Consider the following 118,448-nt stretch of genomic DNA (forward strand, 5'->3'; position numbering starts at 1 on the left):
TTGAGGGAAAACGTGATGTTTTTTTGGAGACTAAATGATCAGGAGAGCGTTCGACGAGCGGGAAAGAGGTGATGGGTGTGTGGGCCCGTATCAAGTGGACATGTGTTGCTCATTTGGCGGGAAATGTATGCTGAGTTGGTGCCACGTCGCCAATTAATCCCCGTTAGCATAAGCCAAACTGACATTTAACTGATCTCTCAATAAATTGATGGACGGAATTTCATTTTTCAATTTACATAATAAATTAGGTGTATATTTGAAATATTTGAAAGTTCGTGGACCCCGTTGAAATAGGATATATAATTATGTGTCTAAATTGAATTTATGCCTAATAATTAAGACCATATATATGTTCACATACACTTAGTGCAAGCTAGTTTTCTCTGCACCACTTTCTAGCCATGGCCATCCCTGTCCCACCTCCATTGACGGCAATCAGAGTTCATGGGATTTCAGTCCACGTGCACTGCACGCGTGCTGCTTTGCCTCCACGAGAAACGCCTTGACTACAAGCTGGTGCCCATTGACGTATGCACTGCTGCTCACAAACAACAACCTTATCCATCTTTGAATGTAAGACCTCCATCCCCATTAATTTATATATAATCTCTAATTTCCTCGAATCATTAATTAATTATATGATCATCTTGTTGAGGTCGAATTTAATTTCCTAATTTCCACAGCCATTTGGGCAGCTGCCTTCATTAGAAGACGGCAACCTGAGGCTCTTTGGTAAGTCGAGTCTATAATATTTTTGCTGCACATCTTTTTGGCACATAGATTGATTCTATAATTCAAGATATATAATTCTGTGATGCCCAGAATCAAGAGCAATCACAAGGTACTTGTCACGCAAATACAAAGACACTGGACCTGATCTCCTGCAATCCAAGAGTCTTAGACAATCAGGCATTGTAGACACTTGGATGGAAGTTGAAGCTCACCAGGTCAATGGTCCAATATCCACAATCAATTTCCAAATGATTGTGAATCCGATTTATGGGTTAGATCCTGATGACAAAATTATTGATACCCAGATGGAGAAGCTAGAAAAGGTCCTAGACATTTATGAGGCAAGGTTTTCTAAATGCAAATACCTTGCAGGAGAAAATTACACATTGGCTGATTTGCACCACATTCCCTATCTGATTTACTTCATGAATAGTCCCAATGCAACCGCGATTACTTCTCGTCCCCATGTCAGCGCTTGGTGGAACAACATTTCTTCGAGACCACCAACAATCGAAGTCACAGCAGGCATGAATTTAAAGTGCACCAGGACAAACTGAGAGTTGCCAATATGTGTGAGGCATATCTGAATAGTGAATAATTATATAGCTTTCAGACCAACAAAATAATAATACTATAGCCTTGGCCCAAATTCTGGCTCTCTCCCTTGATTGGGCATCTAATCGTGAGCTTTTTTTTTTTTTGGACTTTTGGTCTTCATTGTACTAAGTACTAACTACTAAAAAAAACAGAGGACATAGCTCGTTTGGCACTGCTTTTAAAATTGTCAAAAGCGCTTTCAAATTAGTAAAAGCACTTTTGATAGCGTTTGGCAAAAATAATTAGAAGTGCTTTTAAGTTATAAAAGCACTTCTAAGGGGTTTTTTGAGAAGCACCTAACAGGTGCTTTCTTAAGAAGCACTTTCAAGTGCTTTTGCATAAACGAATTAGAAGTTTTATAAAAATTTATATGTGCTTCTTAACATAAGCGCTTTTGATAAAAGCGCTACTAAATAAAAGTGCTTCTAAGAAACAGTGCCAAACGGGCCCAAGACACTCTGTTTTTCTTGGTACAATATGGGCCTAAGGTCTAAAAGCAAAAAGTCAGGCCAAGAAAAATAACTCCTTTGTCAAATGGGCCTAAGCAAGCCCAATTTCATGCTTCCTTTAATTCTTTGAGTTCGGAGGACATGTCTTAAATTCACCCAACCCCACTGAATGTGCACCATTTAATTTACAATCATATGAAGGGAATATCACCAAATATAACGTCACATTCCATGCATGCATAATTTACAAATAATCGTAATAAAAAAAAATTTACAGATACTATAATAAGAAGCGAATGCTGAACTTTTCTTTAATTAGTAACAATTAGAATAAAATGATCAATCTGGTCATTTTCAGTGAATTTCGAATATGAAATGATTAAAAAATTGATCACCCCTAAATTTTGTCCTTATGAGGGAACTGATCCTACATTCCAAATGTTTAGTACTTTATTCTCAAAATCAGTGTACTCGGCCTAAATCCATCTTTTTAATTCAAAGTTTGGCATAAACTAATACTAGATATGAAAATCATTCTCTATATATATTTGCTTTATTTATTCTCTATCTAAATATCTCACTATCTGACTAGAAGAAAAATTCCTATTGATATCTTTAAAAACCGTTAAGGCATACACTCAGCCTTTAAGAAACCCAAATGGCCAATGAGCTTTTTATTGTGTTATATTAAGTATAATGGAGAATAAGTTCACACAGGCCGGCAAGAAGCAGAGGTCACTGGTAACTAATTTATATTAATTAATTAGATACCTCAACTTAGATTAAATTAAGATGGATAATCATTTGGAAACTCACTTTAAGGGGAAAACACAACTCCCTTTAAGATGTAATTACAACTAATACAAGATCAAGGAATCTAGCTCTCAAGCAGCCTAATTAGCAAGTTGAAAGGATGGTTAAAGAATATAAATACATAGGTTTGGAAAATGGGGTTAAGGGAATGGAAGGGGATCGAGGCTTTGTTTCTCAACTCTTAGATCATATATGAATAACTGAAATACATTCATTTAACCTGCGTTCCTCTCAACCATTTATATTTAATTTGATGACTAAGAGACATTTTCTATTTTGAAGATAGTTATATATATATAATATATATATATATATATACACACACAGTGATGGACATTGATGACGCCTTACCATTAAAACTCTATATGCATATACATGTAATGTTCTCAAGCCAGATTCTCTGACAATAAAGTATTCTTATACATCAAACAATAAATTTGAACCGCACATTTAAACAAAAATTAACATAATGAATGATAAATAAATTTACCATCAGATAAATTAATTGATGGATGCTGTCTAATTGACTTTTAAAAGGATTAATTACGTACTAATCCACATTCATCTCCAACTCATTAATATATGTCGAGATCGATTTTGCCTAAACAAAGGCTAATTAGCATCTACTCGTATAAATTAACCTTTTTTGCCTTTAATTAGTTAAAAAGTTATACATGCATTCACGTGAATAACATTATTCACAAACTTGGGGTAGCTAGCTAGCTAGCTTGCCCACAATAATTAATTTAGGGACCTTAATTTATTATTGTTTAGGAGGGAACCAACAATTCCCTTTAGTGATTAAGATGGGTCGTGCTTTGTTCTCATAAAGAACAGGTTACATTTAAAGAAGGAAATATATAACAAGTATATTGTATTGCTTACTTAAATATTATATAGGGATCTAATTAATAAAAAAATGGCTTTAAATTTCTTGAGGACAATATTCACATGGGCTTGTTGTATATGTCACAAGTAATAGAGCTTTCCATACTTTATGGAGACTTCTACAATTACTGTGTTTTAGTCTTTTAGAGGATTAAAGCGAAGCAAAGTAGCAAACCATGCCCGATTAGAAAAGGTGGTCGGGGATAGCTAGCTAGAAATGTTCCCTAAAATCACTTGGAAAATTCCCAGCTAGCAAAAAAGGTTGAAGAAAAAGATGTGCATGTGTTTGAGGTGACGTGGCAGGTTCCAAGCCTTAGAATTGATAGAATGGCGGATTTAGATTTTGGAGAATCTAGCTCATTCATGTCTGACTGTCTGAGGTGGGAAATTATTTTGCTTGATGTCATGGTCTTGATCATCATGCATATATGAATAAAATTCGATCCATTTCATTTTTATTCTTTCGTGGGTGGTTTGATTTCCGCAGTGACCTTTGCCTTTTAGAATTCTATAAAAATCAAAGATGGTGATGGATATATGGTATTGTATTGTATATCATGTTTTGGCATGCATGTGCAGAATATATAGGTTAATTTTCTTATAGGGGATCGAAGTAGCCCCTTCAAAGTTAATTAGTATCTGCTTCTTTTTGGAATTACTTCAACATTGAGCTAGATTAATTAATTAAGTTCTTGATCTTTCTAGAAAAATCTTGATGAAACTGGGGTGGTCCTTGAAGATATTTGTGAGGGAATTTCAAGGAAGGTGACAAAATTGGAAGCCCGAGCAGAATTCAATGTCATGAGAAGGAGGAGATTAATGGTGGGTTTGGTCGGGGTTGCATGGGTCTGTGTCACAGGGCCAAGTTGGTACGTAGAAGGAGGAAGTGGCAAAATCTAACAAGCTAGGAGCCTAGGGCAGCATCATAGCACTGTCTCGAAAGAGAGTGTGTGTCCCCAAAGCCCAACATGCATCACCATTTTTTGGTTCATTTGGTTTGGTTAGATTGGATGCTGCTGGAATCCATATTGACTTTTAGGGACTTCCAAGTTCAATTGATCACTAGCTCCTAGCCTCCTCAGACATAACCTACTTCATCTAGCTAGCTAGCTATTTATAGCTCTAATTAAGTAGCTACTTAATACCCCTATTTTGCTATTTAACATGAATGTTACAGTGTGATCCACCTAGCTAGCTAGCTAATTTTTTGGTATGTTTGAAATTAATTAATGGCTCATCATCAATATCATAATAAGAACATTACTTAATATTAAAAAAAAATGGAGGCCAGTGAGGGCAAGTAGCTAGTCAACAGTTAGGCAGCAGTTACCTGCATAATGGAGGCTGGCTAGCTGGGGGATTCACATTGATCATATCCTACAGAAAGTGAACTTCCAATTTCAAATTAACTACATATTAAAAGTCCCAAATATTTATATCCCTCCCAACAACTAGAGTTTAGAATCCTTTTCTTTTTGGTCCCACCTAATTTCCCACAACCATTCCATACTCTGGAGAAAGATATATCTAGACATTGAAGTACTTCTATAACTAGACACAATGCCTTGAGCAGCCCAACTTCCCTTTAATAGAAATTTTACTCCTTGACCATCCAACTCCAATATATTATATATCAATCAACATATATATATATATATATGCATATTGCACTAACCTCAATTAATTTATTCTTTGCCAATCTCTTTAGTGCTAATTTTATACTTAATATCCAAATTAAACTACGAAATAATATATATAGCAGGAATACAATTAGTCTCATCACAAAATACATTTCATACTCAAATTCATAATATTATTCCACTCTCTAAGGTATATTTAAAGCAGCCTAAAGCTGGCTAGTTAGTTGGATTTACATGCATGCATATGAGACTAGTCTTCCTCAAAATTAACCATCAACAATTCAACATCCAATCACCTTTTGCCGAATCCTCGATACAAATACGGCAGTGTTAATCCCCAGCATACAAAATTGACAGCTATACACATGCCCACAATCCACAATGTTCAAGTCATGATACTCATTTTCTATTACTTTTCTGGAGATAATTAAGTCTCCCTCCTACTATTTTTCTTTTCTTCCAAACAAAATAAAGATTCCCAATGTGGGGTTAAAGCCTAAGAAAAAGAATTCCAAATAAGAAACAAAGGATTCTCCTATCGGAATTGGGATATTGATATGCCATTGCCCACCTAGGTAGATAGGTGATTGGTCACAGTACTGGTCCACTATTCTCCATGTCCCAAACACCTTGACCCCGAATGTAGCCTTACTAACACTCCCAATCAAATGGACCCCACGTACCTTACCCTAAACCCACACCCAAACATGCCCATAATATTAAAAATAATAATAAAATGGAACCACATTAATTTCACCTCTCTATATATACCCTACTCAACTCCCTCTTCCTACTGCAAGCTCATACAACACTACTACTACTACTACTCATATAAATATATATAACCATCTTTCTTCATACCATGTCTGGGGTTTGGGTCTTCAAAAACGGCGTCGTCCGGCTGGTGGAGAACCCGGGGGCCGATTCCCTGCAGGGTTCGAACGCCCGGCGCAAGGTGCTGGTCCACACGCCCTCCGACGAGGTCATCAGCTCTTACGCCGTGCTGGAGCGGAAGCTGGCCTCGCTCGGGTGGGAGCGATACTACGACGACGCGGACTTGCTTCAGTTCCATAAACGCTCCACCGTCCACCTCATCTCTCTCCCCAGGGACTTCAGCAAGTTCAAGTCCATGCACATGTACGACATCGTCGTTAAAAACCGAAATGTGTTTGAAGTCAGGGACATGTAGTAGTAGTAGTACTACTACTCGATCTTCACCTTCGAGCACTACTAAATTAATTGCACGTGTTAATTGTCATGACTTTGTGTGTTGATTCATTTTTGTTTCTTTCTTTCTTTCTTTGTTGTGTATTTGTCATTGGCTTTCTTGTGTGCTAGCCAGCTAGGTGAATTAGCTTATTAATTGAACTAGTTTACTTAAGGGTTTGCTTGCTGATCATAATTGGGTGTGGTTATGTACAAATTAATTGTTATGATCAAGGATCATTGTGCAATGAAAATTGGGTCTTGACTCTTGTGTTTAATTAATTGTGTTCTTTATTCCATACCCTCTTGTTTCTTTGGAGTACTGAATCAGAAAAAGCAGCAATTTCCACACCCTTTATTTCTAAATTATAAACAAAAGAGAGAAATTTAAATTACATCCATCGATTATATGCTAATGTTGATATTGTCAAACAATTTGACATATTATACTGTCAAAATATACATAACTAAATAATGATTTTGATATTACAGTCTATCCAGCTGAGAAAACTTTCCGTGTTAGATAATTAATATCTTGTGGAAAGATCAATCAAGCAAAAAATTTTATGATATATGTGAATATATTTTAATTTGGCATATATATGTAGGCATTCTTGCTTTCATGCATGTTTGTTGACGTGGACTAAAAGAGGAAAGGGGGCAACGACACGTCGCTCAATTTGTTTGTCCATTTTCATAGATTGAACCAATACCCTGCATGTTTAAGGCCAAAGACAAATTCAAATCAATTCCTTGTGGAATGAAATTATGAAATGTAGCAGTAGCTTTATCATGATTGATGAAGCCAAAATGATCAATTGGGGGGCAAAATAGGAAAAAACCCGAGTGCAAAAAAATGGATCACGTTAGGCCACCATTTGCATTGCTTGGAGCCGCCACGAGTCCATACAGAAGTGGCCAGGCCAGGCCTATCCACTCTGTGAAAAGCATTCAAATCCCCAAATTACCCTACAAAAATCAAACAAGTGAAGGCAAATATGTGGGTTTTCCCAGGCCAAAAGTGGAATAGAGTGAGAGTCATGGACATGAAAGTCAGCAAGGGCTAGTTTTGGGTGAGACAAATATAAGACTTTTCTTGAACTAATCTCGACTTTATCTGGATATGGCAATCATGCTTTACCCGAAAGAATTTTTTTTTCCAGAAATGGAAATTAGTAGACAATTTGTCCAACCCAACCCATGGTCAAGAAAAAAAGTTAAAATGGGAGAGTTGCGTCTGCCAACTCCAAAGTTAAAAACTTAAAAATATGGAATTGGTCATACAAATTACCAATCAGAAGAAAATTATGCAAAAGTCTGTTCACTAAGCAGGAGTGATAATTTAATTTCTATAGAGAGTGGGATTAAGCAGAATTTAAGGAAGGATGTAGGGATCATATTTAAGCCATTTTTATTAGACACCATATTATATATATATAGTTGTATCTTGGAGGCATATTGCTTGACCCCAGAGTTTTTGGAGGCATATATATATATATATATATATATATATATAAAGATATGCATGGCCAATTTAGACGCATGTGCTTAATTTATGTAAAGGTTTGGATGATGGAGGAGTTCTCTTTTAGAACCCTAACTCTGCACTACCTGACATTAGATACGAAAAACAGATATTCAAGGCACTGAAAACTCGTGTGGATAAGAGTCTTATCAACATGTGTCTAAAATGTGTACGGTCGAGAGAGCCCATTGGCACAACAAAGAGCTAGCTAGCTGTAGCTCCATCTAGAATTGAAGAGCTCTTTTCTCATTCATCTGTATATGCCAGTCTCACTGTGCCAAGCCCATCCCTTTGAATGCATGGGCTACAATGAATTAACTTAACTTTTCATTGAGTAGTCAGTTCCTTCCTGAAACTATGCGTGTGGTCTTCTTCAAATTTTTCCTTAATACATCAAACGAAACCCAAAGGGCAAAATACAATATGAATTAATCACTTAATGAATGAATGACACATTATATACTACATTAGCTTGATATATATCGTTGGCCATTTCTTTGATAATTTAAACTTTTTGGATACAGTGGTTGTGTAACCTTGTTTGCATGAGATCTTGGGTTCTTTCTGTTTGTTAGTATATGATGTATATCACAATTTAACCTTTGGGTTTCGTTTGATGTATATTACTGAATTTGATAGGTTAAATGGCTAAATTGATGTGTATTTATAAATAAAAAATTTATAATTTAAATAAAAAAAATAAAAAAAAGATGAATTAGTCATAAGTGAAAACTTATCACTTCCAATCCCCACAAAACTGGTGGGATTACTGGGGATAAGTTTTCTTTCGTAGCTAATTAATTTTTTTCCTTTAAGTTAGAAGACACCGTTCATCTTATATTTGAATACACATGAATTTAATTATTTAACCTACCCAATCTAATATAATCTTATGCATCTAAAAGAACCCCTCGACCAAAAAAAAAAAACATATCCGATTTAATCCTATACAGTAATAAGGCCTTGAGGTACAGTGGTTGTCTATCTTAAGAGATCGAATGAAAGGATGATGGAGATGATCGAAGAGAGGTAGGGGGGGCGGCTCTTTGTTTTGTTTCATCCTATCCACTTGATCCACAAAGGATGGGGCAAGAGAGATCCTATTTGTCTTCTTATGAGTTTGATTTTGACAGCCAGATCACAGATCTAGCTTGTCAATGCCATGCAATTTATTTAATTTTATTAGTTGTCAAACATATGTTAGGTTGATATATATAGGCATAAATTCAATTTAGACACATAACTATATATGTCATTTTAATGGAGTTTATGAACTTTAAAATATTTTAAATATACACCCAATTTAATTATTATCTAAATTGAAAAATGAACTTCCGTACATCGATTTGTTAAGAGATCAGTTAATGTCAACTTGGCTTTTGCTGACGGATATTAATTAGCGACGTGATGCCAACTCAACATACCTTTCCTACCAAATGAGTGACACATGTCCACCTGACACGGGCCCACACACCCATCACATCTTTCCTGCTCGTCGAACGCTCTTCTGACCATTTAGTCTCCAAAAAACATCACGTTTTTCCCCAAATTCAAATATAAATCTCTCACATGTGTTCAATGAGCGAGAAAAAGATGATGAGTTTGTGGGCCCGTGTCAGAGGTTAGGTGGACAGGTGTCACTGTGTCGCTCATTTGGCGGAAAAAGTTTGCTGAGATGACGCCACATCGCCAAGTAATCCCAGTCAGCAAAAACCAAACTAGCATTTAACTGATCTCTCAACGAATCAATGGACGAAAGTTCATTTTTCAATTTAAATAGTAGATCGGGTGTATATTTGAAATATTTTAAAGTTCATGGATCTCGTTGAAATAACATATATAGTTATGTGTCTAAATTGAATTTATGCCCCATATATATATATATATATATATATATATATAAACCTAAACTGATTGAGGTATATACAACTGGCGGCATGCAGTCATATTCATTGTGAATAGAAAGATTCTTATATATATTGTGACGACTATGTATTGTTAGGGCTCACAGTGCTATGCAGTTCATGATACGAACAGTCGAAAATTCATATATAAACCATATAATTATCTAATTATGATCAAATCAAATTAATAAACATAGTATTTCTAATCAATATTGAAATGATCACGATGTTGTTGGATTATCTTCAATTATATCGATCGATCACCTTTTCTAATTAGAAATAAACTTCAAAAATATGGAAAGAAAAAGGCCAGTGATTGGTGAGCAAAACAATATTGTTTAGCTCAACTATTTTTTATAATCTTTTTTATATCTAGTTCATAGGAAATTCTCAGTGGGAGTGTGCATAAAATATGCCACATAAGTTGGGAAAATATGACAGTTATGACTTATGAGAACAACTAGGGGACAAAAGTATGTTATTATCAGACTATATATAGATCGAACTATGCAGTTATATAATTCTTTTTTTATTTTATCAAAATATTATATAGATTTTCTGGGGGATTAGTCTTCCAACCAAACCGAATTCAATGAAAAGAAAGAAGAGAAACCTAACTCTAAAATCAGTTTTTCTATTGTGCCAATCGATTAGGATGACTATTAGGACGATACATAGACTTCACTTTAGTTTAAGCACGCCTTTGATATTATTATAACATTATTTTCTTTTAAAGGAAAAGGAAAAAGAGAAAGTTCTCTTCCAAAGTTTGAATTTCTGTGTTTCAGTGTTCTGTTCTTCAAAGTATGTGGAATAAATAAATTAGACTATGTATGCACTCTTAGACGTTCAGTACTAGAAAAAGAAAATGATGATTAGAAAAGTTCAGTGTGTTTGGCAGGCCATGACTTTTGTTCTTTTTTAAATTTGTCGATCATAAACTATATGGGACCGACTCACCGACCTATATATAATAATAATAATAATAATATAGCTAGCTATATTTGCTATGTGACTTATGACCCTGTGCATACATGATTAAATATGTATCAAAATCTATATAATATTTTGATGATATGTGGCTTATGACCCTATACATTATCAATTTGCTATGTGACTTATGACTATATATAGAACTATGCAGTTACATATATTTGCTAAGTGACTTATGACCCAATACATTATCAATTTGCTATGTCACAATAATTTGCAATTTTTTAAAAAACCTATTCATGATTTAAATTAAATAGCCTTTTCTTCCACACATATTTTTTCTCTTGTTTAGTCGTACCATTGGGCCTAGTCAGATAGTTAGAACCTGCAGCAACTGATAGGCTTCGGTACTGGGATGTGAAGCCTTCACTCTCATACAATATGGGTTTGGCATTTCAAGGACTACAATCCAACTTTACTTGCTTATCATGTAGAGCCATGCAAAACCGACCCCATATAAGTGAATTGAAAAGATTTTTTTTTTTTTTTGTTGTCGAAAATTGAAAAGAAAAGATTGAATTGAATTGTATAGCATCTTCATAAATTTTTCTTTTGGCACATATGAAGGATGTTCTGATCTAAGCAATCATGTGAGTCTTTCAATGAAAAAAATAAATTACCAAAACCTTGTTGGCATTGTTACTATATCAAAATAAAATCTAGAAACATAATGAACAATTTGATAATATCTCCTCTCTCCCCAGCACCCGAAAACCAAAAACCCTTTTCAGCACAATCTGTTGAATTGAGCTCATGTATGGTATAATTTGAGCGCAATGCTCTGTGACTAATTACTCTACTAGTTCGTGCAGTCAAATCCATGACAAATAGAAAGCCAGATTACCAAGACCAGAAGTAACAATATTGCAAGAACGACCAACTTTATCTTCATGTTTTGATACCACATCTTCCTTCGGATTTGTGTCCCTTTACTTTTGTACTCTTGGGCCTGAAAAGTGCAACAAACAATGTTGTTATGTCCCTAACTGAGAACGAAGGTTTTCGGTCTTGTCCACAGATTGATAGGATAAAAGGGTAGGGTTGCTTTGCCTCCGCTTACCTGAGAACGAAGGTTTTCGGTCTTGTCCACCAGAACAGTCAGGTTTTCCCCTCTATCAATAGCCTGAAAAGCATGCATAGGTGGATTAAACATGAAATCAAACTTCTATAATCTGGTTAATTGGAATAATAAAGTGATATGGATGAAAGACGCCTCCAAAGTGATGCAAAAACTTTAACTGAAGAAAGCAAGGTTGATACATGCTGAAAGACAAAAGGGTTCTATGCACTCTAATGAGATTAGGAGTACCAGATCAATGCGTTAGCACAGGCTGTTAGTCTTTAGTTATGGATTGGTTTTGTTTGTTGAGCTGGACAGATTGTATATAACAGGGGCTTAAAAGCTTCATTATGTTGAATGAGAAATAGCATATACATTCGATTCTCTCTGCAGAAACTCTTACACATGCAACATGTTGGTTCTGGACTATCCCGGACTAGAATGAAGACATTGTCCAAGCAAAAGAGCTGGTCAAAGTTGACAGGAATCTCTTTCTGCTTATTTGGATGAAGAATCAAGAGTCCCAATTTGTACTCAATTATGGCTGTTTAAAGAATGAGAAACCATTTTTGTAAGATATTAATATGGACTCCAATCTGGCCTAGTAAAAGAAACAATGACCTGCAAACTTTTCTTGTCAAGTACTGAAGAAATTTAATTACAATGTGAATTCATACTTAATGCTAGGAACATAGGGCTACTTAGTTTGCCCCCCTTAATTAACTAAATCCTCAGTTTGCAAATTTACCTCCAGGCGAAAGCATTTCCTGTTACAGCACCTGAGTCTCTGGCCTTTGGATTTAATGGTTTATGTTTATTCTAATCTTGTAAACCAAAGAAACAACGAAGAACAAATTCCTAATAGCGATATCACTAATTAGACCTATGTATAAGTTAGCAGAAAAAGTAAATAAAAACAAAAAACAAAAATCCTGTGTAGATGCAGATGGAAAATCAGTAAATTTCATACTTAAAAATTGCACATATGGCATTATATTTGAAAACAGAAACCACATAGTCATCATGGTTGATTTACCTTGTCAATATTCTCTAACATTATACTCTTAACTTCTGAAACTTGCGCCTTCACTTTCAATAGCTTTTCAATCTCTTCTGCATGATCAATTATATACTTCATGTGCTCTTTCATTATTGGTCTGTAATTTCAAACCCATCTCAGTTAAACATTTGGGAAGAAAATTGTCATAAAAAGCATAGAGATACTTACGCATAATCACATAAATTATATCAAGAATGAACATACCCGAATTCCTTATTAAGACTTTTTGCAACAGCCGTATCTGCTTTTCCACCCCCATATCTTGTTCTAAAGTCGGCTTTCATCCGTTCTAAAAATGCAATAGATATCTGTTTTCCAACAGAATCTTTGGCAACAACACAGTATGCTGCAAATTCCATAAACCACTGGATATGAGGTTTGACCCACAGAAATTTCCGCACTAAAACTTATGGATTGAAAGTGCTTTGATTTGGACACACACACACACACACAGATGCATACAGCAGACAACAGAGCATAACAGATTGTATTACTAAGTTGAGTGATAACCATTTCATATTGAAAGTTTAATCCCTCTGTCTTGAGCATATATTAATCAGTTTTACACTTAATATACTTGAAAATTATATAAAGCATTTATTGAATGAAACATTTGTATGCTACGCGTTAATGCATAAAACATCATAGAAACAAACATATAGCTGTCAAAATGGCTCACTCCCAGGACTTGTTTAACAAAATTAATGTGTTTGTTCTTTGTTTAGGTGAACTCACAGGCAGTGGTAGATCAAATAATTCTTTTTTTTTTTTTGTGGGGGCGATGCATACCCCTCACACACCAGCTTTCTTTGCTTGCCCAGTTGCCCCTGCCTTAATCTCTTTGAGGCATTTCGGCAAGCAACTTAGCCCCCCACCTTTAAGGAAAATAGCAAAGCAACAAGGAACTGCTGGCCCATTTAATGGGTTAACAGAATGTTGAGTGGGAGCGATTCCCTTCACTCCCCCTCATCTAAATCTGCCACTGCTTGCAGGTAATCCTGAGGTTAGAAGTTAGAACTGATATTTTTTATTTTTTTTACTTAGTTCTAGGGAGGTGAGGGACTTAAAACTCAGTAAGGCATTCAGTGGTAAATTCAAGGTTGTGCCCAAATGAAATGCATGGCGTAATGCAGGGGTACATATTCTAGTACTAAATGAACAAAAATGAGTTGAATTACTGTGAATCTGTGATATAAATTTACAGTAAATAACATTAACATATATGGCTTTCTTCTCTTAAAAGTGGAATAAATTACTCAAAATACGAGTTGAATCTCCAGTATCTAAACACGGAAGAGCGTATATAATTACTTGGGAAAAAAGATGAGCGCTAGTCGCCAAAAGTGAGCTAATTTCCAAGCCTACTAAATTGAGCTAAAAACAAGTCTTTTTAAATGGTCCCAAACCAAAACAACTCGAGAAATTAATAAGAGTCAGAATTCGAATTTCTGTCTTGATTCAGCGGTTTTCTCTCCAAACAAACAGCTAAACAACCAAAATCCATGAGAAGCTCAGAAAATCAAGCAAAACCCAGTTCAAAAAGTTGGGTGTTTTTCGAGTTTCAGCTACAAAGCAAACACAAGCAGATGATACATAACCATATTGCACAGTTTCAGACTAGATCCAAGTATTCCACATGCAATTCAAAGTAGTTGGAGTGTGGTGGGATCGAATCGAATTGAACAACGTACCGTAGCCATCCTCGACGAGAAAATTGAAGGTGTGGTGGTCGCAGTTGTAGGTGAACTTGTTGTTGGAAGAAGGCAGTCTCTGGAGGCACTGAGCCGCAATCGCTGGGAAGTTGCCGGTGAACTCGGTGTACTCGGCCAAGATCATTGTGCCTCTGGCCACGAAGCTGTATATGAACGATTCCTGACTCATTTGGCTCGAACTGAGTCAGCTCCGAGGTGGGAGAGAGGAAGATGGAAGCAGACAAATTAAGCAGGAGATCGAGGAGGAGTTTAGTTGTGGTGGTTTGTACGTTTAGCAAATTCTAAGCTCTGGTCGGTTTGTTCCTTCCTTGTGCCTTTACTACTAAGTAAGACTTTACTTTTGGGTTTCTTCAGATACATTATTCATTACACTTAACGCTCCTTCTTAAGCAATTAAGACAGTAGAGTACAAACTAAAAATAACTTTTTTTACTTTTATCTAAACAACTTAAAGTAATATGGTAACTCACTTAACTCCATATTTACTTGGTTTCCATCCATGCACTCTCATCTCACATTCATCTTTGCACACGCAAGGGCATGATACTTGAGATTTGAGAATTATAGTAAAATAAACAAAAATATTTGAAGTTTAATTTTGAAATTGCAATACGGGGTGTGTATTGGATTAAAAAACTTCTTTTTAATTTCAATAATGTGGTGGTTTTTTTAGTGGTTAATTGTACCATATTAATATGATAATGTGGTATAGCCAGTTTACAAATTTTTTTATCATGTGTGACATTCACAATAAAACACATGCTCGACAAATCAACGTTAGATGAAATAAAAGTCACAATCATTGGAGATTCTTTTGATTTGATAATAATCTTAAGGTAAGTAGATTTATTTGCCAAACAATGAAATAATGTGTTTGTATGTATATCAATATTATACTCATTAAAAGTAAATGGCATCTAGATTAAACTTAGTTTGAATAAATGAAAAAACTGTCACATCCATTCAGATAAAAGCTAGAGATAATTAGATTTAAGTATTTTAGAAAGTAGTTTTAGATGGAGATCGAAAGTGTTTTAAAATAGGTTCATTGATTTTAACTATTAAATTTTAATAACTTTTTAGTTTAAGTACTAAAATTAAATAGCATTTTAGATTAGGTACTAGTTGAAAAGTCAAACAAAATAATAAAGTAAAAGCTATTAGAATTTACAAATATTACATCACATGCCACTACAATAAAATAAAAAAAAATTAAATCACAAATATTACATTAATTTATACTATATTGTATTAAAAAAAAAATCAATCCAATTATAACTTAAATGTGACTGTTTTGGTAAATTGAAAAAGACAACTCATACCACTATACTATGTATTATTTTGAGTAAAAATATTATTTTGACCTCTATTTATACTATATTGTAGTATAATTTTTCTAAAAAAAATTTAATTAAGTTATAACTTAACTGTGACTGTCTCACAACTTAGATATGACTGTCGTTCAGTCACAACTAAATTTGAAGTTGTGAGTGTTGTACAGTCACAACTTAATATGAAATTGAGATTACATTAGCAAATTTCAATATAATATAAAAGCCTCAAGGGCAATTTTGTCAAAACTTTATAAATTTTCACTAACACCCATCATATGTTGGTCAAATGACAAAATGTCAAATGGAAAATGCTCAAATCAAATGGGCCAACATGTTTGTGACATAATTTAAAAAACTACATTTAAATTTGGTATTTCAATTGAAATATTATATAGTCTTCATGGTATACCAAAAAATTATTAAGATTTGGTATTTAATTCTAATTTTCTATTTTAAAATTTATAAAAAAATTATTTTAATTTATAATAAAGTCATTTTAATTTATAAGAAAATCATTTTAATTCATAATAAAGTCCTTCTCTGATTTGAAAGGTATTTCCTCTCTTAGGGTGTATAATGGGCTTTATAAAGACTGCATGTTAGGTTTTAACTTCGAGATTTTGGACGAAAGCTCAAAATTTTGGAGTTAAAACCTACTATAAAATCATCAAAGAAGAAAAATAAAAAAACTTAATTAAAAATCTTAAATCACTACTGCTCTTAGTTTAAGAAAGACTCATAAAATAGATTAAACTCTAAATCTCTCTAAAACTATCAATAAATGAAAATAAATTTGGTAAATATAACGGTATTTTTTTTAATTAAGCATATTCAACGGAGAAAATGAATAAAGCCCCGTATAAATTTTTTTTCAGGCAGGTAAAAATTAAAGCTATAAGCCTATAAACCGTGGTCACAAACTTTATTAGTGGACAGAGATTCTATTTTGGCGCCGATGTTGTAATCTAATGATAAAGTGATAAACGATTAAAGATGTTAGAAAATGATTTGGGGTGGACTTAAAAGTCTTAAAGTACCTTTAATGATACTGGCTTTGACTGGTATAGATTTAGAATGGCGAAAATGCCCCTGGAAGGCGCATATGAACAAATCATGATGGATTGATGATGCCTGATGGTGGTCTCAAAGGGAGGGTATTTCTGGGAAAACAAACAAAAAAAATGGTACTGATTAATAAAATAGGACTGCTATTTGCACACCTTTTTTTTTTCTTTTTGCACACCCTTTTATTAAAAAAAAATTTAAAAAAAAAAGACACATTTATCCTTCTCACACCCAAAAACCAACACCATTTTTTCTCTTTTGCACACCCCATCAACAGACAAAAAAAACACACACCCAGCCACACACACCCCCCATTCATCTCCCTCACCCGACCACACACACCTCCCTTCATCTCCCTCACCCGACCACACCCACCCACGCAGCCCTTCCTCCACCAAGCTTCAGCCCCGTCGCACCTTCCCTCCAGCCCCGACCCACCGACCCAGCCCCCTCCCTCCCTCACCCGACCACCACAAGCAGCACCCACGAAGCCCCCAACCTCCTCCTCTTCTCTCCTCCCTCCCTCCCTTTCTCTCTCTGCTTTCTCCTTCGTTCGGCACTGGTTTGCCGAAAATTTGAGTTTCCTTCGGCAGCCATCCACCGAACACCCACAAACCATTCGACAGCCACCCGCCGAACACCCACAAACCGTTCGACAACCACCCGCCGAACACCCACAAACCATTCGGCATATATCCGCCGAACCTAGAGGGAGGTGGCCGGGTGGGTTGAGGCTAGAGGGAGGGTGCGACGGGGTTGGGTGGGAGCGGGTGCGATGGGACCGGGGCTGGGTGGAGGGGAGGGAGGAGGTCGGGCTGGGTGGAGGGGAAGGAAGTGGGCTAGGTCGGGGCTGGAGGGAGGGTGCGACAGGGCTGGTGCTTGGTGGAGGGGTGGGAGGAGGTCGGGCTGGGTGGAGGGGAAGGAGGTGGGCTGGGTCGGGGCTGGAGGGAGGGTGCGACGGGGTTGGGGCTTGGTGGAGGGGATGGAAGAGGTCGGGCTGGGTGGAGGGGAAGGAGGTGGGCTGGGTCGGGGCTGGAGGGAAGGTGCGATGGGGCTGGGGCTTGGTGGAGGGAGGGCTGCGTTCGGGTATGTTTTTTTTTTCAAGGGTGTTCTTTTTTTTTTCCGACCAAGGGGTGTTTTTTTTTTTTTCAGGGGTGTGTTGGGTGAGGGGTGAGTGTGTCTTTTCCTTTGATTTTTGATTTATTTTTTACAAAAAGATGTACAAAAAAAAAAAAAAAAAGTTGTGCAAATAGACGGAAAGCTAGCTGCTAGTTAGTGCTGTTTTTCCCTCAACTTTGAAATTTATTAAATTTTGGTTGATGGTCAGACTTTATTTTGGTAGAGCTGTGCAGTAGTAGGTGCAGGCTATGCAGCCTTTTAAAGCAGAAAGCCACATTGCTAACTTGCCAGGAATTAAGTTTTTCTTTTTTTGGTCAAATGCCATGAAATAAGTTGATTGATAAGTCCACTGGCACTTAGCTTCTTTATAAAGTGTGCTCTGTGTCTGTGTGTGTCATTGTGTTGGCTCATTGGTTTTCATAAATGAATCAAAGTTTTTTTTTTTTTGGTTCATTTAATCAGAGAATGAATCAAAACAGTCATTAGTCATACACTGAACAACACAAAGTCAGAAGGGAACTTGGGCCTGGCAACCCCCAAGCAATTATTTTGAAGCAGCTTGTAGACTCAAGATTGGTGCAGCCCAAAAACTCAACCCCAAATCATAGCTGGTCAGCCCATTTACAGCAAAACTTATCATGTTGTGAAACTATAATTCTGAATCATTGATTGATAATTATGTTATTCTTGACTATATATATACTCCACTTCTGCAGTTTATATTGTTATGTTGTCAGATTATATCAGAAGAAAATATTACTCACAACATACATACAAGTTTTACTATTAGATAGAGAATCTTATATACATATGGTCGTTGTGAAAAATGCAAGTCATTTTCCGTAGACAAGCTTGAAAATTTCATAGTAATTACCAACTAACTATCATTTACTCTCATCACTTAATACTTTCCATTTTGCAATCACAGTTAAATTTTCATACAAACTCTTTCTTTCAAAGAAATTATAGTTATTACATGATGTGATAATGTGTCGTATGACAAACATTAATATACCAATTATTAAATTTGTTCACTAAATGTTGTGTAAGTATTTATGTTACCATTTTATTTATTGGAAATAAATGAGACGTCAAGTGAATTCGGATATGAATAAATGAGATTTATAGTTCCGATTGTAGAAAGTGAGTAAACATAACCTTCAAAACTCTACAATGTTCTAAAGTTAGGTCTATTTTCCAATTTCTGCCCTCTTTTACTTTGGTCGTGTTTGACCATCCTTTGAACCGTTATTTGCTTATGTGGAAGCTATAAGACTCACATGTTTTCTTACGTAGAAGCATGTGACGAGGCGTCTACCTTAGTTTTTGTTAAGGGCATTTTCATAAAATCAAATACTCATTTCTTGCCCGAATTATTCTCGCATATCATTTTGTATTGCACATAACCCATAGAAAATCAAGAGGGACACATCGTCACTTGCCACATAAGAAACTTGAGTTCCATAACTTCCACTTAAACAGATAATAACTAAAAAAAAGTGGTCAAACTAAGGGAGGGTGTGAATTGAAAGACAAACTAACATTAGAGCTTTCATTGTAAAAGTTTGAAGAGCACAGTGCAAAATGAAGAATGACTCGAATTTGAAGGGTGTAACCGTGTAAATAATTAATTAAAAAAAAAAAAGTGAGAAAAAGCACGCATGATGTCCCGCCCCGGCTTGCATCGGCGCGTGGAAAGAAGAGTGAAACAGTAAAAGAGTGAGCAGTGAGCAGTAGATTACATTTCCTGCGGCAATTACGAAGTCGCCCGCCCAACTCTCCTACAGTCCTATCCAACAACACAACACTCGAAATTCAAAATTTGAACTTGTTTGTGTTCCTCCCTCTGCCTCTCTCTCCTCCACTGTCTCTCACCAAAAGACAAACCCAAAACCCCAATTCAAACCCACAAATCGTCGATCAATCAATCCCTCTCAAATCTCAAATGGCCAACTCCGATTCCTCTACTCCTCCTCTCCCGGTCCAGCCACCACTCTCATCATCCGTACGCTCCTCTTCCTCTATTGTAACCAATTTTTCTTTATTTTTTTTTAATTTGAATATGTTTGTGAACTTGAAATTTCTGTGATTGCAGACAAAGGAGAATCTGACCCCCATTGGCTCCAAAATTGCGGTATATTTTTGCTCTTTTTAAAGTATTTTCTATTTTTATGCTTGATGTTATTCTGTTTCGGTGCTGGGAATATTTACAAAAGGCTGATTACTTTAGGTTTAACATTTATCAAGAACCTGGGAACAATATTTATATATACTCCTCTTAATACTGTCCACAATGTTATGTTTGTTATTAGGAGTTGAATGAATCGAGGTCGGAGCTGCTTGATAGAATTCAAGGGTTGAAGAAGGTGAGAATGGCAGTAATACTTTCTCTTCTTACTGTTTTTAGAAAAAAAAAAAAAAAAACTCTGATTATAGAGTGGTGTCTGTGCCCAATTTGCTTATTTGTTTCTTTGCTTGTTTGGGTGATTAGGATTTGCGAAGTTGGAGGTCAAAGTTGGACACCCAAGTTAAGGTCTACCGCGATGTAAGTGTTTATATAACTTGCCACACACTTAAATAGCATGCATTTGGATTCTGGTTCCGGTATTGCAATCTATTGTTCATCTTGGTGGGATGAGATGTTTTTGCTCATAAAGTGATTAATGTAAGATTTGGGTGCTTGTTCTTTGGCATTTGGCATGATCTGTGTAATTCTTAATTATGTGATGATAAGATGATCTAGTTAGAAAGTTGATTCATTTAGGTATTTTTTCGGAACGCTAAATCAAAGCCTTGAGTGAAGGATAGTTTGCATTTATAAAAAAAATTCAGGTTGGTTAGCCATTGTCACTTGGGTTGGGACACCTGTTCAGAACACTTATGTCCGTAGTGAAACTTGGACAAAACCCCACTCATTGATGTTTGCCATGAATACAGGATACTTGATATCTACAATAATATATTTCTGAATATGACATAATTATATGCATAGACATGGCTTTGTTTCGACATGTATAGAAGGTGACTGAAATGGCCAAGATATAGAAATTGGGTTGTCTATTCAACTTGGAATTAAAATTATCTTCAGGTGACAACCCTTGCAATTGATTACCAAACATGAATAATTTCTATTTTCCCTGTTAGTTTTGGTTTATTGAATTTTTTTCTTATGGTTGGTGCCGAAACTTCATTCATACTGTGAGTGTCAAACATGTGCAACTCTTGATGCAATGTTATCTTGCTTAATACAGGAACTTTCAGAACTCAAGAAATCACTCAACACTGAAGTGGATCAACTTCGATCGGTAAGTGGTGCTCCAGAAACATTTCTCCAAATTCATTTTGAAATTGATCGCTGTCTTAAATTAATTTATTGAAACAAAACTAGGAATTTCAAGAACTGAGGACCACTCTTCAGCAGCAGCAGGATGATGTTACTACCAGTCTTAGAAACTTGGGGGTATGTTCTCATACGCATCCTATGGGCGTCTTCAGATTGTTCCTAGTAATGTATTCTGAGTCAAGATCGAAATGACTAAGAGCTGGATTAACATTTGATTAATTTCTGCAGCTGCAGGATGTCTCAGGAGATAGAAAAGAAACCGAAGATAAAGAATCAAATGTTTCATCCAAGGAGGACGATGCTAAGGTTGAAGGAAATGATGACAAAGAGGTTTCATCCAAGGAGAATGATGCTAAGATTGAAGGAAATGATGAGAAAGAATCAAAGGCTTCATCCAAGGAGGATGATGCTAAAGAAACTGAAAGCTAGATGGGCTTTACCCCAGAGCATGCACGGCTTATGTTTATTCCTGAAGGAAAAGTGGATCTTCGTGATTCAGTATCTGTTGTGTTTGTTTAGTTAGAATTGGCCACACCCTTGTTGTCTTGCATACTGTACAACTCTCTTATGAATCAAATTATGTGGAATTTTGCCTAGTATCCTCAATTTAAGCAGCTTTCTATGCAGCTTTTCTTCTACTTCCATTTTGTGGATTTCCATTGCCTATATACAGTCGATGTGAGAATCTGAGATGGTTACTTTTTTTGTTTTAGTAATTCTTAACAAAATCAATATTGATTCAACATTCTGTGTGCGATATGTACACAGCTGGCTGTAATAAACAGATCGTGGGGTTCCAATAGAACTTTCATTCATGTACCATACAGTCCATACTAGTATACTACCATATCATGGTTAATAAGTGCTTTTTGATTTGGGGTATCAGTGTTGTAATTGGATCAAAATGCAAAAATGCTTTAATTTCCCTTTCTTGTTATAGAATATTGTTATCTTCATCGAGATTATAGATCTTATGGTAGGACACTTATTCCACACTCATGGATAGAGTTGGACTCTTACTCTCCTCTCCTGAATCCTCACTCATAGAGTCATAGCGGAAGTTAGATTATTGTTCTCGTTAAAAAAATAAAAAAACGAATATGGTTCTTTTCTTTGCTATGCTCCGGTACTTGAGCAGCACCACATGCAGTTGGTCAACTGCAAGTGAACCCTAGCAGACTGCCACATCATCATGGAGGCTTTGACTCTTGGGTCAACACTCAATAGGGTGGTTGTTGGGGGTGGTGCAATTGATCTTAATGGGATTTGTAACATTTTCATATCATCCCATTCATGGCATTGTTGGAAAAAACTTCTTTGCAACAGCCAATAACATCTATGTTTTTATGCTGCATTATATTACATATAAGTTTATCCAATTTCAAAAAAAAAAGTTTTGTTTTTGAAATATCAAGTTATCCCTTACTTCTGTAATTGGAAAGTTTCTCTCTTAATGTGTTATCATTGTGACTTGTAAATGTCTTTCACCATTAATTCATGCATGGTGTTGTCGTAATGATGTGAGCCACGTTCAGAAACACTACATTTTCCAAGGATTCCTCTTCCCTTAAGAGAGGAATGGGGGGTTGTTGGCAATACCTTAAAGACTTCAACAGCTCTATATAAGCTGTGCTCTGCTCTGCTCTCTCTCCCTCTCAACAGTTCCTGTACTACAACTATGGAAAAAGTTTGGTTGGTTCCACGAAAATGAAATTGAAGGCATGTAGCTTTCTTCTGAGTCAATTCTCTTTTCTCTATGACTGAAGACGAATTGTCCATGTCCTCAGTTACGTTAAGTGCTGATGAAGGAAACGTAGAATTTGATATTGGGAAGTTCCCATTTATTAGTCAAAACTCAAAAGTGGGTTCTTTTTCTCATGAAGATGTTCTTTTAATATACTGAATGTGTGGTGAAGTTCACTAATTGGCAAAAGAACATTACCTTATATTTTGGATTCATATTTGTTGCCTTATCTCTTGGTACTCCCGCCAGTCCAAATTAAATAAATTTCTAGCCTTTTCCTTTTTATTTATTCCTATTGGTTTTTTTGGGTTGTGGTTGGTGGTGGACAACTGAGAGTATGAGGGATTGGCCCCAACTTGAATTCAATGTCCTTGGGAAGCAACGGATTAAGATCTGCCACAAAGTACCGAACTAGCTAGCTAGCTTTCCTCTTACTGCAGACATTATAAAAAGAAAGAAAAATGCAGGTTTATAGATTTAAAATTCCCAAATAATTTGACAAAATAATAATAATAATAATAATTTGACCCAAAAAAAATAAATAAAATCTCCCAAATAAGATTAGGGGAAAATGACAAGGGAAGTCAGAAGAGTAAGCATGAAATTGAACTGAATATCAAGAATTAATGCATATCTTCCACCATGCAGCCTTGACATTAGTGCATGTGGTCCACAAGGCATGGGCAAAATAGAATCATAATATATAAGGTAATAAATTAATACGAGACACTTGTAAGTCTAGTAGTTGTAACTCTGAGTTCAAACTCAGAATCATATATATAAGGAATTCTAAGCCCGAATTCCTTATTTCAGGCTTGTAGTTTTAACAGCTAAGAGCATTTTCCTCCAACTTCAATATTGTTTCATTAAAAAAATAATAATAAATCACTATGATCTAATAAATTGATTTGGGTTTCACATTAAAATCAATGGTCAATTATTATACTGAAAATGTAACTATATATGTGATTGATTTGGGGAAAATGACATCGTTTTGGTAACTATGATTAAGACATCTTATTAGTACCAGTTTCCATTATAAATCATGTAATAGATCGATTATGGCAACATACAGCATTTTCCTTGAGGAGAGATAAGCAGTACCTTTAATCTTTATGTCATTTTTACTGATAATATTTTGATAGCTGTGCTCTAGCTTTGCTCCTTAGAGTACATGCTCGGCCATTAATTTACACTCTCTTTTTTTTTTTTGGTCGAATTTTTACACTCTCAAGTCTCACTCACATTCATCCTCTTTTATCTTTCGCACCTTTTCCTGATCCAAACCTCTTCAAAAAGTGATCATCCTCGTCAGTGTTTTTTACTTTGACCTCCCCCTTCTTTTAAGTTCGATCTGGTAAATGTTGCTCTCTCTTTGATCTGATGGCTTCAACAGTGTCAGCTGGAGCAGCCTCAGTTACACTCAAATATCAGGTATACCCCTCACTGTTACATAAACATGCATACCCATCTCTTCTTCTTCATTTTATTGTTCTGTTTTTGCTTCTTCTTCTTTTTTGTTTGGATGCATGCATGAGTAGTGTTGTTGTTTCTCTAGCTTTGTTAGTTACTGTTTTATAAGTTCTCTGTTTTTTTCAGACATGGGTCTTGAAAGTTTCTATCAACTGTGAAGGTTGCAAGAAGAAGGTCGAAAAAGTTCTGCAACGAATTGATGGTAGTGAGCTAAAAGGAAAATCTTTTCCGTTTGGTTCCCGAGAAAATGTGGAATATGAAACAGAGTTGCTAAAAGAATTGCCTTTTAATTCTATTTGCAGGTGTTTACACCACAGCTATTGACCCACAGCAAGGCAGAGTTACAGTCACTGGAGACGTCGACGTTCAGACCCTCATCAAGAAGCTGATGCTAAAAACAGGCAAACACGCCGAGGTTTGGCCGGAAAATCTCACGGCAAAAGAGAACAAGTCCGTGAAGACGAAGAACAAGGACAAACCGAGAGACCCACAAGCTCACAGCAATGAGAATCGTGAAGAGATCAAAGCGTGTGAGGAAAATAATGCAAGTGAGGGTCAAGAATGCAAAAAGTCAAAGATTGGTCAAACTTTGCCGGAGAAGTCTCCCGGCGGCCAACGGTCTCCGGCGGTGGAGCTGAATGGAGGCAGAAGAGTGAGAGTGACCCAAGGTGCTGGCCCACATTATCCCGGCCGTACACGTCAGATCTCATACCCGTATCCGCTAGATTACCACCCTCCTTATTATTGTTATGTTCCATCAGCACCGTACACGTGTGCAACGAATCATCAAGAGGTTGATCGGGTGAAAGCAACGTGTGTGGATCCTTTGCATATCTTCAGTGATGAAAATGCGAATGGGTGTTTCATCATGTGATTTGAGTCTTGCCTGGTTGAAGTCTAAATGGGAGTTTGACAATTAAGGACAAGGCTAAAAGGCTAGAATAGAACCGGTTGTAGTGCATGGAAGAGGCATAGTTTTGTAAAATGCAATCCCAAGAGGAGGGAATGGGATTTGATTAAAGAGGAACAATTAGGGTTTTTGTTGATCTCCATCAACATCATGTTAGTCTTGTAAGGTTAGTGAATGGATGCTTTACTAAGATATAACTTTGAGAATAATGCTTGCATGTGCTGTTTTTCATACCCATCGCATATAAGTATGTGTTTCATATACGATCTATTAGTTGAAAAATAGATATTCATTGCTTTTAAAAGAGCAATTCTGAGACTAGTCATTGATTGAATAAAAGGGAGAAAACTTCATCAATTGTTATGGTGAAGGTTTAAGATTTAAGAAAACATGTAAGAGCTACAAGTCCTTGATTAATTTCATGTTTAATATGAGAGGACAAAATTCAGTGTCAAGTACAGTATATATACCAAAAATTCAAACAGTGAAGTATAATAGTAGCCTCTTATGTCTACTCAACAACAGGAACATTTTTCTCTTTTATTCAGTTCAACTTTTGGCAGTGTAGAATATTCACTGCCCGCGGTTCCTCTTTGAAAAATTTGGAAAGAATAATTCGGTTCCCTTTGGGTTCCTCTGAAACTCCATTTGACATTCTAAAGCTCAGGTCAAAAGAGAACATCACAAGCTCACAACTAAGTAGATTAGCTCATTTATATCCCCCACAGACTTCTCACCATATGATATTTATTCCTCAATATCTGCTAGAAAACATTCTTCTTTTGACATAATGAAGTATTAGCAAAAGATAAGGACTTTGACTTTGGCTGGAAATGAAGCCATAAACTGGACCGTTCATGCATACATAGTTGATATGATATGATTGAATGATAAGAGTATATGAAAGACAACTTTTTGCTTGCAGTACTTCTCATGTTAAATGAAGGCCACCCTTTTTTGGCACAAAACTTAATATGGGGGTCCACCAATTCCTAGTGGAAAGACATTACCATCCATTTTTAGTAAATTTGTTTTCTATTTAAGGTTTAAAACAACTCATATTTGCTAATTTCCTAAGGGGCTTATCCTGTCTACCACAGTTCTATATATTTTGGTCACTGACAAAAATCTAAAATCAAGAATATGAAGCATTACACTTGATCATGAAGTGCATCGTTTTCTTGTGAACCTAAAATTCTTGTAAGAATAAATCAACTAGGGAGCAGAAAAGCCAAAATTTTTTTTTTAAAAATGAAGAAGAATAAGCATGTATCAACAGTGGTTCCACTTTCAGAAGTGTGAGAGGCTGATATCAACAGTGAGAGGATATTAAGAGAACAAATGGGATCTCATTGACATAAAAAAGGCAGCACACAACCAAGATTGTACACCATTCATAAGGGAGATGAATCTTATAATCTTAAAAAGCATGACAATATTGCACATTAAAATTATTTAGTTTATTGAGAGTAATTGCAAGTTTTGTGAGCAACTAGATTCATGACTAAAGATCAGTAATATGCGGATGAATGCAATCAAGCAGTTTTTGTTTAACAAAAATGGATAATGATAAAACATTTACATAGATCGGGAGCAAGTATATCTGACATCCACTATATACAATTTGACACCTAAAACTAGAATGCAAAACATAAAAATTATACTACTACACCACCAAAAAATCCTTACACGCAAGTTGATGCCTTTGTAGTCCGCTGATTTGTACCAAGAATAACCACTATTACAGTTACATCATCATGATACTTCCTCCTCCTTCCTGCTGGAATATTCATTAATTCTTCCATACTGAAACCTGCAACAAAAATATGGAGACGTTTTAATATTTTGTTCAAGCATTCCCCAAAAGTATATTCCTCATACAATGTAGAGGGAGACATTATGTGAAAAGTTAACATACACCATCAAAACTGAAACAACTTATTTCAAAATGAAAGATCTGTTATCTTTTCACAAATGCAAAAGGCTGTGTAGTAACTATACCACATAGGCCATAGAAGCAGGGTTTCAAAACAGCGAAAAGGAAAACCAGAAACAAGAGCACATAACATGAAGGGTAAGCATAGAATGTTTTACACAGAAGCCTTCTCTAAAATAATCTATTGCTTGTCTATCTTGGTTAATCAGATTGAAGGTTAGTTATACATTTTTTTGTGTTTTAATACCCAAAAGGATACAAAGAAGCAACTTGCAAGTGATTTGAATGGAATGACAAGAAAATCTCCACATGACATCAAAAAGTCTACCTGCACAATTGGCTGCTCTTACTACAAGCTGTTCCAGCAGAAACTTAGCTGGATCACCAGAGGGGTTGCTCAAGATATAGGAATGGACAAGCTTTACTGCCTCGTCATTGGTAAAGAAGTCAAACAAACCATCACTCCCAACTATGACAAAGCAATCAGATTTTGATATTCTATGCACATTCAATGATGGTTTGGTGGAAACATATGGTGGGCTTATAAGGTTACGAACTTGAAGAATTCCCATCAATGCATCATTCAGCTTTTTCTGCATGAAAGTAAAAAGGAAATTAAAATCAGTAATTAACCAATTGAAAGATTTGATCAAAAGGATTTCTTTATACCCTATCTGGTGTTGTCACTTACATATATGCCAACCTATAATTCACATAATTATTTAAAAATCAGGTAAACAGCATAGTTCTTCTTTTCTCATCAGAATTCAGAACCCTTTCCCTTTATTCCCCCCCTTAAAATTCAAGATTTTATCAACTAATGATATTGAATAGCCAAAAAAAGTAAGAGATTATAACCACCTTTTTCAAGTAACCAACTCCAAAAGCTCGAGTGACCTTCAATTTCCCTTTTACTTTTCCAGCCACAATGGTCATGGGATCATCAGGATGATCACACACAACTCGTGTTCTTTCAGCTTCGTCATCAACCGTATGACTATCAGTGAGCTGGATGGCTTTTAGTCTTCTACTCCCATTCATGATATCACCCTCACCATATGTTGCCAACACAGCTCGGCTGTCACCTAAATTAACTGTATACAAATCCTTCCCATGAAGAAGCACAACTAAAACACATGATCCAACAGAAACCAAATCAGGGCGATTCTCCATTTCCTGCTCAACCATGTACAGAAAATCATTCTCGGCCTGACTAAGAGCACGTTGGAGGCTATCAAGCACACCATGCCTAAATGAATCAGTTGAAGCTTTTACTTTTGTAAATGGAGCATTCTTGGAGATATTGCCAACACTAGAATCCTTCTCTGTGTAAATTCTGGATGAAAATCTTTCTTCGTTAATTGTATGGCTGTCATCTTCTATATATGAAAGGGAGCCATCTAAATCTAGACCACCAGAACCTTCGATGGATTCCTGATTTGATTCCCAGTCTAATAAATTAAAGTAAAATACGATGGTTTCATACAGTGTCCCAGCCAGGAAATCAGCTGCGTCTCTTCCATTAAAGCCATCATAAATTGCACAATAGAGCCACCCATTTTCTTCAGAACAGACGGCTTGAACCCTGTCTTCACCAGCAGCTCCACCTGCAACTTGCACTTCCATGGCATTAAGAAAACCTTCACTTCTGGAAGGAGGACTTGAGGATTTCAACAAGTAAGAATCAGACTCAGGTGTAGATGGACTGCAGCTTAAGTTTGACATACTGCTCTGAAGCGAAGATGATAATATATCCAACCTTGGTGAAGAAGGAACCCTACGAAATGAATTAGGGGAGTCCCAACTAGGAAGTATTTCTGCCCCAATCAAACCATTGCAGATATTTGTGTTTGCTAGAGTGGCATTGGCACTTAAGGCAGCACCAGACAAGCAAGAGAAACTACTGTTCCTTCGGAGTTCAGGCAGGATTTCATATCCATTGGAATCCTCACAAGAACTGCCTCTGTTGCTATTGCATTGATAGCCAAAGCTTACTTTAAGTTCTCCTTCGGGTTTAATCATAGTTTCTCCTTGCATGACCTACAGCTGAAAGCTTACAAACATCTTGGTTATTCAGAGACTCAAACATTTGTAAGCAACTTGGAATTGATCTGCTCATATTTATTGCAGAAATAGCAAATTTTCTTTCAAATATCATGAACTGATAATTGAATCTAATCTTTTCCAAAGACCATTGTTATAGTATTTAATGGTATAACATAGGAACACTTAAAATCAGATAAATATTAACAACAAAAACAGAATAGTTATAACAGGGCTTCTTAACTCCAAATTCTCTTATCCAACGATGATGATGATGATAAAAAACTGTCTTTGTGTGGATGTGTTAGAGAGAGTGAAAGACTGAAAGGAAAATTTTGTGTGCTTGTAAGCCACAAGAATGTGTAGATTTCCAACTTCAGTGACCAATGCTAAACATTTAGATGCATATTCATCACAAGAAAACAAAATTTAAACGAATTAAATTGAGATGATCAACTAAACTTGGAGCTTACGGGGCTTGTAACTCTAATGATTGAGAGCATTTAACCTACACCCAAAATCAGATTTCGAACCTCCCCTTGGGTCTCCTTTGAAAAAAATTGAGGAATGGTTATGCCAAAAAACTAGGCTTGGAGCTCATGGCAATTAGAAGATAATAAATTGATTACAAATAAAAACAGATATATGGTAATCCCTACATGTGGATGCACGTTTTATCCTCATAACTACATATAAAGATTTACTTTGCTATATATAAGGTTCAAAAGTGAAAGTGAGTCTTTTCAAACGCAATAGAAACCAACAAGGGGAAATACAAGCAAATTCAATCAAAGAAAACAATACTACCTTCAGATACATACTGACTCGTGATTCAGAAACATAGCAAATATAGTTTTAACCAAACACAACAACCCGGGCCCGTGAAGAACCAAAAAAAAAAAAGCTAAAACTGGATAAAAAACTAAGAAATAAGAAAAACAATACCATAGTGATAAAACACAGAATATATTCATACATTACCATACAAAAACAGAACAAACAGAGCTGTGATTCAAAACCCACCTCACCTTGTTTGTCTTCAACAACGAGGTGCCCAGAAGAGCAATGAAAACAAACCCAGAATGTCACCACTGCTATATAACGTAAAAAGAGTGATGGGTTTGTATAGTAAGAGAGGGAGTGCAAGGTGTGACCTTGCAAAGCAAAAGCGAAAAAAGCACAAGCAAGAAAGAGCAAGAGCGGATCGGAGAGAGAGAGAGAGAGAGTGAAATAGTGGAGAATCTGTATCTGGGTGGTACATGAAAGACGAAGAAATGGATGGTTAAGAGGGGTCTTTGCTGAATTTAGCGGAATTTCTTTGGCTGGCGTTTTGGCTTTTTGTCTATTCCCTCCTACCGGTAATGCCGTTTTCCCAGTTCCATTTGAACTCTATCAACATTATGATTATGCTATGCCATTCCTATTTCTATTCCTATTCCCATTCCTTTCTTTATTATAAACTCTGTAAAATCTCTGCCAGATAAAATTGTTTTTATCGAAAGTACAGATTTGCCCTCAAATTGTTTGGGTAGGGAGAGATTGCCTTTTTGCTTGTTGGGGTTGGTTTTGGAAATTGGAGTGGAGCCTTGTGGGGCCAGTGGGCTATGCACCATACATAAGGCTTATATTGATGATGGCTTGAGAGTTGGAGAGTTTTGGTAGGAATATGATAATAGATTTTCAGGGAGGTGTTTCCAAAATTAGGTCAATTTTTTGGGGAAGCAAAATAAGGTCAACTTTGGAATGTTGATGAATGACTGCGTTTTTAACCCCTCATTAATAAGGTCAACTTTGGAATGTTGGTGAATGACTGCGTTTTTAACCCCCATTTTGCTGTGGAGTGTGGACGTATATAAAGTCTTGGTTGGCCCAGCCTTTCTTTTAAGGATCACAGGCAGGATGCAATTGTATTATACTGTATACCCATTGTGTAATGCTCATACTATATACATCAATTTAACTTTTCATTTATTGGTATTAGAAAAAAGATGAAGGCTCAGCCATTTCATTAAATTTTTTATACATCAACAAATAAGGGTAGTGTTTTCTTAATAGATCATGGATCTAAACTTCATATTCAGTCAATAATCAACAAAGTAATGTTACTATGTCGCTAGAACATTTGCCAAGAAAACATTTCCGAAACATAAATTCTTAATTTGAGGATTGTTATATCCAGCACACAAACTGAAATAATGTGAAATTTAAATTGTGAGGGACTCAGATCACCTATCAGTCATATGATCATTTTTTCTCAGTTAGTCATTTTTTTTTTTGCCAATTCATTTGGTCATTTGGTCATTAATAAGTTAATGACCCTCCATTAACTGTTAGGGTCAATTGAGGTCTCCATCAGGTGATCAATTTTTTACTTATTAATCATTTTCAATTTAAGTTACTTGAATTTGCCCACGCTTTACCTTCAGCATAAGGTGGATATTTGACTTGGCCAAAGCCAAACCCCAGTGTGAGAAAGCATATTCAACCCAAAAGAAAGGGGAAAAACAAAAGCCTGAATAAAGTGTTTGGCTAGAGATAAAATTGGATTACAATGCCGTATGTGAATTTTCCAAGACCCCTAAAGAGTAAAGAGTGTGGAGCCTCAAATTATACCATCCATGCATTTAGATGTGGACCACATCAGTACATCTACTAGGGCTGCATTGCAATTTGTAGCTAGAAAAAAAAAAAAAATTCAAGTCTTAATCGAATATTGAGCCTCATGGTCAAACATCAAATCCAAATCGCAACAGTGGTGCTTTGGACTCATTAGTATGAGACAAAAATCCTCATTGTCTATGCCTATGGCTGTGTTGATAGGGAGTGATTATGGAATTTTTTGTTTTTTCCCTTCAATATTAATATACATGAAGAGTTTAAGGTCGTTCTCAGCCAAATCAAACCCCACTTTCTTCACACACTGGTCTCTTGGCCTAGTGGTAAGTCTCACAACCACTATGGAGCAAATGTGCTGTTCAAATCTAATTATTAAAGAGAAAGGGCTGTGCAGGAAACTCTAAAAACAAAGAGAGAAATATGAAAGAGGCAGAGATGTCAGAGATGTATATTAATCATAACTATAGTATAATGCAGAGAGAGAGAGAGAAAAAAAGACAGAAGCAGCATAATTTCACTAGTAAATACTACAGACGTAATACAAATTATAAACATTGCTTCACTTTTTCAAAAGTATCCCCATAAAAGTAGGTCAATGAACTTTGTATAACTTTGTTTATATCAAATTATCAACTGACAGTCTAACAGCTAACTGATCAAAGGCATCACAAATGTAATTTTGATGGCTTTTTAACCGAAGTTCCAGACCAAGAATTAGGATTTAGGACCCAACATTGTAAAAGACCTTTGTAAGTCCTTTCTTCGTCCGTATTTGAGAAATCTGAAGAAGTATCAAAATAACTCAAATTTAAAACTCTTAAATAACTGTAGACCAAACACATTCTTACTGTAAACACTTATTTCATGCTCATATTTATCAGAAATTGTGAACCAATTCATAAGATTGTTGAAGCAAACGGATTCTTACAGTAACACTCATGATCTCTGAGATATCAGAAACGTGGGTACCGCCACATGGGCAGCCAGGATTGCTCCCTAACTTCACAATACGAGGAGTGCTGCCCTGGAAGAGATGCAAGTAATGCGCTTAGTAGTTAATACTCAACAATTTGTAAGCACTAAAATTTGAAGGTCCTTAATGAACATGTATGGAAAACTGGCCTAGCGTACGGAATAACCTTGGGAATGTAATCTGGAAGGCAATCACCACACAGCTTAGATGCTTCTTCATATGGTAATATAGCAGCAGAAACCTAAGAGAAACATGGAAAACCGTTTTAGAAAAAATGCCATACCAAGCAAGCAACTTTAAACAAATATTACAACTCACTTTCCCTCCTCTCGATATTAATGCATTAGCTTCTAGCTCTAATTCCTTCTGCTTACTTTGTATATCTTCTTGTGGAACTATGCCTTTGTATTCCACATATGGCCTGGCAACAAGTACATTTATAAGCGCTAATTCAACCAAAGGGATTTGCAAACAACAACATTGTGCCTCAAATAAGAAAAACTGTTTAGTGTTCACCAATTTAGAATATTAAGGCAGAAGAATAGAACTTTAACTTTGAGGCTTGGTTTTCGAAGAATTGGGTGAATGGAATGTTGCTTCAATTTGAAGCATGTGTGTTCTCTTTATGCCCAGGCAGGTTCTTTGGGATGGCTTGGGTGGACTTATCTACTTAGGGGTAAAAGCTTCTGGGATGCAAAAGCTCCTAAGTGTTAATGGAGTTGGTGAAAATTTTCAGTTTAACAGATCACTGTGCTTTTATGCTGAAAATTGCTTGGACAGCTCACATTAACCATATCTGAATTGAGGGAAATTGTAGATGCTTCTCTAATAATTACATAATGAAAAAGCTCTCTTGCATAGGATTGAGAAAGCAAATAGACTGAAGATTGTTGTTGACAAATCTTTCAGTTTCTGATGTTAACAGTCAACAATTAGAATTTACCAAGTGAGTTGCTTCAATAATGTGGTGTGTGTTCTGCACTGATTGTAGTTTTCTTTGGTTCTTTTGTTTATTGTTTTGTGTTTAGTTTTCTTTGGTTCTGCACTCAAATTTATCAGTTCATTCCCCAAAAAGAAAAAAAAATCATGAATGAACATTTTAAAATATGTCATAACAAGAAAGAAGAATATACCCACACATTCTAATCTAGGCATTGGTGAAATAAAGCAAAACTAAATCATACCCCTGAGGGAAATGGTATCCCTTGCCTGGCTCTAAATGACCCAATCCCATAGTCTGCATACATACATCCAGCAAATGCCCAGCTGAGTGAAGCCTACATAGAACAATTAGCAATGACTAAAATATAAACCAAAAACAAAAAAGAAGTTTTTTTGTTCTGATTGAAATATGAAACAGATAGATCAAGGGCAAGTAATCAAACTTGGATTTTCTTCTGTAATAATATCTCATTGAAACACAAAGATCAAAAGCTTAAATTACATGGCCTAAAACCAACATATTTACCTCTAAATTGCTCAAAAAGATCATAAATTTGAACTTCATTATCAAACTAATCGGTTTGTTTGAATATCTGCGTACCTAGAGTTCAGCTTGCGCCTAGACTCATCAACATGCAAGAACACCTCCTTCCCTTTCTCGAATTTCGATTCCGATTCCTCACCAGAATTCTGAACAGAACCGTAGTGGAAAACCTGAACAAAATTGAGTGAAGTACCAATAACCAAGAGAAATTTATTATTTATTATTAAAAAAAACATTTGAAAATGAAAGAAATAGAAAATTAAAAATTGGATTACTTACCACACCGTCTTTGGACCGTACATCCTGGACGACGAATTTGAGGTCGGAATCGGCGATGGCGATGAAGCCTGTGTCCGCAGGTTGACCACCACCTTGTGGATAGAAAATCGTACGGTCCAAAATCAAAGCGTTTCGTCCATCTTCGCCCTTTCAGATAACAAAGCACGCAATTCAAATTCAATTACCGATTTATCGTTTCGTTTGTTTAACGAATATCATCACTTTCTTGGATTTTCTCGGAAAACAAACAGAATGGAATTCAATTACGGAAGTGAAAAAGGAACTAACTTTGAACAAGGACAGTAATGTGGCATTGGACTGCAGCCTCCACATGTCGTCGAAGTAATCAAGCTTCGTGGGGATCAATTCCATGGCTTCCTTCCTTCCACCGAACACCGACTTCAACAACCTGACTGAGTCACTGAGTCACCTGACCTCGCCAGAACCCAAAAGCCGTTGCGTTTACGGCTCTAGTATTCGTCCATGACTTTCCACCATTAACATTGCCCTAGTTCAGGCACGCACGTGACCTGCACACCCCTTCGTGAGACTTGTCAACCTTCACAGTTCACACATCATACGTAGTGTACACTACTTTTTTTTTGTCAGAGTACACTGTACTCTGTACAGTACTAAAAAACCGGACCTCAGGTTCAACCAACCGCCATTGAAATTGCTTCAATACTCCACAGCCATTTTCCATCAATGAAGACGTTAATGGGTTCATCACCATTCCAACCCAATTGTTCAAAATTAGTGAACTCATGCAAGCTCATTGCATCTACTTCGGCCTCTGTTTCCTGATCAATAACATCTAATTCCCTCCCTCATCTATGCATACCCCCCATAATTAAAAATTAAATTTAAGGCCACAATTAAAACTCTAACCATCCTTTAACTGCAGCTCTGCAATAGCTAGTTTCTAAAACGCTTATAGCAAGTTTCTTTGTTTTTCTTCCACATCAAGAAAAGACTTTTTCTTTTTCCTCTGACCCAAAAAAAACCTCTCTTTTTTTTTTTTTTTTTTTTTTTTTTATGACTATAGCAAGTTTCTAAAATTACAGGTGTGTATGGGGCACCGTTTTTATTACCTAATTATTATTGGTCATATACCCGGTTGCCAAATCAGGACAGCCCACGTCATATGTGGTAATCGGTGATCGATCAGTATGGATTTCCTATTCCAAGTATTAGTAAGAAAGAAACCCAATTCCCTGTTTTGGTCGGAAACCCAATTTCACCTAGGTGTTGCTTGCCCTACTCCTACAAGGCTATAATGTGCGTGCCTATATATATACACGTAAAGTTTCTTCTTTTTTCTTCATTCAGCTCCTTCTCCTCCTTGCCTTACTTAATTTCTGCTTAATTTGGTTATTACCTTCCTGTTTCTTCATCAATGAGGCGTTTCTCACAAGCAGCCAACACAAGAAGCATGAAAAAACGCCCCCTTTCAGCCTTAAAATCTCTCCCAAATGAGCTTCTGCTTGATGTGCTTGCCAAGGTTGCTTCGGCTTCTGTTGATGATCTTTGCAAGGCCAAACTAGTCTGTAAAGATTTCAACAAAGCTGCTGAGGATGATTACATTTACCAATCTGTGTCAATGAACAAGTTCCCACTCATTCCTTGCGGCACAAGGGACCAAAATTGGGACAAACTTTTCTCCTTCTTCAAGCGCTGCGAAGAGAGTGGTAATCCGGAGGCATTGTACAGACAAGGATTGCGCGAGTATTTTGACATGATGAACACCAACTCAGACTCAGGACTCGAATGCTTGAAGAAAGCAGTGTCCAAAGGGCACATGGAGGCAACATATCTTTATGGGGTTCTCTTGGTGTGTAGTGGATATGAAAAACAAGGCCTGAAGCTTCTTTCTTCTCTGAATTTTGGCCTCAAAGCAAAGGGTTTGAAGAGTGTGAAAGAATGCAGAGATAGGGTTAAGGCCTTTGTTCGGAGCATGTGGTTCAACGAAGTTTTGGTGAGGAAAATTGAGTCGTACAGAAGTCATGCTAAGAAATGCAGCGATTGTGGGAATACACAGTACAATGACTTGATCCAACGAGGGTGGAATTGGGAAGACAACATTGACAATGATGATTATGAGGGCTGTGATTCTTGCAAATGGCATCAACAAGTCATTTTCTTTTGTGATATTTTGCGTGGGTATAATTAAGATTAATTAATTCTCGATGTTGTCGAAAGTTAATAGTTATTTTGTTCAACAAAGAAGAATTAAGATTATTGTACTTTGGGATTTCAAATTAAGCTTCTAATGTTAGTTGTTATTGTTTTGTTAGTTTTTCCTCCCCTTCTCCCAATTGAACATGGTTTTGTGCTTTTACTTTTTCTACGAGAGTTTCTATAGAAAGTACTTATGGAGTTATGGGAATAGATCGAACAATACACAGTACACCGTACATAGCACATCCCACACAGTACACCCTGATTTTGACACCATGTTGTTGCTAAAATATCTATAAGGGCACGTCTGAGACTCTGAGTATTCTCATTTAATGAGTGCGACACACTGGACACTCAATTACCCAAATTAGGTCTAAAGCAAAGAAAATGTGCTTTGCTAAACTGCATCATCTATGGACAAACATCAAATTATACACATGTTAAATTACCCTGACCTATTATAACACATCCAAATACATAACAAGAAAATTAGTTTGCGTTGCATTTGAAAATAAACTATTCTCAACAATCCATGCAATTCTAAAGGGAAAATTTTGAATTTTGAGAGCCAACAATAGCCCCTTTTTTTCAACAATAGCCTTCATGGCAACATGAAAGAACTAAACTATGACATGCAGCACATCTGCAAGCCATCTGACCAATTTAGAAAAAACAAACTAGCTAGCCTTTGAATGTTAATTTCTTCTAATGCTAATCTATATCTACTTCATACGCGCTTAGACAAACCATAACCAATTGGATCTGTCTAAATCATGGAAGAACGTTCCATTTATAATAGCAAAATGCATTTCTACAGCCAACATCATGAATCATGATTCATGACAAGTTATTAACAACTCACAAGATAACACTAAAAGGTAGGAGGTATTTATCGCACTTGCAAAAGCAGGCATTGCGACAAATCAGTCTAATCAAGGCACATGATATAGACAACTCGCAGTTAGCATCATCATTAAATCAATGTGCACAAGCGAGGGTCTCAACATGCAAACATTTCTTAGTATGGAAAAAGAGAGAGGGAGATTGGGAAAAGAAACTTCCATATATCTGATAAACTGAGGGCAAAGTTCAACCTGTATTCATTCAAACAGCTGTGCCCTCGTACTACAGAGTAAATGATCAAACTGTAACCACAAAACCCTTCCTCCAATTGCTAAGTTATTTAAGGAAATGCGGGAAATTTATCATCCTAAAAACAAAATCAAGCAATATATTTAAACTTTAAAGTACTAGGATGAGTTGAAGTTTCGCTATTTTAATAGTCAAAAGACTAGCCCCATTCAGAGGTAACACCAAAATGTAGCCAGCTAGTTGCAGCGTTCACTACTAATGAAAGAAAAAAAATACTCAACATCATAAAGTTCACTAATTAAAACTTGCATCCTGAAGTACAGAAATCCATAGAAGAAACATCCAAACAAGAATTATCTCTTTCTACTGTTGTTTAACCTCAGCCTTCTTCTTCTGCCAGAGTCTGTCCAGACCACTGTCAGCATCTCCCTGAAACAAAACAAAAAAATCAGAAGCAGAACTAATGGACTCCCAAACTGCAAATGCAGAATAAAAATGGAATTCAATGTGACTATTCAGTATCGTCACAATAAAACATACACATGCGGATTCAAGGAAAGTCTTCCCCTCACTCATAGGTCCCTCCCTCCCTCTCTCACACACAAACACATCCTTCCTCATCAAAGCACAATTCAAAAACCTAATTAGTCAACCTCTCAGTAATCGAATTTAATTTTCTTTCAAATTGCACTATCATTGAACAATTTCTAAAATTTCTAAGAAAGATGGAAAAAACTTGGACATGTTAAACTTTAAAAAGCTCAGACAACTATATTTAAATTTGGGGTTGTGTGTTTGATTATGGGATCCAACATAAATGCCTCCTTGACTTTTGAGGTAGATGCATATAGTAATCAAACAAATTCTGACAATGTAATGTTTGTGTTTAGCTTTTTCATATATCATGAAGCATCATGCAACCCAGTTTGATGCTGACGTAATAAAGAAGCTGTTTGGTGAATCAAAAATTTGTGACTTTTTTGCATAATTTAGGACTTTTCATAGCTGTGGTAGGCATTGAAACTATGTGATTTGCATGTTATTTTCCTTATGTTGGGATTACAATACAGTCACTGAAATTCAAGGATTATAACTTGGTTGAAAAGGGAAACAGGGTTACTAAGCCAAGGAGATTAATGCAATGAAAACTCAAATAGGACCAATTCACACAATCAGTCTACGCTCCTATTAGCAGAACCATTTACAACAAGCCCAAAAAACGAAAATACTATAACACAATAGTACAGTACTGAAATGGGGTAAAGAATGAGAACCTGAGCTCGGACGAAACCGCAGAGAGCAAAAGTGGAGAACTGGCCAGTATAGATGCCATTCTCATCAAGATGCCCAACGTTAATCTGTACGGACGCGTGGTCCTTCGAGGTTATCAGCCTGTTCGTCGCCGAACTGAATCCACATACATACACCACACAATGTTTAGCAGAAACCCTAAAATCAAAATCAAACAAACAAAAAAGGGTACAACATCAATCGGATTAGATTGAATACCATTTCCTGGGAATGTATAGCTCGGTGATAACTCCTTCTTCGTTCTGCATCTTGGTGAGTGAGTCAACTACTTCGGCAAAGACCTAAAACCCTAATCCACAAAAACACAGAAGCAAATCTGATTTTTGTTAGAGCTTGATTGGTTTGCCGAAAGAGTTAGATTGGGACATGAATAAGAACGAAACAGAGTATAAGCATTCATCCATGAGAGGCAAAGATAGTACCTTGGTGGCGGCGACTGCTCGTTGTTGGCCAAAGTGAGAGGGCGAATGGAGAAAGAGAGGTTTATAAAAGAGTGAAAGCTGCTACAGAACGAACTGTAGAGTGGGCCTGGGCCTGCTAGATAGCTTGGGAAATGAGTTGGGCTTCTTCTATTCAAGCCCATTTGGAATGGGCTACACTGTGTAGGAGTTGTTTTGCTTTTTAGAATAGAGTGCTTCTAAATTCACCAAAGAGATTTGTTCAGAACACCCATCATTCTTACAGCAATATGAGCTTGTAAAGAATTAGATTGCGGAGCAATTAAGGCGCACGTAGTTGTAATAGCTGGCTTCCTTAGATTGTGCTGGAGATTCCAAGTTATTAAATATTGGGTTGCAGGTTTGTTGAGTTGGGTTCCTTATTTCACTAGTGTATTATTGTGGGATTAAATATGGGTAGTGTTCTTTTTCTTACCAAAAACAATATTGATTACTCTCCATTCTTCTAGATAGTGCAAATCAAGCTTAGTGTTTGGATTTCTCCAACAACCCAATGCACTAACGAAGTGGGTGAAAGAGGAGTTGCCCTTGACATCACAATGTGAATGATTAACCATCAAGGTTTTCTTTAAGAAGTATTGTAAAATAAGTACTCAGATGAGTTCTAAATATGTCCTTCTACACGATAAGAGAGGTTACATAAATGATTAGATTGAGCTCAAAAAATGGTCATCCAAAATTAATTACATGGCTCAAGAAGTCAAGAATGATAAATAAAACCCACAGTTCAGCTTTGGCCTTTGGGTCAATCTGAATGCGGGTTAAGCAAATTGACATAATGAAGGTTGATAAAATGTTAGAAGCTAATCAAATAAGAAAAGGAGTTCCCTTGAAACTTTGAAAGGTTACAAGAAGTTGATTTAGTCCATACACACTTAAAGTTTAAATTCAAAATTTTTGAATGTACTATATCAAGTATTGGGAGATTTTTTAAAAATCATTCATTCATCTCAAAAGTCTTTAATTTACTTTATTGTGTTTATAAGAATATTATTTATGTTCCCACAATTTTAGTGTAATTTTATACGTGATATAATTTTCATCTTGTTAACTCATATCATATACCCAAACAAAAGTTTACCTCCTAAAAAATTTAAGTTTATCCTTCATTTTGAAGATAGGGAAGATGGAATTTCATTTCTATAAACTACAAAGGGCCAATATCAAAATGCCACATTCTTCTTAATAGCCTCATTCACTGTCACACTGGCTGTCGACTAACTGGCGTTTATTGTTTAAAACCCATCATGATTGCGATGCTCTTTTTCTATTTATTTTTGGTCTTTTCTTTATCCCTTTTTTACTTTTTTTAATGAAAGAAAGACGATATCCTAAATTTAAATGTACAATCAAGGTCAAAAAGCGTGATTAGTGGGTGTCCATAAAGTCATTGACATTCTTACATTTCAAGCAACGCCGGTCATATAAAAGTCAAGTGGCATTCCCTAGTAAATACCTCCCTAAACCAGTGGCATTTCCACAGCAACGGTCACTTATAATCCCAAACCAGCCCTCAAACTCAAACCCCTTCCTCCCAGGTCCCATCAAATAAGATTAGAGAGACACTGAGAGACCCAAAAATGGGAAGCTCAAGAACACTACCACTCTCTGGCTTCATCTTCATCTGTGCAATCTTAGCCGCCCATTCAGTGCTTGTTTCATCTTCAGCCGTTGATTTCAGTGGGGGCCACCAGCTCAGCTGGGTTTCCACAACATCAGCATCGGGCCTCAATCTCATAGGTGAGGATGAGGATTTGGAGCTGCAGATGGACTCGGAGATCAACCGGCGCATCTTAGCCACGAACCGGTACATCAGCTACGGTGCGCTGAGGAGGAACACTGTCCCCTGCTCGCGACGTGGCGCGTCCTACTACAATTGCCGACTTGGGGCTCAGGCAAATCCCTACTCCCGCGGCTGCAGTGCCATCACTCGCTGCAGGCACTAATTTTAATTCTTATCTTTTTTATTTTCTAAATTGTTATCCAGCATTTATATATTTATGGGTCTGATGGGAGATTGTGTGTTTATATACTTGAAGAGATTTGAATAAGGATAGAAATTATTGATGGGTATATTGTAATGTTATTATAACAATTCTCTATTATTATTAAATTTTTTTTGTGCATTTTGGTTGTGGTTGTAATATTAGTATTATCATCATATACTTTAGGATATGATATATGAATTATTTTCTATTATGGGACTTTGATTTATTTTTCCACCCAGATGGTAATTCATTATGAACATTCAATCAGTGGTAGGAAAGCTAAGAAAATAATAATTGTGGAAAGAGAAAAAAAGGAAAAAAAAAAAAAGTGTGTGTATAGATTGATGTTCCAGCTAGCTGGTGCTAGATTCTCCAGAACCATGTATTGTATTGGGTTGTAAAGCTTCTTTCTTTGCTGGCCATGTCTTTATGAGGCAATGAGGCAATGAGACAAATGACACTGAGATTTGAGGTATCTGTATAACTGTATCTTGCAGTCTACAACTGTCTTGCTATAGTGCAAACAAGGGTAAAAAGTGTTTGAATTTGACAAAGCAAAAGAAACCATGTAGGTGTAGGATTCTTCTTTTTGGTGGGGGTGTAGGCTAGGGGAATAAGATGCCCAATGTTAGGGGTATAATTTTCATGTGTATTGGGTATATACTTATTGTGTCTGTCTCTTTCATTAAGGGTTATGTGACGTGTGTACACTTGTGATAGGGTAAATATCTACAAGTTTGATATGTTAATATGTTATGTTGTTAATGTTCAATATGTGTAGTTGAGATTAACAAATCTGAAAAATCATGCTTATTGTAAAAATTAAAATTGTTATTTCAAGAGCTTTATGCATATGGTGGTTGTATCATTCAACAATGTATCATTCAATCTGCTGAAAACAACAATGGTAAAAAGCTTTTGTTAGGCAAGCCAACGGCTAATTCCAGCGCATTCTCAATGGCTTTATATTAAATACAAGTGATGATATTGGGGGAATCTGATTGCTGTCCACAATTAAAAGCAAGACCCACATGCAGTAAAGCACTCGAAAGTCGAAATCAGTGAATGTGAGCTCAACATTATGGCATCTTTCAAGCTTTCTTTGAGAGACAAACTAATCAACACCTCATATGTCTTTGTCGCATTAGCATCCACAAGCCATAAAATCGACATTAGGAGTCAGGACCACACACTAGTAGAAGGCCACCACATCTGCAAGCCTTTCATTTTTCTAGTAATTGTTTTATGCCTTCCTTAATTATGGAACATGAAAGAAACTTTTTTTTGTTGAACGCCTTAATGAATGATTAATGAGGCCACAGCTTCCCTATCAGTGTGTACATTTCTTGAATTATAGTGCACGTTTGGTGTAACATTTCAGATTTTGAGCAAGTATTAGGTTGTAATTTCCACATTCAATGCCTCATGCCCGGTTGTCAATAATAAAGGCCATCACACCGGTGAGCAAAAATGTAAATGAGAAAAAATCAATCTGTAGATGAAACAGGAATTCAAAATTTGAAGTAAGATAATAATCAAGGGCTTACTACATTTCTCTCAGGAAATGAGAATCAAATTTGGCCTTGTTTACAAATCCAGAGAACATAGATCTACTCCAAGATATTGTGTATAGTGTGATTTCCATTCCAAATGAAAACAGCAAAAGAAACACTCAAAATCAGGAAGTAGACACCCTATTGATTTAAGCAACACAGTATGCCATAGCTAATCCTTGGCTGAATGATCGGCTGACTTGGCCTCTGTCTTTGGCTTCAACGAGGCCGAAGGTGATGGTGAGCCCTCCACTCCGATCTCAGCTCTGAGATCATTAATGCTCTGCTCTAACTCATCAATCCTGCCGCCCATCTCATCAAGTAAATTGTGGTCAAGGGAACAAGAACAAACTTAATCCATATCAATGCGGTTTATGAAGTTTTTGTATTCAAGCAACCCTTTAAACACTCATATGGAAAAAGGAGAAATAACAGTTTCATATCTATTTCTGTCGCAATTAAAAGTGCATATTTGAAATGAATCACAAGTCTTGCATATAGAATAAGTCGAACGTGATAAACAAATAGATAAAGGTTAAATGAACATCCACTCACGCCTTCCCCAAAAACTGAAAAAACAAGTCTACATTTTACTAATTAAGTCCAAATATGACAGGAACCATTTATCAGAAAGTGTACCACTGTAAAAATTCAGGAACAGAAAAGGGGCAACGCAATTGAATTAATCATAGCATCCGTCAACATGCTGACCTAAGGTTATTACACGTGATCAGACAAACAAGAAGTAAAAATCTAGGACAAGCAAATGGACCAAATTCAAATGCTAGCAAGAACCAATTTAAACTTTTTTCATTCCTAATATGTCATAATGAATTTAGCTTATAATACTTCATAAAAATAATGTAAAACAAATATATTGATTACTTTGCAATTAGCAAGCTAACTAAGAAAAGGATATTCTTTGTGATGATGGAGTCAGACATTGACTGGAACCTGGTTTGCTGCAAAATGCAAAAACATAAGTCACACAATCCATTGGACAGAGTAAGTCATTATAATTAAAAACTCACAAATGAATAACAAACTCACCATCTGCTGAAGCAGATTTTGTACCTGCAAAAGCCAAATAAAAGATTAAGCAAATGGTGGGAATTCAATTGCTACATATATGCATCAAAACTGCCTACTATATCACTTAATTTAGTAAACATCGTTAGGAAACAGAAAAGTAAGGAGGAAGCCTCAAATGCAAAGCCCAAAAAGAAGATAGAACTCTCACAAGTCTATACTCATTGTATGAATATGAAATTGTTGGATTAATAATGGATAGACCAGAACCTAGACACTTGAGCTTTTGGGTCAAGTTGAGTTTCACATGTCTGTTAAGGCTTATTTAGTTAGACTCTCCAAACTTTACGAGTTCTAACAAACTGATATCAAAACCGGTGTGGGGAGAGGCCCATGCGTGAGGAAGTGTGTTAGAATACAAAAACATATGTGGGTCTTTAACATCTTAAACTTTCGGACATAGTGGCAAACCATCAAAACTTATCAAGATTAGCTAATTGACAGTCTCTTCATAATTCAGTATCAAAAGTTTGGATGCCCAATATGGTTGCCATAAAATTGCATGTTCCAGAAAACTAAAAGAAAAAGACATCCTTAGAGCCATATACTCATGAACCTTAACAAGCTTAGTCGTCATCCTTATGGTCATATAGAAACAGTACAAATTAATTTAACATGAAAGGTTAATTAAAAAAGAAAGTTGTTTAGGAACTTACAAAAGCTGTCATATCAGCAGTGCTTTGTTTAGGGTCATCTGCATCGTGTCCATCCTGCCAAAAACAAATGGATGAGATGCTACAGTAAAATTTCATCAATAGTATCAAAATAGTCAGTTCATATGAAAATGTTAACAGTAAGAACCCATTCTCAGTTGATAAGTGTGAAGCAGCTGTCATTTAAAGAAAAGGCGCTAACTTATAGCCAACTGTTTCCCCCACTACCCTACACCAAAGAAGACATCTCCATAGGAAATCTTTGGAAATCTCACTGACATCCTAGCAGACACTTTCAAATAGTTCTATTGACTTTAAAAAAAAAAAAAATAACCTACATGTTGTCCCAAGCACTCAGTTCACATTATATAGAATGATATTATATCCAATGAGTTACAAATGCACCCTTGACTTCTCATGTACCAAAAGGCAAATGAGCTTAAATCCACCTTTGTATAAGATTCCCAAATTCACCAAAGTCACATGTGCTCTTGAAACTCCATCAAACAACAAGCATATTCCAAAATCTTATATTGAAATTCCCACACAGACAATAACATGGTAACATTACTTGTTTCATGATTTTCCAGTCCATATATGCCAAGCTTCCGCAAAGAACATCCATGATTCTGCCCTTATACATCTATCCATAATACATTAGTTGGTGAAATCTGTCTCAAAACTTTCAGGATGATAATCACATTATTTCACACCTCTGAACAAGCTAATGAGTTGGACACAAAGCCCAAATACTCCAGCCAGAACACCATATGGTATCAGGTTCCAAAAACTAAGCACTACAAGATGGTTTTACTGCGACATAGTAACTTACAACATAAATGAATGCCAACTTTATGTTTGATAAACCAATAGTGGGGTCGCTGAAAGTTCTCCAACTCCATCACGACAACTATAAACTGACTAGCGAAAAGTGAAGCATGGAGTTTTACATTAAAAAAAAAAAAGCAAATAATAACTGCCCCAGTCCATCACCAAGCTAAAACAATCATAAACATAACACCAATGCTCACTTCCCAGACCCTCCTTCCAGGAATGAACTTACTCTGCAGAATGAAATTTTAAATTAAAAAGTTCAAAAACAATAGAATTATTATAATAAAATGTGAAGAATTATTGTTTTCACTTATTTTCTCGAACTTTCCCAGCAAACAAACAGAACACTGAACGTGAAACGAAAATGACTCGCAAAACCAATATAAGCCAAAGATTCGAAGGCAGTACAATACATAAACTTATAAAAATGGAAATATACGGCATCCAATAACAGATCGGAGGCCATTAGCAACGCATATTCAGATAAAAGATGGTGAAATTTTCCAAACCCTAATTGGTTCAATCAATATATGAACAGTATCAATGAAAATTAGACAATGCATTGTGTAGAAATTCATTGATAAAAAGGAAAATACCATGTTCGAAGTCTCTGTTGGGAAGGTTTTGGAGACTCTCGGTTGCGCGGTGCAGTCAGTGCAGAGCGGTGAAAGACTGAAAGGTGTGGTTTGGTAAATTCGGAAGAGGAGAGGGTGATGGTAAAGCCTTGTGAAGCTACACAATTACCGTTTTGTCCCTGCTTGTTTACTGCGTGGCTTCTTGTGCTATTTTTCTCTGCTCGCGCCTATTCATGATACAGTAGTGCTAGACATCTTATATTTTTATACCATAATTTCATGCCATCTTATGTGGTAACTTACATGTCATTCATGCATTAGATACTAAAATATAGAAACAAAAATCCAAAAAGAAAAAAAAAATTTGTCCAGTAAAATAATGACACGTAAGATGGTATAAAAATGTGGTAAATATAGCATTATTCTTCATAATATTAGCATTTTGGAATTTTTTTTTCTGTCGCTATTTAGACCCTCCAAATGTTTTTAATGAAATTTTATTTTCTGTCGCTTATCTAGAGCTATAGATGTCCAATTTGAGCTATTTTTATATGGTTGTAAAGAGGAGATGCATAGTTTTAAACTTGCTAAATTTTGTGGAGTTTTGATGGGTCTAATATCGGGCCAAAGTTAAGATAAAAAATGGTCTTTAATTGACACAAAATAAAAGTATATGTTTTTCATTAACACGAATCAAAATTAATATCTTGAAATGAAACAACCATCAAAGTATGTATCATGTTTGGCTGTTTGTAAATTTTTCCCTAGTTTTAAAGTATATTTGTTACAAATATTTGTAATAAACTATATGGTTTCACTCCTTTTTAAGGAGGCTATTTTGATGTTCATTTAAAATCAAGTTCTAGTCAAGTGTTCATGTTATATTTTCTTTTCTCCTATCTAAAATAAAAAGTCTCTATAGACTACATTATGCATTTAATAATTTTATTATGTGGTTAGCCCAAATTGTGAAATTGAATGGGTTATAATTAAAATAGAGTTCGAAGATTTAATCTCTTATAATATTAAAAAAGTAATAATTTAACTATTTATCATATCAGACAAATACACTAAATTGTAAACAAATTTGTTTGTTTGTTAGAAAAGAAACTTAAGTGGATGGTTGATTTGATGGGAAGTAATACGAAATAAACTCACAAACCACGCCCATTTACATTCTTAGAAAACCCCTAAATTTGCTCCATAACGTTCATTTTTTGGCACCCATTTACATACACTCCCATTACTATTTGTATTTTTTGGTAGCATCCCATTAACATTTGTTTTGCTCTCTTGCTATCTATCCCCCCACAATTTTTTTACCATGGCTTCTTCCACCACCCTCCAACACCGATTAAAAAACGACCAACCCACCATCCCCACCATTTTGACCAAACCCGAAACCAACAAGGCCAAGGCCAAGAGAGCCCTAAGGTCCCTAGTCATTGGGATTTCAATCCCATTCCTCTTGACTATGGTGATCATTTTCGTGCTTGGCTCATGCACCAAGTACCGAACCCTGTCCAAGCCATTTTGGTTCCCACCTCTTTGGCTTATCCACACTGCCTCACTATTCTCGTCATTGTGCATGGGTCTCGCCGCCTGGCTCGTGTGGGCTGAAGGCGGGTTCCATGCACAATACGACTCATTGCTCCTATACGTTGCCCAAGTCATGTTAGGCGTGGCTTGGGGTCCTCTTGTGCTTGTGGTTGGGGCAGCTTGGATTGGACTAGTCCTCTGTTTGGTACATTTTGGGACCCTGTATGCCTGCTACAAGTGCTTTCAAGGTGTGAATCCATTTGCCAAAGATCTTGTAAAACCATGTTTGGCTTGGGTGGCTTATCTTTCCTTTGTTAGTTGTAAGCTTGTATGTATTGGAATTTGATATATTGTAATTGGTACCACACAATTATATTCATGGTTAGGTTTTTTTTTTTTTGCATTAGAGGCATGAGATGATAAATCAAACTAACACTTATCACCCCCGGAGGTGTAAATGTGATGTACCTTTTGCAGCTTGCAGCACATTGACAGATAGTACGTTTCTTTTCGGTTATTTTTTTCTTTTTATATACTTGAGCTTTTGGTGAAAACATGTATTTGAGATTTTTTGAACATTATATTTCCATGAAATTAACAACATTGTGAATTTCCATGTTTCCAGCTAGCCAAGTTCTTGTGAACTCTTTATTTCCTTAAAAATCATTATGTTCTTGCAACTCAATTCACATTTTTTTTTTTCTAACGAATAATCACATCCAATAAATTCAATGTCATTTAAAAGAATGACCCAATACACTAAGTTCAAGAACATAAAAGAAAAACATAACCCAACAAAAACAAGCCCACAAAACTTATCTTAAGCAATTTGTGGGCTGTAATATTGTAACTACAATGATAATGAACATATATTTACCCAAACTTCCTCCTCAAGCAATCAAATTGGAGGTTTTAACATAAAATAAACAAATGGAGAATAAAGTATTCCATGCTGAACTCCTCTAATTGGGTAAAGAACTCCTTTAATTAATTTGACAGTTAATATAAAAAATACACTAATGATGATATTAAGGGGATCTAGATCTAATGACGAAACTAAGGAGAGTGTTGCATGGCCATCGCATTCCCATATATATATATATATATATAAAGTAACTAGAGGTCTAGAGAAGATTACTGGACCAACTTGCATAATTAATTAACCATTAAGTCTAAGAAGCTTCGATTAGAAATTTAGAATTTAGCTGTATAGCATAGAGAAGAGGATAGAAAGTGAGTGAAGGCGCGTATGTACGTAGTGTTTGGTTTGCCAAATTGCCAATTCCTAGGTGCGGTCAAACTCTGTTTTTGTCTTCATTCATTCCAATTCCAATTCCAAACGGGCTTGTGTTGGCCGTTCACTTGTTTCTCACATGAAACATATATATATATATATTTATTAGCTGTTAACTCGTAGCTCAAATTGATATTAGCTGTTAGTTAGCCTGTTAACGTCACACCCAGACACGAAAAGAGAAGCCATGTCCGCCATGTGATTTGAATAAATGCAGGGATACATGTAGATATATCCCTGCAATTCGAAGCTTCTCCCTCCTCGCTTAATTTGTGGGTTCAACTCTTTTTAATTTTTGGTTCTATATTGCTTAAGGATGTAATTTGATTCAACTTCAACCGGTTTAAAGTTTTAAACTAAATATAATGTTATAGATCTCAAATTTATTTCTCAAATGATGTAGCAGTGCATATGTCAGTATTTTACTTGTTGCAAATAAATGAGTCTAGTGTAGGTTCTGATATAGATTTATGATACATTGCTACATGCATTTAAAATCCAAATTTGAAATCCTTAACAACACTTTTGAACTAATTAGAGTTTTCAAAAATTGTTAATTTTTTACAAATTCACATCCAATCTAATATAGATTGGATCATAGATTTTACATTCCAATTTGATATGATATTTGAATCTAATCTGATCCTATCTAATTAATATTATATTGGATTGGATGATCGATTTTTCGATCAATGAAGAACAAACGTACAAAATTGATCATCAAATCAAAGGTAATCACAAATTTAAATATAATTATATGTGAAATGGAGATTGAATACTAAAGAAATTAATGTGTTTTGTTACATTATGTACCAAACAAAAGGCTATCAAAAAATTAAAATTATGCATTATTTCTCTATTTTTTCACATGCCTACAACACCAAAGAAGTATGAAAACTATTACATTAGATTTTTACATGAAAATTTATCATCCGATCAAATTATGATGGTTTTTTAATTTTGAGATCCTATTCAATCCGCCAAAGTCATCGAAACCGATCAAATTGAATTAGCTTGCTCCCGTTTGAGTATATTTGGATTTTGAACACTCCTATAACTAATTGCATAACAAAGTTTAATTAGAGAAAGTTTGGGTTGAATTTAGATTGAGAAACTATGATCAAGTTCATAATGAGTTTGGATTGAGCCTTATTTTTATTTATTTGAGGAATGACTAGGAATGTGGGATATTACTTATTATTGACTATTAGACAAATAACTAGTTTTTTTTTTTTTTCGTTAGATAAAAACTAGATGAGACCTAATTATTATTTTTTATACAGTTTTACATAAATCGGTGGATTTATAATTTTTTTATTGTAAGATACTCTTATTGAAGAAAACTGAAATGAATTACAATTAGAATGAAGTCATTGTTAAATCCATACATGAGCTTTCCCCTCCCAACTAGTAAGATTCCCATAATGTAAAGCAAAATGGGCAAAAGTATGAGCCGCCTCATTACAATTCTAGATACATAATTACAGCTAGCCTCAGAAGATTGAATTCAAACTCTCTTAACTTCTTTCAAAAAATGCATGTTAAGGGCTAAATCTTCCTATATCTTATGAAATTGAGAGATGATAAATTGAGCATCGGACTCCATAAGAATAGAAGAAAACCCATCACTCAAGACAAACCTAATCTCGCTTAAAAACACCAATATATCTTTTTGTTCGGAGGAAGTAATATGACCAAGAGGACCACAACCTCTTTGTGCAAATTACGAACAATTGCACCCACACCACCCACTCTCAAAATGAGATTGAAACCATCGGACTTGAAAAACAAATGAAAAAAAAAAATCCAAAACTAACCAGAGTTTGTCTTTATTAACAATAAGTTAGAGCAAAACCTTCAACAAACCCTCTTTAAGAATAAAAAAATGGACTCAACAAATCAAAACTAAACTAGAGTTCATGAATGAACCATAAACATGCCCTCGATTAATAAAGAGACTAGACAAACTAAGATAACTAAATCACTAATCTATGGCGGCTTAGTATTTTGATTTTTTTTTAATTGCCATTTACAAATTTTTTTTTTTACTTTTTTTTTTTCTCTCAAGCGACTAGGGTTGTTTTCTCTCAACCGGCTTGATTTAGAAATATTTTCAATAATATTTAAGAAATTATACAGCAAACCCACAAAAATAGAATAAATCATTGTATAGAAATTCTTAGAAATACTGAAATAGACAGACAAATAATTATGATTTATGTGTAACTTTCTACGAAAAATAATGGCTGGATTCAAATAAAACGGAGTATCAGGTCTCAGTGACTCACCACTCAGTAGCTGGATCCACGAGTCAACATACTGATTCAACCACACCGAATCTTTTCCCTACAACGTGATGACGTGCAATAAAGTATAAACACGTAAAAATTATAATTTTCAGAAAATTATTAAGAAACCGAAACTTGTCGGAATACATTTCTGATTTCCTTTCTGTTTCCTATTAATCTATTATCGCCTTCTAATGGACTCTGGACTTTCGATGTTCTTTCTTCAGCTCCACCGACTTTTCTCAATCTCACTTCTCTAAACCCCAGACCCCGTAAAAAATACCCACAATTTTCTTCGTATTTACGGTTGTAACCCACCAACGACAGCTGAAGACTGCAAAGTGCAAACCTTTAATGAGATCTCCCAAAGCCCAATCCTAAAAACCAAACTCGAGTTCCCGACCTTCCGGATCAACGAGGGCGAGTCAGAATGCTGGAACGCTTATTTGGGCCCCGCCGAGTCCGCCAGATCCAGAGGGCGCTCCGCCATGGAACGGTGACGTTTCTCTGCCTCTTCCTAACCGTCGTCGTCCTACGTGGCACCATCGGGGCCGGGAAGTTCGGAACCCCCGAACAAGACTTAAACGAAATCCGTGAGCATTTCTACGCGCACAACCGGCGCGTGGAGCCCCACCGGGTTCTCGAAGAGGCGGTCCCGAACGACGCCGACCCGGCCCAGTCCAATAATTATGCAACCTTCGAAATATCGAAAATCCTCAAAGACGAAGAAGGCGACGATGAAAAGCGGGACCCGAAACAGCCGTACAGCTTGGGTCCGAAAATCTCAGACTGGGACGAACAAAGATCCGGGTGGTTGAAAGACAACCCGGGTTTCCCGAACTTTCTCGGACCCAATAAGCCCCGGGTTTTGCTGGTTACCGGGTCGTCACCGAAACCGTGCGAGAACCCGGTCGGGGATCACTACCTGTTGAAATCGATCAAGAACAAAATCGACTACTGCCGGCTTCACGGGATCGAGATCTTCTACAACATGGCGCTTCTGGATGCTGAAATGGCCGGGTTTTGGGCGAAGCTGCCGCTGATCCGAAAACTCCTTTTGTCTCATCCAGAGGTGGAGTTTCTATGGTGGATGGACAGTGACGCCATGTTCACCGACATGGCTTTCGAAGTCCCGTGGGAACGGTACAAGGACCAAAACTTCGTAATGCATGGCTGGAACGAGATGGTGTACGATCAGAAGAACTGGATCGGGTTGAATACCGGAAGCTTCCTGTTGAGGAATTGCCAGTGGTCGCTGGACTTGCTGGACGCTTGGGCTCCGATGGGTCCGAAGGGGAAGATCCGAGACGAGGCGGGTAAGGTCCTGACCCGAGAGCTGAAGGGCCGACCCGTTTTCGAAGCCGACGACCAGTCCGCCATGGTTTATTTACTCGCCAAAGGGAGGGACACGTGGGGCGAGAAGGTTTATTTAGAAAACGCGTATTATCTTCACGGTTATTGGGGGATTCTGGTGGATCGGTATGAAGAAATGATGGAAAATTACCATCCGGGGCTTGGGGATCATCGGTGGCCGCTGGTGACCCATTTCGTCGGGTGCAAACCGTGTGGGAAGTTCGGGGATTACCCGGTCGAACGGTGCCTGAAGCAGATGGATCGGGCTTACAATTTTGGGGATAATCAGGTGTTGCAGATGTACGGGTTCACGCATAAGTCGCTGGGGAGTAGGAGAGTGAAGAGGGTTAGGAATGAGACTAGCAACCCCCTTGAAGTCAAGGATGAGCTTGGGCTGCTTCACCCTGCTTTCAAAGCTCTCAAGCCATCATCATCATCTTCATGATCGATTTTCTTCACGTCTTTTTTTTTTTTTGGCTTAATTAATTTATTTAAGTTAATAATAATACGTGCCCATTTTTAGCTTTCTTTCTATTTGTAATTCACATGATGATGTTGTTGTTGTTGTACTATCCTTTTGTGTTAGAAATAACTTCAAACTTCAACTTAATATTGTATTGATTCTTGGCTTCAGAAAAGGTTGTATAGACTATATAGTAGCTCCTTATACTTTGGAATCATGTTTCTTTGTTGGTTGAATTCATGAGATGGAACCAATTGTTTTGTACTCTCTTCTTTGAGTAACTGAGTTTTGAGTGGACTCAAGAATAAGCTATATGCCTATATCACTAGGTTCAAAATTCTAAACAAAAATTGAAAAGACTTTCTTTAAATATCAACAAGGGAAGTACTATACAAATATTGCGTGTGATACACATATGTGTTTTTTTTTTGGTCAAAAGGTGATACACATCATACACCTATGTTTAACCATTGAATATTGATAGAATTTTACACCATTAACTCTTGATGTACATATGGTGATTATCTTAATCGAGAACGACATGATATGTTTCCTTAGTATTTACTATCCAGTATCCACAAAACAATAGGTCTTGGTTTCATTCCAATTTTCTTGTTTATTGGACGGAAATTTATTTATAGTAAATCATAATGAGAATTATACATTTACACTAATGATTTTAATAAAAAAATTCGTTGATATCCTTCTATAATCATCTCTATTTCTAATGTTTCCAACTTTCCATATATAGTAATTAATTGCTGCATTTTATGTACATGGGCTGGCATTCCTGGCTCGGCCCGATACAATGTAGCTAATTTAGTGGTGGTGGGTCCAACCCATGGATAGCCCCACTGACAAAAGAAGAAGCTCCCAAAAGGCCAAAAGCAAAAGGCGACTCTGTTAAATGTGGGCCAACCAAAAGCTAAAGTAAAGACTAAAGAGCTACAGTTTGGACTGCCAGTGAAACTATGCCTAAACCCAAGCAAGGAACCATTATGGGCTCCACAAATAGATCAACGCCTACAAATCCACCACGTCAGCAAACATACCCAAGCTCTGGTGTAAGCGAATAGATACAAGAAGAGGAAGAGCTAGCTCAGCAGCACGTCAGCACGTGCTTCCCAGAAGAAGCGAGTGAAGTCGCTCAATAGTTCACTGAACCATTAAATGCTTAAAACACAACACACTCAAGAAACAAACAAGCTGCCTACGCACACTATAAAAGCCCAAAGCTATTTTCCTTGGCGGCTATCAATTTTTTTTTTTTCCAAAACCTTCAGCTTCTAAACAGAAACCCTAATTTTCTCAGAGCATTGAATTTGAATAATTTCGGTGGTTTTTTTTTTTTTAAATAAATTAATAAGTAAATTATTGGGATTGAGGTTGGAGAAGACGATAATGGAGGACTCCATAGAGAAAAAGGCGCACAAACAGCAAGAGTTTGCTTTGGCCTCCTTCTCCGAGCTCGCTTCGTCGTCTTCTTCTTCTTCTTCTGCTTCGTCGCCGGCGGTTGCTCAGTTTAGCTCTGAAAATGGTGTTGCAGAGATTCGATTTCGTGACGAGTCTGAATCCGCTGCTGCTGTCAATGTCGATCTTCAACCTGCTCAGGTTTGCTTCTCATACTTGGAGTTTTGGTACTTGGTTTTTTTTGTTTGGTTGGTTACTTAGGAAGTAAAGAAAAAGAATAGAAAAGAAAACGAACATTTAAGCATTGCAAGTGAGGAAAATATTTGGTTTCGTTGTTCGTTTAGCTGCCGAGAAAGTGAAGGAAAAGAAAGCACAGGGAAAGAAAAAATCTTTCGAGCATTGTGTAAGTGAATAAATTAGTTGATCGAAGCGAACAATTACTGTGTGTGTGGTTTTAAGATTCAGTTATACATAAATATATTTTGATTCTCTTCAGAAAAATTTCTCAGTGACTAAATGAACGGCAATGCACACATTCTTCGAATGATCGGTTAAATTATTAATTTCTTGGAGAATGCTTTATAAAATTATGAAACTTTAAGGGATGCAATATGATTTGAGTGTGTTTTTTTGTGTTCCTCAGCTATTCAAGTTAGGGCCCATGCAGTCAGTTTGTATATCCGAAGGTTCTGTTACCGGAAAAGAGGAGGTAATTGAAATAATGTATTGTATATTCTTTTCCATTTTGAAGATTTTACTTGGCAAACTGCGATGGTTCCAATATATATTTATTTCTTTTAGTGAATTTTCAGTTTTGCACGTCGATTGGTATTTTTGTGTACAGCATAGTTGTATGATTTATTAGAGTGCTGCCAGATGTTTGTTTCTCATAACATTATTCCTTTTGAACCAGAAATTGTATTCAAGGGGAGTCACTATCCATTTTAAAAATGAGGAGGAGAGCAGAGCCTTCCATAATGCATTTGAGCTGTGGAAGGACCTTGTTGTTCAAGGTGCTGTTTCCAAAGTTTACTTATGAGTGTTTTAATATATTACTTTAGTATATGGTTGGATTGACCAAAGAAATAATAGATCAGTAGTCAATGAAGATGCATAACTGTAATTATTCTGTTGTAATTTGGTTCAAATTTGTCTTGCTCCTTGAAGTTTCATTTTAGTCCAGTGTTACATGCCTGTCAATTACTCCTCCTTTGTTTACTCTTCCAGGAAAACGTTCACCAAATGGAGAATTATCATCTTCCAAAAGCAAGTTTGATGATAAAATAGAGTCATCTTCTGCTAAAATGTATTTCCATTACTATGGACAATTGCTACATCAACAAAACATGCTACAAGATTATGTTAGGACAGGTTAGTTCACTGAGCTGTAATTTTCTTGCTCATTTTAATCTTATGTTCCCTTTAATTTGTAGTTGGGAAGTTTTTTTAATTCTGATTTTTACCAAACTTTTATTAGTTTGCAGTAAAAAATTGATTGAGTTACTTGCTCTTATGGGTGTGTATGGTTAGGCAGATTGGGTTTAATATGCAAGTCGTTTAGTGAATATGTTAATGAGGTATGGCCATCTTTTTTCAGGAACCTATTATGCTGCAGTAATTGAAAACCGTGCAGATTTTATTGGTCGTGTGGTGGTTGATGTTGGTGCCGGTAGTGGTATATTGTCATTATTTGCTGCTCAGGTACGATTTGCTCTTTGATTGATTAAGTTCATAAACTGTGTATAATAATCTTGCAAATTTGGTTCAGGCATACTTCCTTTCTTTCTTTCTTTTTTATTTTTAAAAAATTAATAATGATCTTCCATCTTTTCTACCCCCATATAGGCTGGTGCTAAACATGTTTATGCTGTGGAAGCATCTGAAATGGCAGAATATGCACGCAAACTAATTTCTGGGAACCCTGCCCTGGGTCAAAGGATAACAGTGAGACATTTGATGTGATTTGTAACTTTCTATGTTCTTATTGCTCATTATCTTATTCTCTTTCCTGACACTGTGACCTATACATAGGTAATCAAAGGTAAAATTGAGGAGGTTGAGTTGCCGGAGAAAGCAGATATTCTTATCTCGGAGCCAATGGGTAAGCCATTTAAGAGGATGTCCACCCCCTCCTCGATGTTAAATTCATACTCCTTCACCTTTGCAATCACTCTATTTCCCTAACATCAGTTCTTATGCTAATAAGCTTCTGCCATGGTTCAACATTTTATTTTCCAAGGGGTGTGTTGTGATTAGAAAATTGGAAACTTTAAGATCAGAATAACATGTTGAAAGCTCCATGTTTTTTTGGGTTGTTGAAGTAAATCTAATATAAAGTTTTCTTTGGTATGGCTTTAGGCACCTTGTTAATCAATGAAAGAATGCTGGAGACCTATGTGATTGCAAGAGATCGGTTTCTTCAGCCAAATGGAAAAATGTTCCCTACAATTGGAAGGTAATATGGTTTAGCAGAGTTTATTCACCACTCAACAGGACACACGTCATAAGGGGGGATATCTGGGCTACTGATAATGATAGTTTTAACCTTGCTTTTACACTGAAACTGCTTTATTAATTTGTTTATTTACATACACAAACTTATGTTGCCTGGTCATGTTATTTTACCCTTGGGTGGTTGGGTTATGCAACAATTCTTTTATTTCATTTGCTTGTGGTCCTAGTGTTTGTGCATTCAAATTTAGTATATATTTTATATATCACTTACTTTTTTCACCTATAAAAAAATGGTTATCTCTATTGCTTTTTCTCATCTATTCAAGTTGATTACATCTGTAGGATACACATGGCACCTTTCAGTGATGAATATTTATTTGTTGAAATTGCAAATAAGGTGCGTATGTCTTCATAATGTCCCGTCTATTTCTATAAGGCAATGACATTATAGATAAATATGCAGGAATTTTATAACCTGCCAGCTGCGTACAATGCAGCTAATCTAAAAGTTCTATTAGATTTTTGTTTTAGTGTAATCCGTTTCCCACCTTTTTCCCTAGAAGAAAATGTATATTAATGTTCTTGTTTGCTATATATACAGGCCCTCTTCTGGCAGCAACAAAATTATTATGGTGTTGATTTGACACCCTTGTATGGATCTGCATTTGGGGGATATTTTTCACAGGTATGTGCACATTTCTAAAATTTTTTGTAATTTAGTAATTCTATTTTGTTGAACAAGCTTATATTGTCTTCAACGGATAGTATGTGCGTTGTGAATGGTTCTTGGAGCTATGCTCTGGTTTTGTAACCATCTTGGCATGTTTAGAGTAAAAACTTGAGTACATTCCATGATTTTAGATTTTTGAAGAAAAGAGGAACTAATGATGTACATTCTGCCTCCTTTGTTTTCTGAGTGAAAACAAAATGAACTCTATGGGACAAACCAAATCAAATTTGACGTCACCTTGTGCATCTCCCATTCTTCCTGATCTGGTTAACTCCTGCCATACTCTTCAGTATTCAGGGTCTACATACCCTCTACGGCTCTACTTTAATATTTTGGTACCCCTCATTCCATACTAGATTGTTATGATTTTGTAAGATGTCGAACTACTACTTTGTGCCCTTTTAGCTAAAAAATTAAAAATAAAATGTTTTCTGTTCTTATCAGTTTATATCTGTTAAAAAAAAAAAGAGGCTTCTCTCTTAAATGAAAAAATAAAAATAAAATTGGACATATGGTATTGAGATTTGTCTTTTCTATTGATTTGCATTTCTAAACCCCTTAGTTTTCTATGGGCTGAAGTGCCGTGGTGAGTGATAAACACTCACAGGTTCTAGATTTTTGTGTGCTTAACATTTGATTTGACTGTTATGGATCTTCTCACTTTTTTTGGCTGCTACAAGTTGGTGATGTGCATATTTATCCTGCTTTATTCTTCATACAGCCAGTGGTAGATGCTTTTGATCCAAGATTATTGGTGGCTCCTTCAATGTCCCACGTGATAGACTTCACCAAAATTAGTGAAGAGGACTTGTATGAAATTGACATACCATTACGATTTATAGCTGCTGTAGGCACTAGAGTGCATGGGTTAGCATGCTGGTTCGATGTGTTGTTTGATGGGAGGTAATCATCTGACTTAATCAATAATGCATTCTTTGCATTTTCAGTGGGCTTGATTTCTTTACCATGCAAATTTGTGGGTCTATAACTGCTTTTGAACTGCTTATTGACAGTACTGTACAAAGGTGGCTTACCACTGCGCCTGGTGCACCAACAACCCACTGGTACCAACTGCGTTGCGTTCTCTCTCAGCCAATTTATGTGATGGCAGGACAAGAGATAACTGGCCGACTCCACATGATTGCCCACAATGCTCAAAGTTACACAATAAATCTTACTTTGTCAGGTCAGTTTTGTCTACTTGTTTTTAATGTTGTGGATTGCTTTGCTGGTTTACGAACAAATTATGTTTCACTCTCCAGCTAAAATGTGGGGCCCTGGTGCTGAACAAGGAGGTATACTTCAGACATCATCATGTAAACTTGATCTCAAAGAGCCCTACTATAGAATGTCCCAGCCCCAAGCCTATGCAGTAGCCCAAGATCAACAACCACATCAGCAAATACAGACTCAGGTATGGGCTACTATTGTAATCTGGACTCTGATTTATTTCAATTAATGTTTCTTTGGTTAAGGCATAATGGTTTAATTAAATTAATCAGGATCTCTAGGAGCAAAAAACGTAAAAATGTATGCATACCAGGTTTTGCCCTGCATTTGTTTACATTTTTCTTGCCATTGTTGCGACTACCAGAATATACCGACTTGGTTCATGTTGTTACAGGATATAACCATTCACTCCCAGGATTTAGAAGATCAAGAATTTATTCCACAACTATCACCAAGTTCAGGCGCAAAGATCTCACTGGCAGAATATACCAAATCCAGGGTTCTTTGACGACAATTTATTTAAAGGGCATATCTGTTTGTAACATAGAACTGATTTATTTCTAGCAAGTGGTAGGGTTCTGCATTAGTCCGCCACTTCCCGGTTCCTTAGTCTCTCCCTCCTTTCCGTTTTAGGGTTTACCCCTGTATATTAGACAAATCATTTGAGTGCTTGTGCAGCAGATTTGTGCAATTTTATCTTTGGTTCAACAAAATTATCAAATAAAACTTGGTATGCCACAAAAATATTTTCTAGGTGTAGGTATGGTTCAGCAGAAGATAGGACTAAGCAAGGGCTGCAATACGCTACCCCGCTTGATTATGTCGAAGGAAATCTTTGAAATTCAAAGACGACCCTAATGGCTCCAACTGTTTAGTGCTTGCACCCAAATTAAAGTCATCTTCAGTTTATATTTTGCCAATGAGGTCAGGGCATTGATCTTATAAAGCCCATGTGATTTTGCGACGGTAACATCAGGTGAAATTATAACAGGTGAATTCGTATAGATTTGCAACACCTCATCAACATGCTATGTGGATGATGGTTTTGTGTAAGTTACGGCTTAAAAATTAGGGTTAATTACAACACCGTTGAAGTTTGTGGTGATTTACAACTTGCACCAGTACTCAAGGTCTTAATTTTAATATAATTTAGCACTGCCATTTGTCGAACTGTCGGATTAGAAATTAAATGTTGCAAGTTGGAATAACCCCAAATCTCAGGGCGTAATTTACTCTAAAAATTAAGATATGACAGCTCGCATGGAGTCCACCCTAAATTCAAGCAGCCCAAAATTAAGCTACGGTTACGTAAAACAAATCACTGCAAAGGACATTGAATGACCCTCTTCCACATCATGTGCACAAAGAAAAAAAGAAAGTAATTCTCCAATTGGGAGATTCACTCTGTGAATTTGCGTTCTCCTTTCCAAACAGTTTGGCGGACCAAAGATACTACATTCAATATAAACAATAACGTAGATTATTGGTTGTAATTTTCGTCAAAATCTCCAACTGATGCTGTACAAGTACAAATGATGCGCTATGCATATACTGTACAAAGCCACTTGTGCTGCTCAACCCAAAAATTAAAGTTCAGGTCCATCTTCTAAACTCAGTTGTGACAGAAATGGATTGGAGTAATATGGTACTGGAATCCTATACCGAGAACAAATCAACTCGATGTGAACAATTGTTTTTCAAGTTATCCTTACTTGAATCTCAACTTTTTCAGCTACCGCTGGAGATTGTTGAATATCAACCACATTATAACAGCGGCTGCAAAGTGTGGGGTGCTCTGGAAAGGAACCAACTTTAGGCGAATAATTCCAGCATCTTTCACACTTTGAGCCCTCGGCGCTAGACACACCAATCCAGACTCTACAACTTTCGTCGATGAGACACTCTCCTTTATGTCGTAAACCTGCATTCTCCATATCCTCCTGGGATGGAAGAACCTCTGCCTGCAAGTAAACAAATGAAAATAGCACCAATTTATTTTTGTTTTTCCCAAGTTGGAGAAACTAATTGCAGTTACATAGCTTCTTTCTGGTGTCAAAGTTGTCATTGTTCACTTTTTGTTTTTGTTCACCAGAGAAAGAAATTTCTTTGATCCCAGTCAATTGAAATCCAAGTATGATAAGTGGTCGCTATACTAGCCTATTTGGTAGCCATACCTCTTCACTAAGAGAAGGTTTCAAGTTCAAATCTCCCTATTAAATTACATAACTGATAAAAAAAATAAAAATCAAAGTTCTAATAATGATAAGTTGAAATAAATAAAATCATGAGACAGAAGTTATAGAACAGTTGCTCAGCAAAACACGTGATTGTGTTCTGGATCATCAGTAGATAAAACAATCCATTGTAAGCATTGAACATATATATTGACATGGTCGACTTGAATAAAAGTCAGTATCAAGTGATTAGGAATTTGAGCTTACCTGAGATGTTATGAATATGCGATGCAATGTGTCTGCATCATTGTTGGCTGCAGACATTTCAACTAATCGAGAGGCCAGACTGGAATCTTCTGTATAGAGGTAGACCTTGGCATCTAAGCTAGAGCCAATTAACTTTTCCGTACGAGCAGCCTCCAGGACTCTATTCACCTCAGTTCTCAGCTGTGGTCAAAAGTGGGTAAACATTGGAAACAAATAAAATATATTGAGACGGATATCAATCTTACATATTTTCCAATGTTCTAAGAGCCTTCTTGCAAGACTACTATTATACACGACTTCTAACATAAGTAACTTAGATTTATCTGCATTATTTCACAGGTAAACCCATGCTGATCAATAAAATATTGCCAAGAAAGGAAATAAACAAAGATAAAAACAAAAACAAATCATCAAATCAATTTTGAAATTAGATACCAAAATTACAGTTATTTTCAGGCTACACAATCTCTGGCACATGGAAATGCCAAACACCTTCAATTGTCTTTTCCCAGCTACAAAACATCTAAAGTTATCCTCCAAAAATTTGCAAGAAGATAAATATATTGAAACTAGCTGTCTCACTATTTATCTGAATGTTCACAAAATATTTTTTGACTAGAGGAGAAAAAATAGATAGTGAGATTCAAGAGCATCAAGTTTATGATATCAATTACATTTTGGGAACAAACCAATAAGAATAATAGTTTGAAATTTCCACCCAAACAACTGAGTTGTAATAAAACAAGGACATGCATTTTACTACAAAAACATTCCATCAGGCTAGTATGTAACCATTAAATGGAATAGTGATTACCTCAAGAATCTTTGCCCAGAAATCAGTTTCCTCTTTAGGAAGAGAGAGCCATGTATTGTTCAAAGCTGGCCATCTTGATTCAAAAACAAATTCAGTAGCAGCGCCATCTTCGTCAGTGTACTTGAATGGAAGGTTTTGCCATACATCCTCAGCCAAATGGGGCAATATTGGAGCAATCACTCTAACAATAGAAAGGAGAAGTGCTGCAAGAACTGTTTGACAACTTCTCCTAGTAAAACTTGTTGTGCCCCTGAAAAAGATAAACTAAGCTTTATCACTACCTGTGGGACTCAAATACAAAATAGATGCCAAGATTTGAAGTTTAGAGATGAAGCCTGATGAGCAATGATAAATCCAAGAAGTTCAATATGAACACTTCAACCTCAAAAGGGGGGATGAACCTGACCTTTACAATATAACTTGTCAAATCATGTGCATTGTGCATCACAGTCCCACCAGAGAGTAAGAATGATATGTTCTCATGGAACCTTCAAAGATCTATTTTTTCAAATTAAATCCATTCAATTTATATACTCCACCATGTTGGCCAAATATATTCACACAATGCAAATACGAAAAATTTAACTCACCACCCCTCCAGTTTCTACTATATAAAATTATGATTTTGAGGCTCTAATTTCAATGGCAGTTGTTGAAAGCAAATTTGTGCAATGAATAAGCCACATGGAATTCAAACAAGAAAAATGAAAATTTCTGACTTGAAAAGTTCATTAATTCTGTAAAATCTATACATCCAGAAGACTTTATCATTCTTGTAAAACAGCATATTTACATAAAATTTCAAGAGATAACTGAGCTATGTCTAACTAAAGAGCAATGGATACTATTGACAAATAGCTGAGAACCAGTCAAAACTGTGATGCCTAATCAGGCAAGTAAGCGAGAATCGCATGACATGAGCAAGTGTGCAGAAATGAAAACTTGCAATGAAAAACATATGTCGAAGGTGATAGAATGAGGTCACAAGAATTATGCACTTGCTTAGAAACTTGTAGATAGAGCAGAGGAAGAATTACCCAACGTAAAGGCGATCTTTGGCAACATCAAAATAGAAATTTGATAGGTCAACAATGACAAAACGTTGTATGATCTGAAAAAAATGAGAAGAAAAGTAGTTAAATAGTTGCATGGAAAAGTTTTCCAGCTAAATTAAGGGCTAAGTGAAAACAGGATCAGGCTTTAGTAGCAACAAACTTTGAGAAATTAACAACTGCCATGCTTTACTAAGGGGGTTTCCAATGTCTCAGATTGTCAACTCAGTATGAAATCAAGAATGACAATTATTTTCTGCTTTCTTTTCTGTTTTTATTTCTTTTAAAGGTGATGAACCCCGCCATACATTTATGCTCTTTTCTTCAACATATTTGGTTTACAGATCAAATGAACAGGCTTCTGGTCTGTTATTTGATGTGATGGCATTTGTATGTCCTATAAATTGGCACAATAAATTCTATTGTAAACTTAAAAAAATAATTCCTGTAGCATAATTAAACCACAAATATAAATTGAAGTGCATGTTTATGCTCCCTCCATTTATGGCATTAAATTCTCAGTTCTTGGAAAACTATATGTACAAATAAACTCAACAAAAATTGAGAGTTATCCTCTCTTTCAACTCCCAATTTCCAGAGAAAGAAAAGCATCTAAAGCTGATTGGTCTGTAACCATACATCTATAGGAGCCATCAGTAAACAAAGCTTTTATTGTGCTATGATTGCTATCAATTGAGCATAAACTTTAAAAAGATTAAGACAGAAACTTAACTAAATAAAATCAGCAAGACTAAGAAAAAGTTTACCTGAAATATCTTAAAGAACTGGTAGTTTTCATAGCACTCTGTACTGTTCATTACAAAATTTTCAAGCTGAAAGAGTGCATGCTGATCAATCATGGGAAGATCGTGGTATGAAATGGAGTTATCAGCCTGCCAACAGGATGCAGTTATATAAGTAAAACAAAAAACTGAGAGACCAAACTAGACAAAATAACCTAAATATAGTGTGCAATATATTTTGTGCCTGCACAAAATTGTATATACAGCAACAAATAATGCAAAATAGGAAAATTAAACAGATCAGTTATATATATATATATATATATATATATAGAGATATATATGCAAGAAAGGAGAGAGAGGGGGGGAAGGGGAAGGAACAATCATAATATTTGCATGAAATATATTTATACAGAAAGAGGCAGTGAATGTTAAACATACATGCCAATCATGCAGATTTCCCAAAAGGTATCTCAATGTTCCTCGCAGCTTCCTATATATATCTGACATCTGACGGATAACTTGAGGGCCGATGGTTACATCACCTGTATAATCTACGCTAGAAACCCAGAGACGCAGAACATCAGCTCCATATCCATCCTGCCAACAGAGAAACAAGACTTAAGAATCCAGATGCTATTGAAGCTTGGTTCAGGTAGTAAATGGGTAAATTTGAATTCACTTTACACCAATGACTGACCCTTTGGTTCTTCCCTCCTTCAATCACAGTTTTTGGGTCTACAACGTTACCCAAAGATTTGCTCATTTTTAAACCTTTCTCATCCAATACAAATCCATGTGTTATAACACTGGAATATGGAGCCTTTCCTGTATCAAAGAAAAGTGACAAATCCATGTAGTGTTTCACTGATCCAAACAATGTAGTCTTTCCGCATAACATTATATATGAATGTGTCCAGATGCTCATTACCTTTTGTAGCAACACTTGTTAACAAAGAACTTTGGAACCAACCACGATGCTGATCCATGCCTTCAAGGTATAAGTCTGCAGGAAGACTAAGGCTACTTCTTTTTTCCAACACTCCAGCCCAAGAAGAGCCTGAAATAGAATGTAACCACTTAAATCCATGTAAGGCAACATATGAGATTAAATCATGGAATCAAATTGCAGTTACAGAATCGAAAAGCCAGATGCAGTTATGAACACGCACAAAAGTAGAATAATATTTTAGGATTCAACAAAAAATATGGCAAGTGAAAAGACAAAAGTCAATTATGTTTTGCCATAGCAAGGCAATTATACAACAGAGTTGACAATATACACATTAAGTGATGCAAAATAAGACATTTCAAGACTGCCCTTTTGTGAGGATTATATAATCGTCAATAATGGAATTATCTAAAATATTCATATTATTATCAAGCAACAAAGGATATGAAAAGACTTCTTATATAGCAGTGCAAGCTATAGCTGACAAAGTTTAAACAACTTTGATACTATAATATTAATACCTGAATCAAACCACACATCCATTGTGTCAGTCCCCTTTTCATATTCAGATGCTTTATCACGATATTTATCAGGGAGAAGATCCTCTACCTTCATGTACCACCATGCATCACTACCCTTTTCGGAAATTATTGCTGCCAAAATATATCATTGGAAGAATAAATTTTAATATATCAAATAAACCATTCATCTGTCCAACATTTTAAGAGTAGGATAATCGATTATGTGGTCTTTGAATATATAGATATTGCTCAATGGATCTATCTACTTATAAGTACCAAACGCACACAAATACACACCAGTGTGTGCACACACAGACAGACATGCATGTGTATATTATATACATGCTAGCAGAAGTGGGGAAGAAAAAGTAAATCCTCATATGCAGGCAGATAAATCATCAACTGATGCTCGAACTTAAAGCAAATTTTAACTTATTCAAGATCTTATTTAGACTATAGTGCCCTAGGAAACAATTACATAGGAAAAGGATGAAGTGTATATCTAAATGGCTCTTACACTTGATATGATCAATAGTCTCTTCATTCATTAGAGGTTCCTTTGATTGCACATGATAAAAGACCGGAATTGGAACACCCCATGTCCTCTGCCGCGATATACACCAATCAGAGCGACTAGAAGTCATTGCAGAAATTCTGTTTTGTCCCTGAACAAACAATGGTCATAAAGACTACTGTAAATCCAAGCATATAACTGATAATTAATTCTAAGAGTGCAAAATACGAATATTTAAAACTACTAGGAAGACATAATCTATGTGCTTCACAATCCCAAGCACATTGTCCATCATGGCAGGTAGAACTGGACAGCATAGTAAGTTTAATGGGGACAAATTGGGTTACTTGTCCCAAAACTAAGGAAAATATTTATTGTTTTTAGTAGAAGTCAAGGAAATGGCAGTTGAAGACATTATCATAATGGCAGTTGAAGTCCTTAGAATCAGTACTAAGAAACACTGCAAAAACTAGGATTCAAATTCTGCTATATGATGAAGCATTATTAGATACCAAAAAAAAAAAACTTGCAAAGGATTCAGCAAAAATCACATAAATTGTCTGAAATTAGGGAATGAGTGAGAAAACATGAATTACAATTAGCACATGGCATATTTTATTATTGTAAGAGATAACTAATATGACCCTTATAAATCATAGAATAAAAAAGTCATACAACAATAGTCCATAATGTAGTCCAGAACCAATACCTTAGGTGGAATCCATGTTACACGACCGATTGCATCCATAACAATATCGCGAAACCCTTCGACTGATGCAAACCATTGCTCAGTTGCCCTAAATATAGTAGGCTTTTTTGTTCTCCAATCATATGGATACTTATGCTCTGCGCAAGAGAAGGAAGAGTTTTTTCACTGAGACAGCTTACTATAAACCAAAGAAAAAACGAAGAAGAATGTTCCCTGATTGTCCGTTCAAGGGGAGGGAAAAAAACTTACGGTAGGATTCTTCCATGATAATTGACAAATGTTCATCCAAGTATTTCACAACAGCAATATTACCATCAGCAAGTACATCAAGCCCACAAAACTTTCCAGCCTCTTCAGTGAACTTTCCATCATCATCTACAGGTGAAATAAGAGGCAGTCCATACTTCAGGCCAGTGACATAATCCTCCTGACCATGTCCAGGAGCTGTATGCACCAGTCCTGTTCCTGACTCCGTTGTAATATAATCTCCTCCAATGACAACTGGACATTCCCTATTAAATATCGGATGGATATACCTGAAATCAAAATTGGAAACTGTACCTTAGTGGATAGTTTTCATTTTAATCTTTTGTGAAATAAAAAGGAGAAATTATATGTTGAATAAATACAAGCATTCCTTGCTCATAGGTTTCCTTTTAAATATGTAACCTGCAGTTTTCAAGATCTGAACCTGACACCCTTTGCCTAACAACAAGCTTCATGCCCCACTTTGCTTCTAAAGTTGGCACAAGATCTGAAGCTACAATAAGGAAAGGCTTTTTTTCTTCCTTAAGAAAATTTCCAGGCCTCTGTTTTTTATTTCCAGCAGATAAAGAAACATCTTCTGAGAGTGACTGTACTTCAACAATGGCATATATAAGCTTGGAATTCACTGCAACCGCTGTGAATATGATACAGAAAGAATTATTACTTAAATCATCAAGGAAGCTGTTTGTATCATCAAATGTGAACATTTTAAGCTATGGTAAAGCAGTGGCCTCAAAGAATAAGGAAAATTAGAAGGATAGATATATTTTCAGTACGATGAACATGCTTAAATCAAATAAAAGAACAAGGTTTGAGTTAATTATGTAGCAGGTAAAATTTATATATGAGAAGATATTAAATGTTTTCTTCATCATTAGGTTATTTTTAGTAAGATCATCCAATCTTCCAAATCAAGCTAAAGAGCACTATGCTCATAGATCTGATAGAGAGCTTTCTCAGAGTCATCAACTAATTCTCAACTACAAACAGTTAACTCTGTTCCTATCCACAACAGCATAAAGAGAATACATTAAGAACAAAGATGACTGATTAACAATGACTCAAAATGATGAGCTACTGAGCTTCTCAGTTCCCACTCTGTGGGTAAGTCACTGCTCATATCAATCTTCCAAAAAAAAGCAATGACTCCAAATCAAGAAGTTACCATAGCAAATGTCTAGGCCAAAGCAAATTTTAACAACGAGCATAACTAAAGGAAGCTTCATAAAACAGCTTATTTGTAGAGATGGATATAAACACATCAGGAAGAACTTTTTACTTAGCTAACTGCCTCATTCACACACAATGTTATACCACAGTTGTGGTACTTTGCTGATGAGTTTTAACTTTTAACCAGTCATAGAACTGTGTTTTAGTATGCTTTTAATTATCACCATGATATTCATGTATATGAAAAAGGAACCACTGTACTGAGTAAAAATAGTACAAAAGCACTAAAGTACACCCTGCTATCAATCTTTTAGCAATTTGGCAAAAGCAACAAAGAAAATCTCACCAGCATTGGCTGGAACAGTCCAGGGAGTAGTTGTCCAAATGGCCAAGCACAAATCTGGGAAAAAGTCATTTAATAAGCCACCTGAAGTCGGAGATGCACTAACTAATTTGAAAACGGCATATATGCTTCTTGAAACATGACCCTCCGGATACTGCATGTATAATTTTCAGTAAAGTAAATAAGAACCATGCTAATAGAAGGCAAGAAAGAAAAATGAGATATAGGTTTGAGCTTACTATTACAAGATTTTAGTTATAAAGTGACATTTTTACATAGGGTGGAAATAAAATTATGGAAGTAAAAAATGAAGGACGTATGCTTCTATTTACAGATCTATAATATTAATTTACTGAAAAATATTGAAACACATTTGAACTTTTCCTTTGGATAAATAAAACACATTCAAATGACTACTAAATACTTGGAGAAAGTGCTTTCTCGAGGACAACAAAGTTGCAAATAGATGAGCATGCTAGAGCATAATCCAAGCTTGACCAGAATTCAGAACTATTCAGAAGCTCCTCAATGTCACAAACTAGTCCCATACTTTACACATGTTATAGCTATAACATTTTCTAAATTAGGTTAAGTAGAAGACAATGCACATCTTGAAAAGTAGATTTACCTCCAACTCAGCCTCTGCCAGAGCAGTTCGTGATGAGGGACTCCAGTGAACTGGTTTCCTGCCTCTGTAGATAAAACCTTGAATGACCATCTGGCCAAAAACTTCTATCTAGAAGATGATACAACACCAAATGAGACAATTACATACTGACTCAACCACATACATGATCAACATCCTTAACCATAAACATGAGCAGGTATATGACTCTTTTCATTTATTTAATTTCTCTTTTTAGTGTTTGCTTAGCAAAAATGAATCCTATCGGCAAACCATTAATAGACAATTAGACATCTTCTCAATGTATGGTACAGTATAGAATTGTCGACCATCTGATAGAAGTAACATTCAATTTAAAAGTCATCTACAAAGTAGCATGAGAAAAATTGTAACTACCTGAGCAGCTTCATAGTCTGGATCAAGAGTTAGGTAGGGATTACTCCAGTCTGCCCACACTCCATAACGCTGCAAACAGATGTCATATTAATGTTCAAGAATATCCCAAACAGAGGATTCCAATCTGTTTAAAACTTAATTATTCTTCTTTTCTTTTCTTTTTTTCATAATGAAGAAAAATCAACATCCTGACAATATAAATAAATTACAAATTGTACCTAAAAGGTCAAAAATTCATCTGGTAAAGATCATGATGACATAATAGTATGGAAGCAAGAAACAAACAATTAACGTGAGAGACAATAAAGGGAATTTACCTTAAAGGATTCCATCTGAGTTTTAACTGTTTGCTTGGCAAATTTAGCTGCCTTTGCTCTCAACTTGATTGGTGTAAGATCCTTTCGAGCAGCTTGATCAAGTGATTGCAGAACTGAAATAATTCAAATGATGCCGCAGTTAATCTCCACATTCACCCAAAATAGAAATTAAACCTACTCGTCCTAAATTTGATCTCTATAAACTAAGGCCACTTTAGATATAAGATGAGATTGTATAGAATACTGGGAGTTACATGAATTTCATATTCTGTAAAGTCAAAATTTGGACATATGAATTGTTCAAAAATCATTAGGTTGCATATGATATGCAATGACTCTTCAACTTATTTTCTATCTGAAAATTATTTCATGATAGACACAATGAATAAGATCGGAACAATACTTGCCTTTCAATTCAATTGGTAAGCCATGACAATCCCAACCAGGCACATAATGTACTTTATAATTTTGAAGAAGCTGCCCAAAGAAAAATGAAGGAATGAACTTTATTTGCTTTTCATGAAGAGCATAAAGTTTTGAAAATCAATCAAATATAACTTAGTTTGCATGTATGAAGAGGATATGAGCTAGATTTGTGAAACTAAAGCTGTTTTGTTCTATTTCTTTTAGTAAATTATGTACATGGTTTGTCAAAATATCAGTTGAATAAACAATTTCAAAAGAACATGAAATTCTTATGCTTTCCGATTTTATAAACTAACACCTAAAGTTGTGGTTTCTAATCTATCTTGGAATGTATAGGCCTATACTGATATTTTAAGGAACTGTAGAAATAAATGAAATCTAGATATAACCATGGTATGAAATTAAATGTAAAATCATGTGTGAACATTCAAGTCATTTTGGAAAACATAAGAGATGCGCTGGAAGATTAACATTATTATAGTATAAAACAAAAGGCTAGGCGACTGGTGAACTGCAACCATCCTTAACAGATGAATAGAATTTAGATAAAGATTCAAAGTTGTTAACAAGGGAGGAAGGACCAATTGAACTCTTTGTTTGTGAGTGGTCCAACTGCTTTGATTGATTGGTCAAATCTCATGAAAGCCAAACCAAGCAAAACTGGTCAATGCTTAGTAATTTATACACAAATTACCTTGCTGGTTGCTGAGAAATTAATATCAATTAAATGTAAGGGTATCATAGTGAATGGCCAAGTAAAGGATATATACTGAAAAAAGGATATAATGAGTGGCTAATTAAATGTACCCAAAAATAGGATATATACCTTATAACGATTAATCATATCCTTTAAAATCTTATTTAGAGCATGGCCAATGTGAAGATCACCATTGGCATATGGAGGACCATCATGAAGAATGAAGTTTTCCTGACAAAGTAAGCAAAAGTTAGCCAATAAGTCATGCCATGTAACAGATTCCAAGGCGCGGTATGAAACTCACCCCTGTATTTTTACCAACAACTCTCTTGAACACTTGATTGTCATCCCATATTTTTTGAATTTCAGGCTCTCGTGTTAAAGAGTTTGCTCTCATGCCAAACGATGTCTTTGGCAGATCAACTGTGTGCTTGTATTTTCCATCTTCTTGCTTTTTCCCTAAACAACAACAAGCAACCCAAACAATCAATGAAAGGAGTAAAACAGTTTTTTTCTTTCTTTCAAGAAAGAATGGTAACACAGAAAAACACCTTCAGCTGCTTTCTTTGCAGCCATAACAGGTCCTCGAGATCTTCTCTTGGAAGAAGAACCAAACTCATCATTGGAAAAGGTAGAGTTGTGTGCCATATTAAAGAGGGAGAATACTTTAGCTGAAGACCTTCCTCTGAAATAAAATAAGCCAATAGGAGTTGTGTTCCTAAAAGATGAGCAAGTTCTTTGTGACAGAACCTGATCATGTACAGCACAATTTATCAGTTGTGCTTATCAAAATACTATTAGACTTAAGATGGGAGTTAAATGAGATGCAAATCCAATGTTCAAATTGAACTCAATCATGAATCAAACCATTTATTTCGAGTAAATTAATGTAGAAAAAGAAGTTGGGAAGAGGAAAATGAAAATTTTAAAAACTTTTAAGGTCATGTAAGACTTGTGCAAAGAAATATAAAGGTTATTTATTATAGTGAGTTACAAGAATGAGTAAATTTAGTTCGCAGTTTGTGATTACCACCATTATGATTTCACTTTTGTTGTTGGATTCCACTGTTAGAAGATAAGGCAGAGTCATTTTATAGAGTTGTCTTTGCATTTTTCAGAACAGGGAAAAAATTGACAATGACATTAAAAACTACATTCCAAAGATGTCTTTGCATTATTTGAAGCAGAAAAAAAAAATACAAAAATTTCCAGGACTTGAAAAATCAGTTCTGTCTGCACTCACTTTTTGAATTTCAGTTACAGTAAACAAAAGAGTATGGAAAATTCAAAACACATTTTCTATTTGCATATTCAACCAATTTGGAAGCTTTCTGAGTCCTGAGTCTCCTGACTATGCAACTTGGCTAGATTCTAACAGTTCCACAAATTTTTTTAAAAGAAAACGTTAAAACTGTAGCCGTAGAAACGTAATTGAAGTCCCTCTGTGACATTTTATCAAGCAACTTGTGCACCACAACCAAAAGCCTACCAACGCCCTCACAAATTCGAGCACACTCTTAACTAAAAACCTCACTTCGAGCACATGATCACTTCATCGCCATAACTATGCAAAAACTTCACATAGAGCAACAAGTAAAACTATAAAACGCATCACAAAACGCTCCACAAGTAATTTATAAGTACTTTCTTTTTCCCAGAAACCGCAGCAAAATGTGGGAAGACAAAGCTTAAAATCTCCAAAAGCAACTAAAACAGCTGAAACGCTCTCGAAACAGCTAAGTCTTTCTACTCTTCCCTGATACTTTCTCAGGAACCAAACAGAATGTGAACACTCAACTGTGAGCTAAGACTTAGTGTGTGTGTGTGCGTGCGCGTGCATATATACATACATATATATATATATGGTCTCATATATATACCCTGTACGGAGTAGTTTGAATCACAGCCATTGTGGCTTGTCTGGGTTGGAACGTGAAGGAGGAGTTTGTGGCGAAGGATTTGAAGTTCATTGGAAAAGCTCCTCCATAATCTTCATTTGGGGACTGTTGGCAAAAAGAGGGAAAATACCATGCGGATAAAATTGAACCAAATGGTCCGAAACCTCACAGCCTTTTGTTTATTTGATCCGACCCGTAAAAACGGGTCGATGTCTAACCCGTTTTAAATTTTGCTTTATTAAGGGGGTATTATTTCCCCTGGCAAAAAAAAAAAGGGTATTATTTCTACTTTTATTTTTTAAAGATTAAAATTTAGTGATGACTCAAGATAAAAGAAAAACTTACATATAACAGATGTATATTTGTCAGAATAAATAATCACATAACTAGCATGTGAGGAGATATAATAAAAATATAAGTATAACTTGTTCTTAAAATAGTCTATTTTTAATGAAGGACATTTAATACATGACAATCCACCACGCCTTCATGCTCAACATTTTCATTTACTCATCTTATCATACAAGCCCAATAATAACCTAATCGAATATACCTATTAGTGTTCATGAGCCTTAGTTCAAGTGGCATGGGATGAGTGAGATGTGGGTAAGATGTTTACATTCAAACCCTCTTATAAATGAGAAAGATAAGCATACATAAGCATGAGATTCGAGTCATTGTGGCTCAAATGCAAGAAAAAAAAAAAAAAAAAACTCGTGTTACAAAAGCAAAGTATAAGTCTTAACCAGTACTAGTAGAGAAAACAAAAAGGAAAAATGATTAACCAGTAAAGAGTGAGAACTTTAAGAATTCATACACGCTGTGATGGGTTGGGTTTTGATCAATACATTCACGTACAGTGTTTCAATATGTGAATGAGCAAATGGTGGTATATTATATATAGAGAGAGAGATTCCTTATTTGTTTAGCCGATTAGGAACTAGATGTAACCTTTTGTCAACTGCGACTGAAAACTAAAACAAGAGAAAACATATATTGAAACTTGGAGTGCAAGGCTCTTTCTAAGCATGCCATGTACTTGGGGTGCAAAGCTCCCAAATATATTTGTTTGTAATTGATCTATTTTTATTTGGTCAGCAATGACTTGATCGGGACTAAAAAGAGTTTAATTATTACTTCAAACAAATCAAACCAACTAAGACAATGTAGGATAATTAGTCAACAAATTTTATGCACAATTTTCTTGTGTAGGGTCTGAAAATTTAAGAACATTATAGACAATGTGTAAAGCGGTAAAGCCAGTTGAGATGGACTGAGACTAGCTTGCCCATTTACACCTTATTCAAATGAGTCAAAGGAAATATTTTTTTTAACTTTGAAACTGTAGGCTAGATAAGAATTCTGTAACAGAGTATATAAGTGTTGGAGACGACTGAATTAAAACTCATGGAGAAGCTTCAATATGTAAGTTACATTTCATAAATATTACAGCGCAGATACCTACTAAAATAAATGAGAAGTACTGCAATTTAACAACCACCAGTGATAGGCCCATACTGAATCTCTACACCATCAAAACTGGACTAACAACCAACAGCAAACGGAAAAAGTAGACCTAGTATGTTCACTTTGGAACACCAAATTTTGGACAGAAAATCCCAAAGATTGAAACTGCAATTGAAAGAATGCCAACAAGTGCGCTTTGGAGTTTGTCTGAGCTGCTTGTCCTTATAGCAATATGCCCCCTTTGCTTGTCGTTCAATACAACATGAACAGCCATTTTAGAACTTCCAACAGAGAACAAAGAAAGTATGTCAGTTGTTAGAACAAGACCACAACTCAACTTCATCAGCGACAGACCCAAGCTGGTTCGGTTCTGCCCGGTAGTGAAATTCTCCTTGAGACGGACTTCCATTTTGGCTCCATATGCTGTATCACCTTCAAATTGCACAGCTCTGGCACTTCCAGCCAGAACCAAGTGCTTTCTAATAGCAATCTGAACCTCAATCTTGAGTCCAGTGGCCACATTGTCACCTAAGATTGTTACAGTTACTCCGGTTGTTGTTCTGTTTATTTTGAAATTTTTCACTTTGGTATCATCCCTAAAAATGTGTTCATGGGCCACGTCAGAACTTGGTGTGATCAATTCAAGGAAATCAGTATACAGTGCGTATTCATATTTATCACCCTCGGCAGCTTCAGATAAATCACCATTACCCAAATATAGAGTCTCCTGAATTGGATCTGGCTGTGAATATGTTGTAGAGTCCATCATCTGATTTCCATTTCCCTCAACACCAAAATCAATTCCCGAATGGATTCCTTTTTCATGTGTCCCGAAACTTCCACTAATATCAACACCATTCCTTTTGCTATTTAGGCAATGCATAATGGATTCTTCTGCCATATACTGGGTTTTCTCCCCTCCTCCCCATTCATTAATGTTCAATTCCACAGAATTTGGTTCATTGATCTCTTCATTGAACTCTGCAGCACCAAGACCATCATCTTCAATCCTTTCAGCTTGAATAGAATCCCCATTTTGACCTTTAACAAAGCTATTCAACTCTGAACCATCAACATCCTTTACCTCTAGAGCAGGTTCAGACTGTTTAATGACCAAGGACTCTTTCCCTGTGGCTGGCTTGCATTCTTCTCCTTCTTCAACCTCAAAAATCATAACTTTAGGTGCGGCACTAATCTTCTCCAGGTGCAGACCCAAGTAGGTTTGTTCTTGTTCTTGCTCTATAGGAAAATCCTCCTTGAAAGGTGCTTCCACATTGGCTCCATATGCAGTATCACCTTGAAATTGCACAGCAGTAATACCCGCATTTCCTGCCGAAACCAAGTGCTTCCCAATAGCTATTTGATCATCAATCTTGAGTCCGGTGGCCACATTCTCACCTAAGAGAGTTACAGATACCGAACTTAGTGTGATTGATTTAAGAAAATCACTACACAGTGCACTTTCGGATTTATTACCCTTAGTAACTTCAGATAAATCACAACTTTCCAAATACACAGTCTCCTGATTTGGGTTTCGCTGTGCATATACTGTGAAGTCCATCATCTGGTTTTCGTTCCCCTCAACACGCAATTGAATTCCCGAATGGATTCCTCTTTCCAATTTCTCGAAACTTCCACTGATATCGCCACCATTCCTTTTGCTATTTGAGCAATGCACAAAGGATTCTTCTGCCACATACTTGGCTTTCTCCCCTCCTTCCAATACATTACTGACCAACTCCACAGAATTTGGTTCATTGGTCTCTGCAGTAGCAAGACCATTACCTTCAATCCATTCAGCTTCAACAGAATCCCCATTTTGACCTTCAACAAAGTTATCCAAATCTGAACCCTCAACACCCTTTACCCCAATGGCAGGTTCATACTGTTTAACAACCAAGGACTCCTTCCACTTCACTGACTCTTCTTCTTCTTCTTCTTCTTCTTCTCCTTCTTCATCCTCAAAAACCTTAACTCTAGGTGCATTACTATGCTTCTCCACAAACCCATTACCAGGAACCTTAATGGGACCCAAAAACTCACCATCTTCCACTTCACTCACAACCTCATCATCCCCCACCACATCATTATCATCACTCTCCCATGACAACTGTGCAATGGGCATAACCCGGTCGGTGATCGGATCACCCACCAAAACATTTTCAACAACAGGTTCATATTCATCCGGGTTAGCCACGAAAGGCCAAGAAAGCTCGTATCTTTCAACAAAACCACTCTCTTGAAAAGCATCCCCATCTGGGTCTGCCACCAATGGCCTCTCCGATGCCGTTTCAAACTCATCCCCACTCACAAAGGCCTCAGACTCAGACCCACTCTCACAACCAACACTAATATCACAACTATTACTACTGGTACCACTCAAATTATGACCGTTGGAGTCAAAATCAGAATCAGAATCATCATCATCAGGAGTAGGAGGAGCTCGGATAGGAAGAGAACCTGAGAATGAAGATGAGCTCGAAAGAGCACGCTCAGGTGGATTGCACGCTTGGGCAGGTCCGGTGGTCCCTTGTGTTGCAGAAAGACGGACATAAGGCTTTGAGTCCATAGATTCGAGCTTTCGTCTGTTTCCAAAAAGCAAAGAAAGACACAGCAGAGTGTTGCCAAAGCCAAAACTCAAAAGGTTTGTTTGTTGGGTTCCAGTTCTGAATGATTAGGTCTTTTTTTTTGGTTCTCTTCTCGGCGACTTCTATGTTTTTCTCGACGATTTCTACGTTATTACTGAGTGTGGGTTGGCGGCGGCTAACTTAAAATCCTAATACATTGATTTTTTCTTTTTTTGGCCAAGCTAATACATTGATTTTTTCAATGAATAATAATACACATTTATTGGAATCTACCTTCGGCTGACTTTGTTAAACTTAATTTTGATGGATCAATTATTCTAGAACGCGCCCCATCACAGATGACAGGGGGAGGGGGAAACATTTGAGAGTTAGCACTCAAAATATTGGGATTACATCAGTATTAACTACAAATATTTTACGCTATATAAGGGACTAAAATAGATTCATAATCCGAACTTATTGAAATAATAGAAATTCTAAACTTGTTATTAATTTTGTATCTAAACAAATGCTTTACATCCGAACTTCACTCAGATTGAAGTAATGGAGATTCTAAACGTGTTATTAATCTTGTATCTCAACAAGAGCCTTATATTATGGTGATTTCACTCTTTTGGTGACATATTTTATAACTATAAACTCTTTTGAAGAAGTCTTTTTTACATATATATTAGGAAACTAACTAAATAGCATATTTGTTGCTAAAATGGGAAAGGACAACTGCATATTAAAGTGATTAGTGTCCAAAAGTGTTTTTAATAGCGTTTGACAAAAACAATGTGCTAAATTACGCACATTGTTATTTGGCTCCAAAAAAATTACTGGGCCCACATTAGGCATGAAGTCAACATTAGGACTAGATTTGGTGGGGTGGGCCAAGCCCAAACTGTAGTGCGACACTTGGGCGACGCTCAAGAACCCCAGTAGCAAGCTACTGTAGTGGGCTCTCCCCCTAAAGAAATTAATTTAATATCGTGTGACCATTTAGGCCACGTATCAGATATTAAACTGATAAGAACAGATACTACACTTGATCTTAGCCAAAAGGCCGAGAAAGGTATGCTTGATTCAGAGCTCAGATGTCATTTTTATACAGCTATTTGCTTCCGCACTTCTCACACGCATACAGCCGATGTGGGATCTGAAACGCTTACAGATAGCAAAAAAGTGCTACGAGGGGTGAGTGCAGAGCTTTACCTGTCAGTTTATTCTTTAAACCTTTTGATGCCACCTCAACTTTTCAATCAAAGCTTTGTCTACTACTTCAAGGTACATGAATTCGGCAAGAATTTGTTAGTGTACAAAGTGTCATTTTATTTGAACACAAAATATTTTCTGCATCCACCTAGTTCAAACTAAAAGAAATTTTTTTAGAAAAAGCTTGACCATGATAGCTATGGCAGATCATCACCATCCTGAGCATGACCAAATTTCACATAACAATTTTGTGTTAGTCTTGAAGTTCACACTCTTAAGTCCAAAAGACAAACAATAGAGGAGAGTATAAAATTTCTCATAAACATGTGTGTTAGGAATCTTATCTTTAAAGAATTTTTAAGTTTATTTACTAAATGTGTTTACGTGTTTGAATATAAGAATTCTACTTATTTTATTTGTACGGTAGATTTCTCTTCTCATGTATAAATATGAAGTTTTTGCCTTGAAGTGAGGCAAATGGTACTTGCATCAAAATACTATTGTTTATGCTTGTTAAGTTTTCTAATTCCCTCATTTCCTCAAAGTGGTACTATGAAAAAGTTGATACCTATCACTCCATGGATGGATTATTTTAGGTGTTTTCTTAATGTTCTTAATATTACAACCATGATGTAGTGGTCGAACTCTTCTCATATGACGAAATTTTGGTTGATGGATGGATTGCTTCATGTGCTTTCTTAACATTCCTTAATATAATAACAATCATATTATTGTTTGGACAAACTCCTTTCATGTAATGTCATGTAATGTTTGGACACTTAGGTGTAGTGTTCAAATCGCTCATTTAGTCATACTTTTTAAAGGCTTAAAAATGAGTTGAAATCAGTTGAAAGTCTTAAGATTGAATTAGTTTTCAAAATCTTCCATCAGTCTAGCCCTTCAACATTTGAAATTCACAAATTTTAACCAACATACACACATACCACATCGTATGGCAGGCATGTGAGTTCTAATATTCTGCTATCCAAAATTAGAGGTAACATTTAAAATTCAATCATTGTTTATTCACCAAATATCCTAGAAAAGTGTTCAATTTACCTCATGAGAGCTACAATAATAGAAACTCTACAAGCTAAGACCAAGCCCATGGGCCTTTTTACCCGGAGAAAGGGTTAATATTTGAACTAAGATTTGGTGGGTTGCGCCAAGCCCATGCAATAGTGCAACGCTTAGGCGACGCTCGAGGGACCCAGTAGCAAGCTACTGTGGTGGGCCCTCCCCCTAAAGAAATTAATTTAATATCGTGTGGACCTTGGTCCACATATCAGATATTAAACTGATAAGAACAGATACTACACTTGATCTTAGCCAAAAGGCCGAGAAAGGTATGCTTGAATCAGTGCTTCGTTTCCTTCTTTATACAGCTATTTGCTTCCGCACTTCGTACACGCAAGCGATGTGGGATTCTGAACGCTTACAACAGCAAAGGGTACACAACTGAGACTCTGAGAGCAGAATTTGGGCTATACAGTACACACACATCTGTTGGCAAAGGTCAAATGTTAGAGATGAAACCAAGATTTATATTGAATTACAAACATGTTCTAGAAAAGGACATACTTTTTATATATGAAATCCCAGGCCTTTAACCATCTATCTCACCTGCAAGAACAAACTGAAGGAAGGAGGATTGCAATACTGAGAAGCACAGTGACACAAATTGTTGGCAGCTACGTTAAGCACCTTACATGAACTGAGTGCACTGCTTTGCCCAACTGTGAGGGCATGAAGGAAAGACATGGAGTTAGGTATGAATTGCGATAGGCAGACACGTATTTAACATACCATGTTTCCAGAACAGTAGCAATATTGCCATCATGGTTGTTGAATGGTCTGCAAATTCATTGAAGAGCAACAATGTTTAATTCAACATTAAGGTGAACGTTATTGCTAGCTAACATCGTTATCTTGCTGAGTTGCTGCTGATCAACTTTTGGTCTTTGCTGCCTAGAGCCTTATTTTATTGAGTACTAGTGCTGTGGTTTTCACAATCTTAAGCAAGTGGTGATCAAACCAGATCGGTAAAGAACAAATGGTGGTAAAACCAGATCGGGGGAAACAAAAAATAAGAAGAAAAAAGAAGAAGATAAGGAGTGGTAAGTGGTAAATGGTATTAGGGGTGCAACTCCGCGGATTGGTGGATTGCAAGGTCAAACAACGCTCAGCTCGCACTTCACTATTTGGATTTCGGTTTGGGTTTGGGTTTGAGTTTGTGTCAAGGTTGAGAAGTATTGAATCCAACTCTAATCTACCATACATTTTACAAGCTTAAGGGTTGGGTTCTAGTTGTCCAAATTGACTATAATATGCTCAACTTATTATAGGTCAATTCGGTCCTAACTCCAAACCCGTAAATCCAATCAATTTAACAAAATATTTTAATCAATTTTTAGTTTTACTAATAAATTTACACAATTCAACTCAACAATGATATAACAAAGAGATGAGAAGTGAAGATGGCATGAGAAATGAGAGTGTCACTAGAGTTTTGAAATGTCTTAGTCTAGATTTTAACTGCATGAGTGAGAGATATCAAATATGTAATATCTTAAATAAGATATATAATTGTTTGTGGATAAACCCACACCGATCCAACAGCCAACCGTGGCTGGACACGTGGCCGGTCAGACCCAGCTTCAGTGTTTGACTTCTCAGTGGTCAAACTTTGACCTCCACATCATCACACGGCTCGGCACTTCCTCTGTCAGCCCAGATCGGATCACCACGCCGAGTCCATCATGCCCAGTCCGACCCGAACCGATGATCTTCCAAAGGATTGAGTGTTCATCTTTCCATGGTTATCCCGGCTCGGCGCCGAAAGAGCATCATTTCGAGTTTTAGCGACGACCAGTTACGACTCGAAAAGGGGCACTACCTACTGGATCGGCTCAGTTGGGAACTCCATGTCCGATCCGATCACACATGAACTTCATGTATACACATGAGGACCTGCGTTCGGGTCGACTCGGCTTCCCGCCGTCATTCCAAGGAAGATCACATTGGGACGAACCGCCACACTTAAATGCATCTGACAAGATCTTCTGACAAATGGGACTTCCCAGCTCACATTCATGACTACTGAGGCAGTTCATCTGAATCTTCCATACTTGCATTCAATGCAGCATTGAATGCAAGGGAGGTGGGTAGCTGTGCATGCCACTATTCACGACCGAACGCGTGGATCTTTCTCAACCAGCCAATCACATGCAGGTAACTTGCTCATCACAATCTCCTTTGCCTATATATACCAACTTATATGCACAAAATCAGGGATCTAGCTATCAATCTCTCTCCAGACAAACACTCACACAAAACTTTCACTTACCTAAGAACATATCCAACTTGCTGAGAATAAACCCAGGACATTTACCTTGTTCTTCATATTCTCCCAAGTTCATCTTTTGTTCTTCCTCACCTATTTTCAAACACTATCAAACACATATCACTGACTTCATCATCGGAGCGTGTTTGGCTGGTACCACACCGGTCCATCTCCTTGATCTTGTTTATCTTACAGGAAGATCTCACGTCATTATCCAGCAAGACTTCGGATCAGCCAGGTCACCATTTCTAAGTTGCTGCATCTGTCTTACGGAAATTTGCATCAACAATAATAATTAATAATATATAATGTATATGAAAATTGTTTTCAAATTAGGTTACAATATGGATTCAGGCGGGCAAAGCCTCAATCTAGTTCAACATGAAATCGTTCAAGTTCAAATTCGGGTTGGGTTGATGGTTTTTTTAACCCACCAATTGGGGATCAAAAGATGGGTTGAGTTTAAATTGGACCGATCTAAGTTACACCACTAAATGGTACATGCCATTGTATTATAAATAAATAAATAAATAAATATATTTTTTATTTGGGGTAGGGGAAATTGAACTTGGGTACAAGGGGACAAATTCTACGATCATTTCAATTAAGCCTTCAACTCGCAGCCAACCTTCGTTATAATCAGGTGATTTTGGAGCTTGATGCTGCAGAGGTAGTGAACAATGTTCTTGATTCATCCTTGTGTATGGCACGGTAATTTGGTGGAGGATGTAAAGGAGCTTCTGGCGGGTTTCCCCATTGCTTCATGTCAGTTCCGTGGGCGGAGCTGCAATGGTGTAGCACATTCTTTGGCTCAGTATGCTAACTCTCACATGAGAGTGAGTTTTTTTAGGATAGTTTGCCTATTTGACTTTTGGATGCTGTATTGCATGATCTGTCTTAATAAAATTTCAACCATTGGCTTAAAATAAAAAAATAAAAATTAAGTTACCCCAACAATTGCATATTATAAATAGGAGCAAGAAATAAAAATTCGGGTTTCGAGGAAATTTCGACGAAAATTTCGAAGATTTTTAAATTTCGACAGATATTAGACGGAAACGACGGAAATTTTGAATAAAACTTTACCATATGTTTATTTAACATATTATCTACTACATTGATAAAAAATATTGAAGAAATCAAATTATATAGTTCATGTGATATAAGATAAATATAATGTGCGCTGAAAGCAAATACTATTAAATAAAATTAGTATAATGATTAAATGAAATTAATATATTCTTTATATTTTATAATCTATACACTAAACCCTATATACTTTATAATCTATACTCTATATTGTTTAAGATATAATATAGGATATTAGGGTTTAGGCCCATTAGGATATTTTTAATTATTTTTTATATAAAAATGTATTAGAGTTTATTAGTTTAGAGTTTAAAAACAACTAAACGAAACCCCAAAATGGCCAAACGAAACCCCAAATCATTTTTTTGTTCAAATTGCCCAAAAGTCCCAAACTCCAATAAAAAAATCTTTTATTGTTTTTCTCTTTTTTTTTCTTTTCTTTTTCTTCTTTTTTTTTTTTTTCTCTTTCCTTCCTTATCTTTCCCCGTGGGCTGACCCCCTTGTTCTTTCATTTGCTTTCTTCTTCTCCTTCTTCTTCGCTGCTGCAGTGCGCCTGTGAGTCTCTGTGACTTTTTTTTTTTTTCTCTCTCACACAGTCACACACTCTTTTATTTCTCTCTCTGCATCTCCATCACCACCCTCACCTTCACCCTCATCTCTTTCTCTCTCCTCTCTTTCTCCCTCGTCTCCCCCCCAACCGCCGCTCCCTGCCGCCGAAACCCACCGAATGATGCACAAAAAGTTTGAACCATCTCTTCCTCCCTCTATCTCTTTCTCCCTCATCTCCCCCATGCCGACCCCCCTGCCGCCGCCCTCTCGATCTCACCTGCCGAAAATTTCGGCGAAATTTCGATAATTTCGGCGAAATTATCACGAAAAATCGAAAATTATACGTTTCGATTTCGACCCCTCCTCAAATCGAAAATTTCGCCGAAATTTCTGAAATTTAAACCCCTGAATAGGAGTTACAAAGGTTTTTTTGAAGTCGGTGGTTCCAAAATCATGACATGTGTAGGTGTGGGTGAATGGTGGAATCGGTTCAACTATCGAGAGATATTGCGGCGGGTGCAATCAATATTTGTGGTTTCAAATATGAGTTAATTACACTTACATCTCCTGAGGTTTATCGTTTTTTCACATACACCCCTGAGGTTTCAATAATTACACATACACTCCCTGAGGATTCAAAACTGTTGCATATAACCCCCTATATGAGATGAAAAATTATGCAAAAAAACATGTTAAGTGGTGAAATGACCTAATAAGATTACTCAAGGTGTAAGGTCCAACTTCAATAAAAATATTTTCTTTTTTGTTTATTTATTTTTTTCTCTTGTAAGGAGTTATATGTAATAGTTTTGAAACCTCAGGGGGTGTATGTGTAATTTTTGAAACCTCAAGGGGTATATGTGAAAAGACGATAAAGTTCAGAGGGTGTAAGTGTAATTAACTCTTTCAAATATCTTAAGGAATAATACTAGATTTAAAAAATTTATTCATATGTATAGAGGGTCATTCCAATAAGGGATCCCTCATTTAGTGTTAAATGAGGGATCACCTTGTGGGGCCCACACGAGTCGTTTTGTGTTAATCCAAACCGTTCATTTTTTGCATCTCCATTGATAGATCATCCCTGCAAAAAATCAACCAAATCGGAAATCGTTTATTCGTTCGATTAAGCGGTCAAAGTTTAGGTGTTTATAGAGGAATTTGTTGTTCGTCCATTTGTTTTAAACTTTGACCACTTAAACAAACGGCTAAACGATTTCCGATTTAGCTGATTTTTTGCAGAGATGATCTATCAATGAAGATGTAAAAAATAGACGGTTTGGATTAACACAAAACGACTCGGTTGGGCCACACAGGGTGATCCCTCATTTAACACTAAATGAGAGATCCCTTATTGGAAGGGCCCTGCATATGTATATATGTTACTTGTTAAACATAAATGAGATTAGAGTGAGTCCAAATTTAAATTAATTAAAAAACTACTATATCATTGGGCCATATTGGGCCATCATCTGCCATCAGTCCAGCACCAAATCCCAGTGGGCTTAACCCTCACCTGGTGGCCAACATTCACCCATGGCGCGCATTAGCTCGGACAAGCCGCCATTCATGACACAATCTCGAGCTGAAATTCAAACCAAAATTGCTTCCTCGCTGAATCACCAATGGCGGGTGCGCATCGCGCCACCTTCTCCCTCGTCGTGCATCCAATCTACCCCACCACCACACGGACCCGACCGCTGCTATCAGCCTCCATTTCTGTACCATCAAAACTCACACGACGAAAAAACTATTTGCGCCCAAAAATCCTGAAAACCCTAACCGAACCCGACCCGCCACCCAAAACCCATTTCGTTCCCGAACAGCCCCTAACAAACCCCGTAATTGCCATTGAATCCCCTGTAACCCCATCCCAGAACGACCGTGATCTCGAGCTTAGCTCCAATCAAGGCGACGTCGTTTCCGGAGAAGGCAATGAAGTCGAGGAAGTCAGGGTAGCTGAGACGACCGCAGAGTATAATGGCATTGTTGGTAAATTTAATGCTAGGTCTGTCCTAAAATTTGGGGTGTGTTTGGTTGGGATTTATTTGTTTCAGGCAATTGTTACTGTTTGGATACTGGGAGATGACAATCCTGATGAGGAAAATAGGAACTCGAAGAGTTCGGGAAAATCCAAAGGAAAAGTTTTGAATGCAAATTTTGATTCTAAATTGGGCAATGTGGTTTATTTGGATGAGACCCAGTTGGAGGAGAAAGTAGAAGAAATTAGAGCAATGGCAAGGAAAGCGCGAAAGGCGGAGAAAAAGGAGGGGAAGGGAAGTGTTGACGACGAAGACGATGTTTTCGATGAAAGCTCGATTGCTAGAAATAAAATTGGCATTGAAAAAGAGGTGGGAGAGCGGTTGGTTGAGTTGCAGAAGAGGTTGAGTTCTAGTAGAGAAAAGTTACGGGGTTCATATGTGAATAGGTTGAATTCTAATGAGAATGGGAAAGAGGGGAATGGAACACTGATGTATAAGAAAAAGCTTAAATTTAAGGCTGAGGCCAAAAGGAGTCCCAAGGGATTTGGGGGTGTGGAGGAGTCTGGTGGGTCTAGGAGGAATAAGAGAGGTTCGGGGAGTGTTGATACGATGGTGGACAGTGCTGGTGTTGGCAATGATGGTTTGGAATTGGTGGATGGTGTTGATAAGGAAAACTGGCAAGAGAGGGAGTTGGGACAAAGTGTTTCTGAGATGACTGCAGAGCCAAACTTATTGCAAAATGATGAGAACGATTTGGAGAATGGAATGGGGGAAATGGATAGAGAAAAGGACATAGGAGCTGGAAGTGTTGAACCACAAAATGGTAAAGTTGTTAAATTGCATAGAGACTGCATGAATTGTTGTTAGTTTGGCTCTTCTATTAATTTGTTAAATTTTAGGTACTGTCCAGAGGACTAGAGGAGGGAGGTCATCATCTGAAGGAGTAAGGTCAAGAAAATCAAAAGAGCTGGGGAAGAAAAACTCTCAAAGCTTGAAGAAAGAGATCCACGAAACTACCATAAAACCCGGTGATCATGCTCTGTTAAGTGTAAATGGCAGTGCAAGACACAAAGATGCTGAAGAAGAACCAGTGGCTAACAAAGTCAGTGGCAATCGATCAAACAATGGGACAGTACCATGGTGGTTGGATCTTCCTTATGTTCTAGTATGTAGTGAAACTTTTCTATCTTTAACGTTGTGCTACCTGTTTAGCAATTGGACTTTGTTGCATTTGACACAGCCATGTTGGCCAACCATTTAACTTCACTTACTCATTGGTGCTACAGTGCTACCATAAAATCTTCATGAATTCATGCAATTTTTAGTTTATCCTTTTTAATTTTGTCACTCATTCTATACCTGCCATTTTAGATGTACATTTTTTCTTCCATGCTTCATCATGCATTTCATTTACAGGTTTAACTCATTATAACAGTAAACTCTTCTTTTCTGTGTCTTGTGTTTGGGGTAAGCATTTTTGTCTCCAACTAACCATCAAAATATTATTTATCCCATGTCAGGTTATCCTGATTCGCAGAGGTTCTGATAGTGAAGGGCGAGGAGGACTTTATACCGTGAAGCTCAATTCTCGGTCCCAAAACCAGAGTGATTCTTCCTATACTGTTGCTTTTGAGGACCGTGCTGATGCCAATAACTTCTGTTTCTTATTGGAATCTGTTTTTGAAGGTCTGGGTGATTTCAGGGCTGATATTGCTCCTTTACCAAATAAAGTAAGAATTCTAAACCCATAATTGCTCAATATTTATACGGCTGAACATTGTATTTGGACAAGAAAGTTAGTGTTCAAGGGTTCCACCCATCTCAAATTTTTATGTTAGGGTCACTCTGTCCAACATACTGTGAAACCATTTAAAAGTGTCCCAAACATAACTTCCCATTAGACATGCCTTTTCCTTCATTTGAATAATCAGTTTTAAAATGAGAAAGGGACTCAACTTTTGCAGGAACTTCGTGAAGCAGTCAAATCAGATAACATGAAGGTAATTTTTGTGAAGAAGGGGCAGCTTAAGCTGTATGCCGGGCAACCTTTTGCTGAAGTTGAGATGGCTTTGCGCTCTTTGGTTGAACAAGATTGAAGCTCTTGAAAATTGTTCTTTTCCTGTTTCAAGTTCTTCCTGCAGTCAGGGTGGCCTTTGGCTTTTTAGTTCTATCATTCCTGATGTTAAGATGGCTTTCGTCTCCTAATCTCAACTGAAAGTTGGTCAGGGTAAACCATGAATGCATTCCCTGCTTGTGGTTGTGGAATATGCAAAGAAATCATGAATGAATGACCCAGTTGTTCCGAAGGGTGCAGTTTTGTTTGTAGATGTATTCAAACTGTTCATCTTTGTGTTCCTCTTTCTCTTCTTATAAATGATTCAACAGTAAATATTTCAAACTTAGGATTCATGTATTCATACTAATAGACAATGGGAATGGAGCTGAGATGAGTTGTACATATTTTAGTGTCCTACTTTTTAAGATATTAAGCAGCCGATTCTTGATTTTTGGTGAAATGAGTTCCTGACTTTCAGTCATGGTATGTTGTAGTTGCAGACACTAAAAATTACTGACCATTTTGTAGGCCATAAATAAATTTGGAATTGCAGAATTAATAAGTTCTCAAGTTACTTTTGTACGAGGCATATTCATGTGACAAATAGCTGAAGAGTTTGATCTTGGTGTATCACCTTCAGCTCTCAACTGGATTAAGCAATTGCTTTGTTCGCAAAATGAAATTACATTGCAAATTATCTTTAAACAATATTCTCAACGTAGAATTATGTAAAAACAGCTTTTACATGAAACTGGAAATTCTAAACCCACTTTCCATTTCATCATGACCCAAAGCAGCACTCAACTATATCTGCTACTACCACCAGAACCACTACTAGTTCTGCCCTCTAGACTCTACTGAGAAGAAGTAAATTTGACCATGGACTGAGCATGAATTGGTGACAGATTAGACTGGCAAAAACTCAGCCATATCTCCTGCTTCTGCTCTTGCTCTTCATTCTCTGTATAGGCGTTGTAGACCGAATTCACAATGCTGCGTGCTGCTTCTCTTGCCTCAGGCAGCCTATCATTCAACAAATCCACAGCCATTTTGACTAAAGAGACCAGCCCATAATCTTTCATTCCTTCTAGCCCCTGAAATTGGTAAGAAAATCTCATTTTGCTTTATAAGGTAAAAGAAAAATGGTATGCTTAAGCTCAAGTGACAAAAAGGAGAAGAAGACCATTTAGTTATTATATCATTACCATCTTAGAGACACAAGTTGAGACAGAAATTGCAGCTTTGGCTCTGACTCTAGGATTGGCATGTTTGGCATAGGCTCGGAGCCTATGAAGCAAAGGCAGAGGAGTCAAAGAACCCACCATTGCACTTAGAGCCCTGTCTGCTTCTTCACACACAAAGCGTTTGTCTTGAGAGGCTTTCAGCAGTAATTGCAGCAGCTGGAGACCCATAAAAAAATGGTGATCAAAATGCTCACAGGAAGAAAAAGATTGTGAGAGAAAAAAAGTATACGGGTACACACCAATTGATCAAATGCTGCAGAGGTGGTTGAATCCAATAAACTGTCACCGAAGGCTTTGAAGATATCGGAGGAAGCCATAATAGAGGTCTTGATTAATGCACTTCTTGGGTTCTTCATTGCCTTGACCAGCACCATCATAACTTTCTCTCTGTACATTATTATCATATGCATGTTAATAAGGCTATTACTGAAAAACGATGTCGTTTATTGACTTACAGCAAAGAATAGAAAAGGAAGAGAAAAAACACTTACAAAGTAGGAACCAAGAGAGCAGAGTGATAGATTGCAAAACGCCTAACATTGTTCAGAGACTCGCACACCTTGGTCCAGTCCTTCGAATCTAACTCTTCAATTAGGCTCTGATATTCAAAGATGAAAGAATTTACTATTACATCAATTGGGTTTGCCCTAAAATACAGAAAAACAAAACAAAACCCAATCAGATAGAGACTTACCTGAATCTTGAAATCGGGGTCTGAAATGGGTTTGAGATTCTCAGAGGCTATGTAATCAACGGTGGCATCGGCGGTTGCAGGAAGCGGAGCTTTGTTTTCATCATTTACACCAATGTCGGATTGCTTTTGGATTGTAACAGCAACCTTGGTTTGCTTTTTGGGTCTTTCAGGTGTGGTTGGAAGGGCATTGTCAATGGGTCTGAGTGCCATCGCCATTGAAATCACAGAACAAACACAGAGAGAGAAGAGGGAGAGAGATGGGTCTGAAAATCTTTGGGGTTTTGATAACGAAGAGGAAATTGTTGGGGTTGGTGGGGGAGTTGGATACTGATAAAGAAAGTAAATTCTTGTTACCTTTTTATTTGAATATTTTTAAATTTTAAAAAGAGGTAGAGAGATCCGTTGGACTTTCCTTCCTTTTGCAACGGTTACATTACTGAGCGGGAATGACAGAGTTCTGGACCTTCTGGTAGTGGTAACAATGGGCTATCAAATGGGTCGTAGTGTGCCAGTCCAGCCCATTTAAAATGGGCCGATTCACGACTGTGCCAGTCCAGCCCATTAAAATGGGCCGATTCATGTTTCATGTTGTATCCGTGTCCACCGGTTTAATAGACGAGACGTCGAGACCCAGAGCCCACAGCCTGAGCTCATCTCATGTCAGTGCCGTGCTCGTGCCTTGCGTAGACCAGGGTTGGCTATTAGGGGGGTGGGCCTGTGCGATCGCACAGGGCCCTCATTTTTTTTAGTACAATTAATATGTAAGAAATGGTCTAATTTCTGAATTGGCACATGGTCTCCTAAATTTTTGAGACGGCCTGGCGTAGACCATCCCATAAGGGTGGATAAAGGAGGGCTCCGAGCCTCTAACCGGTAGAAATAATAAAAAATTAGAATTAAATACTAAATTTTAATAATTTTATCATAAAAATCATATAATATTTCAATTGAACTACCAAATTTAATGTAATTTTTTAGATTAGGTCACAAATATGTTGACTTTTTTAATTTGAGCATTTTCTATTCGACATTTTTGTTTTTTGGCCCACATATGATAAGTTAGTTAAAACTTAAAATTTATACAATTTTGACAAAATGTCCTTGAGGGTTTTATATTATCTTGAAAATTTGCTAATATAGTCTCAAATTCACATTTAGTTGTGACTGTACTACACTCACAACTTCAAATTTAGTTGTGACTGAACGACAGTCACATCTAAGTTGTGAGACAGTCACAGTTAAGTTCTGACTTAATTGAATTTTTTATAGATAAATTATACTATAATATAGTATAAATAGAGGTCAAAACAATACTTTTACTCAAAATAATATATAGTATAGTGGTATGAGTTATCTCTTTTAATTTACCAAGACAGTCACAGTTAAGTTGTGACTGTATTGATTTTTGTTAATACAATATATTATAAATTAATGTAATATTATTTTTATTTTTTTATTGTAGTGACATGTGATATAATATTTATAAATTCTAATACTTTTTACTTTATTATTTTGTTTGACTTTTCAACTAATACTTAATCTAAAATGCTATTTGATTTTAGTACATAAACTAAAAAGTTATTAAAATTTAATAATTAAAATCAATAGACCTTTTTTTAATTTTTTTTGCTAAATTTTTTATATTTCGACCTAACCTAACCTGTATTACTTATATATCGTTCTTGTGTTGGCCCAACCTGGCGCAATTGACTCACAACACAAACCGTCAGAGAGAAAAAGGTCAAAGGTCCAATTAAGTTATGAATCAGCTGATCGTTTCATGGGTAAAATAGTTGGGTATGCCATGATAAACAAAGAATAACATATAGAAATTACATATGCTTAAAAAAATTACAAATTACAGAAGAAGTTGACCCACTCATCAACTAGATCCAGCATTAGGCACGGCTGTAATGGTTGGGAAGGGGTCTCCTCCTAAGAGGCCAATGGGGACCCTAGACTTGGACTCCAAGACATGCTACCCTGCAATTCTCGAGTAAATCAAACTTCCTGAGTAATTACCATACACTATGTTCCAGCACTATTGGTTCTCGAAACAAACTCATGCCCATGGATTCACTAATGATTGAAGCTACAACTACTCCTGAAGTTGTAGTTGTCAATTTGAGTTCAGTTTCCTTGACATTCCGGTCAAAACTCTGCACCTTCATCCATAAGTATATAGTCAATGCAAGTACCTGAGGAACTAGAGAAAAATGTGAAAAGGGCTACATGAGGAACCTGAGTAAAAATATGCAACATCAACACAAAAATCATTGAAACTTGAATTGTCTGTCTTGAGAATTTACAATCATTGAAATTGAAAATCTGGCAGAAGAACATCAGCAGAAGAAAAAGAAAAGAAACCCCAACATCTGCCAGAAGAATTACTCATCATTCTCCCTGCCACCCCCCTTCTTCCCTTTACCTTTCTGAGAATTTCACGCCTTAAACATGTGCCAAAAGCCAATATTGAGCATTCATGCACTAATAACACTATACTATACACACTAGGATCCTATAATTTAAAAGTTACATCCCTGAAAACATTCAACTCATCAGAACATTTTATTCAAATATCAAATCAGAGGAATAACATATTGGCATCCCCGCTAAAGTAAGTCATACTGCAGATACATGTATAGAATTCAAAAACTACATTCGTAATCAGAAAGGAATTACCTCTGCAGGGAGTGACTTCCATCATGTTAAGGATTTGATGGAATTACCCCAATATTTGCTCCATCAGCATGTATGCATGAGAAGACACCTTACATCATCACCACTTCTTGAGTGAGGCACCCCTTATGTCATCACCATATATGCAATTTTACCATGATCTTGAAGCATGTTGAGACTTTGCAGTTTCCCTAAGCACAGCGCCCACAATTGCTGCCTGCTCAAGGCATTCAGCCTTGTGCAAGGCATCCAGTAGAACAACACATGTCTTGGTATGAATATTACAACCTTTCCGCCGAGTTTCCTCAAAAAGTGCATACGCTTCCATTGCCCTATTTGTACTGCTTAACCCTTCTATCATAGCATTATAACTAGCAGAATCAGGAATGCCACCACTAGCCTTAAACCTCTCAAAAAGCCCACTAGCATCCCTTATGTTCCCAGCCTTTGCAAGTCCAGAGATCATGGTGGTGTAGGTAATTGTATTGGGTTGTAACCCTTGTTTCTTCATCTCTTGCCAGTACACAAAAGCCTTATTGAATTTTCTAACTCTACAAAGCCCATTTATGAGAATGCTATAAGTTACATGGTTGGGTGTACATTTCAAATCTTTCATGGATTGAAAGCAGACAATGGCTTCATCAATTTCGCCAGCTTTCACAAGTGCATCAAGCAAGCAATTATATGTGTAAACATTAGGTGCCAAACCTTTCTGCATTAATTCTTCCATGATTAGATATGCTTCATCAATTCTGCCCACCTTCCCAAACCCATCAACAAGACTACTATAAATAACTACATTCAATTCTACTCCTTTTGACTTTGCTTCTTCAAAAAGCATATATGCTTCATCAAGCCTGTCAATCTTGGCAAGCCCATCAATGACAGAACCATAAGTAACAACAGTGGGTTGGTGACCCTTAGTTTTCATTTCCTCCAGCAGCTGGTAAGCTTTATTCACCTTTCCACATTTGCAGAATCCATCAATGATGGCATTATAAGCACGGGTGTCCAAAACACAGCCTTGGTCCTTCATCGCATAGAATAATTCATAGGTTTCATGTGCAAAACCTGCTTTTACAAGGCCATGAATTAAGATTGAATAGCTCCGCACATCCGGAATGAATCCTTGAGCCTTAATCTCCCCAAACAAAGATCTACCTTTTTCAGTTTCACCAGCCTTGAAAACACAATCCATATAAGTATTAAGGAGCATGAGGTCAGGAGAACAGCCCCTACTCATCATTTCTTTGTATATTTTGTGACCATCCTCCTTCCTGCCACACATGAAGAAGTTCCTGATGAGAGATGTATATACAATAGCATTTGGAATCTGGTCAGCATCCAACATCTTTTCATAAAGCTTGTAGGCATCATCCACTCTTCCTCTTTTTCCCAAGCCATCTATAAGAGAACAAAACGTAAATGCATTCGGTGTGCACACTTTATGATCCATTCCTTCAAATACAGAACAAGCTTCATCAAGTTTCTGAGCTTTACAGAGTCTGTCAATCATTATGTTTACAGTCATAACATTAGGATATAAGCCAGCTTCTTTCATGGCATCACGAACTTGCAGAGCAGCCTCGAGTTTACCTGCCTTGCAAAGCATGTCTATTAGAATGTTATATGTTGGAAGATTGGGTGCTGCATCTTTCTTCATCTCATCAAAAATCCTTGATGCTTCTTCTACTCTCCCCTTCTTCCCTAGGCAAGTGAGAATGCAATTATATGCAATCACATTTGGAATGCACCCCTTTCTTTTTTGCCTCTCAAATAAGCTGTATGCTTCATCAAACTTTCCAGCAGAGCCATAACCCATGATCATGGTGTTATAAGCATACACACAAGGTACTTTCCTGTTGGCATCCAGCTCCTCAAATAGCTCTACAGCTTCATCTAGTCTCTCAGCTTTGCAGAGAACTCCTATCATGCTAGTATATGTCACATCATCAGGCATCAAGCCATGCATTCTCATTTCATGAAAGAATTTCCAGGCCATATCCACTTTACCAACCTTTCCAAAGCAGTCTATACAGACATTATAAAGAACAATGTCTGCATCGAACGAGTTACTCTTCATCTCATCCAACAAGGAGAGGGCAGCGTCAACTTGGCCTTCCTTGGCAAATACACGAATAAGAGTTGTAAATAAATGCACAGTAACTTCATAACCTAGCTCCTGCATTTGATGAAAGAGAGTCCGCATGAGATCAGATTCAGGAACTGTTGCCAGAGCTCCAATCAGAGTTGTATAGGCTGAAAATGCAGGGCGGAATTTGAACTTCCTCATGGTTTGCAGTAGACTGAAAGCTTCTCTCAGCTTGTGTGACTTGACACAGCTCACAACTAACTCAATACATGTGTTATTAAATGGGCCAATTCCTGCGATACTCATTTCTTCCAGGACCTGTTCCAAGAAATTAAAATTTCTACTCCTGGCCATGACCACAAGAAGTGAATTGTATGCTTCCGGACAATGTGCTTGATCAGTTTGTCTTTCACACCACCGGAAATAATTAATTGCTACACTGACATCTTTCAGCCTCCTTAAGACTCCAATAACTGATTCTGATTGAGGTTTTTTGTCAATTGCTGATAGAGCATTCTCAAGGGCAGGTCCCCAAGGACCACCCTCCAAGACTCGGCACACATCATCAACTACATGTCTCACAGCCTCAACTTTTCTTGGAGTATCAAAAAAGGAGGAAACAACTTTCCTATCAAGTCCAGAAGAAGGCCCATTTGACAAGGATGAAAAACTTTTACAAAGAGTGTAAATGTTACAGCACTTCAAATCAAAACGATGTCCTACATAAAAAAATAAAAAAATCAAGCTGATAGTAAGAAGCAATTGCTGTACATGCCACCACAAGTAGTAAATGATGAAGATCATAAAAGACACAGAGAACTTTATATTTTTCGGATTTCAGTATACCAAAATACTTTACCATATAGAGAAGAAAGAATCACATGATGCCAAAATTACCTTGTTTTCTTAGGAGCATCTTCACGAATGCATGCCCAATCTAATAAGACTAATACTATGCCCTTTACCTTCCAAATCTATATTGAGAAGTTCAAAACATACAAGTTAGAGACAAGCTGCTCAACCAACAAAGAGCAAGCCACTCCCTTTAAGTTATGCATACATTTAGACAGAAACAATAAACACCAATAACAAAGAAAAAGAAAGCAAATCATTAATCAAACATAAACAATACATCTCAAGATGAACATAGCACACATATAATGAGTACGAAAAGGAGTTCAAGGCATAAGGGATTAAAGAAAATGAATTTTATAAAACAAAAAGCACTGCAATTGCAATGAAAAAAAAAAAAAGCAAACACAAAATTCATTGTAGTTTAATCTAATTCATACCCAATTGACATTCAGTCATTCCAATCATATTTGATGAGAAAGTGTGAGAAAATAACAAATAATTCATTGTTGGGAACTGAGCTTTGATTGTAAAAACACGAATTTCAAGTATTTCGACTCCTAAATTGTATCCCAGCTACCAAAACGTTTTTCAGAAATTACGAACTGGTTAATTCACATACCGGGCAATCTTGAAGCGAAGGGCAACGGAGATTTAGGGTTTAAACCAGTCTCTGCCAGAGAGTGTAGAGCTTAGTTAAGACCAAGAAAGACGATGACATCAGAAAGTGGTAACCAAACTCACCGTTTTTGGAAAGGGCCTTATGCGGCGTCGTACAGTCTCGTTATTTTACCCATAAAAAATGGGGCGGGGCGAGCCAATTAAAGGCGGGAGGGTCCGACCCAAGCCCATATTTCCAAAGCTTCCTCTTGTTCAGTGAGTCTCGAGTCTCGACTCCTGTTCAAGCACAACCAACGTTCAACCATGTCTCTGATCTGCAACACTCTCATACACTCATAATCAAAACCACAAAAATAATTGAAAAAAACAAAGAAAGAAAATCAAAATCCAATTGGGGGTGGCACATGGAACCTCAATACTCTAACAATCCCACGCGGTCGTACGGACCCCAAATGAAAATGACGATTCAGCCCTCGCAGCAGCACTCCGACAACGACCGGAGCAGCGGCGAGCTGCGCGCTCTGGATTGCAACCTCACCTCGCTCTGCGACCACATCCAAATGGAAGGCTTCAACTCCGGCGCCTTCTCCGATATGGTGGTACACGCCATGGGCTCCACCTACCACCTCCACCGCCTCATTCTCTCTCGCAGCCCCTACTTCAGGTCCGATTACCCTCTTTTCTCAAATTTAACCAAATGCCCATGCAATTCATGCACTGATTCAACGTTGTTTGATTATGTAGAACGAAAAAAATTGGGATTCGTTGATTAAGATAGTGAAATATGCTTGTATACACACACACACACACAATGCATGTTTATTTTCTGAGATTCCTACTAAAAGTTCATAGCTTTAGCCATATGGACGGTACCCAATTTAGCAATGGCACTGATTGGTTAAAAATTGCCTAGTGCGTGCTCATCTTAGTGTAATAACATGGGAGTGTTCATGACTTCATACTTTGGAATGGGTTGGCAATAGGGTATTAATAAAATGGTTTTTCTGGGCAAGTAATTTTGTCCTCAATAATAATACACACCTAATTTTGCATTGATTAGGTGCATTCACCTTGTGCATCTTCATCTGCTTCCATCTAATGTTGCCTGGCAGGAACATGCTTCACGGACCTTGGAAAGAAGCCAATGCCCCTGTTGTGACCTTACATGTAGATGATAAGAATGTTAATGGAGAGGCGATTGCAATGGCCTTGGCATATCTGTATGGGCACCACCCCAAGCTTAATGATAACAATGCATTTCGTGTTCTGGCTGCTGCTTCTTTTCTTGACCTTCAGGTATCGTATTCTCATTGGAGACAGAAGCTTCTGTTTTCCAGATGGGTCTTTGTACCTAACTTTATTTCAGATATAGTGTAATGGCTTCCCTTTGTGTGCGTTTGGATTACATTTGCTATTCTTTTAATGCAGGATTTATGTGCAATATGCACAGACTTCATTATATCTGAATTATGGACTTCAAACTTCTTAGCCTATCAGGTTCGAAATGCTTGTGCCGCCTCTTTGTATATGAACTACATGCTACTGATTTCCTTTTTACTGAGAGTATCTATCTACCTGTGCTTTCAGGTATTTGCAGAGGGCCAAGATTATGGCATACATGGAGAACGAGTAAGAAATGCTTGCTGGGGCTACCTTTGTCAAAGTGGTGCCATGGAGTTGAAAGAGGTAAAAGATGGACAGCTTACTGCACAGTTTTATCATTGCCCACAGCCTTAGAAACTTATTGTTTATGCTCTATTATTAAATTTAAATTCAAGTACATAGTTCATTTTTTTTTTCTTCACTCTTGGATCTATGTTGTCTATAACATTTGATTTTACAGGATTAAAAATATTTTAAGGTTTTGAGTTTTTTCATGTATACCTGCTGCTGTCTACATTTTTATTTCCTCTCATGGGCAGGTGCTTCCAAAACTTTCTTCTCAAACCTTGCTTGCATTACTGACCTCTGATGAGCTCTGGGTACCCAGTGAAGAGAAACGGTAAGGAGCATTGATGCCCTCTCACTGGGTTTTATTGTTCACTGCTTGAATTCCTATTAAAATTGTTTTTTTTTTTGTGCGAAAAGGTTTGAACTGGCATTGTACACATTCCTTGCAAAAGGTGCTCAATGCAAACAGGAAGATTATGATCATGGAAGTTCCAGTTCTGAGGCAGCCACAGATACTCATTCTGATTCCTCCAATGCAAAGGGAAAGAATCTGATTGATAGCTTTACTAATAAAAAGTTGGAGTCTGAACTGGGGCGCTTAACCTTAAAAGATGATTTAGAGGGCCATAATACTGCTCGTGATCTTCTGATAGAGCTTGCAGACTGTGTGGTTGACTACCAATCAGGAGTTTCAAATGCCAAACAGCAAGTGCAACAAGTTGCATACCCTCAGTCAAATTTGGCGCCAGGATACAATTGCAGCATGGGAGGTCCTTCATCATTGAGTAACTCGTTTTCAGGTATCGATGTAATTAGAACCTCATGTTATGCTGATATGCCAGTTGGTGTTGGAGCAAGTAGATTGGGGGCAAATGGAGTTGCTATGGAAGGCCCATCTGATGAAGGATCGTGCTACCATTTGTTAAATAACAATAGTTGGCTTGCCAGGGACCAGTCACGGCAATGCTCTCCAATGAACACTTCCAGTTGTGAGCTAATGCCAAATGATTGGGGAAGATGTGGCATGCCTCCCCTTTCATGGGGTGGCAGGGTTGTAGGCAGAAGACAGCTTAAAGGTTATGCTAAAGGGAACTTTGGGGTTGGTGGGGAGGAATATGATGCATTTGTTAATATATTTGAAGGGGGTTCTCTTTTATACTGCAATATGTCTTTTGAGGAACTTTTGAATGTAAGAAAGCAACTTGAGGAATTGGGGTTCCCTTGCAAAGCTGTAAATGATGGTCTTTGGCTGCAGGTCTCTTTCTGCGTACCGTTTTCTTTTTAGTTTTGAATTTTCATTGCTATACAAGGTGTCATCTAGTTTGTTATAGCAATTTTAGTAGTTATATATGCTCAATGTCTCACCTGTCATCCATATTAACAGTTCTAGTGAACCATTTGGAAAAATCTCTTATAAACCATAGTATTCAGTCTGAGGGACTAGGTCTATGGGACCTGACAGGGTGCTACAAGAGCTCTCTGCCCATCTCCCACCATAAGAAATTTGGTCATCTCTTTCTACCACATTCATACACAAATTGTTGCCTGTGATTATGCTTTTGAAGAGATTGTTTTATTTATTTATCTCTCTGTTACTTATCATATCTATCTATTTGTTTACTTGTTTATTTGGATTCTATCATATAGATGCTTTTAAGCCAGAGAGTCCAGGAAATTGGTGCTGATACGTGCAAAAGTTGTTGTCTTACAAGTATAGCATGCACTTGCAGACAGCAATTTGCATTCTCACATGGAGTTACCACTGGATACTACATGCAAGAGCATAATCAGAATAATTCCCCTGGTGTATATGTTGCTGAGTCTGCTCCAGGTGAAGGAAATGGCCTCTTTAGGCCTGTACGTGTGCATGTTAGGGGTCCTATTGATGGGCTTGCCGGTATTGGACGTGGAACTACATTTGTCCCAGCAGGCGCTTGGCCTCCAACTCGGTTTGTCTTTTCTCGTGTGCCATTTGGCATGGGCAACAGAAATTGCCAGCAATCTCTTGCTAATGATGATTCAGAGGCTAGAGCTGACCATAATGGGGACCTATCTGGAGATGGATTGACAGCTTTGGTTGGGCTAAGCCAAGGAGGGAACAATGTAGCTAATGCTCATGGGGAACAAACAGAAAGAGGCTATGAGATGGATATGCAAAGCAGAATGCCTGCAACTTCCATGGCAGTGCCAAGTACTAGTGGTATACCTGTGCAGATGGTAGAGTCCTCAGAGCATGCGCTTGGGATTGAGTGGGATAATGCAAACAGTTCTTGCATATCTTTGGATATGAAAACACCTTTAAGTCACTTCCCTCCTTTCCGCTTTGGGTATGTGGTCATTTCTCTTTGCATTACTGTTGACACAAATTTTGGTGCAGAACAGTTCATTTGTCCATCTTACTAATAGCAAATCAAAGTCCTTTTTTTTCTCTCTCTCTCTCTCTCTCTCTCTCTCTCTCTCTCTCTCTCTCTCTCTCTCTCTCTCTATCTCTCTTTTTAATCATTTCAATTAAATTCTTGATCCCTGATTCTACAGGGTGCAATTTGAGGATGTGCACAGGCTCAGTGATGGCCAAGTCAAGCACTCTCCAGAAGTCTTTTATGCTGGTTCTTTATGGAAGGTGTTTGAATATAAACTTGTTATTCTTTCAGTACAAGATTTAAATTTATGATGTGGCTTAACAAATTCCATTTTCCATGCTCTAAGAAAAAATGAAATGAATTTTTCTGTTCAAATTTATAGGTTAGTGTTCAGGCTTTTAATGATGAAGACCCTCAAGGACGCCGCACACTTGGTACTTTCTAAGCTGTTAATTGATTTACCTTGGACACATCTTATTCTCTTTTCCTGTATTTTATATGAAATATGTTGCTTAAGCTCAATGCATTTCATATCATATTTTATTTCAGGATTATTTCTTCACCGACGCAAGGCAGAGATTACTGATTCAGTTAGGAAGGTTTGTCTACTCTTGATTGTTTAAGCATGAGATGGATTATTTTAGTTATAGAGAAGAATGCTTAACATCGTCACATTTCAATGATGATCACCCCTTTCTCACTGTATTTCACTGGCAAAGTAGGACTACTGCCACATTGACTATTTACTTGTTAATTTGATATTTCTAACACATTATATGAGTTGTTAATTGGTACGTTACAAATTATGGTGTGCCCAAAACAGGTGCAGATGTATGTTGATTCTCGTGAAAAGGTTACTGCCCGCTATCAGGTAATATTCCAAAGTGAATAATATGTTGTCAATTTAATCGCTGTTCATGTTACGCCATAATGTAGTCTATTGATTCCATGCTCATATTCCATTATAATGTAGTTAATCTGTCCATCAAAGAGGGAAGTCATGGTGTTTGGAAGCTTCAAGCAAACAGGGACCCTTTTACCAAAAGCTCCCAAGGGCTGGGGTTGGCGAACAGCTCTGTTATTTGATGAGCTTGCCGATCTTCTCCAAAATGGGGCCTTAAGAGTGGCTGCTGTTGTGCAGCTTGTATAAAACTGAAAAAGGTATTTCAGTTGAAAACTTATCTCGAATGCGATAATAACTATCCTCCATGCAAAGTCAATTTTCTGATAGAAATACTTTTCATGTTTCAGATAATAAACCAGAGCTGAATAATTTGGCCTAGCCAAACAAGGATGATAACTGGACCTTATGGCCATAGTCTGTTATATATGCATGGTGAATAGCAATCATCAATTATAGTTTGCACTTTTGACAATTCTTTTTCTTCTTTTGTCTATTTATAGTTGTTTTTCAAAGTAACATCCTATCGAGGCAAAGATGTTTGTATTGTTGTTCAAGTCTGAGTAAACAAGGCATAATTTGGTCATGGATGTATTGGGTTTGGTTAAGCTCCTTCCCCAAATGATATGCTTACTTTGCTCAAGATTTGCTTGAATCATCATGTAAATTGTTATTTATAATTTTCTTGTTTAACATAATTATGAGCACAGTCATAGCCACGAAGGCAGCATCTCATAGTTGAACATTATCCATATCATAGGCAGCAAGCCAGCAACCCATCAGTAGCTGTTGCCTCTACCATGGGCAGGGCCTAAATGTGGACCCCACCCCTCACTGGGACCACACACACCTGTAATTATAGAAGATATCAAATTTTTAACTTATCTTAATATTAACTCATTTTTCCACATTCCCTCATACTAAGTTACTAACCACAAATACTGTGAATGAATGAACTTTTAGTTACAAGGAATTACTTCCTAATACATCTCCCTTCTCTCCTTAAGGATCATCAGAGTAAGCCATGGTCAACTTCAACGTGATCATCCCATATCTTTTAATAATAAATTTCGTTTATTAGTGATTTGCTATAATATCTAGAGCGTCTTAGGCTTCGTTTGGGATTGCGGTGAAGGACCGAAAAGCTGCTGTGGATAATAATTCTCAATCATCTACATCAATTTTGGTGTTTGGTAAAAAATAAAAAACTGTTTTTCCCCACAATTCTCAATTCCCCACAACAAAAATATAAAACAGGTTTTTAGGTGCTTTTGAAAGCTGCAGTGAATCACAGCAATAATGAATATTTTATTTTACCTATAATACCCTCATTGATTTCTATAATTTTTATTTGTTTATTTTAAATTAAAAAATATGTTCATTGTTAGTTATATTTTATATTGTGATAATTAATTATGATATTTTATTTGTACGATTAAAATTATAATAACCTAAAAAATAATAGGCATACTTATTTAATAATGTTGTTCTTAGAAAAATTAATGCTAATAAAAATTTGTAGCCAAAAATTTCAAAAACAAGTAAAAAAATATTCTATTTTTACCTAATAAATAAGTGAAAGACACTTTCAGCATCATGTCCATTTTAGTAATTATACACAGTCACAACACTTTTACATTAACATTTACCAAACACTTTAATACTATTTTTTGTACTCACAGCACTTTTGAAAACATAGTTTACCAAACATTTAACTACTTTACTTTACAGCTGTTTTACTTCACAGCTGTTTTTCCTTACAGCAATACCAAACTAGCCCTTAATTTCAAATTACTTATAAGTTAAAAAACCAAAAACAAAAAGTGGAAAACTTGTGTACTTAATTTCACACTAATTGCCTTTGGGAACTATCCTAGCCCATGTAATGTAAGTGCGCGAAACATATTAAAATTCGTTTTTTTTTTTTTTTTTTTTCACAGAACCGAAAGCCGAAACGCCTAACCCCCATCAGCGAAATCAGATCAAAACCTCAAACGGCATCAAAATTGAAAACAGTCTCAAAACTAAAAACAAATATTAAAAAAAAAATTCCACCTCACCCCCTTTTTTGTAGCGGGAACACTCACTCTTTTCTATCGCTGCAATTTTATTTCTCTCAACAGATTTACTGGTTTGTATTTGAAATTCACCCCCTTCCTCTGCGTTTCTAGGGTTTTGTCCCCCCAAATTGTCATTTTGGAAAAGCTCTATTCGCGAACTATTTCTGTTTGTTTTTTTTTTTTTCGGTGTTTGGAGATTGGAGTTTGGGCAAAACCCTAAGTTCTGGTTTAAGATTTAACCAGCTGATTTTAGTGTTCGATCTGCCCACGAAAATCCTAAGTTCTGGTTTAAAGTTGGTTGGTTTTTTTTTCCCGCACGGTTTTCTTGTATGAGATGTGAATTTCTAGGGTTTTTGAGCTCTGGGTCTGTCAATGGGAGCTCTAACCAGCAATCGTAAGCGCGGGGACGAGTGTTTGAACTTGAATTGTGCACACCCATCTCCATATTCGCCGAATTTTCAAGTTTCAAAGCGACCTAGATTCTCTTATGTGAAGCAAAGCCCCGACCCACTCATATTGTCGTCAAGTAGCGCCGTTTCGAGGGTCTCTCGGTACCCGGATATAAAGCCGCCATTGGCCAGAGTTCACGCCCCTTGTAGAACACTCAAATTCGGGTCCTTACTCCGAGGCGATTCGACTCCGAAAACCAGAGGGGTTTGTGAAAAGGAGCAGTCGAGTAACATTATGGGCAATGCACTGGTTAAGAATTACTATACGGCGAAGAACAGCGCGTTCAAGACGTTGCGCTATTTTACAAAGGACAAGGAGGTGATTGAATTGGACAAAGAGGCTGAAAATGACAGAGTTTCCGAGGATTCGACTGTAGAAGAAGTTGTGGTGATAGAGGAAGATGGCCCAGAAAGGCATTCACGTGAGGAAAATGGGGTTGTTGTGGCTGATGTCCAAGAATTGGACGCGAAGATGGTGGACCGTGGAACTCAGGCTACTCAGCCATCGGCTTCTTCTGTGGTTTCGGACTTGACAGCGACAACGAATCCCGCTTTCAAAGTGGACAGTGCAGGGAAGATGTTGGATTCATTGTACCTGAATCGCGAGGAGGATGCCCGGGGTCTTGTGGTGTACAAGAAGTTGCTTGAGGATGCAGAGAGGCGGACTCCCAAATTGAGAAATTTGGATTTCGAAATTGAGTTGAATCAGAAGCGCCTGTCTCTGGTTCAATTGCTGCGTCCAAAGAAGGAACCAGTGGAGGTGAATTTCTTTTTGTTTTATTTTAACTTGCCGCTTGTTTTGGAAGTATCATTTGCATTTTTAGTTATCAATGATTCTTAGTTTATCAGGCATGTCGTGGTAATGCTTGATGATGAATTATGTACTCAAAAGTCTGATCTTAATAAGATATTCATTTCATTTTAGGAAGTACCCCTTGAACCCTTTGTGCCCCTTACAAAGGAGGAAGAGACTCAGGTTGAACGAGCATTTTCTTCTGCCAATCGGTATGGATTGATGCATATACTCTTTCCTGTTAAAATTGGTGTAGTTGGAATTATAACACTGTTGGGTTCCTTGATACAGGAGGAGGATCTTGGTAACTCATGAGAACTCAAACATAGAGATTACAGGTGAACTTTTGCAGTGCCTTAGACCGGGCGCATGGTTGAATGATGAGGTGATTTTTTAGTTTACACTTTTACGCTTTTGCTAATAGCAATGACAAACTCTGTTTCTTCATTAGATGGTTGATAGGGACTTTTCTGGGTTTACAAGCTGGTAATGTAATTTCTCAATACATGCGCACGGTCTTCCTTTTCAGGTCATAAACGTCTACCTTGAGTTGCTGAAAGAGAGGGAAAAGAGAGATCCAAAGAAGTTCTTGAAATGTCATTTCTTCAACACTTTTTTCTACAAAAAGGTTTGTGATTTGCACTCTCCCTTTCTTCTTCAATATTTTGCACTTGGTTCTTGTACCTTCATGTACTATTTGACTCATACACCTGTTTTATATATAAAAAGTGTTTCTCTTGGCAGTGGTTGTATATGTATAATCTGGTTAATTTTCCTTTGCTTATGGTCAGAAGAGTTTAGGAAATATTTATCGATGCTCTTTTTCATTTTTCAAGATCATTAATTTGTTGTCTAGATAAGGGCAATGGTATGAGTCATATTACTTCTCATCACTGCTTGTTATTTATTGAACTTCTTCCTTGGGACTATTAAGTTTTTATGAAGTAGAAAAGGTGTGAAAATTGTAAAGCCCTAATTCCTGTTCATTTTCAAATAGTCTCATCATACTCTTACCATTTCATCCTTTAATTATTAGGACTGTCCATTGGGTTGGATTAGTCCAGAATTGATCTGTTCAGCCTGAACCTTTTAGGATGAGTTTATTTTTAAGTTTGAGCTGAGTTTTTAGACCTGTTTTGAAGTTCAGCTTAAATCAGCCTGATGTAAGCCTGACCTGATTTGTACCAGTTGTTTCTTTATATACATTTATTATATTTTGACCAACTTTAGGCCCGAAGATTGGGCTGGGCTGAGAGCTCAGCCATGTGCATATTGGGCTAATCTCAGGCAAGCTCTATTGGCTCAGCCCATCCAATTGACACTCCTAGTAATTTTTTCCCTAGATCGGGTAACCATCTTTGCTGTTGGATTTAGAATATCAATTTCTATATTCATTACTCTTTTTTTTTTTTAATTTAATTTAATTTTTTTACTGAAATTGCATGTGCAGTTAATAAGTGGGAGAAGTGGCTATGATTATAAATCTGTCAGAAGATGGACTAGCCAGAAGAAGCTGGGATACAGCCTCATTGAATGTGACAAAGTAAATTCATTTTAAATCTTCTTTCTTACACCATATACTCAATTTGACTGAAAATGTATTTATTTCAAAAGTGATTTTCTTTTCAGATATTTGTCCCCATCCACAAAGAAATACATTGGTGCTTGGCAGTTATTAATAGGGCAGATGAGAAGTTCCAGTATCTTGATTCACTCGGAGGAAGGGATACCCAAGTGATGAAAGTATTGGTATGGTTTGTTGTCATCTTTTGTTCAGCTTTTGATATTGTTTATTCATGTTGCATGCAAATAATTCAGGAACTCTACGACACTAAATATTGTTCCTTGACAACCTTTTTCTTTTTGGTGGGAGAGGGGTCGGTGATGTGCTTTTATTAAAATCTTTCCATTATTGATTCCTTGTAATTTTCTGCTACTCAATATTACATCTGTTTGAATTAAATGGTTCATGATATTGAAAATGGAGAATATCATTATGTCAGGCTTGTTAGCCTTGCCTGTAAAAGAATTGCCCTCCCTTCATTCTTCTTGCAGTATGAAATATGTACCTGCGCGTGAAGCCAAAGTCATTCTTGGCTTGGAAACCTTTCGGTATTCATGCTGTCTAGACAATTATTTCACCGATCATCTACCATCAATTAATGTAAACTCATCATAGTAAAAAGTATATTAATTGATGGCATATATGTGAAATAACTGTGTAGACTGTATACCTTTCGTTTCTTACTAAAAAAATAATGTACTTTTCATACTTTTTACATCTACAAAATTGCACATAATGACATCGCGACCAACCCTTTGTCCTCTATGGCTACCATTCTACTGCACTGCCATCATCATGGCCATCACATCTCTGGAAATAATTGCTTGTCAGACATTTATTTCAAGGTCATATTTAAAGATTTCAATAGATGGAAGTTGTTCCCTTTTGTTCATTTAGCTGATCAATCTGATACTATTGTTTATTTTCCTCCATTACTAAGGTTATGGTCTGTGTGTAAGCAGGTATATGGGGACCTGTTGGGCTGTTATGTCTCTTTTTTTGTTTTTTTGGATTCTAATGGCAGTAGTTTGATATAGATGTTTTTCGAAAGGTATTCATTCAGCCGGTTGAGATTGCAGCTATGTTGACTGTTTATGTTTGGCAGGCTAGGTACTACATTGATGAAGTGAAGGACAAGAGTGGAAAAGACATCAATTTGAGTTCATGGGAATTTGAATATGTTGAAGACCTTCCTGAGCAGCAGAATGGGTGGGCATCCTTTGTTTCATCAATATTACATGTCCTTTTGAAACTTACTTTCAAAAAGATTTTTCTTTGTGAACTGTTTATAATAAGCAGAGAGACTTCTGATAATTGAAATATATTTCTCAATAATTGTTTATAACAGGTTTGACTGCGGCGTGTTCATGATGAAATATGCGGACTTTTATAGCAGGGGCTTGGGGCTCTGTTTCAACCAGGTAAGGCACACAGAGATGCTTCTGTTTGAACATGAAAGTGTGTATGTTTTGTCTCTCAAGTTAAAAGCATCCTACCTTGTTGTGGTTGTATTCATTTTTATTTGCTCGGACCTGCATTCAAACCAATAACAAAAAGGGACTTACAAGTGTGTTGTCCATCTTCCAAAACATAATTCTAGGGGGGAAAATACTTGGCACTGATTCCTTCTGTTTTCTTTCTCATACCTGCCCTGATAAATATTGGGCATCTTACTTTGCGTTTGTTGTCCTTGCAGCAACACATGCCATATTTTCGATTGAGGACAGCAAAGGAAGTTCTACAATTGAGAGCCGACTGATTGAGTACACTAAGCTACTGCTTCACATTCTGGAGTACCAATCAAGAATTAGCAATTAGCAAATAACAGAAGTCATTGTGAAATAGGTGTGCCCACGCCCTTGTTGACAACGGATGTCTGCATTTTCTTCATATTGCTGATGCCAGTCACATCACAGCTTCAGATTTTGTTTGAATGATTTTGAGATTTGTCCTGGTGAAGGTGAACAAGGAGATATCTGGGTGGAACATAGCATGGACTAACAGAGTAACAGGGCTCATGGCCCCTGCAAACTTTTAGAAAAAGAAAAATTAGTTTACATTATATACCAATGTGTTAAGCATTTGTGTCACTTGTAAAAACGTTTCTTCTAAGAGTGGATTTATTTGATCCAATTATTTTGTGTTTTGATTTTTGACCCAATTTCTTTTATATATATATATTTTTTCACATCTACCCTTGCCAAAAACTGCAACCAATCTTTTCTTTTATATCATTAGTTCATCTAGTGTTGTAAAAAACTAAATGAAAATTGACATGCCCTAAAGAGTCCCGCTAGTAGTAGTTTGTTGTGCTTCCATATGATGATGATGCTCTTGATATATTGAGTAATTGACAAAGTCTTTGAATTCGTGTGGTCTCTAAGGGTGTTTAGACTTCTAGGATCAAGTTCACGTTTTATTTATTTTAAACATACACTTTATGATGTCAAGATTAAATTTTTTTTTTTTTTATTCAACAAGAAAAAGGTAGATAATAAAATTCGGCTGAACTTCATATTACTTTCTAATCTATGCGGCAATTCACTTAATCGGGACTTATTTTTTGAGAGAACTATTAGACTTTGACATCAACTTTTAAGAAACATTAATGCAGAATGTAGATTTGGCCCCTCCAAGAGTGGAGCCAAAAAAAAATTAAGTACTCTACCAAAGACATCAAAACAATTTATCCTAACAAAAGGGCGAGGATATTTGACCCAGTTTCTTTTAAATAAACCCACTCTTAAGTCTCAACAAAAAAACAAAAGCACTGTTAATCAATTAAATTAAAAAAAAAAAAACTCATATTACTCATAACCAAAAGTATTCAAATGATGTTGTGAGGTTTGAGTTACAAGGTATTTGATCTAGACATACTGTTTTTACAAGTGACACATCAACACATTGGTATATAACAAATTTTTTTTTTTTTTTCAAAAGTTCACAAGGGCCATGGCCCCTTTAGTCCCTTCTATGTTCCGCCCCTGCCCATTGCCGTCCTTTAGTCCCTTCTCCAATGCCCAAATCCTCTCCCACAGATCCAGCTTTGAAACTGTGTCAGGACCAAAACAAGACAGAATGAGCAAAACTTAAAGATGACACAATTTAATATGAAAATGAAAAAATATAGAGTCAAGATCATTACGATGCCACCATTAGAGCAGCGAAAAAAAGTGCCTGCCGCCTTAACGAGGTACTCTTTTCCGACTTAGTATTTCCTGTTCTTTTAGTCTATGCTGGAACCGTGCAAGGCGGGCTTGAAGACTAACCAGACCAGCTGCCTTGCGAGAAAGCACAAAGCTCAACTGGGTCACGTAGTTGTCTATGAGACTCCCAGGTTGGTCCACTTCCGCCAACAGTTTCATTTCCTGGAGACAGAAAATATGGGATGAGCACTATGTACCAAACAATACACAGGTCGATCATATATACAAGATGAGATCACAAAAAAATTAGAAATCTCATTTTCTCACTCCATCTCTTCAACTATTTAATTACTTAAGAGGAGTCATGCCACTAGGCTACAAGGCCATTGGTGAGTCCATGTTATTTCTACTATGCAATATAAACAAGCAATTAATCATTCAAAGTTCATGAACATCCAAAAGCATCCCAGACAACTTAAAACGAAAAAATTCACACATGATACATGACTGGAGGAGCTCAAAATATTTTTAAAAAGTTAAAAACAAAAAATTTCACTTACTTCGCGAACAATTTCCATTGTATTCTCAATTTCTTTTCTATGAGCAGCAATTAAGGCCTCTTCTTCCTAAACAGCGCACGGCTCAAAAAATTAATAACAGGTGCAGGTAATCTAATAAAATAGCAACACAACTATAATGAATGAGGCAACATAGATTACCAACCTCCAGAATTGCATTGATGTTCCCATCATGAGGTACAGGCTCATATTGTCTGGATCCAACATTGCTTGTGTTATAATTTCCTGTATTTTGCTGCTTAGAGCTTGTGGTGGAGAGATCGGCTGCACTGTAATTTCCTGTAACCAGCTGCTTAGAGCTTGTGGTGGAGAGATCAGCTGCAGTGTAACTTCCTGTAATTTGCTGCTTAGAGCTTGTGGTGGAGAGGTCAGCTCCACTACCGCCTTTCTTCAGCCAGTTGCCCAACTTTTCTGATTTTTCATCCTTGGTTACTTTCCTACGAGGTGGTGACACCTTCTGTACTTTCTCTTCTGTATCAACCGAGTTTTGGGAATAATAGGACAGCTTCTGACTGTAAGAATCACCATAAGAATTATTCATTTCTAACCTGTCCCTATCCATTGAACCAGAAGCCATCCCTTTTTCTTCCCGACTATTGTTGGCGTTACTTGATGACAAACTTGCAGGCTGCTTGTCAAAATCAGCAGTAGGGATGTATGAGAAATTTTCTCTCTCCACAGCTCTTCTACCTGTATCAGCTGCTTTAACTTCTTGACGTTGCTCATGGATATCCTCCACATCAGCAGAAACTAGCACAGATGATGTTGATGAGACATCCTTATTAGTTTGTGGTAACGAATTCATGGCTTGATCCTTTCTAGCATTACCACCTTTTGAAAGACTTTTGACCCTGTGCGGTTAAAATTCATCTTTAGTTTGAAACAAAAAGGATAACCACCCAGTGTTAGTAAAGTAATTAGAGTTTTTTAAGTTCACAATAGCATAAACCATAAAGCATACCGATCTGCATATCTCAAAGTATTTAGTGTATGCTCACATGACCCTGCATTTGGAGAAATGCAAGATATCATAACAGTCCTTGAATTGCCTACAAAGGAGTCACGGAGCACTTCTGTGAGTTTGCTTCCACGAAAAGGTATATGAATCTGGTCATTGTCCAGGGCACGAATGCACTCCTTTAGAGCCAAAAGGCTCTTGTTAATTTCTGCTCCCTCAATTCTGCAATGAACCATTTTAATTCAAGAAATTGCAGTTGGTCAGTAAATTACCATACCAATATAAGCCTGGCAGTTTCAATGGTATGAGAATTATACTCAAGGACTGAAGGTAATAGCAGAAAAAGTGAAAAACATTACGGATTTGAAAATATCACCTAAAATGGTTGAAAGATTACCTTGTTTGTCGGTCATTATCAGTGGTGTCAGCACCTCTTTCACTACCAGCAAGATCGATAAAAGAGATCTTCCCCACAACCTTCCCGCTTCTAGATTCATTAACATCATTGTTCCGCCTGGAATCTTTTACCTCGCTGTGCTTTTTAACAACAAGTTGTAAAATTGCATGAGATCTGGAAGACTCCTCATTAGCACCAGTTGACCCTGTACTTCTAGTAGAATTCCCTCTCTCAATATATTCTTTAACAATCTGTACGTCTGAAACTTCAAATTCTTGCAGTCCAACAATGCAAACTTGTTGCCGTCCATCTTCTCTCATACAAAGTTTCCTGTTACAAAGAAATAAAGTCATCTATTTCAGAACATAATTACCGCAGTATACTTCCAAGTGAACCAAAACTCATGAACACAGATATATTTATATATATATATAATATTATCATGCAGACAAATGTGTTTATGTACAAAAGAAGATGCTGCAGAATGCATATAGAACACAAATGCTTGAGCCACAAAAACTTCAAATGAAAATAAATAACTGCTTGATGCAAATGGACTACTGATGCCTTAATAACTGAAATAAGAGGTACTTCAAACCATTGCAACATCAATGGTAGTCGCAAAACTGAATCCTTCACACAAACACACAAAACTAGTGTCTGGCACCCAGTCATATACTCAGCTAGACGATTATTATGCACTACCACACAACTAACCATCAAAGCAAATAGACCATAGGGCATAGCCAAGTTGGTAGCTACACCTTTCCTCTACAGAGGAGGTCTCGAGTTCAAATCCGTTCCAAATGTCATAAAAATTTTCAAAAGTAATCAAAAAGAATTAAATAGAACAGTATAAAATATCTTCTTTCGGAATGAGAAACAGAATTTTAAAATATCGTTATAGCATTAATATAAATGAAGCCATGAAACAAAGAGATATACTTCCTATCACTGAGAAGATCAAAGAGCTTTCCACCATAAATCTCAAAATAGCTAAGCCATAGTTTGAATCTCTGGTTACGGTAAACTGGCTGATGCAACAATCTGACAAGGTCTTCTGCAGCTCTGATGGGTAACGGTTGCATTGTGAATGTCTTACCACTACCTGCAAATCAAATCCTATTAGTATTTTCATAGCCAAAAGATGTTTAGCTTCATTGAAAAAGAACAATATAGCATCAAGTACAGCCATATATATCATGTCACGTACCCTAAACTCCTGTTTCTTTCCTCTTTATTTTTTTTTTGGGTTCCTTTATAAAATAAAATGAATAGCAAGCAACCAAAAGTCTGAATTTTTTCTCCTGGTGACTTTCCAAAAGTATATAAATCTAAAGGCTGGAACTCACATTAAGGAAGGATTAAAACTCAGTCTTGGAAGGAAGAGAATATGCTTTAGAAGTATAATAATTTAGATATAAATCACAAAAAGATCATTTATAACTTATTAATCAACCAAAAAAAACAATATTGCATTTGATGACTGTAAAATACTAGTGCGTGACAGGGAAAGGTCATATAAACCACCTACCTGTCTGGCCATAAGCAAAACATGTAGCCTTTGTTCGCTCAAAAATGGTAGGAATAATTGGTTCTACAGTAGCCCGATATACCTGTTCCAGAAAGCATCTCAAGTGGTCAAACCTTTTTATCTAACTGATACACAATCAAAGAGGAAGCAAGCAAACAAGGACCAGGCCCAATGTACAATAGTATCATAAACATCAAATGAATAATTAATCAAGATCTACAGACTTCCATGCATATGAAAGTATTCAATCTCTACCAAAAAGCTGTTACCTCGTCATTGGGAACATGCTCGTCCAGAACAGCATCAAAGCAGAACTCATGCTTCTCCACATATGCAGTCAAGTCCACCTATCACATGAGAAAGAGAGAGAGACTTCAATTCAATTTCCAAAATAAAAGCTAACAATTTTTAAGTAGCATATGGTGCCTCGTGAATGCTAAGAACAAACCTTTACTTTAGGTTCATGGACTGTCAAATAAGCATTGTCATACACATTTACAATATCCTCCTCCTTCCGAGAAAGCTCCTTCTTGTTTAAAGGTCTTTTACGTACCTATTATACCCATTAGAACACAAGTACTTCAAAATTTTCATAAAAGAAATACAAACAGTATTTCATCATATGCTTCCAAATCACACAACATGAGAATATTCCAAAATTGATATATGATTCAAATCATTCGTACAGAAATTAGTTACCAAGTTATCAAACATCATGATATAACCACACTTATATTCAATGATACATTCTGCTGCCAAAAGAACCCACATACCACAACTTTAATCTTAGCCACATTATTTTCCTTTGTGCTCTCCTTTTCATTCTGAGGTAATGGAACTGATGCATCTTGATCAGGTAGTACTCTTTGCTGCCTACCACTTGTCAAATTCAATTCATCATCAAATGCTTTCATACCACCACCGGGCATAAATGGCGATGGCTCAAAGGGTTCGGACATGACATGCTGAACATGGAAACAATATAACAATTTAGTAACAAAAAAAAGAAAAAGAAAAAACATGAGGTAAAACATATCCTAGGCACAACTAAGTAGTCTGTAATTTCTCATGAGATCATTAACTGAAGGAAGAGGTAAAGAACAAAAATCAGATACATATTCACAAGTAATTTACCCCAACAAGGAGATAATGGGAACTGATGATGCATCTTGATCATTAGAAACCTATGGACAAGTAAATAACATGTAGAAACTAAACCAGCAGTCTAACAGAAATTGCCTCAACAAGTGAATGAAGAACTTACAAGGAAAACCTAAATGTTGCCTAGTCAAGAAAAACCCTTTTTTCTTACATAAACTAAAGCATGTCTTGTGACTTTCCATTTAAGAAAATGCTTTCCACCTGAGAAAGGTCTGATTAACTGATCTCAAATTCCAGTCTACACTATAATATATATATAAAAACATTGAAGCTAAACCTGAATTCTCAACTTAATTAAAAGCTTTAGCCGTGTTAAACACAGAAATCTATGAATTATTTAAGTAGCTATACCTCAAACAGAAGCTCTGTATCAATCTAGTCCTTTGACAGTAGCCAGTAGACATAAGAAGTATAAATACACTGGTTTTTGAATTTATGAATCTTATAGAACCAATCCATGTAGAACTTTCCAGCCATGTTAAACAAAGGAACAATATGAATTATTTAAGTAACCATACCTCAGACAGAAGCTCTGTATCATCCATAGCATGAAGATCCAACAGCCCAGCTCCAAAATCCCCCCTGAACTCCGGAGAATAAAAAACATCTGATGCAGGCCCTCCTGAAGTTTGCGCAGTAGGTGTGTATGGCTCTGAACCAGATTCCCCATTAAAATTGAGGTTTCGCATTAACTTGAAAAGCCTTTGTTTCTCTTCAGCAGATTGTGCTCCATAACCCTATAACAATATCAATGCTTACTCACCATGTATTTGGACCAGTATTTCTACATGTAAAAAAGAACCCACAGGAAACAAAAACAAGGAACAAAGAGAAATATTCCCAGGACGATATAAAAAATGGTGAAAGTGATCGAGCCTGGAATGCAGGATCAACAAAACAAATTTCAACGATGAATTTATTAATTTTGCAATTCAAGGAAAAGTAAATTATAAACAGCTCAAGATAAGATAGCACAATACCACAATCTATCAGAAATGGATATAATACCTGCATGAGAAGGTTGGGGAGGAGGCGATTATCGATGCCGGTGGAAGCCACTGGTGAGGCCAGATGCTGCAACCCAGCGGACTGGAGCCACCGGGCCATGACTGCATCACCGGCGTCACTGGCGGGGCCCGCATTGTGCAGGGGCCCAGCACCGCCGCCGGTGTGGTCGTACAGAGCGGTTGCCGCGGCGGCATTGCTCTGCTGCATCTGGCCACCCATGTGGCGCTGCGACCGTCGTTGGGGAGCCAATTTTCAAGATCTAAATTTCAACAACCGCTTCACACACACAAAGTCACAAATGTCATATATACAATCCAGAAAAAAAAACATAAGAATATAAAAGAAATTAAAGCACAACGATCTGCATGGGACTATACTTACAAGTAGGGGAAAAGTCGAATTCAAAGCAGAACATGAAAATGAATCAGACGGAAATGGAATTCAAAACCTCAGAACCTGCAATCCAATTGAAATCTGATCTCAGAATTCAACTCCCAGCAATGCAAAAAAATCAATCAATTTCTCACATTTAAGATTAAACGTACCAAAATGTGTGGAACATATGCAATTACGCGACCAATATCTGCGGCTTTTCAAATTAACCAATGAAACTGAAATTGGGATCAGATCTGAGACCGAATGGACATGGAAAAACCCTAATTTGGTTGCAAAGAGGGTGCGTTTGTTGGAGATTTTTTTCTGAGAAATGGGGTTGGGGATGATGGAAGAGGCTCCACGCGAGAGAGAGAAAGTGTAGGCCTTTGCTTGGATTATAAAATAATCTTTGTGTGAGAGGAGGAAGAGGGAGGGTCAGAGATAGATATCGTTATAATTGGAATTTGGTAGATTATAATTTTCCAAACTTATTAAACGGCTATTTTCAAAATCTGATTAATATAAAGACTAATATGCCCTCCGATTTGTTTATAATTTACGGATGCGTCTTTTCGGTTTGGATTGTGGAGTTTCGGCTTGAGGCCTTGAGGGTTCTGAGACAGTGAATTCGTACCGAGTCTACTGACGGAAATGCCCTTGGGTTTGTAATGAAAAATAAGAAAAATTGAGGGCTAAGGCTGTGTTTGGTTACGCAGAAACTCAAAACTTCTTTTTTGGTTTGACAATTTTTTTTTGGAATTAACAAAATATGACATTATAAAATAGAAAATAGTATGTTGGAATTTAAGAAAATAGAAGTTGAAACACCTAACCAGCTTAAATCAAAATTTTTTTGTTTTGCCATCAGCTTAAATCAAAACTTAAATAGACCCCAATTGACATATAAATAAAGGAGACCACAAAAGAAAAATTTTTGCTAATTTTAGTAACAGTGAAGAACAATTAATAGAGAAATGCACCCCAAATAAAAAGAAAAAATAACAAAATTCATCCACTGAAACAAAACATTTAAAAAATGAGAACCACATAAAATTAAGAACAACCAAAAAAAAAACTGAACATGACAAAAAAAAAACACAAAAACAACATATATTTGTCATTGGGTTTTTTTTTTTAACAGCCACATTTTGTTACGTTTGTCTGTATTTTCCCAATACACAATTTGAGAAGTAGCATCATTCCCCATTGGATTCTTGGATGCTCAAAACATTCCCCAATGTGCTTATATGTCTCTTGTATTTTTTTTTATTGGTTACAATGTCTCTTGTATTTACTAATTAACTAGGCTTGTATTCATTTGAAGGGTACACTTGATAACCCATCCTGTTTGGTATCCTAGTCAAAACTTTTTTTTTTCAAAAATTAAAATTTTTTTAAAAATATGAGTTTTTAAAATTAATTTTTAAATTTTATAAATGATGGCAGCTAAGCAAAAAATGAGCTTAAAAAAATTAGAAAAATGATGTTTTATCGTTTTAAAAAATAGGCCTATTTTTTTTTAGAAACTATTTTTGAAAATGGTCTACCAAACATATTTTCTTATTTTTGAAAAAAAAAAAAGTTTTTCAATAGGATTCTAACAGGCCCTAATAAACTTCTACCCAATATTTGTCATACGACTCATACAAGTCATGAATGTCTTTTATATTTATTTATATGTCAAGGTGAATGGCATGCAATGCATGAAGGAAAAACTTGTGCAAGATTACATTTATAACCTGTTTAATATTTGCATTATTCATTTATTCATTCGCACTCTCACACATGCAAGTAATAATGTCATCGCAAAAATATTATTTATTCATATTCCACGTAAAAGTGTAAAAGGTTTTTGAAAAGGCGCAAATAATGTTCCCCTAATTGTTCTTTTTCTTATACAAATTCAATTACACTAATACAGTTAAGTGTGTGTGTGTGTATATGAAAAATTCTAAAATGAAAAATACCATAAATATATATTATTATATTATTACAAGAATCTTAATCCCTCAAGTTCAGACATGGTTGGGTGGGACTGCGAGCTCTGGCTCTGAAAATTATGTGGCCATGCACGAGCAATGTTGATGATCTGTTAAGTAGAATAATCACATGCACTTCCGGCCAATATTGTGAGCTGAATTTGGTAATGCATGCAGATACAGTTTTGCCCTGTTAGGCTTGCAGCAGGCAACAGAATAACGTACTCGTACTGCGAGTCGGTTTAACAGATTGTATACCACTTCCAGTAGAAATATTTGACACGTGAGAGTTTGTACCTTTTTATTTTCTTATCATTTTGCATGTAAAAGAAATATCCAAGTTGAAAATGTAAGACCTTAGACGGTGATTTATAAGAATTTGAGCTTCTTCACCCATTGTCATTTAGTTTAAAAATAAATGACTAAATTACTTCATTGGCTCATTGCATAAATTAACATATTTTTATCATTAATTAAAGTAATTTTCACGATAATAAGTATGAAAGATAGGTTTATATTTTTAGGATATAGTATTAAATATTAATAACAACTAGTCATATTATAACACGTGAAATAGTTACACCACGTGGTAATATTATAGTTATACAAAATAATTTCTCATGATTATGAATCTAATTAAGATTTTTATTTTTTGATAGTTAGAGAAAATTTAATAATTTTTAATATTTTGAAATGTGAAATAAATGAACAACCTAAAGAATTTTTTTTAAAATACATTTTGAATCGTAAACAAACTAAGATGTTAAAGCTAGAGTTGAGAATGTGAAGAGTATAATCAAATTGGCAAAGCTGATCAACTATATGTAAGTGTTTGGATTTAAAAATAGATTGTGAATATAACTTAATTATTTTTGTTGCTATCCACCCATAGCGGATAGGGGTTTTCTGCTAACTTGAGGGTTTAAGGGCGTGCTTTCCTTAATTCTATGTATTTTTCCAATTCTTTGTGGAAGCACTGTATAATTCAACCAACATGGTGCTACAACATATGTACATTGTCGGTAGATGCATAAATGTCGTATAAAAAACTTTTCTTATATTAACTGGTATTACGTGACAAATTTGTTATTATACAATTGTTGTATATAAAAATGTCGTCATTACTATATATATATATATAACACGGAACCTAAGTCTTAAGACTTTTATTATATTTATACCCAAATACAACATTAAGCTTGGTTTGTACTCGATCCAACTCTAAAATAACAATAACCTAAACACGACATTCGTCTATTGCCACCCTTACATGAGTCCTTTGCCTACTTGGAATTGAAAAGTCCATGGCATTGATGCATCATGAAGCATGCTGTTTTTTGGCTCCATACATACTTTATTACGAATTTAAAAACTCAATTCTATTCTACTTTTGGTCATTGAATATTTGAATTATTTAGTTTTCCATAGAGTGATGCTGGTGGAAGGATCTCCAAGTGGGGCCCAACTGAAAAACCCACTTTTGTATTCGGTTCCCCAACGTATGACCCTTGTGGTACACTTCTTTTGCGAAAAGCCTTTGCTTGCTTTAACTCAAAGCATGTGGTCGAACGAGATCCAACGAGATCCAAATCTTATTAGAGAGTGCTAATTTTGAATTAAAGTATTGAACATTTTTCTAGACCCGATTAGCTCTACCACCTTTTTTGTCTGGTGATCAAATGGCTCCTGAGCCTCCTGTAGACCCCTACCAAGAGATTTTAAGTGATTTAAATCATTCAACTACATTACACAGATGTAATAAATATTGTAAATGAAAAGCAAGT

General features: G+C 36.6%; 19 protein-coding genes, 2 non-coding genes and 3 pseudogenes across 30 annotated transcripts; 12 read left to right on the plus strand and 12 right to left on the minus strand.

Annotated features, from left to right (window-relative positions):
- The first annotated feature begins 444 nt into the window (after positions 1-444).
- Positions 445-1,289, plus strand: LOC147294289 (glutathione S-transferase F13 pseudogene; annotated as a pseudogene).
- A 4,662-nt stretch (positions 1,290-5,951) lies between these two features.
- LOC147294290 (flowering-promoting factor 1-like protein 3) lies at positions 5,952-6,336 on the plus strand. Its single transcript, XM_086233779.1, has one exon. The coding sequence runs from the start codon at positions 5,982-5,984 to the stop codon at positions 6,306-6,308; it is 327 nt and encodes a 108-aa protein (XP_086089905.1). The 5' UTR covers positions 5,952-5,981; the 3' UTR covers positions 6,309-6,336.
- Positions 6,337-11,261: 4,925 nt separating this feature from the next.
- VAMP724 (vesicle-associated membrane protein 724) lies at positions 11,262-14,918 on the minus strand. The gene is made up of 5 exons (XM_086230649.1): positions 14,559-14,918; positions 13,072-13,213; positions 12,844-12,964; positions 11,808-11,870; positions 11,262-11,696 (listed from the first exon to the last, which is right to left on the minus strand). The coding sequence occupies exons 1-5, from the start codon at positions 14,746-14,748 to the stop codon at positions 11,547-11,549; spliced, it is 666 nt and encodes a 221-aa protein (XP_086086775.1). The 5' UTR covers positions 14,749-14,918; the 3' UTR covers positions 11,262-11,546.
- A 4,888-nt stretch (positions 14,919-19,806) lies between these two features.
- Positions 19,807-22,259, plus strand: LOC147294292 (uveal autoantigen with coiled-coil/ankyrin). The gene is made up of 7 exons (XM_086233680.1): positions 19,807-20,102; positions 20,193-20,231; positions 20,410-20,463; positions 20,589-20,642; positions 21,349-21,402; positions 21,486-21,557; positions 21,669-22,259. The coding sequence occupies exons 1-7, from the start codon at positions 20,043-20,045 to the stop codon at positions 21,867-21,869; spliced, it is 534 nt and encodes a 177-aa protein (XP_086089806.1). The 5' UTR covers positions 19,807-20,042; the 3' UTR covers positions 21,870-22,259.
- Positions 22,260-24,558: 2,299 nt separating this feature from the next.
- Positions 24,559-25,531, plus strand: LOC147294293 (uncharacterized). Its single transcript, XM_086231183.1, has 3 exons — positions 24,559-24,618; positions 24,784-24,859; positions 24,960-25,531. The coding sequence occupies exons 1-3, from the start codon at positions 24,568-24,570 to the stop codon at positions 25,529-25,531; spliced, it is 699 nt and encodes a 232-aa protein (XP_086087309.1). The 5' UTR covers positions 24,559-24,567.
- A 1,598-nt stretch (positions 25,532-27,129) lies between these two features.
- On the minus strand, positions 27,130-30,933 carry LOC147294294 (Protein phosphatase 2C family protein). Of its 2 annotated transcripts, none has more exons than XM_086234350.1 (4): positions 30,570-30,933; positions 28,365-29,549; positions 27,832-28,096; positions 27,130-27,380 (listed from the first exon to the last, which is right to left on the minus strand). In XM_086234350.1, the coding sequence occupies exons 2-4, from the start codon at positions 29,538-29,540 to the stop codon at positions 27,253-27,255; spliced, it is 1,569 nt and encodes a 522-aa protein (XP_086090476.1). In that variant the 5' UTR covers positions 29,541-29,549; positions 30,570-30,933; the 3' UTR covers positions 27,130-27,252. The 2 variants fall into 2 exon arrangements, with proteins under 2 accessions (XP_086090476.1, XP_086090475.1); XM_086234349.1 differs by having other exon boundaries at positions 30,575-30,932.
- A 1,729-nt stretch (positions 30,934-32,662) lies between these two features.
- On the minus strand, positions 32,663-35,472 carry LOC147294295 (threonyl and alanyl tRNA synthetase second additional domain-containing protein). Its single transcript, XM_086232691.1, has 8 exons — positions 35,189-35,472; positions 34,901-35,047; positions 34,679-34,791; positions 34,320-34,412; positions 33,454-33,556; positions 33,302-33,376; positions 33,091-33,186; positions 32,663-32,943 (listed from the first exon to the last, which is right to left on the minus strand). Exons 1-8 carry the CDS (start codon positions 35,270-35,272, stop codon positions 32,884-32,886), a joined length of 771 nt encoding a protein of 256 aa, XP_086088817.1. The 5' UTR covers positions 35,273-35,472; the 3' UTR covers positions 32,663-32,883.
- A 784-nt stretch (positions 35,473-36,256) lies between these two features.
- Positions 36,257-37,070, plus strand: LOC147294296 (F-box protein At2g35280-like). The gene has a single exon (XM_086231184.1). The coding sequence runs from the start codon at positions 36,297-36,299 to the stop codon at positions 37,068-37,070; it is 774 nt and encodes a 257-aa protein (XP_086087310.1). The 5' UTR covers positions 36,257-36,296.
- Positions 37,071-38,289: 1,219 nt separating this feature from the next.
- LOC147294297 (small ribosomal subunit protein eS21y) lies at positions 38,290-39,980 on the minus strand. Its single transcript, XM_086232692.1, has 4 exons — positions 39,904-39,980; positions 39,680-39,770; positions 39,445-39,577; positions 38,290-38,599 (listed from the first exon to the last, which is right to left on the minus strand). The coding sequence occupies exons 2-4, from the start codon at positions 39,727-39,729 to the stop codon at positions 38,534-38,536; spliced, it is 249 nt and encodes an 82-aa protein (XP_086088818.1). The 5' UTR covers positions 39,730-39,770; positions 39,904-39,980; the 3' UTR covers positions 38,290-38,533.
- Positions 39,981-41,464: 1,484 nt separating this feature from the next.
- On the plus strand, positions 41,465-42,065 carry LOC147294298 (rapid alkalinization factor 23-like). Its single transcript, XM_086231634.1, has one exon. It carries the CDS (start codon positions 41,520-41,522, stop codon positions 41,883-41,885), a length of 366 nt encoding a protein of 121 aa, XP_086087760.1. The 5' UTR covers positions 41,465-41,519; the 3' UTR covers positions 41,886-42,065.
- A 1,355-nt stretch (positions 42,066-43,420) lies between these two features.
- Positions 43,421-46,801, minus strand: HSBP (heat shock factor binding protein). Its single transcript, XM_086231635.1, has 5 exons — positions 46,653-46,801; positions 45,226-45,279; positions 44,531-44,554; positions 44,400-44,442; positions 43,421-43,801 (listed from the first exon to the last, which is right to left on the minus strand). The coding sequence occupies exons 1-5, from the start codon at positions 46,653-46,655 to the stop codon at positions 43,653-43,655; spliced, it is 273 nt and encodes a 90-aa protein (XP_086087761.1). The 5' UTR covers positions 46,656-46,801; the 3' UTR covers positions 43,421-43,652.
- Positions 46,802-47,955: 1,154 nt separating this feature from the next.
- LOC147294300 (translocator protein homolog pseudogene) lies at positions 47,956-48,516 on the plus strand (annotated as a pseudogene).
- Positions 48,517-51,747: 3,231 nt separating this feature from the next.
- LOC147294301 (xyloglucan 6-xylosyltransferase 2 pseudogene) lies at positions 51,748-53,876 on the plus strand (annotated as a pseudogene).
- Positions 53,877-54,771: 895 nt separating this feature from the next.
- On the plus strand, positions 54,772-60,154 carry LOC147294302 (putative histone-arginine methyltransferase 1.3). Of its 2 annotated transcripts, XM_086231781.1 has the most exons (15): positions 54,772-55,179; positions 55,622-55,687; positions 55,892-55,991; positions 56,206-56,349; positions 56,576-56,679; positions 56,824-56,922; positions 57,010-57,079; positions 57,337-57,433; positions 57,775-57,829; positions 58,034-58,117; positions 58,884-59,065; positions 59,176-59,348; positions 59,425-59,576; positions 59,665-59,692; positions 59,787-60,154. In XM_086231781.1, the coding sequence occupies exons 1-14, from the start codon at positions 54,970-54,972 to the stop codon at positions 59,671-59,673; spliced, it is 1,545 nt and encodes a 514-aa protein (XP_086087907.1). In that variant the 5' UTR covers positions 54,772-54,969; the 3' UTR covers positions 59,674-59,692; positions 59,787-60,154. The 2 variants fall into 2 exon arrangements, with proteins under 2 accessions (XP_086087907.1, XP_086087906.1); XM_086231780.1 differs by lacking the exon at positions 59,665-59,692 and having other exon boundaries at positions 54,776-55,179; positions 59,787-60,153.
- Positions 60,155-60,750: 596 nt separating this feature from the next.
- On the minus strand, positions 60,751-73,402 carry OVA2 (tRNA synthetase class I (I, L, M and V) family protein). 2 transcript variants are annotated; one of them, XM_086232646.1, is made up of 22 exons: positions 73,260-73,402; positions 71,931-72,129; positions 71,684-71,838; positions 71,509-71,610; positions 70,664-70,733; positions 70,257-70,369; positions 69,940-70,008; positions 69,547-69,654; positions 68,922-69,072; positions 67,808-68,039; positions 67,388-67,674; positions 67,139-67,275; positions 66,433-66,580; positions 65,916-66,047; positions 65,374-65,502; positions 65,143-65,270; positions 64,884-65,042; positions 64,467-64,592; positions 63,685-63,758; positions 62,648-62,897; positions 61,834-62,013; positions 60,751-61,353 (listed from the first exon to the last, which is right to left on the minus strand). In XM_086232646.1, exons 1-22 carry the CDS (start codon positions 73,347-73,349, stop codon positions 61,090-61,092), a joined length of 3,303 nt encoding a protein of 1,100 aa, XP_086088772.1. In that variant the 5' UTR covers positions 73,350-73,402; the 3' UTR covers positions 60,751-61,089. The 2 variants fall into 2 exon arrangements, with proteins under 2 accessions (XP_086088772.1, XP_086088774.1); XM_086232648.1 differs by lacking the exons at positions 70,664-70,733; positions 71,684-71,838; positions 71,931-72,129; positions 73,260-73,402.
- Positions 73,403-74,736: 1,334 nt separating this feature from the next.
- LOC147294304 (uncharacterized) lies at positions 74,737-77,367 on the minus strand. The gene has a single exon (XM_086233996.1). The coding sequence runs from the start codon at positions 77,311-77,313 to the stop codon at positions 74,863-74,865; it is 2,451 nt and encodes an 816-aa protein (XP_086090122.1). The 5' UTR covers positions 77,314-77,367; the 3' UTR covers positions 74,737-74,862.
- Positions 77,368-78,197: 830 nt separating this feature from the next.
- On the minus strand, positions 78,198-78,393 carry LOC147294305 (U2 spliceosomal RNA). The gene has a single exon (XR_015120989.1). It is a non-coding gene; the product is annotated as a U2 spliceosomal RNA (small nuclear RNA).
- Positions 78,394-79,684: 1,291 nt separating this feature from the next.
- Positions 79,685-79,879, minus strand: LOC147294306 (U2 spliceosomal RNA). The gene has a single exon (XR_015120982.1). It is a non-coding gene; the product is annotated as a U2 spliceosomal RNA (small nuclear RNA).
- A 5,197-nt stretch (positions 79,880-85,076) lies between these two features.
- On the plus strand, positions 85,077-88,029 carry LOC147294307 (ABC subfamily C protein). The gene is made up of 4 exons (XM_086232849.1): positions 85,077-86,315; positions 86,392-86,657; positions 87,013-87,222; positions 87,457-88,029. The coding sequence occupies exons 1-4, from the start codon at positions 85,136-85,138 to the stop codon at positions 87,586-87,588; spliced, it is 1,788 nt and encodes a 595-aa protein (XP_086088975.1). The 5' UTR covers positions 85,077-85,135; the 3' UTR covers positions 87,589-88,029.
- A 211-nt stretch (positions 88,030-88,240) lies between these two features.
- LOC147294308 (ARM repeat superfamily protein) lies at positions 88,241-89,775 on the minus strand. Its single transcript, XM_086234101.1, has 5 exons — positions 89,487-89,775; positions 89,284-89,390; positions 89,032-89,179; positions 88,754-88,948; positions 88,241-88,642 (listed from the first exon to the last, which is right to left on the minus strand). The coding sequence occupies exons 1-5, from the start codon at positions 89,700-89,702 to the stop codon at positions 88,403-88,405; spliced, it is 906 nt and encodes a 301-aa protein (XP_086090227.1). The 5' UTR covers positions 89,703-89,775; the 3' UTR covers positions 88,241-88,402.
- A 1,439-nt stretch (positions 89,776-91,214) lies between these two features.
- Positions 91,215-95,939, minus strand: LOC147294309 (Tetratricopeptide repeat (TPR)-like superfamily protein). 7 transcript variants are annotated; one of them, XM_086232252.1, is made up of 5 exons: positions 95,854-95,939; positions 95,732-95,782; positions 95,155-95,231; positions 92,169-94,976; positions 91,215-91,651 (listed from the first exon to the last, which is right to left on the minus strand). In XM_086232252.1, exons 3-4 carry the CDS (start codon positions 95,171-95,173, stop codon positions 92,317-92,319), a joined length of 2,679 nt encoding a protein of 892 aa, XP_086088378.1. In that variant the 5' UTR covers positions 95,174-95,231; positions 95,732-95,782; positions 95,854-95,939; the 3' UTR covers positions 91,215-91,651; positions 92,169-92,316. The 7 variants fall into 7 exon arrangements, with proteins under 7 accessions (XP_086088378.1, XP_086088379.1, XP_086088376.1 ...); XM_086232253.1 differs by lacking the exons at positions 95,732-95,782; positions 95,854-95,939 and having other exon boundaries at positions 95,155-95,295; XM_086232250.1 differs by lacking the exons at positions 95,155-95,231; positions 95,732-95,782; positions 95,854-95,939 and having other exon boundaries at positions 91,215-91,645; positions 92,169-95,103.
- Positions 95,940-95,982: 43 nt separating this feature from the next.
- On the plus strand, positions 95,983-101,360 carry LOC147294310 (BTB/POZ domain-containing protein). The gene is made up of 13 exons (XM_086233866.1): positions 95,983-96,394; positions 96,843-97,026; positions 97,159-97,227; positions 97,318-97,416; positions 97,653-97,732; positions 97,819-98,656; positions 99,049-99,728; positions 99,937-100,021; positions 100,144-100,195; positions 100,311-100,360; positions 100,585-100,632; positions 100,735-100,922; positions 101,013-101,360. The coding sequence occupies exons 1-12, from the start codon at positions 96,135-96,137 to the stop codon at positions 100,909-100,911; spliced, it is 2,622 nt and encodes an 873-aa protein (XP_086089992.1). The 5' UTR covers positions 95,983-96,134; the 3' UTR covers positions 100,912-100,922; positions 101,013-101,360.
- A 1,335-nt stretch (positions 101,361-102,695) lies between these two features.
- On the plus strand, positions 102,696-107,712 carry ESD4 (Cysteine proteinases superfamily protein). Its single transcript, XM_086231888.1, has 9 exons — positions 102,696-103,931; positions 104,097-104,176; positions 104,256-104,349; positions 104,494-104,592; positions 105,415-105,507; positions 105,594-105,713; positions 106,634-106,737; positions 106,877-106,949; positions 107,225-107,712. Exons 1-9 carry the CDS (start codon positions 103,095-103,097, stop codon positions 107,285-107,287), a joined length of 1,563 nt encoding a protein of 520 aa, XP_086088014.1. The 5' UTR covers positions 102,696-103,094; the 3' UTR covers positions 107,288-107,712.
- Positions 107,713-108,213: 501 nt separating this feature from the next.
- LOC147294312 (kinesin motor protein-like protein) lies at positions 108,214-115,130 on the minus strand. The gene is made up of 15 exons (XM_086232299.1): positions 114,856-115,130; positions 114,692-114,766; positions 114,311-114,586; positions 113,821-114,039; positions 112,915-113,106; positions 112,590-112,694; positions 112,411-112,488; positions 112,138-112,223; positions 111,553-111,711; positions 110,608-110,937; positions 110,214-110,432; positions 109,398-110,103; positions 109,235-109,300; positions 108,674-108,896; positions 108,214-108,580 (listed from the first exon to the last, which is right to left on the minus strand). Exons 3-14 carry the CDS (start codon positions 114,527-114,529, stop codon positions 108,714-108,716), a joined length of 2,562 nt encoding a protein of 853 aa, XP_086088425.1. The 5' UTR covers positions 114,530-114,586; positions 114,692-114,766; positions 114,856-115,130; the 3' UTR covers positions 108,214-108,580; positions 108,674-108,713.
- Positions 115,131-118,448: the final 3,318 nt, after the last annotated feature.

The sequence above is a fragment of the Dryas octopetala genome, chromosome 2, assembly GCF_963921425.1.
Source record: "Dryas octopetala chromosome 2, drDryOcto1.1, whole genome shotgun sequence".
Classification (NCBI taxonomy): domain Eukaryota; kingdom Viridiplantae; phylum Streptophyta; class Magnoliopsida; order Rosales; family Rosaceae; genus Dryas; species Dryas octopetala.

Excerpts from the sequence above, each read along its gene's own strand:
- LOC147294290 (XM_086233779.1), top strand. The coding sequence starts at position 5,982 with ATGTCTGGGGTTTGGGTCTTCAAAAACGGCGTCGTCCGGCTGGTGGAG.
- VAMP724 (XM_086230649.1), bottom strand. The coding sequence starts at position 14,748 with ATGAGTCAGGAATCGTTCATATACAGCTTCGTGGCCAGAGGCACAATG. Across the intron at positions 13,214-14,558 it reads TCTCGTCGAGGATGGCTACG|CATACTGTGTTGTTGCCAAA; the intron begins GTACGTTGTTCA and ends TGGAATTTGCAG. Across the intron at positions 11,697-11,807 it reads CCGAAAACCTTCGTTCTCAG|GCCCAAGAGTACAAAAGTAA; the intron begins GTAAGCGGAGGC and ends TGCACTTTTCAG.
- LOC147294292 (XM_086233680.1), top strand. The coding sequence starts at position 20,043 with ATGGCCAACTCCGATTCCTCTACTCCTCCTCTCCCGGTCCAGCCACCA. Across the intron at positions 20,103-20,192 it reads AGCCACCACTCTCATCATCC|ACAAAGGAGAATCTGACCCC; the intron begins GTACGCTCCTCT and ends CTGTGATTGCAG. Across the intron at positions 20,643-21,348 it reads AAGTTAAGGTCTACCGCGAT|GAACTTTCAGAACTCAAGAA; the intron begins GTAAGTGTTTAT and ends TGCTTAATACAG.
- LOC147294293 (XM_086231183.1), top strand. The coding sequence starts at position 24,568 with ATGGCTTCAACAGTGTCAGCTGGAGCAGCCTCAGTTACACTCAAATAT. Across the intron at positions 24,619-24,783 it reads CAGTTACACTCAAATATCAG|ACATGGGTCTTGAAAGTTTC; the intron begins GTATACCCCTCA and ends TGTTTTTTTCAG. Across the intron at positions 24,860-24,959 it reads AGTTCTGCAACGAATTGATG|GTGTTTACACCACAGCTATT; the intron begins GTAGTGAGCTAA and ends TTCTATTTGCAG.
- LOC147294294 (XM_086234350.1), bottom strand. The coding sequence starts at position 29,540 with ATGCAAGGAGAAACTATGATTAAACCCGAAGGAGAACTTAAAGTAAGC. Across the intron at positions 28,097-28,364 it reads GAGTTGGTTACTTGAAAAAG|AAAAAGCTGAATGATGCATT; the intron begins GTGGTTATAATC and ends ACTTTCATGCAG. Across the intron at positions 27,381-27,831 it reads AAGAGCAGCCAATTGTGCAG|GTTTCAGTATGGAAGAATTA; the intron begins GTAGACTTTTTG and ends TTTTTGTTGCAG.
- LOC147294295 (XM_086232691.1), bottom strand. The coding sequence starts at position 35,272 with ATGGAATTGATCCCCACGAAGCTTGATTACTTCGACGACATGTGGAGG. Across the intron at positions 35,048-35,188 it reads CATTACTGTCCTTGTTCAAA|GGCGAAGATGGACGAAACGC; the intron begins GTTAGTTCCTTT and ends GTTATCTGAAAG. Across the intron at positions 33,187-33,301 it reads TTCCAGATTACATTCCCAAG|GGCAGCACTCCTCGTATTGT; the intron begins GTTATTCCGTAC and ends CATCTCTTCCAG.
- LOC147294296 (XM_086231184.1), top strand. The coding sequence starts at position 36,297 with ATGAGGCGTTTCTCACAAGCAGCCAACACAAGAAGCATGAAAAAACGC.
- LOC147294297 (XM_086232692.1), bottom strand. The coding sequence starts at position 39,729 with ATGCAGAACGAAGAAGGAGTTATCACCGAGCTATACATTCCCAGGAAA. Across the intron at positions 39,578-39,679 it reads CTATACATTCCCAGGAAATG|TTCGGCGACGAACAGGCTGA; the intron begins GTATTCAATCTA and ends ATGTGGATTCAG. Across the intron at positions 38,600-39,444 it reads GCGGTTTCGTCCGAGCTCAG|GGAGATGCTGACAGTGGTCT; the intron begins GTTCTCATTCTT and ends GTTTTGTTTCAG.
- LOC147294298 (XM_086231634.1), top strand. The coding sequence starts at position 41,520 with ATGGGAAGCTCAAGAACACTACCACTCTCTGGCTTCATCTTCATCTGT.
- HSBP (XM_086231635.1), bottom strand. Across the intron at positions 44,555-45,225 it reads CTGCTGATATGACAGCTTTT|GTACAAAATCTGCTTCAGCA; the intron begins GTAAGTTCCTAA and ends TGGCTTTTGCAG. Across the intron at positions 43,802-44,399 it reads TGACTCCATCATCACAAAGA|TTGATGAGATGGGCGGCAGG; the intron begins ATATCCTTTTCT and ends ACCACAATTTAC.
- LOC147294302 (XM_086231780.1), top strand. The coding sequence starts at position 54,970 with ATGGAGGACTCCATAGAGAAAAAGGCGCACAAACAGCAAGAGTTTGCT. Across the intron at positions 55,992-56,205 it reads GAAGGACCTTGTTGTTCAAG|GAAAACGTTCACCAAATGGA; the intron begins GTGCTGTTTCCA and ends TTACTCTTCCAG. Across the intron at positions 56,680-56,823 it reads TGTCATTATTTGCTGCTCAG|GCTGGTGCTAAACATGTTTA; the intron begins GTACGATTTGCT and ends ACCCCCATATAG.
- OVA2 (XM_086232646.1), bottom strand. The coding sequence starts at position 73,349 with ATGAACTTCAAATCCTTCGCCACAAACTCCTCCTTCACGTTCCAACCC. Across the intron at positions 70,734-71,508 it reads ATATGATTAATCGTTATAAG|CTTCTTCAAAATTATAAAGT; the intron begins GTATATATCCTA and ends TTCTTTGGGCAG. Across the intron at positions 67,276-67,387 it reads TATCATGGAAGAATCCTACC|AGCATAAGTATCCATATGAT; the intron begins GTAAGTTTTTTT and ends TCTCTTGCGCAG.
- LOC147294304 (XM_086233996.1), bottom strand. The coding sequence starts at position 77,313 with ATGGACTCAAAGCCTTATGTCCGTCTTTCTGCAACACAAGGGACCACC.
- LOC147294307 (XM_086232849.1), top strand. The coding sequence starts at position 85,136 with ATGGCGGGTGCGCATCGCGCCACCTTCTCCCTCGTCGTGCATCCAATC. Across the intron at positions 86,316-86,391 it reads AAGTGTTGAACCACAAAATG|GTACTGTCCAGAGGACTAGA; the intron begins GTAAAGTTGTTA and ends GTTAAATTTTAG. Across the intron at positions 87,223-87,456 it reads TTGCTCCTTTACCAAATAAA|GAACTTCGTGAAGCAGTCAA; the intron begins GTAAGAATTCTA and ends CAACTTTTGCAG.
- LOC147294308 (XM_086234101.1), bottom strand. The coding sequence starts at position 89,702 with ATGGCGATGGCACTCAGACCCATTGACAATGCCCTTCCAACCACACCT. Across the intron at positions 89,180-89,283 it reads GCTCTCTTGGTTCCTACTTT|AGAGAAAGTTATGATGGTGC; the intron begins GTAAGTGTTTTT and ends AATAATGTACAG. Across the intron at positions 88,643-88,753 it reads CAACTTGTGTCTCTAAGATG|GGGCTAGAAGGAATGAAAGA; the intron begins GTAATGATATAA and ends TACCAATTTCAG.
- LOC147294309 (XM_086232250.1), bottom strand. The coding sequence starts at position 95,061 with ATGATCTTCATCATTTACTACTTGTGGTGGCATGTACAGCAATTGCTT.
- LOC147294310 (XM_086233866.1), top strand. The coding sequence starts at position 96,135 with ATGGAACCTCAATACTCTAACAATCCCACGCGGTCGTACGGACCCCAA. Across the intron at positions 99,729-99,936 it reads TTCCCTCCTTTCCGCTTTGG|GGTGCAATTTGAGGATGTGC; the intron begins GTATGTGGTCAT and ends CTGATTCTACAG. Across the intron at positions 100,633-100,734 it reads AGGTTACTGCCCGCTATCAG|TTAATCTGTCCATCAAAGAG; the intron begins GTAATATTCCAA and ends ATTATAATGTAG.
- ESD4 (XM_086231888.1), top strand. The coding sequence starts at position 103,095 with ATGGGAGCTCTAACCAGCAATCGTAAGCGCGGGGACGAGTGTTTGAAC. Across the intron at positions 105,508-105,593 it reads GCCTCATTGAATGTGACAAA|ATATTTGTCCCCATCCACAA; the intron begins GTAAATTCATTT and ends TTTTCTTTTCAG. Across the intron at positions 106,950-107,224 it reads TGGGGCTCTGTTTCAACCAG|CAACACATGCCATATTTTCG; the intron begins GTAAGGCACACA and ends TTGTCCTTGCAG.
- LOC147294312 (XM_086232299.1), bottom strand. The coding sequence starts at position 114,529 with ATGGGTGGCCAGATGCAGCAGAGCAATGCCGCCGCGGCAACCGCTCTG. Across the intron at positions 113,107-113,820 it reads ATACAGAGCTTCTGTCTGAG|CATGTCATGTCCGAACCCTT; the intron begins GTATGGTTACTT and ends TTCCATGTTCAG. Across the intron at positions 109,301-109,397 it reads ACATCAATGCAATTCTGGAG|GAAGAAGAGGCCTTAATTGC; the intron begins GTTGGTAATCTA and ends TGCGCTGTTTAG.